Source organism: Hemicordylus capensis, chromosome 6 (genome assembly GCF_027244095.1).
Source record: "Hemicordylus capensis ecotype Gifberg chromosome 6, rHemCap1.1.pri, whole genome shotgun sequence".
NCBI lineage: Eukaryota > Metazoa > Chordata > Lepidosauria > Squamata > Cordylidae > Hemicordylus > Hemicordylus capensis.
The window spans coordinates 88,958,923-89,103,101 of NC_069662.1; the positions used below are offsets into that span (position 1 = coordinate 88,958,923).

Below are 144,179 nucleotides of genomic sequence, written 5' to 3' on the forward strand. Positions count from 1 at the left end.
TCTTATTATGAAAAAGATATGAGTGGGAAGGGAACAAGATTTCAGCATGAGGAATTTGGAACAATTACTGTAGTCTAACTGTGAGTCTTTGCACTCCATTTCAGTGTGTCTCCATGTCATGTCATGTCGCTTTCCCCTGTACCACGTAGCAAAAATATGGCTTTCTTCTCTGGCAGAACTGTTGCTTTCTGCTACCTTCTCTCTTCTCTGGCTTTGCATTGTCACTCCCATCTCTGTCTAGAACTCTGCTACCAAAACTATTAAATCTCTCTTGATTCAGACCATCTGACACCTCTCAGATTCCCACACTGTCTACACCCTAATTGAGCAGCACAAACATCTTGACCTTACCTTCAAAATCCTTCATGGCCTTTCCCCCTCACCACTTGGATCCCAATACTTCTCTTCAGTTCTCCATCACCACTAGCCTCAGCTGCTTGAAGGTCTACTGCACCTTTCAACAACTCTGCCCTTTATCCTTGCTGTCCCTTGTGCTTGGAACACTCTTCCAGAACACAAAAGTGATGTCACTTCTCCCTGCTCCTGAAAATCCCATTTTCATCTTCAAAAATCCATCTTTTCCATTACACGTTTGGCTTCACTCCTTACTCTGTAAACTGTAATACATATCAATAATATTATTTGGTGTAACTTTTAATTCCTATAAAATGGTTAGGTTATAAAGCATGGACAAGAACTCTCGTCTTTGATCCTCTTTAATGAAAATGAAGAGCTATCTCACCATTTAGTGGTGTGCAATTCTTATATTCAATTTTTTAAAAGGCAGATGCATTGCTCCTTTAGAACCCTTTATTTGCCTTAAAAATAATTGTCTGAAATGTAGCCCACTTGTCTAGGTCTCTCTGGATGCCCCATGAGCATACAGTCTATCCAAACGTACAAGGGCTCTTCCACTGATGTTAATGGAAGGGGAAGCTGGATCTGATGGCCCAGGGAGAATGTGTTTAGGACTGGAGTGCCTCCATTATGCTGATGTGAGAGACAAAATTGTTTTAGTGATACATTTAACCTTGCTGATGCAGGAATATAGAAGTGCTTGGGATCTGCATTATGCATTTACTAGCTGACCCCACACAAAGCATCTGTGTGCTCTTTGGGGCCAGCGGTTACCTCTTCCCCTCCACCTTCTGCCCCAGTCTCCACTTCCAGGCCTAGCCACCTCTCCTCCCCACCTCCACTTCTGCCCCCCAACTTTCTCCCCCCCCCCAGGCCTTGCCTCCGCGGCTGGGCTGGGCCCACTGCTTCCTCTGGCCTCTGTGGCCAGGCCTGCCGTGGCGACCAGTTCTCCTGAGTGTGCCTCAGCCAATCAGGCCTGTCCGCCGCCCAGCCAATCAGCTGGGCGCTGGGACGCACATTCCAAGGCACACCCAGGAGAATTATATATATAGATGAAGGTTACTAAGTTCCATCCTGCATAATCTCACCTATGAAGGTAAAGGAGAGCAGAGATTGCTTCATCCTGCTCCATTAACACTAGCATAGGAACATAGGAAGCTGCTGTATATTGAGTCAGACCATTGGTCCATCTAACTTAGTACTGTCTACCCAGACTGGCAGCAGCTTCTCCAAGGTTGGAGTCAGGAATCTCTCTTAGACCTATCTTGGAGAAGCCAGAGAAGGAACTTGAAACTTTCTGCTCTTCCCAGAGTGGCTCCATCCCCTGAGGGGAGTATTTTACAGTGCTCACACATCAAGTCTCCCATTCAAATGCAACCAGGGCAGACCCTGCTTAGCTAGGGGGATAAGTCATGCTTGCTACCACAAGACCTGTTCTCCTCTCCCAAAGCAGGTTGGCTTTGCCTCATGTCCAAGTGCCCAGTTGCCAGGTTCTCCACAATTTTATCAGACAGAATAAATAACATCTAAAGAATTCAGCTCTCAGAGGTCTCAGGGTCTTGAACTTTGTTCTTCCAGCTCCTTAAAGAGGAGCTTAGTTCAGTGAGACACCCAAGCTTAGAAGAAGCAACAACAGCCAGGAGCCCTCTTCAGGGCTGTGCTGGTATTGAAGCTGCAGCTGACATTCTCCAGTAAATCACCAGTAAATAACTTTAGATTCAGGCAGGTCCAAGATAAAGATGGATGTTAGATCTTGCTCAGACAACAAAGAAGCTTTATAGTCTGCTTATCTTTTATGATTCAGATCCTCAGTATTAGCTTCTTTTAGGGTTGTTGCCTACTACAGGTGAAACTCGGAAAATTAGAATATCGTGCAAAAGTCCATTAATTTCAGTAATGCAAATTAAAAGGTGAAACTGATATATGAGACAGACGCATTACATGCAAAGCGAGATAAGTCAAGCCTTAGTTATAATTGTGATGATCATGGTGTACAGCTCATGAAAACCCCAAATCCACAATCCCAGAAAATTAGAATATTACATGGAACCAAGAAGACAAGGATTGTAGAACAGAACAATATCGGACCTCTGAAAAGTATAAGCATGCATATGTATTCAGTACTTGGTTTGGGCCCTTTTGCAGCAATTACTGCCTCAGTGCGGCGTGGCATGGATGCTATCAGCCTGTGGCACTGATGAGGTATTATGGAAGACTAGGATGCTTCATTAGCGGCCTTCAGCAATTCTTCATTGTTTGGTCTCATGTCTCTCATCCTTCTCTTGGCAATGCCCCATAGATTCTCTATGGGGTCAGGTCAGGCGAGTTTGCTGGCCAATCAAGCACAGTACATTGTATACTTTTCAGAGGTCTGATATTGTTCTATTCTACAATCCTTGTCTTCTTGGTTCCATGTAATATTCTAATTTTCTGGGATTGTGGATTTGGGGTTTTCATGAGCTGTACGCCATGATCATCACAATTATAACAAATTAAGGCTTGACTTATCTCGCTTTGCATGTAATGCGTCTGTCTCATATATCAGTTTCACCTTTTAATTTGCATTACTGAAATTAATGGACTTTTGCACGATATTCTAATTTTCCGAGTTTCACCTGTATTTGTTCCACCCCAGATCCATTCCGTTGCCCCAGTCTTCTGTTTTGTCTCTATTGTTTCTGATTTCTTCACTTCTCCAGATAGACTACACCAGACAGAACTGTCATGGATGCCATTTAAGGAGAACATGAGAGGCAGACCCCTTCAGCCTGTCTGAACCCACATGTGATTTAATCATGAGGAACACCCATATCTCTGGTTATTATGAAATTAAAAACAGGTACCATAACACATTAGTGTCCACTTCTTCTTTACAGTTTAATCTTTAATATATCCAAAAGCAGCTCTTCGAACTTTACTTTGACTCTTGGCCACATCCTGCACTGAAATCTTTCTTGGCCTTTAAATGGTGTCCATAATGTCCACCCGTGTCCCTGCTAATCACATAAGTAGCCTTATCTAGTTTGTATTATGGATTCCCTGGATCAAACACAGTAATGACTGTGTATCCCAGTTCTTAATATCACATTATATTGCAGTGTTGCAAAATGCACTTTTCTGGCAAGACACTATTTCTACATGTGGTTTTTTTTTTAAAGAATGCTAATACAAATAAAGCAACTGGAATTTCTTTGCATACAATCAAAGGACCATTGCCTTGAAAAAGCACGCTTAAGCCACACATGAATGGAAGGACACCTCATCGGACCTTTAGTTAGCTTCATGAAAGCAGCATTTGTTGTTGATATCACACCAGTCAAATGCCAAGTGGATATCATTATTCTTCAGTCTTTGCAAAAAATAAAATAAAAAAATCACCTCACTATAATAGCTTTCAAAAGACTAAGAAAAGAAATACTAGAAAATGTATGTACTTAAAATGATGTACTCGGTTAATGGTGCCGTCTTATGGTGATATCTTCACTTCTGTGTATATATAATAGTCATATCTCCAGAATTAACAGTAATACACCATGTTTTAATATGCTTTTAGGAGCACATTATACCTCTTGAAAAATGTAAACAGTAGATTATTATTTTAAAAAACAGCTAAAACAAATATATATATATAAATAATAGTTAATTGCTAATCATAGAATATGAGTACAATATTTAAAAGAAATATTAAAGGAGATATTGGGTTTCCTTCAGGGGCGTAACTACCATTAGGCAAGGGGGAGGCGGCTGCCTGGGGCCCCCCACGCCTTGAGGGGCCCCCCAGAGGCAAGTCACATGTGAAGTGAGTGTGTGTGTATCAGCGAGGGGCCCATTTTAAAATTTTGTCTCTGGGCCCACTCCAGCCTTGTTACGCCCCTGGTTTCCTTTCTCCCCAGCCTATTAGATAATCCAATCAAAAATCCACTAGTTCCACAAAGTTACATGATCATGATAGATGTCAGCAGCTGATTATTAATTGTAATTTACATTATTGTTATTTTGTTTGCATGTTGAAGCCAACGACCACCCTCAGCATTCATCTCTCATCATTTTTGGCTGAGCAGCCTGGCAGGTGCTGGGAGGAGTGAACACAGATGGGTCACTTATCCCGAGTTTTAGATCAAAGAAGCGGGTGGAGGTTGTCACGCTGTAATTCTTGGTGTAAGTTTCCTGAACTGGGTAACAATCCTTGACTGTGTAAACTCCAACCCAGGTTTCAACTGTAATGAAGCAAAAGTATAACTATTTTTATGGGATAAGCATGAACAATGTTCAAGTTTTTATTATGCTGACAAGAAGAATATGTTTATTTCTCTGACCTCAAATTAAAACTTAATGTTAGAGTCTTCAAGCCCACCTACTCTGGAAATAGCTCGCATTAAGGAGAATGCTTTGCAAGAAACGATTTCAGAATTGTAGTCCAAAAAGAGACACATCCTTGGCTTCCATTTTAAGCTATTTTTCAATTTCATTAATGTTAAATTAGCATTTCTGAGATCCACTCTAAATGATATGAGATCCAAATGATATGAAATAATAATAAGATCTGAGTGCCACAAGTATCTGCATTACATCTGAAATGCACAGGCAAAGAACATAAAAACAGCTTTGCTGGATTAGACCAATGGTCAATATAGCCCAGCATCTTATTTCCTGTAGCAGCCAACTAGATGCCTTCAGGAAGCCCACAAGCAAGGTATGGAAAAAATAAGCCTCCATTGTTATTGCCCCTCAGCAACTGCTATTCATTGTCATACTTTTGAACATATAGAACCATTAATAGATCTATTTTCCATGAATTTTAACCCCTCTTTAAAGCCATTTAGGCCAGCGGCCATTGCCAAATCTTTCAGTAGTGAATTCCATTATGTGTTTTGTGAAGAAGTACTTTCTCCTATCTGTCCTGAATCTGTTGTCAATCAATTTAATCAGGTCACCTATTACTATGGGAGAGGGAGGGGGAAATGTCCACTTTCTTTACACTATGCACGATATTTATAAACCTTACTTATGTCTCCTGTTTCACGACTTAGTCATCTTTTATCTAAACTGAAAGGCTTCAAATGCTTTGGAAATTTGGAAGGGAAGAGAAATGTTACACTTCTGTATCCCAGCTCAGGGATCATTTGTTTGTTTGTTTTAATTAAGATGTGAAATAACCTTTAGTGGAAATAAGCAGCAAGTCCAGGGTGTGTTTGTAAATCAACACTAGTTAACATAAATACTTTTGTTAGAATTTAGAGATCTCTTTTTTAATAAGAACATTGGTAAGGTTTGTTTGGGGGCAGAGTATCTGGGTTGAGATAAATAAATAAATAAAGATTAATAAATAAACCAATAAATGGCAGGCGGATCGGTCAGTAAAATGGTGGGCGGATCAGACAGGAAGCAGCAAGGCTGAGTATGGAGTATTTCACTTAGGTGGACCCCCAAAGGGGAGATCTTAGACTTACAGTTTTCTTTGACCCCTCCTCCACTTCTTTAAGTGTTTCGTCTTCGTTGCCGCTTTCTTATGTGGCTTGAGAGTAACAGCAGCAGAGACCGCCTGGCCCAAAATGCCCACCTGCTTGCTCTGAGGGAGAGCACGCCCATGCTGAGGCGATGCAGAGCATGGCCTTTCGAGAGCTGAAGGGGTTTATTATTGAAACAAACAGCCAATTCGTCAAATTCCTAAACAGAAAAACTATTTTGATAGATTTGTAAAAATATCAGAAACTCCCTTCCCATCCTTGTACACAAGAAGAAAAAGATGAAAAGAAGGGAGGAAGGGGGAGGACTAGCCTGAAGAAACTTCGAAAATTGAGCAGGAGCTCTTTCCTGAAGCTGTCTACCAGAGCAAGACAGGACTGGAAATGGGGCTTGACTGACACCTAGCTGAGCTACAGGAAGTAGCCTACCTAAAATTTGATTGGTCCTGTCTCAGAGCATGCACAGGTTGATATCCCATCACAGAGAATGACCTCCCTATACCGTGGAAAAAAGATTAATAAATAAACCAACAAATACTTACGTTTCCTAGCTGGTTTTCTGTCAGACCATTCCTGTACTATAATTTGGTCTCCAGGTCCTCCAATGTAGTATTGATCTTCATAGGTTGAGTTGTCAGGAATATCATAAGGATCCCATGGTTCACTCAAAGCAACCTTGGAGCACAGTTGTGTAACTTGCTCAATCTGAAACATCACTGCATCTTTATAGATATAGATATATTCAAAAAATCTGGGGGGAAATGGGGAGAGAGGAATTAATACCCATGAATTCTTGTTCATATAGAACCAGATGGGATTTAGGACATAGTTGCACCCCAGACATAAACAAGTTTGAAAGAGTCCTTGGAACTGTGGTTTTGTGAGAAGGGCTAGAGATGTCTAACACAGGAATCTTAACACTGTCACTAAACTACAATACCTAGGATTTGTTCTGATAAACCAATGACAGTTTCCCCCCTAAGTGATAGCTAATTACCATATCTCTTGGCTTCAGTTTTTCCATCTTTTGGTTAGATAAGTCAGGCATTGTGGCCAGAAAATTGCAAACTGTAGGCTATGATGTAAATGTGCATCCTTCATCCAGAATTCTGCCATCTCAGGGCTGATCTGAATAAGATGCACACACAATGAGGTCAGGGTGTTACATCACTAGAGGACATCCAGTCACACTTTTAGGGCATTCCTTCATCACATGAGGTGGCTGTTCATTTGAATCTACACACAGTGTTTAAAATACCTGTTTAAACAGGTATTTGGAGTGCATGTAGAGGAATGATTCTGATGAACACCACTTCACATGATCAAGGGACACCCCAACAGCACTTTGGAATGTCCTCTGGTCATTTCAGGGTGGGTGTGCTCTCGACATGATCTCTACTTTATCGTGGGTGCTCACAGACCCAGTACATGCCAATGAGCGACGATCCAAGACATTTTGCTGCCTGAGGTGAAAAACAATATGGCACCCCCACCCCCACATCTGCATGTAGGTGCTCAGCATTTTCAGGCCATGTTGTCAAGGCAGTGGTGGCAACATGTGAGCACTCTCACTTTATGCCTCCAAGCCAGGCAGTGATGGCAGGCAGATGAGAAACAACTGAGAGCCTGAATCCATTTATAGTTTTTTTTCTTCCAAAAGTGAATGATTAACCATTTAATAATATAAGTTTAATCCTTTACATAAAAGGGGGTGGGGTGTTAATTAAACAGCCCGATTGTGACTATTATCATCATTTATCATCATCATCCTTTATTACCGTCACTGGCTAGAAATGGTATAACTCAACAGATTAATAACAAATTCCATACATGTCAACTAAAATGCTAACATAGTTAAAACATAGTTGGAAATTTAGCCAAGAAGGCAGCTCTATGGAAATTACTATTCGAAGATAAGTAACAATTTATGAATTATCCCATCCATCTAATCACACATATCTATCTAGCTACACCTCTGTCTAAACACACTGAACACACTAAACCAATACCATTAATGTAAGTGTTGATTAGTTGGACTGATAACTAATAATCATATTGTCTGATGATACCCCACTAGTGTTAACTTCAGAACTGCCATCACATAGGAGTAGAGGCCACCTTATGGCAAACCCTACTTGCAGTGAGGCAAATCTTGGCTACACTGGAAGAAATCCTATCATTCTGGTCAGACAATAAATAAATAGAAGGCATCTGAATGACCTTTGCTGGTCAATGACCGAATAAACTTATAACTGGAATCTGAATGACCTGGAAGGTTTGTTTTAAAAAGGTAAAATATAGTCATGTCCCTATAAAAATTACTGTAAAGAATTACATGGGCTGATTTTTCTATGGCCACTGAACTACAAGGGCAGAGATGCTCAACATATGGTAAGTTCCTGAATCTCCCTTCCAGCTCTGTAGTATGGAGAATATTAAAGCATGCTGGTGACAGGACTTTGTGATATTTTGGAATCATGATCTGACTAAGGTACCTAGCTGGCTTATAGAAAATTAGTTGGCTACCTAAAAAAATATCCTTTGGAATAAGGCTCCAATCAGTTTGACGGTCCAGTTCTAATTTTCATTGTCTGATTTAGCTGGCATATAGCCCATCTAAATATGCATGAATGAAACCACATGACTGCAACCTCTCCTCCAATGATCTTTTCCAATTCGAGAAGAAGCTGTCGACTATAACCAGGGATGCTAATCCTAAAGGGTAAAAGTTTAATTTTAACCAAAAGTCAAATATACGGGTCCAAAAGCTGGACTGCACCTTGTGTATTCCAGCCTCCAAATGGAGCATGACATTTGGCACACACTTTACTACTTGAAATATAGACCTCAGGAATTTAGCTTGCACAGCTTCTAACAATGCCCGGTTGGCATAAGGGCCTAGTTGGGCTCCAAACAGGAGTTGATCCTTTACCTTACACAATTGCAGCCAGGATGCACTGAGCACCCCTAGAGTGATAAAAAGATTGCATAGCTGTTGCAGACCTCTGAGCATTTTGGGTCACATGGTCCAAATGGAAATGCCTTGCTGAGGCAAGGAAAACTACTCCAAGGTATTTAAAGCATTTGACCTGCTCTAACTTGTGTCCATTTAGCACCCAATTATGTAACTTTGGTTTTTTCACAAGATTGTGACCATTAGTTAACATGTATGGGGGCGGGCTTGAAAAGTGGCTCTTACAGCTGGCTCTTACATGCAGCTCAATAAAGCACCACTCCAATAGGATTAGACTGGAGATAATATGGGAATGGCTGAAAATGTGGTCACTTCCCATATCATTGCTGCATTTCCCTTTCCTCTTAGGCTGGGCCATAACATACAGGTAGTCAAATTCACTGAGCGATTAAGTGGAAGTACTTGGAATTGAGTCCACTTAGTCACAATAAATTCAATTGGCTTAAATCCAAGGATGAGGATAATGGAAGTGAGCAAGCAGCTCCCTTTTGGAAAGGGAGGGGCAGGACTCTTGTTTGGGGCAGAACATTGCAGCCCTTTTGTTTGGGGGCTCATCTAAAAGCAGGAGTCACCCCAAGTGTATTGCCTATTTACTTAACTATGGTTGGGTAAAACAGTCTGATATATATCTGATATGGCATTATTTAATGCATTATCTGTTAATAATGCTGCACAAAAGATCTATAAACAACTGTGCCTGAAGAACTGACTTCCTCTACTATTGCAGATTGGCTAAAAAATACTTTTCTATTTTTAAGAAACAAAAAGTCTAATTGTAATTGTATTAAGGAAACAGGTGTGACTAAAAATCAAGACTGACACATTTATTTTTCACCCAAGGACAGGCCCAAGAAATAGTAGCAAGGGGGACGAGACCTGTAAATAATATTGGGTTAAAAATACAGCCCTGTTGCTTTTAAAAGCTTTCTGTTGCTTAGGAAAAGGTCATTGGACCTATTGAACATGTTTAGACAACCCCAAGTGGATTTAAATATGTCTTTACCATGTCCTAGCCGACATGAATACAGAAGCAAGTCAGGTAAACCCTTCTAAAGTCTCTGAGACCTTCTCGAAAACAAAGTCTTAAATATGTATTGCAGGAGTGCTGTTTCAGACTTCACTTGGAGGTAGGAGGCTATAATTAGAGAAAAATTCAGTGGCCAAGAATAGAGAAAATATTCAGTATTTCAATATTCAGAAAATATACTTCCCCAAAGAAGTAAAGTTGTAATGGTTACTTTTAACATTTTATATTAAGCAGAGGCAATTGCATTGCTGCCCTCCCTAAACTGTACTCCTATGTACAACAAGCTAAGGGGTAGGGGAGCGAACGCTACAGCTCACTTTGATTTCTTTAATCATCATTAAATTATCTCATTTATAATTATTTGCATATTTTACTTATAATCTCCATAACAAATAGCATTAGTACATTTTCTTTGTCATGATAGAACTTCAGATGCTTAACGGTATCTCCAAAAATGAACAAGCTGAGAACAGGATTAAACCACTCTGAGGTGCAAATGAGACAACTGCCCCACTCACTATGCCCTACAAGGGTTCCAAAATCTGTTGCAGCTGGAGCCCCTGGTGGTGCAGTGGTAAAACTGCCGCCCTGTAACCAGAAGGTTACAAGTTCGATCCTGACCAGGGGCTCAAGGTTGACTCAGCCTTCCATCCTTCCGAGGTCGGTAAAATGAGTACCCAGAATGTTGGGGGCAATATGCTAAATCATTGTAAACCGCTTAGAGAGCTCCGGCTATAAAGCGGTATATAAATGTAAGTGCTATTGCTATTGCTATTGTCCACCCACTACACCTGACCATCTCTGTTCCTACTGCCAGGTTTTATGGTCACATAGCTTATTGCTCTAGCCAGGTCGTAGCCATTTTGTCAGGTTCAGAAGAAAAGGGTTGAAGCACAGTTGCTACATAACCATAACCTACAATTCCCTAACCACCTTCAGCCTAAGAAGCAAAGTACTTAGTAAAATTGAGAGTGAGAAAGTAAAACAACCAGTAGGGCAGAGAAAACCAGGGTGTAATCAGAACCACAGAAGTGAAGGAAAGCAAAGGATTTCTCTACTGTGTAATTCTTCCTAATCCCTTTTTTGAATTTTGCAGTGAATGTTCCAAGATGAAATAAGTCAGATCTTCATTATTTTTCAAGTAGAGGCCTCTTTGGCAAAAAAAACCCCCCAAAAACCCAAAACAACACCCTTCAATGTGAGAGCCGTTTCCCAATGCATGCTCTGTGCTTTTCTCAAAGGCAGGGGGTCCCTTTAAAATAAACTGAACCCTGTTGAGCTCCATCACCATCTTGGAAGGTGCACACAGAGGCTGGGAAGTATAGTCCTTCCTAGTGCTTTCCCCATAAAACTCAATGGGGAAAGTGCTGTGAAAGACTACACTTCCCATCTCCTCATGCACACCTTCCAAGATAGTACTGGAGCTCAGTAGGGCTCAGTTTATCCCACCAGCACTCGGAAGCACAGTGTGGTGGAAATGATCTCCACTGTGCAGTGTATTTCAGTTTGGCTGAAGTTTTGCATAGGGTTGTGTGTTTTGGTTCTTTTTTGTTTTGTTTTTGGCCCTAATCCGAAACACCCCCATTTTGCTCTTTATTCAAAATCAGCCAATCCGAAACACCCCAATTTTGTTCTTTGTTCAAAATTGCAAAATCTGAATCCGAAACATTTTGGATTTAAAAATGTGGTCCTGGGGCAAAACTAGTGGGTGGGGGTGGTAGTGCCCAATGGGTGGAAGCTACCACCCACATTTCAGAGGAATTGGGCAAAGGGCTGATTTTTGGTGAATTTTTGAAGTTTAAGATTTTTCCCATAGGGAATAATGGAGGTTTCAGAAAAAGTATAGCTTCACATCGGGAGGAAAGGGGGTGGCCTAGAGCAGAGTAGGGTGGATGGTAGTGCCCAGTGGGGGCAAGGAAGCTGCCAGAACTATTTCAAAGGAATTGGGCAGAGGGATGATTTTTAAAAATTTAATGGAGTTTATGCATCTTTAAGGTTCTTCCTAATAGGGAATGATGGAGGTTTCAGCAGCCCCATTACTCCACGTGGTGAGGAATTAGGGTGGCCCAGAGCGAGTGGTGGTGTACAGCACATAGAGTGCCAACCACCCCCATGGGTTGCTAACCCATAGGGTACTGGGTTCTGTTGTTTCTGTGATGTTTTGAGTGTAGATTCTCTGGTAGCATATGAGAATAGATTCATGGTTTGTCATTGAAAATATCATATGCTACCAGAGAATCTATAGGCTGGGCTCAGGCTGGAAACAAGGCAGGCATAGGTAATGGCATGACATCTCTCAAGGAGAGGAGAGCTGGTCTTGTGGTAGCAAGCATGACTTGTCCCCATAGCTAAGCAGGGTCTGCCCTGGTTGCATATGAATGGGTGACTTGATGTGTGAGCACTGCAAGATATTCCCCTCAGGGAATGAAGCTGCTCTGGGAAGAGCAGAAGGTTTCAAGTTCCCTCCCTGGCTTCTCCAAGATAGGGCTGAGAGAGATTCCTACCTGCAACCTTGGAGAAGCTGCTGCCAGTCTATGAAGACAATACTGAGCTAGATAGACCAAATGGTCTGACTCAGTATATGGCAGTTTCCTATGTTCCTGTGTTCCTAAGGGGGTGAAAAAAATTCTTCTGGAACAAAAAAGCAATGCAGCAGATAAATCCATTCCCATGCAGTAGCCATAGCAGGCTGGCAGGCTGGGCTCAGGCTGGCAACAAGGCAGGCAGGTTTAGGCAATGGCATGGCATCATCATGGCAACTTGAGGCATGCCAGGCAATACAAACTAGTTCTCTCTCTCTCTCTCTCTCTCTCTCTCTCTCTCTCTCTCTCTCTCTTCAATGAGGCAGAAAAGCAGAAGGGCAAATGAGTAACTAACTTGTTGAATGAATTGAACGTTGAATAAATCAAATAAATAAATAAATAAACCCCTCCTTGAAGTCCCCCACACACACCCTTGCCCCTTCTTCAACCCTTCCCCTGACGAATGTGGGGTCAGTAAAGAGTGACAAGAGGCAAAAGAGCCAATGGAGAACAAGGAGGGAATCGTCAACAGGTCATCCCATGCTTTAGGTCACTGATTGGAAGGCTGGAAGGGCGGGAAATTCAAAGAGATGTCAAACACAAAATGGAGAAGGGCTCAAAGATTGCCACAAAATGGAGGTCTGAAACAACAGAACGTTTTGTAGCCGAAACAGGGACGTTTTGTTTTGTGTACAAAGCTTTCGGATTTGGAAAATTGGTGTTTTGTCTACAAAACACCATTCGAATACAAAACGTTTTGTACCTGAAACGTTTTGCACATCCCTATTTCGCACAAATCTAAGAAACAATTAGTCAGAAATCCATCACTTGTTCCTGGGTTTTGCAATAAAGAACTCTCAAATAGCAGGAAGCAAGATCAATTGAATGTTTTGTTTGAGTGAGGATGGTTGATTACAACTCCCAGCGGCTTTCATCCAATGATTACTGGTGCTTAATGATTCCACTAGTCTTTAGGGGTGTGCATGAATGGTCTGCCACAAACCAGGCCAGTTTGAGGGGCTTGATCACAAACCAGACTGGGCTACAGGAAGGCTGGCTGGTCTGTGATTGAACCAAACCGAGCCCAGTCTGTGGTGGACCAGTTGACTGTGGTTCAACGGTTTGAATGGCTATACTTGTAAAGGGGAATCCACTGAGGAACCTCATGCTCGGAGGCCAGGTCAGTTCCAGATTCGTGCCACTGCCATGTGGACGGGCTGCTGGGGGGAGCGCCGTGCACACACTGGGTCTAGGCCAGGGGGCCTTTGAGGAGTGGCAGTACCACTACCGCAGCAGCCACCAGATTGTAAAGTCCCTTACATCTACTTTTAAAGGTGCCCTCTTGCCGCCGCCAGCCATGCCTTAGAAGCCTTTTCAAGGATTCACCTTTGCTTGTAAAGGGGAATCCTCACCAGATTCCCCTTTACAAGCACAGCCCCTCGAACCATCAAACCAGTTCAAGCTGGTTTGGTCAAACAGACCATTCCAGCTGGCTGGTTCGGCCAAACCAGTTTGTGGAGCCATGGTCTGGTCCAAATTTGGACCAAACCGCAAAAACCACTCTGTGCGCACCCCTACTAGTCTTTAACTAGTATTAATTTTTGCATTTTTATGCACCAGACAATACACTTCCTTCCATTTTCATGGTTCTAAACGATACACAAGGTTTTCTGATTATCACTGATATTATTTTTCTTCCTCTGCATGGCAATTATTAAACTTCTTTGAACTCCCCCCCCCCTTTTAGTAGAGACCTTAGGAAAGGACATGTTTGTATCTTCTACTTGAGTACATTGTTTCAAGAACCTGACGCCTGCAACATGCTCGTAACAGATTCAGTTTCAGACACATTCCTCCCATCTCCCATACTTCCCACTTCAATCAAAAGTCTGCACACAACTTTCAGCAGCTCGTTTTAGGTCTCCCAACACCTGCTACTATTTACTGCTTCCCTTCCAGCAACCTTACTAGAGAGAGTTCAAAAATCTATATTTATTGTATTCTCTCTCCAAATATAATCATGAGGCCAAGAATATTCATTATAATCCCAGCTGCTGAAACCAACCTATAACAGGAGACAAAACCACAGGTTTAAACTAGTGTTTGGAACGCATGTAGAGTGGCCGCTTGGATGAACAGCCCACATGATAAAGGGAGGGTACTGGGGCATGCACGGAAGATGTCACGATGGGCATGCACTCCATGTGCCCCCCTTTTAATAGTGTGGGCCAGGGAAGTATTGTTTGAACAATAGGGAGGAGAACTGGTCTTGTGGTAGCAAGCATGACTTGTCCCCTTAAGCTAAGCAGGGTCTGCCCTGGTTACATATGAAAGAGAGACTAGAAGTATGAGCACTGTAAGATATTCCCCTCAGGGGATGGAGCAGCTCTGGGAAGAGCATCAAGGTTCCAAGTTCCCTCCTTGGCTTCTCCAGGATAGGGCTGAGAGAGATTCCTGCCTGCAACCTTGGAGAAGCTGCTGCCAGTCTGTGAAGACAATACTGAGCTAGATGGACCCATGGTCTGACTCAGTATATGGCAGCTTCCTGTGTTCCTATGTTGAATCCGCCCCAAATATTGCTTATTATCAGGTAAAATCTCATCCTAGAGCACCATCACCATGACTTCAGAGCAGGGGTGCACAACTCAAAAGCCCAAGTGGGCCAAAGCCAAATGTGACTTGCTGTGGGGGGGGGGGCTGAGATCAATTTCCAGCACATTAATTACTATATGCAAATTAATTATTAAAGAATTAATCAAAGTGAGGGAGCAGGGTTGGAAGCAGGGAGAAAGACGAGGCGAAAAATGGATGGTATCAGTAGGCTCTGGTGCAGGCAGCATCTGGTCTGAAGTGGCTAAAACTCCACTGAGGCACTGCTGCTCATCAGCAGGCAGGCCAAGAATTCTTCAAGGGTCTTGCTGTTGCTTCAGGATATTCCTCCCTGAGGGCCAGCAAAAAAGTCCCTGTGGGCCGGATCTGACCCCCCGGCCTTATGTTGTGTGTCCCTGGCCTTGGGACAGTGCTTAGGCTCTTGGCCACTTACTGCAAGCACAATCACTTGGTAATTAACTTCCAGAAATCCAAAGCGATGGTCTTTGCCAAGAGGCCTCAGAGATATAATTGGCATATAGAAGGTCATCGTAGAGAGCAGGTCAATAGTTTTAAATATCTGGGTGTGGTTTTTCATGCCACTGAGTCATGGAAGGCCCAAGTGGACTACATTGCCCAACAGGCACAAAGAAGCACTTCAGCAACATTAAAATTCTTTCACTCCAAAAGTGGGGAGGTTATCCCTGCAGCGTTAAAGTTATTTGCTGCTAAATCATTGGCCCAACTTTTGTATGGTGCACAATTGGGGCCCCTACCAGTGTTCCCTCTAACAGGGATTCCTGATGTTGTTGACTATAATAATCCCCAAGCAAATTGCAGCTGGGGATGCTGGGAGTTATAGTCAACAACATCTGGGAATCCCTGTTAGAGGGAACACTGGCCCCTACCCTAATTATAGACCACTGGAGATCATCCAATCTAAGTTTATTAGAGCAGTATTCAGGGCCCCTCAGTGTATCTCCAATGCAGCGTTGAGGTTGGAAACGAGCTTCCAGAGAGTGGAAACAAAAGCATGGATTTTAATCCTCAATTATTGGCTTAGGGTCCATTTCTCCCCTCTGGGATTGATCTCTCTTATGTTGACTGACAGGTTTCAATCCACCTGGACACGAACACTGATGGGTAAACTGTCATCACTTGGCCTCTCTGCTGAACATTTGTCATTACTAAATTACAGTCAAGCCAAGTAGATCCTCAAACAGAGGGTGTTGTACATTGAACATCAGAATGATTTAAGCTCCATCCCGGAGACCATAAGAGGGCACCTTGGTGACTTTGACTGGGAATCTGCTATCTATCCATTATCTTCTTTACCGTGCCATCCCAGGGTATTCCTCAGAGCAAGATATGATGCCTTACCGCCAGCAGTTTTATCTGGAAGGTTTTTGAAAACCCCTCTGGCCAGCTGGTTTTGCCCCTGTGGCTCAGGTGAGGTTGAATCTGTCCACCATGTGCTGCTGTTTTGCCCTTTTTATAATGATAGCCAGTGCAGACTTATTTCTCCCTTGCTATCACACTTTCCCGGCCAGACTGCAGAATTTTACGCCACATTCCTCCTTGCAGATAAGAAACCTACCACCTACAGTACAAGGCTGCCAAATTTTGTTTAGCTGCTGTTAAGATCCATCAACAGCTAATTTCCAGCCCTTCCTTTTAGGTGCTATTATAAGAGGCTTCTATGTTGATGTATTCTGTATGATTTAATTCTTATCTGAATGCAGTATCATCTGTTTGTGTATATAACTGATCAATGATCATAATAAAGCTATTCATTCATTCATTCACTCACTAGCATCGCACTGTCCAGTAACTGAAAATGATAAACTCTCAGTGCCAGTTAATATACTCAGGAGAATCAAGCAGTAAAATTGTTCTTAGCCTGTACCACTTCAAACTGCAAGTGGAGTTATATGGCATACTCCTCTTATGGGATCAGACTGGATCACTTTAAGTCTGTGACTCCTGTGGATGTGGACAAGCTGCTTCAGACTGTACATCCTACCACCTGTTCTCTACTCATTTCATCTGCCAATAGTACTATCAGAGAGGATCTGGTACATATTATAAATGCTTCTCTGAGGGAGGGCAGAATGCCTCCTTCCCTTAATGAGGCTATTATTAGACCTTATTTGAAGAGACCTGCACTGGATCTATCAGAGTTAGCCAGTTATTGTTGTTGTTTATTTACGATCTTAGATCAAACATCAATATATGCAGAATATACACAGTAAAAAGAAAATAATGGAAACAAAGTCTAAAATGTCATCAAATATATAAAATCAGGAATCTTTGACAGTAACCAGTTGCCGTGCTCTAGCTTCTCTTAGTTTGGTCAATGTGTAACAAAATTTAGCAACCGCCAGGGATATTGTTGGGTCCCTGTCTTCTAATAAGCATATAAGAATTGTCTCCACTGAGTGGCTTTGGAGATCTTTCAGATACTGAGATAAAAATAAATCTCTCTCATCTGTATAAAGTGGGCAGTGTAACAGTAAATGCGTCAGTGTTTCGGGAGCAGCTCCGCAAAGGCATAGTCTCTCCTCATAGGGTTTTCTCTCAAATTTCCCTACTAGCATCGCTGAGGGTAAAGCATTCAAGCGAGCTCTTGTAAACGCCCAGCGCAGCTTTGGTGAATAGATTGTATAGAAATAGGAGGCTGTGACCCAGTCTTTCTTAGTGCTTAGGGATTGTAGCGGCCTATTTACGGAGGCCCTTTCCTCCTGGAAATTTATATCCCTAAGCCTTTGTTTGACTAGGGATCTTGCTGTTGACTCGCCCTGTTCTAACAATTGTACTGGGCAGAAGCCCATCTTCCGGAGTCTTTCCTCAACCATCATACACCAACGGGGTTGTGGGGTAGCGGCAAGGAGATGAGGTATAAGTCCTGCCGGGTAAAGATAAGTCTTAATCCAATACAGGATTATGAGCAGCCAGGCCCTGGTCTCCAATTTCCATAGCCCAATCTCCAGCCGTATTAAGGAGTTCGGGACACATTTTGGTACCCCCAATAGTGATCTCAGAAAGCCCGATTGTACTTTTTCTAAAGCTTGTAAGTCTTTTGGTGGTCTAACCTGAATCCCATATAGCAGCTGAGGTATCACTTTAGCCTGAAAGGCTTTATTAGCTGCCGGAATATAGCCACCACCTTGTGCCCAGAAAAATTTCCTGATTGCCATGGAAGTTCGAGTGGCATTCAATTTAGCGGCACTGGTGTGCGTAGAGGTACCACCATTAAACTGGAACACCACCCCCAGGTATCTGTAAGACTTCACCTGCTCCACTCTGGCACCAGCTATGGACCATCTAAAAACCCGTTGCTTCTTTGCAAATCTCACGATTTTAGTTTTGGTGTAGTTAATTTCCAGAAATTCCTCATTGCAGAACAAACTCAAGCATTCTAACGCTCTTTTTAGACCAACTCTGGTCTGTGACAATAAGGCTGTGTCATCTGCATACATCAGGATAGGTAGACACCTGTCCCCTATCTTTGGCGCGTGAGTTTCAACTTGCCGTAGATGGGTGATTAGACCATTTACATAGAAATTGAAAAGAGCTGGGGCTAGTATGCATCCCTGCCGGACCCCCCTTTCTACAGGGATCTCTCTGGATAATTGGCCATTGTGGTCACATTTTACTCTCAGACTCGTGTTCTCGTAGAGTTTATATATTAGAGATAGCAATCTCTTGTCGATAGAAGAGTTTGCAAATTTCTCCCACAGAGCATCCCTGGATATTGAGTCAAAGGCACTCTTAAAGTCTATAAAGGCGACATATAACGGCGCCTTTCTGCCCTCAACGTATTTCTCTATTAAACTCTGGAGGACCAAACAGTGATCCATCACAGATCTTCCTTTTCTGAATCCCGCTTGTTCTTGTTCTAGGATGTTTTCTTTCTCCATCCAGTCCAACAATTTTGAGTTTAGATGTTTAGCGTATAGCTTACCAATTATGCTTAATAGACTTATGGGTCTATAATTTGACGGGTCATCAGACGGGCCTTTTTTGTGAATTGGAACGACAATTGCCTGTCCCCAGCCATTGGGCATATTTGTTGTTCGGTCTATATGAGTGAATATGGAGGCTAAGAGCGGAGCCCACCAGCTAACATTGGCCCTTAAGAAATCGGGGGGAATGTAGTCTTTACCTGGAGATTTTCCTCTCTTTAGCTGTCCAATCAGATTCTCCACTTCTTCAGTGGTAACTGGAGGCCATACAGGCAATTCCTCCGGGGGGATGCTGGGCCGAGATGGAAAGGTTAAGTGTGCTTGTGGGGCAGCATAGATTTTGGTGAAATGATTTACCCATCTTTCCTCTGGCACTGGAATTTGTCTGGGGAACGAATTAACCCCGGATACTAAGCGCCAAAAACTGGCTTCATCCTTTTTATTAAGGGCCGTTATAAGTTCTGACCATTGTCTTTCTTTCAGGGCCTCCTTTTTGGCTTTAATCAGAGACTTGTAACTTCCCTTATATTGTTTGAATTTCGTGTCTAGAGATAAGGTATTATTTATTTTGCGGTCAGCCGAGAGTTGTAACAGTACTTTTTTCACCTTTTTACAGTCCTGGTCAAGTTAGCCAGTTATAGACCAATCTTCTCCAATCTTCCATGGATGGGCAAGGTGATTGAGAGGGTGCTGGCCTCTCAGCTCCAGGCAATCTTGGCAGAAACAGATTATCTAGACCCATTTCAAACTGGTTTTCGGGTGTACTGTGCAGTTGAGACTGCCTTCGTTGGCCTGATGGATTATCTCCAGTTGGGTTTTGACAGAGGGAGTGTGACTCTGTTGATCCTTTTGGATCTCTCAGTGGCTTTCAACGCCATCAACCAAGGTATCCTTCTGGGTCGCCTAGAGAGTTAGGATTGAGTGGCACTGTTTTACAGTGGTTCCGTTCCTACCTCTCTGGCAGATACCAGATGGTGTCACTTGGAGATGTTGCTCTGCAAAGCAGGAGTTAATGTACTGAATTCCACAAGACTCTATACTGCTTCCAATGCTTTTTAATATCTACATGAAACCGCTGGGAGAGATCATCAGGAGATTTGGTGCCAGGTGTTATCAATAAGCCAATGACACCCAAATCTATTTTTTCATATCAACTTCATTAAGTAATGAATGCCTGCTTGGAGGTGGTAATGGGCTGGATGAGGGATAACAAACTGAAACTGAATCCAGATAAGATGGAGGTACTGACTGTGGGGGGTCAGAACTCGAGAAATGGTTTAGATCTCCCTGTACTGGATGGGGTTATACTCCCCCAGAATGAACAAGTACTCCTGGGATCCAAAACTCTCTCTGGACTCTCAGGTTGAGGCAGCGGTTGGGGTGCTTTTATCAGGTTTGGCTGATACATCAGCTATGCCCATTTCTGGAGGAAAATTCCCTTAAACAGTGGTACATATGCTGGTAAGCTCCAGGCTTAACTACTGTAATTCACTCTACGTGGGGCTGCCTTTATACCTAGTCCAGAAACTACAATTGGTGTAGAATACGGCAGCCAGATTGGTCTCAGGGATAACTCAAAGAGACCATATAACACTGATCTTAAAATAACTTCACTGGCTGCTGATATATTTCCGAGTGAAATACAAAGTGTTGGTTATTACCTATAAGGCCCTGAATGGCTTGGGTCCAGGGTATTTAAGATAGTGCCTCCTTTGTCATGAACCCTCCCACCTATTAAGATCATCTGTGGAGGTCTGGTTATGGCTACCACTGGCTTGTTTGGTGGATACTTGGGACCGGGCCTTCTCTGTGGCTGTCCTGGGGCTCCGGAATGCACTTCCTGTTAAAAGCAGAGTTTCTCCATCTCTGTTTTTTAAAAAGACCCTTAAGACGTACCTGTTTTCTCAGGCTTTTAATTAATTTTAATTGGTTTTATATCATAATTGTTTCTGTCATTTATCCTGTTTTTATATTTATTGTATTTTAATTTTGTGTGCACTGCCTAGGGATGCACATATTAGGTGGTATACAAGTAGAAGGCTAGACTGAACCCTTCTTCCTGACATAATAATCTTCTATGATCATGAAGTTGTTATTGTGTGTGTGTGTGTGTGTGTGTGTTTAATTAAGGAGCATTCAGACATGCAATACCCAATCTATACCCTAAAGTGGCTCAGTCCAGGAAAACGTTACTACTAAGTTTGACTGATTTTATAAGCTTGCCCTCTGAGTTAAAAAAATACATTGTGCTAAATACTTATAGGGAATGCTTTGTTTTTTAAAAATTCTATACTGATAGGGATTCTAGTATTCCATATCCTATTCCTTCAAACTCCCAGCCACAAACCAATTCTCCACATTATTATGTGCCAAGCCGCATTTACTGATGTTTGAGAAAGAAGTGCCAGATAGCTGGCAAATTCTGTCTTCCATTAAACTGTGTAGAGAGAGAGTCACATGCTTGAGTGCTTAGCTGGATAAGGGCCAGAATGACTCAACATCTTGCAAGATCAAAGTTTCCCAGAATTTTCTTGTATAATGCTAAATAATGCTCTGTGCAAATTTTATTTCCCCCCACTCCCTTTCAAAACTGAAGCCAGTTAAAACAACAACGCTGTTTAGTCAGTGTTTTCACAAAGACCAAGAACAAAGGGTCTAGCTACACTATCTACTACCATAAGATAGTCTTGTTATACCTGGGTTTACTTCAACTTTCTATAAAACATATACACATTCCATTTTTGGATGCCAAGGGGACTCCATAGTAACTAGTATACATCAGTCATAAAATACATATATCTGCTTTTAAAGTAAAAAAAAAAAAGACTCTTATAATATGTGGTCGAAATATGTATATGCATATGTGGTGGAAAGAGAGTCAAAGCCCTTGACAAAATCAGGGGCTCTTGACTCATTTCTCTTTCATCCCGGAAATGATGATTATAGGAACATAGGAAGCTGCCGTATATTGAGTCAGACCATTGGTCTATCTAGCTCAGTATTGTCTTCACAGACTGGCAGCAGCTTCTCCAAGGTTGCAGGCAGGAATCTCTCTCAGCCCTATCTTGGAGAAGCCAGGGAGGAAACTTGAAACCTTCTGCTCTTCCCAGAGCAGCTTCATCCCCTGAAGGGAATATCTTGCAGTGCTCACACATCAAGTCACCCATTCATATGCAACCAGGGCAGACCCTGCTTAGCTATGGGGACAAGTCATGCTTGCTACCACAAGACCAGCTCAATAGAAAGTTATCTCCAGTAGGCAGTGGTGGATGGAATTCACAGTTCCACACAATGGCCTGTGAGAGACTCAAGACAGTCAGCAAAGGCGAGCAATTAAAACTCATGGAAAGTGTCAATAGTGTAGATCGGGGTTGCTTTCTCTGGATAGTTACCCTGAGACAACAACCTCTGAATCTTGATTGGGCAAACAATCCTTCAGTTGTAATCCTAATCTACTGAAGTTAATATAACTTTTGCCATTGATTTTATTGGGCTCAGAACTGCAGCCATAGGTTAAAGATAATTTCATTTATTGTTAGATGATGCTTTTAGTGGCCAGCCATTCTACATATGGCTGCTGACGCACATGACTGCAGTTGGTTTCCTAAATGCTACTATAATTCTAGGGCAGCCAGGAAGGAGGGCAGGGCTTCTCTGACCTTTTCACAGCAAGCCATTCTTTCTGGTGCTGTTGAAGAATCGTATTGAAGAATGATAATTAACACTAATACATGTATTTTGTATTATTGTTTGTAAGTTGCTTTGAGATCTTATTCAGCTGAATATACCAAATACATTTGTAAAAACAATTGACTATTTAAAAAGACAGGATTGTATGATTTTAACAGAGGTGAAACCAATAACAACAAATATTTATATACCACTTTTCAACAGAAGCTTCCAAAGCGGTTTGCACAGAGAAATAAAAAATAAATAAATAAGATGGATCCTTGTCCCCAAAGGGCTCACAAACTAAAAAGAAACATAAGATAGACACCAGCAACAGTCACTGGAGGTAGATAGGGCCAGTTACTCTCCCCCTGCTAAATAAAGAGAATCACCACGTTAAAAAGGTGCCTCTTTGCTCAGTTAGCAGGGGTTAGAAGGGGCCATTTACCGTTTATATGTCATTAAAGAGTGGCACCTGCCCACGCACTGTTTATTTTGAAAGGTATCCTCTGATCTCCAGATGCAACTACTGCTGTTGCATTTTTGACCATATAGTGCTTCCTATCCATTCAGAAGACAGTTTGACACAAGTATGCAGGCATATTCTAGCAGTGTGTGGTGGGGGATGGATTTGGAACCCTATTAATTCTCTTGGATCTCTCTGCAGCTTTCAATACCATTGAACATGGTATCCTTTGGGATAGGCTGGCCGAGTTGGGTGTCGGCAGCACTGCTTGGAGGTGGTTCTGTTCCTACCTCGAGGCCCATCTCCAAAAGGTGGTGCTGGGAGACTACTGTTCAACCCTTGGCAGTTAGGCTTTGGGGTTCCGCAGGGTTCCATTCTTTCCCCTATGCTGTTTAACATCTACATGAAACCGTTGGGAGATTTGGGCTGAGGTGTCATCAATATGCAGATTACATTCAGTTGTATCTCTTTTTTTCATCAGATGCAGGTGATGCAATGACTGTGCTGAATCGGTGCTTGGATGCAATAATGGACTGGATGAGGGTGAACAAGCTGAGACTCAATCCAGACGAGACAGAACTGAAGTACTGCTGGTCAGTAGATCCTCTGCATGAGTGAATGATGTTCAACCTGTTCTAGATGGGATTGCACTTCCCTTGAAAGACCAGGTTCACAGTTTGAGGGTGCTCATTGATCCAGCAATGTCACTAGAGGCGCAAGTGGCCTCTGTGGCTCATAGCACCTTTTATCAACTTTAGCTGATACTCCAGCTTACCTGGAGAGAGATAGCTTGGCCATAGTTACTCATGCTCTGGTAACCTCTCGCTTAGATTACTGCAATGCATTGTACATGGGGCTGCCTTTGAACAGTTCAGAAACTGCAGCTGGTACAAAATAGGGCTGCAAGATTATTAACTGGGACTGGATGTTTTGAATATATTATGCCAGTGCTTTGTCCGCTGCACTGACTCCCAATCCGTTTCCGGACCTAATTCAAAGTGCTGGTTTAAACCTTTAAAGCTCTAAATGGCTTGTGACCAGGTTACCTGAGAGCTCCTTGCCCCATATATCCCAACCCAGACAAGATCTTCTTCAGAGGCCCTCTGAGTGCCTCTGCCAAATGAGGTGAAGTGGGTGGCTACTAGGGAGCGGACCTTTTCTGTGGTTGTACCCTGTTTATGGAATAGCCTCCCCAGTGAGGTTCACTTGACTCCATCACTTTGTTATTTTAGATGCCAGGTAATGACCTTTTTGCTCACTCAGGCCTTTTAAATTTTGATTTTTAAATTTGATTTTTAAAGAGGTTCTAAATTGCTTTGTATTGTATTTTGGATTTTCTTTTTTCTTTTTGGTCTGTTATGATTTAAGGTGTTGTGTGTTTTTATTTCATGTTTTAATATGTTGTGAGCCACCCAGAGAAAATTTGTTATGGGACAGCTAACAAATAAACTGTGTTGTTGTTTAACCATAGCTCCGTACCTTCCCACTCACTACCAGCACATCTCATTCTCAAATCACATAGTAAATTATACCTGTCCCTATAAATGCTATGGAAAACTCAAATCAGTTTGAGTAACTGCCATAGATGACATTTACAGCAGAGTTGGTCAGAAGAGCAGTCTTGAGACCAGAAACTAATAAATTAGATGGGACTGACTAATGGGGGGTATCAAAATTTTGAGGGTACTTCTACACCAGCTGCTGATTTCATACTCATGCAGTCCAAGACACCTTGATTACTAGGATCCTTTATGCCTTGCTCGCAGACTTACCAGAATCATTTGATTGACCACTGCTGGAAAGAGGACTAGATGGATCTTTAGTCTGATCCATCAATACTCTTCTTATGTTAAGGCTGGAAAGATCTCCGAGGCCATCCCACCTCTTCATGCTTCTTCATGCTCTGCATTTGATATACTGAAACCATCCTGATGAAAGGACATCCAACCAATTAAAAACCTCCCAAAGGGGACAAGTCCACAGCATTTTGTCCCTAAGTCCATTCTCCAAGGCAGCTATACTTTCTTTCCCCCTTTAACTGGGCAAAGAGGCAGCTTTTTAACATTGTGATTATCTTTATTTAGCAGGGGGAGAGTAACTGGCCCTATCCACCTCCGATGACTGTTGCTGGTGTCTATCTTATGTTTCTTTTTAAATTGTGAGCCCTTTGGGGACAGGGATACATCTTATTTATTAATTATTTCTGCTTTGGAAACTTTTCTTGAAAAGCGGTATATAAATGTTATTGTTGTTCAAGGCTTACATATAAAATGTTAAAAGGTGTTTGATATTTTACCATTATGATGTAGTAACTGTGAATTGAGTTTTCTGATTTTTAATTATGTGTTTTGCTACATCATGATTATTTGAGTAAACCATTATGGGAGTCTTTGTTTTATTATGAATTAATGAATTTAAATATGTTGTTTGTCATTTTATTTGCCATGAGCCACTTTGAATATATTTGGATGCAGAACAACAGTATACAAATAAAGGTGATTATGATTATGGGGAAGGAAGAGGAGTGATTTATATCACACTGCCCAATGTAACCTTTTCGGCCACTCCCTTGTACCAGAGAGGAGAATAAAATGTGTAATATTTCAATTTGTTAGTATTATCACTGGGACAGTTTTGCATTTAACATAGATTTTTTTTTAATTGGCACATTATTCTAGGTTTGGGCCAAAAGAAATGCCACACAGAGATATGTATCTATTGCAACTGTTAATCACCCAGAGACGAAAGTTTGGGCGTTATATAAGTTAAATAAATAAATAAATAAATAAATTCAAATCTTTAGAAGTATGAGAGACTAGTGAAAACAGAATCTGGATCTGAGCCGGGTGAGCCCTGGTGGATCCTGAATCCTCACACTCAAGCCTTCATTGAGGTGTCTTTAAGAACCTAAACGGATTAGAACTATTCCTGAGATAAGCAGAGCATAGAGAAGGGCACACTTGACATCCTCTCACTTTTCGAGTGTTTTGCAGCCTTCAAGAGAGAGATGTACAGAAAGGGCTGAGGTAAAAAAAAAGGGGGGGGGAGAGGCAAAAACTATCCACACACAAAACAACGAAAAACGCGCCTTCTTGGCCGTAAGAGCCCTCCCCACCGGGTGAAAGGCGTGGCCAAGCGACAAAGACCCTCCTCCTCGTCCCGCTGCTCGCGCCGGGCTCTGTCTCGCCGTGCTTTTTGACGCTTCTTCAAACACTCACGTCACATACGCTCGGGGGGGGGAGGGGGCACCTACTTCTTGCAAGGGATGAACCCCTTCCTCTCCTCCAGTATCCGGAGACGCTGGTTGGGGCCGTCATAAGACACAGCCGCTCGGGTGTTCCTGCCGGTGTTGTGGTCATACACCACCGTGCGCCCTTCCCACTGCTGCGGGGCCAGGCAGGGGGTGGGGGGCTGAGCACTTGCCAGCTGCCGCGGTGTCCAGCAAGTCAGGCACACGGCGCCGCTGAGCAACAGCAGCCGCAGAAGCCGCTGCTGCTGCTGCGGAGAGCTGCCCCGGAGGTTGGTGCCGCCGCCGTTTGGGGCCATTTCTCGGCCAGGCTCTCCTCCGTTCTTCTAGAGCGCAGTTTCGCTCCCTCAGGCAGCGGGCTAGAGCAAACTAAGAGCTGCTGCGAGGGTCGCTGCGTAGGTTCCTGTGAGACGGCGAGGGCGGCTGGCTTGGCTTGGCTTGGCTTGGCTGGAGAGACCGCGGGGAGCGTAGATTCTGAACGGTGCAGAGAGAAGCTGCTGCTGCTGCTGCAAAAATAGAAAGAGGCAGCAGCTGGACTGGACAGGAACTGCAGAGGGAGCCACTGGCGTCTAAAACGGGCATCCGCGATTTACCCAACAAGCTCTCTGCTTCCTTTGCGCCAGGGAAGAAATACCCGTCCCGGGCCATTTTATTCCTCCCCGCCTTAGACTGGCAGCGGCAGCAGTCTTACTGTGCCGCTCAGTTATCAGCGCAATCTAAACAGCTAGAAGCCGCGGGAATGTCAGTGGCAAAGCTAGAAAGGAAGAAGCATCAAAGGATGCCTATGGGGTCCTACCCAGATGGGAGTTCATAATCAGCCGTTGAGCTGATAGATAGGGGGCCCACACGCAGAGGTGCACCTAGGTAATTTTGGAGCCTGGACCTAAAAGCCTGTGGAACCCGCCCCCCCCCCCCGCAAATTTAGCATCATCATGGTCCGCCAGGCATCTTCACCCAAAGCAGACTAATGAGGATTTGTCCCCCCCCTCCCCCAGGGGCTGTGCAGGCCCTGGACTTCGGCCCCCAAATCCAGGGGTAAGAGGGCCTCTGGGCCTACTCCACACACCCCTAGCGAATATTAAGTACTTAATCATACCTGGCCTTTCATGGGGTATTTTATATTCCACTATACGTTCTAAGCTCTTGAAATATGACATAAAAATCCCAACAGTACATTTGGAAATTCATAAAGTTACAGATCTCAAACACATTGTGTGTTCATCCACTCTGTATTACATTCCTGGGGGCATGCTCATCCTTGCTATAGGGGCTGCAGTGATACTACTCTTATCTGATACTCTTTCTTGGAAGTGAGCCCAAGAGTCTTACTTACAAAGAAATATATTTATTGTTGGGAACGGAATACCAATCTGTCTAGAGTTTTCCCTGCCGTCCTCACTCTACCACCCCTCAGCAGCGGCTTTAAAAGTTGTTGTTGTTTTTTTTTAAAAGTGGGAGAAATTGGGTCCCAAACGGACGAGCATTTCCCCACAGGAAGTAGGGACATCCTGTGCAGTGCGAGACAGTTGGCAACTCTAGCTCTTGTTTGTACTATAGTCATCACTGCTACAGTCTGCTAGGATGTTGGCAAGGGTGTAGCTATAACTGAGCGAATCTTGGGTTCAAAGAACCCGGGGGACCCAAGCTCCTGAGGGCCTCCCCAGCTCCACCCCTTCCAATTTCTTCATTATCTCTCTCATCCAAGGGGCCACCAGGGAGGGGGCAAACACAAGCCCCTTCTCCCCTAGCTACGCCCCTGCATGTTGGTAGTGTTGGTAGCAGTAGGGTTGCTGGATAGTGTGTGTATATGTGAGTTGTGTTTTGTGATGCCTCCTTGAGGTTCATTTGACCAAAAAAGGGGGATATAAATCTTCAGACTAAATGTATATTTTATTTATTTATTAGATTCTTATACCACCTCACCCAGATGGCTCTAAGTGTTTCACAAATATTGTGTAAACAGCCTTGAGACATTTGTATGAGGTGGTATACAAATGTAATAAATAAATACAAAGAAATAAAATTAAAACCAGTTGAAAATCATTTCCGTTATCACTATGGCCAGTCTAAAAAGATAGGATTTGGAGGCTCTTTTAAAGGCTGCTAAGCCTCTAATATCCATAGGGTATTTACATATATGTGAATATTTGTAGTAGGACTACTCTGCTAGTGAGTATAGTAACTTTCAAACAAAAACCATTTACTGTACTTGGTAGTAGGTCAATCAATATTTTATTTCAGTCTTTGACCAGCTGAAGAAGTTCATCCAATTTGCTTTACTGGAAATATTGGACCTATAACTTGCAAAGAAAAGCATGTAGGATCTGAATGCCAATCTAGTAAACAGGTGTGTGTGTTCGTGTGCATGTTTACATTTATTCCATTACCTAATGTTCCTATAATTGGTACATTTGATTTTAATTGAGAAAGGTTTAATAAGATTCGCTTCCAAAGAGACCTTATGCAAATACAGCTACATCACTGTAGGTAGAAAACCAACATGTCCAGAGAGAAGCTAATATAGATGGTTGCTTAGAGTAGCATATTCTTCTTCTGTTCCACCTCTTGGTGTAGTTCTAGGAACTGATTTTGCCCATCATGAATGTCCACCAGTGGTAACACATGCCAATGTGTTAGAGGGGCCAAATGGATCATCTTGAAGGTATCAATAGTTTTCTGGCTTTGCTGCCCCCAGCAATGTTCCAATTACTTTCACTGGAAAGATGTCAATAGAGGTGGAGGCTGCATAATGAGATCTTTCAGGTGATGGTACCCTGTGCCCATTAATCTATTGTGGAATGTATGTGCACAGTGTATGTGTGTGTAAAGCACCATAATTTGCCTGGACCAATTTCTAGCCACTGAATGACCCATATGTTTACTGAGCAAGGTTATGTGTGCAAACATGTGGCAGTGGCTGGGTTCTGCCTCAGAAAGCCAAAGGGCTAAGGCTGACCCTAGTGTACAAGAAAGGGACATTATTGCTATGGAATTTATTATTGCTTTATTATTACTACTATCATCATCATTTTTATTATGCTCTTTGTTATGGAACTACAAGAATGTCCATACAAATAACTTGAAAAATACACATCTTTCATTATACTAGTAAATAAATAAATAAATAAATAAATAAAAAGCTACTGCAACATGGGGACAGGAAGAAGTTTTTCATCACCACTGATGTCATGGACAATCTCCAGTAGGTGCCCATGCTGACTGTATAACAATGTCAGAAGGGCTGGTTGTGATGTTGAGAGCTAGTTTCGTCTTTCCACAAGTCATGCTTAAAGCACTGGATAAATATTCTATGGAGGGTATTTTTTAATTTTTGTTTTGCTAAAGGGCTTCATTAATAGAAGATATATACCTATCCAGAGGATTGGATACCTCACACAATACCACTGGTCCCACCTCCCACCCCCAGAATTCGCTGCCACAAAATGTGATGGCCTCTGACTGAGTCATGACAAATTTATTTATACAAGGGATTTCATATACCACCCTTGAAGCAGAAAGACCCCTCAAGGTTACTTATAAAAAGCAGAGGCGTTCTTACACCTGGACTTTGGGGCCAAGGTCCAGGGCCTCCACATGCCTTGGGGCCCCACAGATTCTCTTTAATCTGTCCTAGGTGGTGTGGTTTGTGCCCTCAAGAACTTAAGTGTTAAAAAATGATGCTTCACTTGCAGCAGGGGGACCTCCAAAGGCCTTTAGATCCAGGCTCCAAAATGACCAAGGTGAACCTCTGATAAAAAGTAACAATGTTACAGTAAAACAACATCAAATGTATTTATTTATTTATTGCATTTATATTCCACCCTATTCAAAAAGTCCCCGAGCAGCTCACAATATAAAAACCATTAAAACATTAACATAATTAAAACAATTTGAAATACAATAAAAACTCTAAAAACTGAAACTTTAAAACTATAAACTAAAAGTCTGACTGAACAGGTATGTTTTTAGTTCTTTCTTTAAAACATTCAGAGAAGGGGAAACACTTAATTTCATTAGGAAGCGAGTTTCAGAGTCCCAAAGCAACTCTAGAAAAGGCCCAGTTTTGGGTCGCCACCAATCGAGCTGGTGGCAACCACAACCCAACCTCTGGTTCAATTTAATTATGCATTAAATTCATTAATTTAATGCAGGAGACAGAGAGTTGGTTTTATGGTAGCAAGCATGAATCGTCCACTTTGCTAAGCAAGGTCTACTTTGGTTTGCAGGATGGGAGACTACATGTGAGGGATGTAAGATATTTCACTGAGGGGATAGGGCCATAACTCCGTGAAAAAGCACAGAAGGTCCCAGGTTCGCTCCCTGGGCTCTTTAGGTAGGGCTGGGAGAGACTCCTGCCTGAAACCTTGGAGAGCCACTGACAGTCAATCTTAAGCTAGATGGACCAATACCAGTGGTCTACCTCAATACCAGGAAGCTTCCTATGTTCCTATGAAGAACAGGTCTATCGAGAGCTATAAGACGTGAGAGCTGAATGGAAGACTTTGTGTTCAGACATAGTCACTGTTGCCTTGATGCCTCACTTGTGAGTGTCTGGCCAGAAGTATCTTGCTGGCCATTCTTGGGGAAAACTACTGAGCTACTTGCATCTTGGTTTGGTTCAACAGGACAATTCTTATGCTTCTAACAGGTCCGGATATGGCTAAATTGGAAGTGTGTTACTCATCATTCATGGACACTATCCATTTATTCAAATCCAGGATTGCCAACAGGCGCGTAACAACGATCGGGCAAGGGGAGACAGTTGTCTGGGGGCCCCAATGCCTGGAGGGACCCCCCAGAGGCACCTCACGTGACTCCCCATTGCCCCCTGCCCAGCCCCAAGGCCCCTCAGCCACTTGCCCTGTTCGCGGTCTCTCCAGCTTGTTCTCCTGGCCGGCAATCGAGCAGCAGACACGCTGCAAAGAGCAACTTTTCTCCCGCCTCTCAGCTGATCGGCGGGTGGGCGGGGCTTCCACGGAGGCCTCGTGTAGGCCTCTGTGAAGCCTGAACTCCAGTAGGGCCCAAGCCAGCCAGGAAGGAGGAGGCAGCCAGAGTGGCCACCACTGCTCTCTGCAGCAGAAGACCCCTTGCTGCCCTGCCGAACCCAGCATTTGCCAGGTAGAGTGTGAACTCCTTTTTGTGGTTACCTTCCCTGCCCCCCCATATAGAGGCATCTGCTTGCCATAGGGCTTTGATATGGGGGGGAGGGACTGAGAAGTCTCTGAATATTTATTTTTAAACAGCTTGGAAAATTTGCTGGCTTAAAAAAAACTATCTAAAAAGTCCTATAAGTGGCTTGTTTCATGGCAGAAAATTACAAAAACTTCTGGAAGAAACAGTATTATATTTATTTTATTCATTCATTCATTCATTCATTTATAAATGCACTTATGTTCAAGTTGTTTTGCAACCCAGAAGGTCTGAGTGAGAACTGTGAAGCATGTCTTGTGCTTTTATTTTATTTTATTTTTCTTGTGTGTGAACTGCTCCCCAATAACTTGCAGGGACTTCAGGGTAAATCTCGCCAACATGTGAATGCAGCACCTCCATTCCAGAGGAGATGTGTCTTAAAGGGCTTTAAAAGCCTCCTGTGAAAAACCTCCTGCAATCAAACTTGACTGAATTTGTTCAGAATTCTGAGAAAACAAACATAGGCTCACCCTGCATGGTTGAAAGTCTCCTTTGCTAATCTGCAGCGAGGGGGCCATTTTAATTATTCATCTTTCTAGTGTGTTCTAGGCATTAAAAGTAAAACAAATGTATAGTACTCAATGTATATCACTATATATTGTGACGTGTGCGTGTGTGTATTCAGTGAAATGTATTTCCAGGCAGCATACTTATTTTGGAATATCAGACTTCAATCCTTGGGGGCCTGGGGTGTGCGGAGGCCCTGGACTTTGAGTGGGGGGGGGCATTTTAAAATCTCGTCTCTGGGCCCATTCCAACCTTGCTACGCCCCTGATTGCCAAACAGTGCTAGATGTGATATTAATATCTAATTTTAGGGGTTTTTTTTCTCAGATACTCCTTATAATGTTACAGAAATCTGCAAAGCTGGTTTGACTAGTGATCATAGGGAGATAGGGGGAGAAAATAATGGGGGCCACAACAGCTCTACAATACCATCTCCAAGTTTCAGAGAAGCCATTGTCACTGTACATCTCTCTGTTTCAACTCTTTTGTCTCCTTAAAGATTTTCTGGTAGCATTCCTGGCATTTAGAGGATGAGAATGGTGTTGATTATTCTGGAGGGGGAGGAGTGAAAATTAAGGTCTTCCCAGAATTTTTTTTTTTATTTTTTTTACTATCAGACCTTTAAACTGGGATATCTTGGTGCAAGATATCCACACACATGGTTGTGGATGTGAGCTAGCTACCAATATGGGGGTGAGGTGAGCAGCTAGCTCATAACACATGCCTTTGTGTAAGGAAGGCCAGAGGTTCAGTCCCTGGCATCCTAGGTTAAGGATCTCATAGAGCAGGGCTGAAACCACGAGGTCTAGAAACTTGCTAATGATTTTACAAATGGTGGAGGAGAAATGGCTTCCTTTATACAAATGCTTGACTAATAAGTAGAAAGTTGCCGGTTCGAATCCCTGCTGGTACTATATCGGACACCAGCGATATAGGAAGATGCTGAAAGGCAGCATCTCATACTGTGCAGGAGGAGGCAATGGTAAACCCCTCCTGTATTCTACCAAAGAAAACCACAGGGCTCTGTGGGGTGGCCCCAGGAGTCAAAATCAACTTGATGGCACAATTTACCTTTACATTGTTGATCCACCCTTGTGGATTCTTTTTAAAAAGCTTGTTCACCTTAATTGAGTGGATGTTTGTGTTTGGGTGGATTGGTATAAACGGAAGTGAACTTAACCTTCTAGCTTCAAACTTAAAGAGATTATTTAATACTTTTTAACATAAATAAGAGACTGTTTCATCTGCATGTGCCTCAGTTCTCCCACCTGACATCCCCATTCTGTCTCCTAAATGAGGAGATCCCCAATTTGCATTAAGAAATGTTAAGGGCATTTGCTTGTGGAATTAAATTGCATTGAAACCCTCTGTATTTACTTCAGAAAACATGTGTTTTAAATGAAAAACGGTGCATCCTTCATGTAAGGTTGTGGGTATATGTCGGTACATGATTACACTATCGCTACTATACGGCGTAGCCACCTATAGGTGCCAGAAAGAACTGCAGGATTTTGAAAGTCGGCGGGGAAAGCTAGAAAAGTTTAGGTTTCACAAAGGGCAGAAAATGTTTAGGTCTGGCTAAAAATGATGACCCTTCTTGGACCCAACGCTTCGACCGCCCGATAACCCCCGTTCGAAAGCTACGGCTGAACTTGTAGCTAAACAGATGAAAAGAGCCACTGAAGATAGACTCCCCCTCCCTAGTCCCGGCGCGCACGCACCTTTTCCAAACCTCCTTCCAGGATTTATTGCACGCATCGAATCGCTCGCAGGGGGGGAAAGAACAAACAAATGGTAGCTCTGAGACCCAGTGAGAAATGTGTAGCTGGTGATGATGTCGCCTCGGGATTCAGTGGAGTGGAGGTGATGTCAACGTGCGTGCCTTCGGAGCGCACACACACACCCCAAATGAACGGGGCTGCTGGCACAGGAGAACGAGCCCGTCCCCACGTCATTGGTGGCACCGATTATAAATATGGTCCCACCAAGTCTCTGGTGTTCTGCACCTCTCCGCTGGCTGGAGCCGAGGAGGGCAACCCAAGAAGCAGCTCCTCGCTCTTGGCAGCCTCTTCGCGTCCCAGGAGAGAGTTCCCGCTTCGCTCCTCTCCAGTGCTGGGCTCCCTCCCTGAAGCGAGGCGGAGGCGGCAGGGGAGACGACCATCTCCCCCGAGGCTTGCGGAGGACGCTCGCTGCCCCGCGAAGGGAAGAAGCCGATGGAGCTGCTGCTGGCCCTCCTGGCATGGCTCTCGCTGGGGGTCTCCAGGGCCCCCGCGGGGCTGCACGGCTCCCCCTGCGAGCCGGTGCGCATCCCCATGTGCAGGAACATGCCCTGGAACATCACCCGCATGCCCAACCACCTGCACCACAGCACCCAGGAGAACGCCGTGCTGGCCATCGAGCAGTACCAGGAGCTGGTGGCCGTGGGCTGCAGCCCGGTGCTCAGCTTCTTCCTCTGCGCCATGTACGCGCCGATCTGCACCGTCGAGTTCCTCCACGACCCCATCAAGCCCTGCAAGTCCCTCTGCCAGAGAGCCCGCGACGGCTGCGAGCCCATCATGAAGAGGTACAACCACAGCTGGCCCGAGGGCTTGGCCTGCGAGGAGCTGCCTGTCTATGACCGAGGGGTGTGCATCGCCCCCGAGGCCATCGTCACGGATCTTCCTGAAGGTGAGCGGGGACCAGGAGGGTGAACGGGGTCGAGCAGGCGGGGAGGGAGGGCTGTAGGGATTCGTGGGTGGGGGGCGCTTTCCCCAGGCCCAGAGCGAAGGACCCGACTCAGACGAGGCCACCTTGTAGATTGCCCGGGAAGCCAGTCACCCTGGAGTTGTGGGGACTGGGAGGAGATGAGGAAGTATCCGGATCCCAACCACCACGTGCTCTGATGCACCTTGGATTCCCGAGTACCGTGCTTTTCATCCCAATCCTAGAGTAGGCATCTTTATTCGGAAAGAACTCACAGAAGGAAGGAAGGAAAAGGTTTCTCCCTGCCCCTAGGAGCTTACAATCTTGCGTTCCTTATGGTTCACATTCTAAACGTCCGCCTGGACGCAAATTCTGGCAGCAATGCCGTCCACTTTTCGGAAACGATGACGGGTCTGTTCGTTGACAGCGAAGCAGAAAAAGTCTTTAAAGCCGATCTAGTCCCCGCGGACTGCGGTAGAATGAAGGCTTCAATTTTATGCACATTTCCTTAGGAGTCAATTTCCTTGATCTCAACGGCCAGCCCTTTACTTCTTCTGCGTAAAGGATCAGGCGCTGCGCACATTTTAAAGTCGATCATTTCGCTTCCGACGGGCTGTAGACGCTCAAAGAGAGAACATTTCTCCCGAAAAGTAGGACGTGTCGGCGGGGCTATTTCCGTGTCGAAACGTCACTCAGACCATATGTTTAGGATGAGAAAGTATTTTTAAAAATCCCTCCCCGAAACCCTTCACGACACCCTGTCTTTTATGTTTTCCTCTGAAGAAGATGTGAAGTGGATTGATTTATCCGACGACGTCATGGTCCAAGAAAGACCTGCGCATCCCGAGTGCAAGAGCATCAACCACGGTGAGTCTCTTCCTCGCTATATAGGATGCGATCTTCCCTTCGCCCTCTCGAAAACGAATCCTGCCGCTGGTATTCATAATTCTATTTCCCATTTTAATTTTCTGTTTCTTGTTTTCAAGATCGCTGCAAGTGTAAGAAGATAAAGCCCACGCTCGCGACGTATCTGACCAAAAACTACAGTTACGGTAAGTCACCTGGTGAAGACTTTATTATCATCATTATTTTCTCTACCTTTCCAAGCGTTTTCGCTCTTCTGATTTCTCTTCTTGTGGCTAGTAGTTCATCTTATAGCGTCGGTATTTCCTTGCCCGCTCTGGACAGGAGCCGCTTGCAATGGAATGCATCTGACCTATTCATTTTGTCTTTGCTGAAAAGCGATAGGTAAATGTTCTTAACCACAAATTAGCTAACCAGATATCTGGAGAAGAAAAACGATTAAAAAGAATATTGGCATGTTAATATGTGTTTCTTTCCTCCAGAAGACTGTGTTCTCTCATAATTAATGAACTATTTTTTTAAAATAACCTGATATTTACTTCCTTGATGTTTGAATATGGGAATGAAACCAGTTATTTCTCAGATCCACCTATGTAATAATGCATTTATTAAAGTGATACCAATCAAAATAGCTTGATAACCGTAAAATCAGTAAAATTGTTGTCTGAAAGCTTCTGCATTCATCTGGCAATTAATATTCCTGGTTTTATAGCTAAGGGATTTAGGATGCAATGCAGAGTAACCCCCATGTCCCCTATACTTCACTCAGATCAATGACTGGCATCCAAACGAAGTTGCTGAATCAGTAGTAGTACTCAGGAGTTACTCTAAAGGGCTACTTAATTTCAGTACAACTTCCAAGGAGTAATAAGTTAGGGCTGTCAGCCAATGTGTTTTCTAGAAGTTCCTAATGAAATGTTTGGGGCTGCAATGGTTGTCCACAATTGTTGCTGTGTAATTGTTACTTTGCAATTGTTGCACAGTAAACTCCACTGAGTTTAGTGGTACTTACTTCTGAGAAAATTATGCATGGAGTTTGAAGTGCCATTGATATGTGTCTGCTCTGCAGAGAAAAGTGTGATACACATTTTATTGTACAATAAGTAGGTAAATAAGTTAACAAGGGCCCAATCCTAACCAGGAGTATGAGTAAGTATGTTGATTGATTACAATGGCACTAGTATGCCATTATAATAACTATGCATAGGTTTGCAGCATCACACCTCATAAGTAACATCCATTGAGTAAGATGGAGATTACTCCTGAGTAAATGGCTTAGGACTCATTCATTCATTCGATTTTTATACCGCCCTTCCGAAATGGCTCAGGGCGGTTTACAGTTAAAACAGACTTCAGCTTTAGGCATTCTAATTTATTTATTTTTAATTGCTCTCCTAGATACAACCCTATATTTTGATAGGATTAGATTCCTACCATAATATATCTAAATATAGGATATACCACATATCTCAATAGATGATATGTTCCTATATGGAAGAACGTAAGGTTTACTGAACTCAATTGTATTACTTCTAGCTAAGGAAGTGTGTGAGTCTTTTGCTGAAATCAGCAGCAAGAAAGATCTTTCCTTACAGTGCTAAAATGTCAAATGCCAACTGCAGAGATGTTTATTTCCCCCCCTCTTGCTTATGCTAAGTGGATCTGTATTTTCATAGCGTATTTTCATGTTTCATTTGCCAGTTTTGCAAGATCTTTAGTTTTACCATAAGACTATTTTAAAATACCATACTCCAGGTAAATAGAATATATTTTAGGGTGAAATAAACATTGACACCCAACTTTTAAGAGCATTTTAATCTGTCTGTCTGTCTGTCTGTCTGTCTATCTATCTATCTAGTTGATGCTTAAATCTGGGCTCTTTACAAAAATAAATCAAAATTGCCAGTCTGCAGGCTCACAGTTTCTTACACAGAAGAAATAAGCATGTGTTGTGTGTGTGTGTGTGTGTGAGAGAGAGAGAGAGAGAGAGAGAGAGAGAGAGAGAGAGAGAGAGAGAGAATGGCTGCAGAGAGTGTATGTGCATGTGTGTGTGTATATACCCACACTTTGCCTTAGTCTTTCAGTTGGACATTGGGCTAGGGAGGGTTAGAGATGTTGAACTGAGATGTTGCATTCTACTGTATCAGCAGACTGGAGAAACAAAATGGGATTATGATTTTACTATTCTCATTTATCGGTATATGGGAATAGTCTCATTTAAGATTATGTGCCGTGATCCAACTAAGGAGATCTGCAAGTTGTAAACAGGCTTTTGCATACAGAATATTTACTGAATTAAGAATCATGAACATAAATCTGATGTGTGTCTAAATATGTATTGATGTGACACCACACAATTATTCGGAATAAATTTTAAGCCAGATCCAACCAAACTATGCTGTAATCTCTTATTGACAAAAAGACATATACTTATAATATGAAGTATCCCAGGAGACCATACTTCATTCACCATAAAAAAATTTAAAGTGGACTTTTGCTGTAGTTATTTTCATTAGGTATAGAAACCGAATTATTATTTCTTGTTTACACAGTCAGACAGGTGTTACTGACTGGTTTGTTTTATCCAGACATCGAGTCCTTCCCAAGGACCTGGGATGCCAGAATTTTATTGTCAGTTGTTATAGATATCGTCGCAGAATATAGGCTGTTCCCAGTAAAGCTGCTTCTTGTAATTGGCTGGTGGTGATTTCTGTGGCCCCTATGGTGTTGAGGTGCTCTTCAAGGTCTTTTGGAACTGCACCCAGGGCGCCAATTACCACTGGGATTATTTTGGTCTTTTTCTGCCACAACCTTTCAATTTCAATTTGTAGATCTTTGTATTTGGTGATTTTTTTTCTATTTCTTTTTCTTCTATTCTGCTATCCCCTGGTATTGCTATGTTGATTATTTTCACTTGTTTTTCTTTCTTCTCAACTACAGTTATATCTGGTGTATTGTGTGGCAGATGTTTGTCTGTTTGTAGTCAGAAGTCCCATAATATTATTATTAATAATTAATAATAATAATAATAATAATAATAATAATAATAATAATTATTATTATTATTATTATTATTATTATTAGCACAGTCGGTTCCATTACCTTATAAAGCTGCTTCATGAAAATGAGGGCTTTTTTGCACTTTCCAGTATGTGACACAGAGGAGTCTAGCTGCCACAATTAAGTTTAACTTGTGTGGCATTATCATTTACCCTGCTTTATATGTTGCAGTTCTTCATGCTAAAGTAAAGAGTTTGGAGAGAAGCAGCTGCAATGAAATAACCACAATGATTGATGTGAAAGATGTGCTGAAATCGTCAACCCCAGTTCCCCGTTCTCAAGTACCCCTGTATACTAATTCTTCCTGCCAGTGTCCACCTCTTCTTCCAAATCAAGATGTCCTCATTATGTGTTATGAGCGGCGCTCACGGTAAGCAGTGGTAACAATGTGTCAATTTTAAGGAGTATTTTCTTCTCATTTTTGGCAGTGAACTGAATTCTTTGCATGCACTGAATGGTCTCAGCCATTAAAGTGAATGGGAATGTCTTTGAGGGCAGGGATGCGTTTATGTAGTCTGTATTGGAAAATATGCGACGTGACTACAGTATTAAAGGTAAAGTGTGCCATCGAATCAGTGTTGACTCCTGTCGACCACAGAACCCCGTAGTTGTCTTTGGTAGGGTTGATTTATTTATTTATTTATTTATTTAACATTTATATCCCGCTCTTCCTCCAAGGAGCCCAGAGCAGTGTGCTACATACTTGAGTTTCTCCTCACAACAACCCTGTGAAGTAGGTTAGGCTGAGAGAGAAGTGACTGGCCCAGAGTCACCCAGCTAGTATAATGGCTGAATGGTGATTTGAACTTGGGTCTCCCTGGTCCTAGTCCAGCACTCTAACCACTACACCATGCTGGCTCTTATTTATTTTTTATTTATTTAATTAATTTATATACCGCCCCATACAAAAAAGTCCCTGGGAGGTTCACGATATAAGCATAATGAGATTTATGCTTCATAGGCCTCATTAATGATTTATTCCAGAGGTATTCAAATTGTACAAAACTGATTGGTCAACTGGAGTGGACAGGTGTGCACTCTGGATTGGTCAAGGGTCCAGCCAAGGTTCTGAGAGTCAATTGGTGGAGTCAGTTAGTGGAGTTGGAGAGTGGAAGAAGGCATCTGAGAAGGAATATGATCTTCAGAGGACCAGGCCTTGGGTAAATAGTGCTCTGGGTGAGGAGTGCCTTTGACACACACCTGCCCTCCCATTATCAGTGCTTATTTCTGCCTAGTTCACTACAGACAGTACACTCAAAAAACAAACCATGAACCACTTCAATTAGGTGCCCTAGGCAACCACTCGCCACCCATCATGGAGAGGCCAGACAGAAGCAGAAAGAGTTAAACCATTGGACAGGAAACAAAGGGAGACACACGCTGCTGAAAGCAGGCTGGTGATCTGCAGCAATCTTCTTCAAGGGGTTTCCTGGGAGTCGGACATTGTCTGCCAAAAGATCCTGTGCCCGAATCAAGGGAGAAGACACTTACCTGCTGGGAGAATCCCTCAGCATTGGAAACTTGCAGTCAGGCATTTGGCAAGGAAAGAGGGACCAGAAGGAACATGGAGGTTCTTCAGAAGTCATCAAGGGACAATCTGTACTACAAACCATCAGTCTAATGGAAACTAAAGTCTGCCTAGCATTGCAACAGGAAGCAAAACTGAAGGTTCCAAACTCCTAGTTGGTTCTTCAATGCTTTAGTCCAAAACCACCTGCTAGTAAGGGCTGGAAGGTTTTAGTTATTCTGAGCTGAACTACAGGACTGGTGGCAGTGGGGACATGTGTAGTGAGGATTCAGTCAGTTCTGGACAGGTTACCCTCTGCACATGGGTTAATAGGCAGCATTTTCCTCAGAGACTAGGCGTTCTTGAACACTTTGAAAGGAGAAGGAAGGATGAACAATAGTGGTTGGATAGAAGGCAGGCAAAAATGGGTTGAAGCAAGAGATGAGTTTCTTAGTTTTGATTTGGGAGACAGTTGTCTGGTTCACATCTTGGGCCATAAGCCACCTTAGCATGAATTCACACAAACACATGAATGTTGGTAACCTACATTAAACCTAGATTCAAATGATTGTGTGAACCAGGCCAGTTGCTGACATCCAGATCAAATTATTACTAAGTAGTCCTACTGATATTAAGTAGTTCTTTAGAATAACTGAATAGAACTACTGAGTACTGAATATCTTAGTCTGAATGACAGCCAGTGGAAGGCAAAATAGGGGGATACAACACAATGTGGAAAATGATATTGGTTGATCTTAAAGTATTTTAGAATGCCAGTAGTTTTGTATGAAGGCTTTCAAAATGAAGCCCAGGAATGAGAGAAGATTAGAAAGAGTTCCGTATTTCATGGAACAACTTTGCTGTTGATGTTTTTTAAAGGTCATTGAGGTTTTCATTTTATATGCTTTGTCAAAAGGTTTGGAAAAAGGCAGCAAAAACAAAATATTGTGTTTCCTATTGAACTCAGCAGAATGTAAACAGGGTTTGAGTTACAGTGGCTTTTAAAAATGTCAGAAGTAACGGTCACTTACTTGGAATAGTGTTGAAGCAATACCACATTCTTGTTTCTATCACAGTTTCTCTTTTTATGATTCTATTGAAGGGATGAAATACATTGTATGCTGTCCTCAGCCTTGGCTTTGAGGACACGGAAATCTTCCATTAAATGAGGGCCATAGCAGTTGATTGATTGATTGATTAAGTGCTGTCAAGTTGGTGTCAACTCTTAGCGACCACATAGATAGATTCTCTCCAGGATGATCTATCTTCAGCTTGGCCTTTAAGGTCTCTCTCTGGTGCATTCATTGCTGTCGTAACCGAGTCCATCCACCTTGCTGCTTGTCGTCCTTTTCTTTTTCCTTCAACTTCCCCCAGCATTATGGACTTCTCAAGGGAGCTGGGTCTTTGCATGTTAACATTTGATATTACTGGGTGCAACACACATACAGGGATGACGTAGGGCTGAAAAAAATGCAAATAATAGTAACAACAACAATTTCTTCATCATTTTGTTCTTAAAAATTAAATAATCACACAAACTAGGGCCTGTTGTCAACACATTCTCTACTACTGTTGAAGTCACAGCACATAATCCAACAGGAAGTATTCAAGCCCCATTGAAATGAATGGAAACTGAGCAGCAGAATTTCCTTATGTGCAGCTCACATTCATCTCAGTGGAGCTTGTTCAGGAGAGCTTCCCAGTGGATGGTGCCCCAGCTGTTTGCTTCAGACTTTGTAAGTTGTGGTAATCTTTATCATAGAGCAGCAGATAAAGTGGAAAGAAATTTGTGGTGCTGGCAAATCCACAAAACCTGCACCTCTGGCTAGATTTGGAGAATTCATTTTGGAAAAGGAGTCCAGTACAAAATGAATATCCAAAGCAGTACCATTATTATCACCTCATGCTAGGGCCCTGTCCAGATTAATTTTTTCTGTTCCAGAGGATGTCTAAGAAATTAAGCCATTCCCCTCAAATTATTTCTGTGGTAGACTGGGAGGGGACACTCATCTATATGGCAAATATAGATTTCTTTATTTTATAGTACTCAGTATTACATTTTTAATGTTATTTATCAGCGTAACCCACCATTCTTCCAGGGAACTTAGGGTACCTTACATGATCCCCCCACCCCCACATTTTATCTTCACAACAACGGGTTGAAAGACAGGAAACAGAGGGTAGGTATAAATGGAGAGTTTTCACAATGGAGGGAAGTAAGAAGTGGGGTCCCCCAGGGATCTGTACTGGGACCCGTGCAGATGATACCAAACTCTTTTAGGTAGTGAAATCCAAAACGGATTGTGAGGAGCTCCAAAAGAATCTCTCTGAACTGGGTAAGTGGGTGACAAAATGGCAGATGTGCTTCAATGTTGGCAAGTGTAAAGTGATGCACATTGGGACGAAAAACCCCAACTTCAAGTATAAGCTGATGGGATCTGAGCTGTCGGTAACTGACCAGGAGAGGGATCTTGGGGTAGTGGTGGACAGCTCGTTGAAAGTGTCGACTCAATGTGTGGCAGCTGTGAAAATGGCCAATTCCATGCTAGGGATCATTAGGAAGGGGATTGAAAATAAAACTGCTAATATTATAATGCCCATATACAAAACGATGGTGCGGCCACACCTGGAGTACTGCATACGATTCTGGTCACATCTAAAGTAGGACATTGTAGAACAGGAAAAAGTGCAGAAGAGGGCAACCAAGATGATCAGGGGCCTAGAGCACCTTCCTTATGAGGCATAATACCTGGGGCTTTTTAGTTTAGAAAAAAGACGACTGCAGGGAGACATGATAGAGGTCTATAAAATCATGCATGGTGTGGAGAAAGTGGATAGAGAGAAATTCTTTTCCCTCTCACATAACACTAGAACCAGGAGTCATCCCATGATATTGATTGCCAGGAAATTTAGGACCAGCAAATGGAGGTGCTTTTTCACACAATGCAAAGTGGGATTTGGATAACTTTATGGAGGAGAGATCTATCAACGGCTACTAGTTGGAGGGCTATAGGCCACCTCCAGCCTCAAAAGCAGGATGCCTCTGGGTACCAGTTGCAAGGGAGTAACAGCAGGAGAGAGGGCATACCCTCAACTCCTGCCTATGGCTTCCAGCAGCATCTGGTGGGCCACTGTGTGAAACAGGATGCTGGACAAAATAGGTCTTGGGCCTGATCCAGCAGGGCTGTTCTTATGTTCTTAACTCTGTAGAATATGTAAGGCTGAGAGATAATGACCTAAGGTTATCCAGTTAGTTTCATAGATGAGTGGAGATTTGAACTTAGGTCTTCCATATATCAGTACAGGATCATTTTGACTTAACCTCACATTCCTCCCACCCCGCCCTATATTGTATTTGCATAGAAGAATATTGATAAAATAACATTAATTCAAACATTCTAGGCATGACCCAGCCAAAATGCTAGAGTCCTGTTGATTTCATTGCACTAGAATTGAGCACATGCTTATTTTTCTGTTGAAATAGGCAAAAATTAAATGTGTTTAAGTCTGGCTAGACTATGCCCCATGTTTTATGTTACATTCTGATATTAAGATATGAGCTATTCCTTACTTTGGTGCCCTTTTTGATTCTACAATTGAAATTTCAGGTTGATGCTTCTTGATGGATGCTCAGTTGAAAAATGGAAGGACCCTTTAAGCAAAAGATTTAAGGTACTTTTCATTTCCGTCTGCCTTTTTTCTTCCAGAGTGAAATGTGATGCACACACCTTTTCATCACTGGATGGAAATTGTTGTGGCTAGTCAATTGAGTACTTGCATATAAGAAGCCATATTCATGAGCCATTCACATAAACCATGTCTGTATTTAAACAGGCTGCTGTTGTATGAACATAAAACTAAGGCTTCTCTCCATGCACCACAGGATTTCAGAAGGATATATTGCAATGACCACTTCCTTGGCATGCTTATCACAATCTCTTCCAAACTGTCCCAGGGAATTTTTGCAATCTGCTCTTTGGCTTGCTGGAAATTTCCTCTGACCATTCTGGTTAAGCTTTACCGGAAAACACAGAGATGCCACTTTTGTTTCTCCTAGCAGCTTTTAGAAATAACTGTTTGCTGCATTTCAGTCCTTATGCACTGCTTTTCTTCCCATAGCTTAGATGGTTGATTGAGCAGAAGGGACAAATACAAACTTTAAAATGCATGGCAATGTAAGCTAGAGTAATAGAATTGTAGAGGTGGAGGGGGTCTTGTCAGACACTAATCCAACCCTCTGCTTGATGAAGGAAATCCAGAGCTATTTCCAACAGATGGCTGCTCGAAGACTTCCAGTGAGGGAGAGCCACCCCAGCTCCCACCAGAAATTGGCTTGATGGTTGAACTGTGCTTAGCAATAAGAAGTTTCTCCAAAAGTTCAACCAAAACCTAGTCTCCTGTGACTTAAATCAATTAGGAGCTATTCCAGAAGTGGTAGAGATGTGGGGGAAACAGGAAGCATGTTGTTTCTTGTCCTCTTGCTTTATAAACCTCTCTCCCTGCCCCTCCCTCCCTCCCTCCCTCCCTCCCTCTCTCTCTCTCTCTCTCTCTCTCACACACACACACACACACACACACACACACACACACACACACACACACACCACTTCCCAGTGAGGCTATTTCACACAGCTGTTGTATGCATGTGAATAACACAAATAGGGTTAAGGCTGACCTACTGACCTAGAAAAAATTCAAAAATTCATTAAAAATAAACTGATTGTTTTGTGCATTGGGTGGTAGGTAGCACCCATCACACCCTACTGCCCAACCCACTTTGGTGTCCCTAGGCACCACCCATGGGGAATATTGGGGAGGTTTGAGTTCCCATTATTCCCTATGGGTGAAACAGCATGCAAGTCTGCCACACAGGTGAAACACACACACACACACACACACACACACACACACACACACACACACAACCAAAAAAAGGGGGGAAGAATCTCCCAATACAGAACATGGCACAAAACACAGTCCAAAAAAGAATCACTGACCCAGAATCTGCCAGCCACAATGCCAGGGTGCTGTTTTGACATCTAAATGTTCTGCACATCCCTAAGAGTGATTAAATGTTTTCTTTTAGTTTCATTGAAGCTGAGCTCTGATGAAAATTTTTCCAATTTCATTTTGATTCATGCCAGTAAATTAACAGATTCAGCATAAATCTCACTCTGGCTACAATAAGGTGCATGTAGGAAATCATATATGATTCACTGTGGGTTATATCATTTAAAAATTAGGCATGACTAAGCACCTTAGTCATGCCTAACTTTCTTAGGATACACCCTACTGTCAGCATTAATGCCTAATTTTAGTCAGGGAATGGACCATTATATTAATTGAGGCTGTTCACACAAGCAGCCAAAGTCAGGCTTGGGCAGCCCGGCCTGAGTTTGGCTGCCCATGTGAAGTGCCGGGGGCGATGCTGATCCTGACGCTGCCTGCCCCATAAGCCTGGGAATTTACCCCAGGCTTTAACCTGGGTTACAGGGTGCAACTGTGTGTGTAGTTGGGCTGCATGCAGCCTGAGCACACACAGAGTCGGGTACCTAGAGTGCCTGACTCAGGGGGGAATTCCCCAAAGCACCATGCTCATTGTGGAGTGCATTGTGGGATATCTGGAGGCCAGGCATCCTTCCCCGCAGCCTCCCCGCTGCCGCACTGCTCACCACAGTGGCACTTGTCTGCAATTGCGGTGTGATGAGAAGGGCTTCAGTCTGGATTGTGTGGGGGGAGGCAGGAATGATCTTGCCTTCCCCATCCCTCCCCGGCCCTGAGAAAAGAGGTTGTGTGCATGACCTCTTTACATTTTAGTTGACACTCTTATTCTGAACCAGGAACTTGACTTTTTTAAAAGGTTGAGCTGATTCAGGTTCAACAAAGGCTTTCAAATCCTGGTTCAGGTTCTGTTCTGATTCAGGAAAAAATAAAGGGTTGATGCATTTCTCTTATTCCACTTTAGGTTCAGTTAGACTTCCTCAGCAGGATCCAGACTAATTATGACTAAGTCCCACAGAAATTAATGGAATTTAAGTTAGTTATGATTAACTTGTCTCCTTTATTTTAGTGGGGCTTAGTCGTGACTAACTTAAGACCCTGTCCCCTGTTTCCAAAAGCTACCAAGTCCATTGCAAGAGGCCCAATATATATGTTCATTTGATGGGTGTGGGCCTGAAATATCATGATGGAGTTGATATGAATGCTTCCCCCTCCACCTTGCAGATGGTCTCCAGTGTGAATTGGAACCTCTACAACAGGGGCGTAATGGAAACACCTATTAATTACATATGGATCTTTCCCCCTGTCAAAGGACCCACAATTTTAACCAAGGAGAGTGCCCATAAAATAGGCTCTGTCCCTGATCAGTCAATGGGGCACCTGGAGTGCATGCCATCCCCAAATAAATACCAAGTCCTCTTCTCCTCAATCACAGTTGTTTTTAGGCTCCAATCCTAGGCATGCAGTCCTAGAGTTCTTCATGGATCCTGCTGCTCATGGTTCCTGCTGCATAATACTCCTACCTTGGGGCCAGCAAAAAAAGTCCCAGTGGGACAGATCTGGCCTCCAAGTCTTATGTTGTACAGGTCAGCTCTACAGAAATGCCTGATCTTGTTGAGCCTGGAAGCCAGTTGGGAGCTTTGCTCCTGAGGCAAACAGTAGCCATGGAGGCCTCTGATCCAGATCAGGATATAGGCAAGGGCAAATGGTTAAAGCCTCCTTTCTCCCTTCAGGGTCCTAATTCAGATCAGGGCCCTGTGTGGCTTTGTTTACATTAAAAATATAAACATGCAGGCCCCAATCTTGCAATCTGTATTTCAGTTACCCTGAGTGATTAATTAAGGGGCTCATCCCACTCCTCCATTAAGGTACTGCAGGTCTGACCCCAGGGAATGTAAGCACCATGACAGAATTAAGATTTATTCTTGATTTGTACCCAATACTCTGTGATTTTTCTCCCCTTTCACTAACATATTTTGGTTTTAAAAATTATTTTCCTAGAGGTGGGAACAGCGACTTCAAGAACAGAAGTTACGAGCAGTCCCTAATAAAAGCCAGAATGCGAAAAACTCCGGTCATAGTGGAATACCAAAACAAAACTCGAAGAACACCAACCCAGTGCTCAGTGCTCCTAAGAAAACCAACAAACTGAAAAATGACCAAAAAGGAGTCAGTCCCAAAAAAATATGAGTGAAGGATTTCTCCAAGGAAAAGATTTGCTTGCATGACAAAGGTTACAAGCTGGCCTGAGTGGTGTATGTGTATTCCTCCAACTCATCGACTTAAAAATTCACAGCAGTATTCCATATAGACATTATTTGCAGCAATTTACTTCTAAAGGATCACTTTTTCACTGTAAGCCACAGATATAGTAACATGCAGTAACATGTGATGGGTTGATGAAAGGCAGTATTGACTAGGCATATATTTAGAGTAGCCAGTCATAGTTTACCAATATGCATCTGGATATGCTATTCTGTGATTTAGATGTGTGTGGCAGAAATTTGCCTGTATCCTATGGTTGGATTTGCATGTGTGTTCCAGAGGTGGCAGCCTTTACTATTTCCCTCTCTCACCAGGCCCAAAGGGCAATAATACACTTTGGCACTTGTACTTCTTACAGCAATGCCAATGAAGGAGGGATCCTCATTTTCTAGTGTTGTCCTGCAGTCATGCCAGGTTTGAACAAGCCCTTCACACTCTTTTTGCATAGCAGGGTCCAAACCCATGGCTGCCTTGTCAAGAGCTAACATGCACAGCCATTCATTGTCTTAGAATTGTGTGTGTTTGTGTAGAAAATGCATACTCAAACTTTTTTCCCCATTTTCATCAGGCCAGTTTTTGTTAGCCATGTTAATCGTCGCATTTAAACATTTAGCTGAAAAACAGTACTTATGGGGGAAAATTGGAAGTGTACAAGTAGTACCTCCTTACTTGCCACATAAACAGAGATACTTTTACATCACCAAATGAAACAATTTAAAGCTTGCTACTGAACATCTGACAACTAGTAAGCCGATCATACTATTCTGAAATAGAGCTAAAGAATGAAAGAGACACATCTCTTTTGCCAGTTTAGCACATTTGACATTTTACTAGCAGCTTGACCTGAAACGTATTTGCTGAACCAAAGGTTTTCCAGTCTTTTGAAGTCCACATGGATCTCTTCTGGGCTTGGGACATTCCATTAATTTAAATGGATATGGATGCAATTAGAAAGCATGCACCATTATGTGCATGGACAAGATTGTTCCACTGAAATAAATGAGAAGTTTTGAGAACATCTTTTCATGCACTAGGCCTCCTCCTGTTCCCATAAACTGTCACCATTGGCTGCAGTACAGAGGAGCATGCATGCAAGTCTGTAAGAACAGCAAGGCCTCCTGCTTTCTTTTCAGAACATCAACTTCCTCCAGGCCCACACCTGCTGCACTATATAAGAAGCTGCAATTCAGTTGATCTCCCCCGCTCCATTTGATACAACAAAGTTTGGATGCTGATGTTCTTGCCTAACAGCCACATAGCTGCATGATACAAACACAGCCAGGCTTTACCATTGTCAACTATGGGATGACTTGTGTTGACGTTTTTTGTTTTCCATATCTGACAATGGGTTCCATTTGTGCACGCAGGGGTTTTTTGGGGGGGATTGTAACCACTAAGATTAAGTAAGTTCCTATGGGTCTACATTATGGGTGCAATCCAGGTATATGCACTTGTAACCTTCTGTTTCTATCAGAATCCATGCTGAAAAGAATAATATTGAAACACTCAAGGCAAATAAGGAAATGTAGGCACATTTATACTATCAACAATATACTATCAACACTCTATCGATCGTACCGTGTTTCCCCAAAAATAAGACAGTGTCTTATATTAATTTTAGCCCTCCAAAAAGCACTAGGGCAATTAGCGGTACATCAGAAATTACTGCTAGGTCTTACTTTCGGAGTAGGTCTTACTTTCGGGGAAACAGGGTAAAGCCTCTTGCAGTTATACTCACACAACACAAATCCAAAACACAATTCCATTATCATCATTGCATTGCTATTTTAATAAATATTGTCGTTTTGATGTTTCCCTTCAACCATTAAATGAGTTGATTGAAATTTCTGCAGCAATGATTTCTAACATGGTTCATTTCTGATATTTTATTTCTGAAAACAAAACGTTTCACATTTCCTTTTTTTTTTAAACTGAAAGGCGGGAGTGGGAAGTGGAAAATGATTGCCAACATAGAATTTGCACCTTTCCTTCATAATGCAAATGACCATGATTAACATTCCACTGTATGAAATAATAAATGTTAAACCTCCATTTGAGTAATGTTTTTTTTCTTAATTTCCATTTTGAAGTGTAATTTTAACAAGTGAACCAATTTTTGCTCTGCAAAAAAAGCATTTTGAAGACCAGTGTCTAATATCAATGGCTCACATACAGCGCAGAGAAATATAGGCAGTTCAACACCACCTGTGCTGCTGTGTGTGTCTAAAGTACCACCTGTACTGTTGCAGAACAGAGCTGTTCCACTGTAACTTATAATCATGTAATTGTGGTTCTGCGATGCTACCTCCATTGACAATAATAGAGTTAGCGTCACCAACCTGCAATTGCATAATTGTAAGTCACAGCAGAACAGTCCTGTTCCTCCACAGCACAGGCAGTGATTTAAACACACACAGCTGAACCACCCACATTTTGCTGTGCTGTATGTGAGCCACTGTTCCTGATGTTACTGGCTGACATGATGCACAGCCTCCTCTAGGGGTGCAGGAGTGACTTGAGGTACTGGTGCTGTGGACCTAGAAGCAGTGGCACCACTGTGGGGAACCACAGCAGCACAAGTGTTACTGCAGTCTTCCCCATTCACCACAATGGGACAAAATGCAGTAATACACTCAGACAAAATACACTCATGCTTGTAGTGTAGCTGCAGTTCTTTACAGTGGTGCTGTGCCGTCCTCCAAGAGGCTGTGAATCATGTCAGCCAGTGTTACTTTGTCTAATTCTGCAAGACATTCATCTCTTGCCTCAGAAGATATATTTTCTGTGATAGAAGTCATGAGACACAGAAAGACCAATGTGGTCTAACAAATTGTTTCTTGGATCATCTTGCCTGACCATGCATAGATTTGGGGGGGGGGGTCAAAGAAGTCTCCATTTTTCAGATACTGCAGGGGTAAAAATCCAACCTCATGTTTCAGTGTTCAAACAATCCATAATATTGCAGAAAGTATTACAGTCCAATGGATCACTCTTCAATAAACTCCCATTTTATTTTAACAGGAACCTAGTAATTTTCTTATCAGCCAAGATGGGCAAAGGTCTAACTTGCAAATGGTCACTTTAATGCTTCCTTCCACCCCATCAAATGCATACATACTAATAAATCCAGACTGAGCATCTGGCATTTGTCGCATTTGTATCCCATATTTTGTCCAAGATGCTCTGGGCAGCAAAAGTTACTCCACTGCATCCTGACAACCCTAGAAATCTCCAGGTTAGGCAGAGAGACTAGTATGACTCTGGCTTTCAGCATGCACATATGCTAAATGCATGGACAGGGAGCATGATTGCATCTGCTGCTCCACCCCCAACATCTCTTTGTTTACAGTGCACATGTAGGCTCTCCTATGAAACCAGGTACCCTGTACAATCAGGGTGCCCAAGCTTGCATACAGAGCCTATGCACACAGAGCCCCATTTCCACATTTTGCTGAATATTTGGCGGTCGCAAGTGGGGTCAGTAGGCATGACACACTCCTGCTGCACTCATTAAGTGTATGTGCATGATGAAGGGACATTAGAGAACATGTCTCCAGTGATATGCCCCAGCCTCCCTGATGGGGGATCTGAATTCAAGTATCCCAAGTGAAACCCTCTAGTTCTTGGTGAGCTGAGTTCAGTTTTGCATGGTCTACTTTTTTATTATCAGAATCTCTGTGGTCCAAGCTGGAGTGTATACTCAACTGTCAAGATATAACTAAACTGTCATAACTACCAGGATTGGGCCCTCCTAGCTCTGCTTTGTAGCCCAGCTCTTAGCCGGGGTTATGGACTCAAACAAGCCCTTAACCTGGGCTCTGGGATCGTGTGTTCGCTGGAGCTATGTTTAACCCCAGGGAAACAGAGACAGGCATCTAGAGCACCTGTCTCCTGGGGAATCATCATCATCAGTTTTATTACAGCCATTGGCCAGCAAAAATGGTAGTAACAAATATACACAGTACGTCAATAAAACAATGCTAAAACACAATATGACAGATTACAATCAATAATAATAAATTATTTAAAAACAACAGACAGCTCTCGCAGTTAGGCACTTAATAGGGACCTCAACCTAATGGCAATATAGAAAAATTTAGCCACAACTGCTGTAGTCCCAGGGCTCGAATCCGCGAGGCAGTAATAAGTATAAAAGAGATCACACCTTCCGGGAAATTTAAGTAACAAAGGGGAAATGAGCTCTTCTCTAGCATCCCGATGCAACGAGAAGTACAACACATGGGTGACAGTTTCCAGAAGGCCAACGCCACAAGGGCAGAAAACTGCAACAGGATTATCTTTTGCAAACCTCCGATCCAAAAGAGAAGAGGGCAACACATTGAACCGGGCCCGGGCTCCTGGGGAATCCCCCAATGCATTGTGCCTGTCACACGATGCACTGTGGGATCTCCAGAGGCTGGGACAATGTGTCCCAGGCACGCAGCATGGATTGCCTGGGATTGCCTGAATTGTGGATTGTGCAGGCACGCAGTGTGGATTGTCTGGCTTGTCTGTGCTCTATTTGTGGATTCCATATGTGGATTGTGCAGGCACACAACGCGGATTGTCCGGATTGTCCGCACTCCTAGCAACTTTTCAGCTATCGTCTCGGTGGAGGTGGGGAGAAAGGTGCAGGAAAATGTTGGTGAAGGAATCCCAGGGAAGTAACATAGGAGTGGTGGATAGGGTTGTGCATTTTGTATTTTTTTCTGTTTTGTTTTTGGCCCGAATCTGAAACACCCCCATTTTGTTCTTTGTTTGAAATTGCAAAATCTGAAACGGAAACGTTTTGGATTTTTAAAAAATGGGCTCGGGGGGAAACTAGTGGGTGGGGGTGGTAGTACCCGATGGGTGGAAACTACCACCCAAGTTTCTGAGGAATTGGGCAAAGGGCTGATTTTTGGTGAAATTTTGAAGTATAGGATTTTTCCTATAGGGAAGAATGGAGGTTTCAGCAAAAGTATAGCTTCATGTTGGGGGGAAAGGGGTGGCCCGGAGCAGAGTAGGGTGGGTGGTAGTGTCCAGTGGGGGCAAGGAAGCTGCCAGAAGTATTTCAAAGGAATTGGGCAGAGGGCTGATTTTTAAAGATGTAATGGAGTTTGTGCATCTTTAAAGGTCTTCCCCATAGGGAATGATGGACCTCCATAATTTCTGTCCCATATCTGCACTTGGGGAGGCACCAGGGTGGTCAAGAGTGAGTGGTGGTGTAGAGCACATAGGGTGCCACTCACCCACATGGGTTGCTAACCCATGGGGTACTGGGTTCTGTTGTTTCTGAGATGTTTTGAGTGTAGATTCTCTGGTAGCATATGAGAGTGGATTCATGGTTTGTCGTTGAAAATCTCATATGCTACCGTACCAGAGAATCTTCACTCAGAACACCTCAGAAACAACAGAACCCAGCACCCCATGGGTTAGCAACCCATCGGGTTGGTTGGCACCCTATGTGCACTACACCACCATTTGCTCCCAGCTACCCCAGTGCCCGCCAGGGGGAGTTATGTGTCTGCTCCATTATTCCCTGGGTGGGGGGGACCTTAAAGAAGTGTAAACTTCAACAATTCCTAAGAAATCAGCCCTTTGCCCTATTCCTTTGGAATCTGGGTTGTGGCAGGCACCCCTTGGGGCACTGCCACCCAACCCACTGTTTTGCCCCTCAGGCCCTCTTTCTGCCCCGAATCTGCCCCAAAGACATGTCAACTTCAGAAATTCTTTAAAAATCAGCCCTTTCCCCAATTCCTTTGGAATCTGGGTGGCAGCAGGCACCCACTGGGGCACTACAACCTGAACCACTCTTCTGCCCCCAAAGCCTCCTTTCTGCCCTGAATCCACCCCAAATAACATCAACATCACACATCAACAACAGCAGAGCTTTGGAAGAAAATCAGGCAGATTTCCAAAAGTCATGCACATCCACATCCCCCCCGCCCAAAATGCAATTGATCTACACACAACAGTGTGAAACAACAACAATGAAATGCACACTGCCCCACTGGCCAATGAGGGTAAATGCACACTGCCCCACTGGCCAATGAGGGTAAAATTTACCCTTAAATTTGCTTAAAAGGAATAAGGAGGCAATTGCCAGCAGATCAGCCCATGCTTTTGCTGGCCAATCTGCTGGCTGGAAGGGCTGGAAATTCAAACAGATGTCAAAACTCAAAATGGAGACTGAAGGAGAAAGACTTTTTGTGATTGCAAAATGGAGTTCCAAAACAGCCGAAACAACAAAACATTTTGTATTCAAAACAGGGACGTTTTGTTTTGGCTACAAAATTTTCTGTTTTGAGCATTGGGTATTTTGTTTTGGCTACAAAACAGCTGAAATGGCCTGTTTTGTGCACAAAACATTTTGTATCCGAAACGAGACGCACATCCCTAGTAGTGGAGACGTCCTAGATTCATAAGGAGGTTACATGCACTGAAATATTTAACTGGGATTTCCTCTGTTGCTCTGGGAGTTCTTGATAAAGGAACTGTCTTTTATCAAAAGTGAAGGATTAGGATGGACAGGGAAGAGAAGATAATTCTGCTCATTGAGATCTGGCAACTGTTGGGACTTCAACTTAACTGAAATTTTCTTCATGTGGTAGAACTTAGTACATACAATTTGTTTTGCTGCAGCCTGGTGTAATCTATCATAACTGATTAGTAAGAATATTTCATAGAGAGATGAGTCTAACTTTATTTATTTGTATGGCATATGTTGCTGATAATAAATCATCAAAAGCCATCACACATATACATATTTGGTTTTGAGGCTCTCCAGATCAACTTCTCCAAAGACATACTGAATGCTTCTTGCTGCATGGTCTTCATTAGATGATCCATGGACAGCATTGCACATAATATCTTCTGCAAATTGAGCACGCAACGTGTCAGGAGCCATCTCTCTTGCTTTGTCTGGATCTGATGGTCCCATTAATGCCCGCCATTCTTCCACAGCATTTTCTTTGGTTAGAATCATGACCGTTGATGGGCCTCTGGAAAATCAGATCATACAAAGATGTATGCTGCACTAACAAACTGATTCTGCAGCTGTAAATATACTCTTATTATTCTGGACCAATGGGGCTAAAATGGTATTCTGAACAACACAAGTCCATTGGTATGCTACCCAGGATAATAGTTTACCATAAACAAACAAACAAATACACACATACACACCCTTGATTTTATTTATTTATTTATTTATGTGGCAAATTTATTGACCGCCTGACTTCCTTAGACTCAAAGTGATTTACCTAAATTAAAACAACAAAGAAGACAAGAGAAGGTGGGGGGGGGGGAGAAAAAGAAACATCCCCTCCCAACACAAAAACTAAAAGCCTGGCAAAAGAGATAGGTTTTCAGGAGCTTCTTAAAGGACAGAAGGGAGGGGGCATTACAAATCTCAGGAGGCAGAGTGTTCCATAAGGATGGGGCTGCAACAGAGAAGGCCCTCCCACGAGCCCAGACCCCACGTACCTCCCCTGGGCCCGGAACTCTGAGAAGGCCCACCTGAGACAACCTATATATATGTTTGTCCTAATGAAACAGGCTCCATGATAGTCATAATGGTGAGCTTCATTTTTTCTTCTTTTCTTGCTGCATTCAAAATCTACCCAGCCACCCACCCCATCTGTATATACAAACTTTGCATGACATCATCATATAATGTGTCTATTGATGGTGTGGCTGTAACAAACCGCTCAGTGTTACAGCCTGATTCACTACAGTGTTGCACCTCATCATCCTCTGTTGCTCAGTTCATATCCTAGCCTCCTTCAAAATGATGTTATCCAAAAGCTCTGCTATAGATGTGTACAACAGCATTAATGGGGAGGAAGTTCTGCCCCCACCACATCAATCACCCATGCACCCCACCACTCACAGTTATGATAGGACTTGTCTGAAGAAGGAAGAGCCCTCCCCATGATGGCAGGTACATCCATGATTGCACAATCATGGATGTGACTACCATCATGGGGAGGCTCTTCCCTCTTCAGACAAGCCCCGCCCATTGTAACTGTGAATGGCAGGGCGCATGGGTGATTGATGTGACAGGGGCAAGACTTCTTTCTCTTTTGCCCCACTGTACATGGCTTCCCAAGGGGCTTTCGGATAATGCCTGAATCAGGCTCCTGAGTTCTTTTTTACACAGTCAGCAGCTAAAAGGCTCTGGTCGTAATGCTCTGTGAAGCACAGCTTTAAACAGAGAGTCTTAAGCAGAGAGTCTACAATGGCCCAGACCAAATTGCCATTTGCATGTCTCAAAAATCATTTTGCCAACTGGATGAGTGCTTAAGTTCTGTCAGCTACATTCTGTGTTTGTACAGCTACAGTCTTAAAACTGCAGTCACCTTGTACAACGGAAGAATGGTGATTGATGAAATGCAGGCAAGAAGTTGCCTATCCACACATGCAAGACAAAACGCAAATTTTGAATACCTTTTAAATAGTTTACTTTTTCACTGAAGGTGCAAGCATTAGGCTTCAGTCTGTGATCCTTTCCATAGTGTTCTGGGATATTACAGTGGTGATCCACTCCTCCATAATTGTATATCAAGAGGATCACCAAAAAAGGGGACAAGCCTGTCATCAGTTATGTGAGGTTAGTCCCACATATGCATAACTAGATTCAGGATTATATTTCAACTCACGGCCTTTCTGCTACTAGTGCTTGATATATATATTACTGCTGAAGCATCTGGAGTACAGCGAATCAAGATTTAATATGAAGTAGCACAATCTTAGATATTTTGCTTTGGATCCAAGACTACTAATCCAAGTAATATTTCAATGAGAACCATTATCTGGGCTGAAATCATGTCAGGAATCCCACAGTGTTTGGTAAGCCATTTAGAAGATAATTGTATTGGTCCCTTACAATGTTGGGACTTGTCCTACTTGGGGATCTGATAGTACGAGGGAAGGAGAACAAAAGAAGAAATAGAACGGCATCATCTTCTAAGAGATATCAGCTGAGTTCCAGATCCGAGCATTCCAGGAAAGAAGTAGCTGGGAGACTGAAGGCTGGATAGGCTGGAACTGGACAAGCATAGGCTAGCCCAGGGCTGGGCAGAGTTGGCCCTCCAGATGGTGTTGAACGACAACTCCCATCATTCCCAGGCACAATAAATTGTGGATAGCAAAGGACCTAGGAGTGCTCTCTTACTCATTGAAGCTATCCACATGATTGCTCAAAACCAGTTTCGAGCAATCGTGAGAATCTCCGGGCCTGGAGGCGAGCCCGGTGGTTCTCTGGTAGCTAGCCTGCCTAACTACCCCTCACCCTAAATGAGGTTAACAGAATGAGTGCTCTGTTAACCTTATTTATTTGATTGTGTATCAGCTGCAGCTGCTTGCAGCCATGGCTGATACACTGGGGTGGGGGGGAGGGGGGAGAGGGGAGCCCAGGAAGGCACCATACACTCACGCGGTGCCTTCCTGGGGTTCAGGGGGCTGGGGAGCCACATGGCAGTGCTCCCCTTCCCCTGAAGCTCCCAATAGAGTCGCGTGTGGGAGCGCCCAACTGGAGCAGCCACTTGTCTGGGCGGCCGATCCGGCCACCCAGAAATGAGCAACTGCTTGTGTGCGGGGAAAACAGGCTAAGCCTGCTCTTCCTGCACAAACCCCATCTGGCGCTTCACACCAATCATGTGAAGTGCCACATTCTCTCTTGTTTATAGGTGAGTTTCTGGAATGGGTTTTAAAACAGGAAGTGAAAGAAGGTGATTGTGTGTGGGCAGAGGTGGTGGTGGTGACAGTAGCCCTGAATACTGTTCTGTTTTGTTACTACTACTACTACTACTACTACTACTACAAATCTGGAGTTGAATTCTGAATTTACAATGGTGTTATTTAAGTGCAGGGCTGGGAAAATTATTGGTGCCTGGATTCCCAAAGCGATGATGGCATTCAAAAATTGAAATCTTTTTCAAGAGTTCTACAGGATTGGCTCCTTAAATATTTGATGGCAGCTGCTAGAAATCTGTAATATCTTTTCTAGCCATGTATAAAGAGAGATGGGATAAAATGTAACAAAACAAAGACTTTATTTGCATCTGCCAATAGGAATGCAGAAGCATAAAACTGGTATAGCAATGACTAAGATGGTCTTTTAAAAGCCATAGGTGGTAGTTCTCAAACATTTTATATATGGAGCTCAACACAAGTACATTTCCTTTGTTCAGGATCCCCTGTAAGCCCCATCCATCAGTTCTTTGAGCGGCAATTTTCAACACCCACAACCAGCACTCTGGCAACCCATTTACAGGTGAAACTCAGAAAATTAGAATATCGTGCAAAAGTCCATTAATTTCAGTAATGCAAATTAAAAGGTGAAACTGATAGATGAGACAGACGCATTACATGCAAAGCGAGATAAGTCAAGCCTTAATTTGTTATAATTGTGATGATCATGGCGTACAGCTCATGAAAACCCCAAATCCACAATCTCAGAAAATTAGAATATTACATGGAACCAAGAAGACAAGGATTGAAGAATAGAACAATATTGGACCTCTGAAAAGTATAAGCATGCATATGTATTCAGTACTTGGTTTGGGCCCCTTTTGCAGCAATTACTGCCTCAATGCGGCGTGGCATGGATGCTATCAGCCTGTGGCACTGATGAGGTATTATGGAAGGGCAGGATGCTTCATTAGCGGCCTTCAGCAATTCTGCATTGTTTGGTCTCATGTCTCTCATCCTTCTCTTGGCAATGCCCCATAGATTCTCTATGGGGTCAGGTCAGGTGAGTTTGCTGGCCAATCAAGCACAGTACACTGTATACTTTTCAGAGGTCCGATATTGTTCTGTTCTTCAATCCTTGTCTTCTTGGTTCCATGTAATATTCTAATTTTCTGGGATTGTGGATCTGGGGTTTTCATGAGCTGTACGCCATGATCATCACAATTATAACAAATTAAGGCTTGACTTATCTCGCTTTGCATGTAATGCGTCTGTCTCATCTATCAGTTTCACCTTTTAATTTGCATTACTGAAATTAATGGACTTTTGCACGATATTCTAATTTTCCGAGTTTCACCTGTATAAAGTACCTGAGACCAACTGTTGATCTCATCAGGGGCGTAGCTAGGGGAGAGGGGGCCCATGTTATCCAGTCTCCCTGGAGCCCCCTTGGAGCGAGGGAGATAATGAAGAAAATAGGGAGGGGTGGAGCTAGGGGCCCCTCAGGAGCTGGGGGCCCAGGTTCTTTGGATCCATCTGTTCAATTATAGCTACACCCCCGGGTCTCATCCTACCATATGGGTAATGTTGAGGTCCTGCTCCTGTCTCCATTCTTGAGACAAAGAAGAAGGGGCAAAACTCTTTGATCCTAAGTCACTTGCAAGATACCAAAGTGGTGTGGCAGAAGTCTGTTGTCCCTCTCTACTGGCAAAACATTCCTAACACCCTCATCACATAAGTCTATTTGATGGGTTCAGAAGTTAGACCTGCTACACTAGTGTATTTCACTTCAAAAAGCCAGCACTTACTTAGTCATATAGTCCACAAGATTATCATAAAAGGGTTGTCCTTCCTGAGACTTATAAAACTGTGCTGCCATATCAGGAGTTATAAGTGTTTCTTTCATTTCGGATATAATAAATCCAGCTTCTTTTACCTTGTTTATAATCTTCTCTAAGAGGGAACAAAAAGAAATGTGCATATTTAAGTTTTAAAATATTCAGAATTGAGACTTTTAAGAGATCTTAAATGTTTAAAAAATTGGCAAGTGCAAATAATTATAATTGTTTGCATACAGTGTACATTACCAAAATACATACTTTTAGTTTTTGTTACTTTTTAATTGTGTCACTTTAACTGCATTGTTCGTAGAAAATTTTTATCATGTATGTAATTTTGAGCACCAGGCAATTAGAACTGACACTCAATAAATTTATGAAGAAATAATTACAAAAAAATTAAATAGTAAAAAGGAAAGATCACAAATTCATCTCATATACAATAGACAAGACTTCCAGAAAAGAAGCAGCCCAATACCAACTGCATACTTCATTTTGCATCTTAAATCTGACTCATGCTGGATGATGAAAGTATATAGTTTATATTGGGCTGCTTCTTTAAGATCATATTCCATAAGAAACTTTCGGAAGGCAAAACGTTTAATCAAGTTTGATTAAAGACTGGAAACTGAAATCTGCTGGTCAATTTTGGAGAATTTATCTCCAAAATTGCACTTCTTTTTCAAACACTTTTGAAAGTGTTTGCCATGGGTCTGTGGCAAACACTATTGGGTTTCCAGGGTGTAAAAGTCAGGATGTTAAAGGAGCTCAAGAAGAGCATATTTAGTGAGGCTAGAATCTGAGGCCTTGTGCTCAGAGAAGGAGAAGTGGAAGCAGGGCTGGCAATAGGGGTGGGCAAACCAGACAATTGCCCAGGGCGCCTACCTGAAGGGGCACCAACCTAAGCTTGGTGACTCACTGTTATTTGAGTGTACTGTATGCAGTGAGCTAGAAGAGGGGAAAAAGGTCGCTCACACACTATGCAATGCATCATGAACCGTTAAGAACTCTGCTTGTGCTGCTGCTGCATCAATGTAAACACCATCAACAGAGTTATGCACCAGGGTAGCAGCGCTCTTGCAGAACATTGCAGAAATGCAGTTTATTAATGGGACACCCACTGAAAATAATGGGCAAGCCATTGTGCCACTATGTTTGAGCAACGTTGCACAGGAGCACAGCTACACAACTCCACTGACAGTGTTTACACTCATGCAACAGTCCGGGGGGGGGCTCCTACTGCTCCCATTGCATTGCAAAGTAAGTGAGTGAGTGTGAACTTGTTATTCACAGTTCTACAGGTTGATTGGATACTAACTACAAAAATAATTTCCATTGGTTACCATGGGGGCGACCGTGGAGACACCAAGGACACTCCCTGCACAGAGCACTATTTATTCTAGGGCCAGTCCTAAATTGAAGTTCACTCATGCCAGTTTTGGAACGTATGAAGCTGCCTCATACCGAGTCAGACCTTGCTTCATCTAGTTCAGTATTGTCTACTGATTGGCGATAGCTCTCTGGAGTTTCACAGATGGGTCTTCCCCATCCTACCTGGAGGTTGAACCTGGGACATTCTACATACACATAGGAACATTGGAACATAGGAAACTGCCATATACTGAGTCAGACCACTGGTCTATCTAGCTCAGTATTGTCTTCACAGACTGCCAGTGGCTTCTCCAAGGTTGCAGGCAGGAATCTCTCTCAGCCCTATCTTGGAGAAGCCAGGGAGGGAACTTGAAACCTTCTGTTCTTCCCAGAGCGGCTTCATCCCCTGAGGGAATATCTTGCAGTGCTCACACATCAAGTTGTGCACTACCATTGAGCTATGGGTGTTCCTGATTTGTAAAGGAATAGAGGCCACCTGAACTTGGGTGGGTGTATATGTGTCAACATATATAATCAATAAAGACAAAAAGCCCTTAGCTAATTTTAATAGGTTATTATGGGGACTTCAGAGACTAACTCAGGAAATATTGGATGGGTAAGTACGTAAGTAAGTAAATTTATTACGGTCCTTAGACCAGATATTGGATGGGTCATTTCAAACACCACAGGATTATAATTCAGCATATATCTGAAGTGATTAAAACATTTAACTGAATATTTTTTTTAAATCATGTTTTCTGATGGCAAAAAATTAGAATAAGTTTGTAGAGTAAAGTTCAATTTTAAAATTGCTATATCTCAGCCATTTTATATCCAAACTGCATGAGATTTGGAGGAATGGTGTCACCTGTCACTTAGTTGATGTTCAGGCAGACTGAAGAGAGAGTTTCAATTTTATGACCAATAGAATGTCCAGGTTTTATATTGGCAGAATGTCAAAACAACTCTTCCTCTTAACTGTGCTGGCACTACCATGCCAGTATAAATGTTGCAAGATCTTTTTACAAAACCAAAATGCTTAAGTATAAAAAACATTTTGCACTCTGCTATTCATCCAACCCCTAGACACTTCATCCATCCTGTTCTCTATGTTGTTTACCTTTGTGTTCCTCAGGAACAGTTGGTTTAATGAGAGCAAGGGTGTTTTCCACAGGGAAGAAAAAGTTTATTTCCTTTGCAGCTTGCTCAGAGGTTGTACTGCCATGCAGCTGATTGATAGGTGAATTGTCAATTGCAAATGCAGCACGTAAGCTAGGGATAATGAATTCAGTAAATTAGATATATAACGTGGAGGCTTCATGATTTCAGCTTACCACATCAAACTCTTTCTTCAATGGATAACTTTATTTTAAATTGAGAATTTACATAGCTGCACATTTATCATTGATACCAGTATGTGGATGTGAGGAATTGTTATTCCTTTTCTCAGATTTTGTGAGAACTGCTCAGGAATCTTTTTTGTGACCAGCATCCTGATTAATAGTGCGCACATGCTTCTGACAAAAGCACATGTGCAGTGGTAGCCTCCATGCTTCTGAAGTGAGGGCACTTGTACAAGAGTGAGGCAATTTTTGCAGCTCTTCTCTTGCTCAAGAGCTGGTCTTGTGGTAGCAAGCGTGTCTTGCTCCCTTTGCTAAGCAAGGTCTGCCTTAGTTGCATTTGAATGGGAGACTACATGTGTGAGCACTGTAAGATATTCCCCTTAGGAGACTGAGCTGCTCTGGGAAAAGCAGAAGGTTCCAAGTTCCTTCCCTAGCATATCCAATATAGGGCTGAGAGAAACTCCTGCCTGCAACCTTGAAGAAGCTGCTGCCAGTCTGTATAGACAATACTGAGCTAGATGGACCTATGGTCTGACTCAGTATATGGCATATGCTTTTGATATTCTCCATGTTTTTTACATTTTTCTTTTCTTCTGCCAAATGCAAGACTGAATCAATGCAGGAAATATTGTAAGCAATATCCTTCATCCCTCAACATCCCTCAACAACTGTTTTAAAGCAACAAAAATTTAAGTATTCTATAGTACTGTGAAGCTGAGATCCGAAATGCATCAGTGAATCTACATTAAAATGCAATTTTATCAGGATTTGCGGGCTTTTTTGATATACAGAAACACCTCATTAATTGCGGGTCCAGCACTCATGGTTTCACGTATCTGCGGTTGGGTAATTAGCACCTGACCAGAATACACTGAAAAAATGAGGGGAAAGGATTAAACCTGCATATCTGTGGGTTGGGGTGGATGGAAATGTCCTTGGAGATCATTTCCGGACACCTTGTTTTCATGAGCCATTTTTTTGGGCACATTTACTTTTAAAATGGAGCAAAACCCACAATCTTTGGCCAGTTTTCAGCACTATGGAGTACTCTGGAGCATGTTAGGGCACTCTGGGGGGTCATTTGGGGGGAATTTGAGAAATTGGGGAAATCAGCTATTTTCAGCCAATTTTGGGCAGTCTGGGAACCTAACCCTCCAATCCCTAGAGTCCCAATGCTCCATCATCCACACATTCACTATCTATGCCCCCACCCTAGTGTGAAGATGCTGTGCTAGCCAGATCTGCTGTGTTCAGGAGTTTGTGCTAGAATATTGTTATGTTAGTGCCAATATGTTTGTACTTGTGCATCGGTAGCATGCCTCCTGCTGTGAAACTTCTTTCTCACGTTTTCCAGAGAACGTTTATGTAGGAGGGCAAGAGGGCAACTTCAAACATCCCTATGACTTCACACAGCTACCAAGCTGTCTTGCACTAGCACAATTTTGTTCATTGCACAAGTGCAACATTAGTCTGGATATCAGCCAGTATCAGTGGCAAACAAAACAATAAGCTTGTTCATATAACCATTAAGTGGGTAGGCCGCTTCAGGAGCTCTGTGTAATCCCAATTTCTGGTTGTGTGGCCAGAGTGATTCAATACTTTTTCATCATACTTTGTCAATATGCTGGATAAGAGTGCTAGGTAGGACTATGCCATCAGAGCCTGCGCCTATCTCCCACATAATCACTTTCCCCTCCTTCAACCTAACTTTTAACTTTTAACTCACACACAACCAAAAATCGGAAGTGTGCACAACTCCTGAAGGTGGGTATGACACTTGTCCTACCCACTTAATGGTCATGTGAACAAGTCTAAAAATTTGTAGCACATTTTATTTTATAGACCTGTGCACAGAAATAAAAGCTGAGATCAGGTTGGACCCAATCTGATCTTTTCTTGTAAATGTCAGTTCAGGGTCCTTTGGACCCCTCCGAATGCTGGGATCAGAGTAGGAGTCAGGGCTGGCCCTGAGACTGGAGTCATGATTGAGTTGGAGTTGGGAAAACCTGGCGGGCGGGGGGATTAAATAACTGTGGCTACTCACTGTGTGAACCCAGAAGGAAAATAACATAACGCCACAGGGAAAATGATGTGACATCAGGGAATCTCAGAAGAAACCCAGAAATCAGCTGTTTCTTGAAGTTGTGAATCAAAAATTGGCTTTAAAACTTTAAAGAAATTCTTTAAAAATCAGATTTATGCAGGTGTAGGCAGACAGGCAGACAGAGAGGCTAGAAGATGTATCTCCTCCTTAAGCCTCAGTCACAACCCTCCTCAACCCCCCTCACTGCCATTTGGAGCTCTGGAAAGCTCCAATTCTTTTGTAAAAGGGGTCAGAGAAGTCTGATCCAAACTGGACTGGACAAGTTTGAGTATGGACTCCCTCCAAACCCCTCCAATCCAGCTATGCAGAGGCCTGTTATTCTATATCCCCCATGCTTATGTTGCATGTAACTTTGCTCTTATTAAAATGTTCACTACTTAATTCATTATTGTTTTAAAGAGGCACAATATGCTTCCTGTGATATAATGTGTGATGGATCATGTGTCAATGAATGATTTGCTGCAGATACTCATAGATGTGTGCAAGCTACTTGTGTAATTGTGTTCCCTGCAAAATGCTGTAGTAGTCGATGCTGTCCAGATGATGGCACTATCGTTACATGAGATACAGCATAGCAGTCACTTACCTGCTTTCCATACAGTGCAGCCATCTTCATTTACCAAGCGAACATTTATGAATAATGTGCAATTATTTCAAAAATTACCTTTCTGGGCTTTGTTGCTTTGCGTCCTCAACAATCTTTGGGCCCAATAAATTTCTCCATTTTTGTACTGCATTATCTCGAACCAAAGCAAGTGCAAGAGTTGGCCCACTGTTCAGTGCAAATACAGCAACTTAGAGAAAACAACTTTTAACATATGAGAATATGAAATATTTTAAAATATTTTTGCTCAGGATATGATTATTATTAAGAAATTCAGTGCAACTGAAGTTGGTTCAAACTAGAGCAATTCTGTGTTGTTCTTCCAAGTACCCGAAAATCCATTCCAGCGTTTTCAGTAAAATGAAGAGAATAAGCAATAAGCAACTAGACAAAGAAAGGGATAAACTGACCTGTTAAAGGCCTCTTAAGGTGTGACTATCAATGCAATCTCCCCATCAAAACAGTTTAAATTTAGAAACATTTAATCACTTAATAAAGCTTGTTACCCATGTATGATATTTCTAGTGGGGTTTTTTTTTAAGTTATTTGTGAAACAAGAACTTGGTACACAAGAGCCCAAGAATTACTAAAGCAAATTCGAGTTTGTTTGTTTTTTGTTTTTAAACACTTTACAGGACCCATCCGCCACATTTTGCCTTAATTTAGGACAAAATGGACAGATTTTTTTCCTCCTAATCTGAAAGACATTTCTCCTATGTCCTTCATTGGTCCCAGAAGCTAGTGCTGGCCCTGGAAATAGCTGGATTAAATGGTAGGTCCACTTTGACCCTGATGAACTCTGATGAAGTTCAACATGGACAATAGTATGATTTACTGCTCAGTTTATGTTTCTGTTGTGGCAGCTGTTGAGAGACTGACTCTCAGGAAAAAAAAAATGGTGACCACACGGATGGTGTGGTGCACATCCTGGAATCATAGTTTGTGTTATAGTACATTATATGTAGTAGATATGATTTTGTATTCTTATTAATTATGGGCAGATTCAGATGGGCACTGGTAGCTCTGAAGCTGGTAACATCTCAGTAAAATGCCAGTACACGAGAGCATGAGCTTCCAGCAGGTGTGACATCTGAACTTGCCAAATCTGGATTCTTAGCCTGACTTTCAGATTTTTGGGACAGTAGTTTGTAAAACATTGGGTGGAGAATTTCAGAAACCAGATTTGGGTGGGTTCTTCATATGCCCTACCTGCTGGGAGAATGTGCTCTCGCGTACTCACATTTTATCAAGACATTACCAATTTAGGAAGCCGCTGGCAGTTGTCTGAACCTGTCCTATATGAATACCTGATTATCATTTGATTCCCATCCTTAGACTTATTAAATAATTATTGCAGCGAGTTTCAGTTTTATTGCTGCATTGTGTAAAATACATTCATGTTCTTGTGTTTCAATCTGTTGCTTTTCAATAAGTGTACCTGGTCATATGTTCAAGAAGAGTTGGGAAATAATCTTCATTTTCATGCTCCTTGTAAAACTCACGTGCTTGTTCTTCTGACAGAACAATTTCTTTTTGCATTGCTATAGCAAAACCATCGTCCTTAATTCTTTGCAGAATAGAATCTACATGGGGAAAGTTATAATAGTCAATCGTTGCTATAGATACATCATGATCATGGGAACTAGTTCCAGAGCCATTGTCAGATTTACAGGAGTGCTGTCATCTGGGCCCAAACCTCCCTTGCCCTAGGAAGAGGCAGGCCAGGGCAGACAACACTACAGGGCTTCTCAAGCGGGCCCCTAGCAACTGCCCAAGGGTGCTGCCCTGCAATGCCAGTCCTGGCTGATACACCCCAAAAGTGGGATGCTGCAAATTCAATTCATCCTGCCAAGCCTATTACACTTTCCTGCCTAATACATTTTCCCTAAGCTCCATCCAATCAAATATCCTCTTACATGCTCCACCCCATCTCCACCTTAGTATTAGCCATTAGCTTGCTATTATTATTATTATTATTATTATTTTATTTGATTTCTATACCAGTTGTTATTTTCTATACCAGTTTCTATAGTCAGTTCTATAGATTTCTATACCAGTTTCTATAGTCAGTTGCTATTAGCCAACTAAACTGAACCTCTATATTCAGAGCCAGCAGACTTCTAAATACCAGATGCTGGAAACAAACAATAGAGACCCATTGTCCTCATGCCTTGATTTAAAGGTTATTAAAGATGCAGGACTAATCACAGTTGGCAAAGGATTGCTGGATTTGATGGAGACAAAAGACCTGCCAAAGGCCACAAAGAGTACAAGGATCTGAATTCCAAATATCAACCCCCAATCAATCCCTTTTCTATTAATTTAATTTATTTTTATTTATTTATTTAAAAATATTTCTATACTGCCCAAAACTTGCATCTCTGGGCAGTTTACAATTAAAATCATTTAACACATTAGATCAATTAACAATTCAAATAATTTAAAACATTAAAACATTTTAAACCCAATATTAAAAATTAAAACTATAAATCTTATTTTTTAAAATTACATTTTATATCCCGCTCTTCCTCCAAGGAGCCCAGAGTGGTGTACTACATACATAAGTTTCTCCTCACAACAACCCTGTGAAGTAGATTAGGCTGAGAGAGAAATGACTGGCTCAGAGCCACCCAGCAAGTATTTGGCTGAATGGGGATTTGAATTCAGGTCTCCCCAGTCCTAGTCCAGTACTCTAACCACTACACCATGCTGGCTCTTTCAAAGCCTCTTTCAATTCAAAGCCTGGGTGAATAAATGTGTCTTCAGTGCCTTTTTAAAAGTTGCAGAGATGGGGAGGCTCTTATTTCAACAGGGAGCGCATTCCAAAGTCCAGGGGCAGCAATTGAGAAGGCCCATGCCTGAGTAGTTGCCAGAAGAGTTGGCGGCAAACACAGATGAACCTCTCCAGATGATCTTAACAGGCGGCAGGGCTCATGGTGAAGAAGACGTTCTCTTAATTTAATTTAATTTAATTTAATTTAATTTAATTTAATTTAATTTAATTTAATGAGACGCTCTCTTAAATTTACCCTCCATTCATTTCCTGTTCAAACATTAATTCTCCCTCATTGAATTTACCCCTAAAACATCAATTTCTCTTTGGGATCCTCCCACAATTCATCCATTTAAATCCTGCTTTTTCTTATGTAAATAGCTCATGCGGGACCCTGTGATCCAGATCAGGACCAAAGGGATGTGGAAGAGCTTTAAGTATACCTTGCCATGGTCTCAAATCAGATAGGTCCCCTGCATGCATGCTATTTGTCCTACGAAAGGTAGCAGCTTCCCCTCCAAGACAAATTACACTGACATTCTAACAGGTAACGGGGGTAACTGGGAGGTAACTGGCCCCTCTGCCTCCTGTGGAGTTTCCATCCCAGACAGGGAACAGCCTGCTTGTCTGCTGCCAAGTTCTAGCTGGCTGGTTGCCAGCCCCCAGACTGCTGAAGGGAACCACCTGTCGCTTGTTCTGGGAGCTACTTGTGAAAGGAGTGGCTTTTGGGGCTTGCTGGCTTAAAAGCAAGGAGGCTTGCCAAAGGTGTAGCTGCTGCCTGTAGGTGGCCACCAAAGAGGGCTGGGCCTTTGGGGCTGGGTTGTGTTAGGCCTTTTGCAGATATGTGTTTGGGCTCTCTTGGGTGGGATGGCTCTGGGGGACTTCAATATCCATTTTTGGGCTGGCTTGTCTGGTGCGGCTCAGGAGTTTATAGCAGCCATGACAACTATGGGCCTATCCCAATTAGTTTCTGAACCAACTCATTTGCCAGCCATGCACTCGATTTGGTCTTTTGTTCGGATCGGGGAGTGTTCCATGGGTGGGGGATCCAGTGGTTTCCCTATTGTCATGGATGGACCACTACCTGGTTAAGGTTGTTCTCATAGCCGCGATCCACCCCTGCAGAGGTGGTGGACCTATTAGGATGGTCCATCCAAAAAGGCTGCTGGACCCAGTAGGATTTCAAAAGACCTTGGAAGATTTTGATGTTGGTGTGGCTGGTGATTCTGTCTATGCCCTGGTGGGAACCTGGAACAGGGAACTCATCAGGGCAGTAGACATGATTCCGACCTGCTTCAAAAATGGCCCCTTGGTATACTGAGGAGTTGCAGGGGCTGAAGCGGTTGGGTAGGTGACTAGAGCGCAAGGAGGAGGAGAACTCAGTTTGAATTGAGAACTCAGCATGTGACCCATTTGAAAACTTATGTGGTGGTGGTGCGTGCAGTGAAAAACAGTTTTTGGTCTGTATGCATTGTGAACTGCAGGTTTGTGCTCAGCAGAGTTATCCTGGGTTGTGAGGAGTTTGGTCTCTGCTCCTTCTACCTCAGATCAGTCCCCAGGGTCGTTCTGCTGTGATGCTTTTAATGGGTTCTTTGTGAACAAGATCTCCTGTATTCAGGCCGACTTGGACTCCACTATTTTTGCAGGGTCTATGGAGGAGGTGTCCAGCAATCCCTCTTGCATTATTAGATTTGATCAGTTTCAATCTGTAACTCCTGCGGATGTGGACAAGCTGCTTGGGGCGGTGCGGCCTACCACCTGTTTTCTGGATTCTTTCCTGACTTGGCTGCTTCCGTCTAGCTGGGAGATTGTTGGAGGTGGCCTAGAGGCGGTAAATAAACACATACATACATACCTACATACTCATTCCAGACAAATTCCAGTTGTTCAGTATCCAGGGATGCATACAGATGTACATAATGCATCACTGAGGGAAGGTAGGGTGCCCCCTTGTCTGAAGGAGGCATTGGTTAGACCACTCCTAAAGAAGCCTTCCCTAACCCCTTAGCGATGGATAGTTACAGGCCAAATCTCCAGTCTCCCTTGGTTGGGCAAGGTGATTGAGAGGGTGGTGGCCTACCAGCTCCAGGAAGTCTTGGAGGAAACTGATTATCTAGACCCATTTCAGTCTGGCTTTAGAGCTTGCTATGGAGTTGAGACAGCCTTGGTCAACCTTTACCGGGGAATCGACAGAGGGAGTGTGACTCTGTTGGTTCTTCTGGATCTCTCGGCGGCGTTCGATACCATTGACCATGGTATCCTTCTGGATCAGCTGGGGGAGTTGGGGATAGGGGGCACTTTGCAGTGGTTCTGCTCCTATCTCTCGGGTAGATTCCAGATGGTGGAGCTTGGTGACAGTTGCTCCTCAAAATGGGAGCTGTTATTTGGAGTCCCCCAGGGCTCCATTCTGTCACCAATGCTTTTTAATATCTACATGAAACTGCTGGGTGAGGTCATCAGGAGATTTGATGCTAGGAGTTATCAGTAAGTTGATGACACCCAAATCTACTTCTCCTTTTCATCTTCAGGAAATGGCACTCATTCTTTAAACTCCTGTCTTTAGGCAGTAATGGGCTGGATGAGGGATAACAAATTGAAGCTGAATCCGAGCAAGACGGAGGTGCTCATTGTGGAGGCTCAGAATCTGAGGGGTGAGTTAGATCTTCCTGTGCTGGATGGGGTTACACTTCCCCAGAAGGAGCAGGTGTGCAGCTTGGGAGTGCTCCTGGACCCAGGCCTCACCCTGCTATCTCGGATGGAGGCCATAGCCAGGAGAGCTTTCTATCAGCTTTGGCTGATTCGACAGCTGTGCCCATTCCTTGAAGAGGATGACCTCAAAACAGTGGTGCATCAGCTGGTAACCTCCCGGCTCGACTATTGCAATGCGCTCTACGTGGGGCTGACTTAGTACGTAGTCCAGAAACTTCAGTTAGTTCAGAATGCGGCAGCCAGATTGGTCTCTGGGGCAACCCAGAGAGACCATACTATGCCTGTTTTGAAACAGTTACACTGGCTGCCAATATATTTCCGGGCAAAATACAAAGTGCTGGTCATTACCTTTAAAGCCCTGAATGGCTTGGGTCCGAGTTATCTTAGAGAGCACCTTCTTCTGCATGATCCCCACCGCACGTTAAGGTCATCTGAGGAGGTCCGTCTCCAGTTACCACCGGTTTGTCTGGTGGTGACTCAGAGGTGGGCCTTCTCTGTAGCTGCTCCTGGGCTGTGGAATGCACTCCCGGCAGAAATCTGTAATTTGAGATCATTACTGTTCTTCAGGAGAACCCTTAAGACATATCTGTTTGGTCTGGCCTTCTAGGGTTTTTAAATGACTGGAAAACTGTTTTAAATTGTTGCCCTGGTTTTCTAGGGTTTTTTAGCTGTTTGAATTGTTTAATTGGTTTTATTCTGTTTTTATAGCTTGATTTTAATTGTTTACTTGTTTTAATTGTTTTTACCTTGTTGTAAACTGCCCTGAGCCATTTTGGAAGGGCGATAAATAAACACACACACACATACATACATACTCATTCCAGACAAATTCCAGTTGTTGAGTATCCAGGGATGCATACAGATGTACATAAAAAGAGAAAATGCTACTTTCTCAAAGCACACATAACACATTCTTCACTCACGTAGCTCTCCAGGGCCAAGTTCAGGAAAAACATTTTCTGGCTGCTAGCAGCAGAAATGGACTATATATCATAGTGATCAGTTGCTGTCTTGTGACATCACAAATCTATCCACACACCCCAGAATAGTTTAGCAATATTTTAAAACATCATTCCACACTTGATGTACTATATGTTAGGTTTAATTGGGGTGTAATTATATGTTTGGAAGTTTGTTTGTTGTATATCTGGTCGGGTCAATAATTGGAATAAAGATTCATTCACTCGTTCCGTACTTGTTGGTTATTGTTTTATCAAATATAAGGGGGCAAATAGTATTCTTAATTGCTTATCTATACAAGGGACACCAAATAGATTTTCAGGGCAAATAGCAGTTTTGGGGATAAAATTCCATTAAGATATCGGCAGGAGAAAAAAGGGTTAAACCCTTCCCACTGTATTGCAGTCCTGATATAGACCAGCTCCTTCCCACAGCTGACTTTTGGCCCTAAGCTGATGGCAGAGGTGAGATATCTATTAAGAGTTTTCTGTTTTACAGCTTTGACTCCTAGCTAGTATGCTACTATGGCTCTAAGTAGAGGTTTATGAGATTTCTACAGCATTCCACTGCTCAACTTTCCTGGGGTTAGGTTCCATGTGTTTTCTACCCTTTGGACTATTGTAGCCTGAAATCTATTTATATCATAGTCTTTACAAACATAATTGAATAAAGTAAATTTAAGATGGTAGCAAGTTGCCTTATAAAGAGAGAGCATTGGTCCATCTAGCTCAGCACTGTCTAAACTGACTGGCGGCAGCTGTCCATGGTTTCAGGCAAGAGTCTCTCCCAGACCTACATGGAGATGTCAGGGATTGAACCACAGGTGTTCTTTCCCCCCGGACCTTGGGGCCCTGGCCCGTGGCCTCCAAGGTTCAGGTGGGTCTCCAAAGGTCCAGGGGGCCCTCCTGCCACCACCCCACACCTGCCACCGCTGCCCCGCTGCAAGGCCGAACCACCAATATTTTCAATAATTCTATCTGCCGGGGTGGGGGTGAGCCGAACAGGCCTCCACGGCCTCCCCCTAGGGCGGCAGTATTGGGCGGAGCGGGAGTGGTCACTGGGGCTGACTGTCTGGCCCAGCAGCCCTTGAGAACTGTGAGGCGCGCCAGCACACCTGAGCAGTTATAATTCCAACTGTGCAGGTGCACTGGAGTGCCTTGTAGTTCTCAGGGGCCGCTGAGCTGGACAGTCAAGCCCAGTGGCCACTCCCGCTCCACCCGCTACCACCACTACTGCCATGGGGGGAGGCCGGGGAGGCCTGCTCAGTTACCTCCACCCTTGGCGGCTAGAATTATTGAAAAAAAATCAGAGATTCAACCTCGCGGCCGCAGGGAGAACCTCATGGCTGTGGGGGAGGCCTTGCAGCGGGTGCAGTCCTGGCACCAAAATTACCTAGGTGTGTCACTGGATTGAACCTGGGACCTTCTGCATGCAAAGCAGATGCTCTACCATTGAGATTGGCCCCATCCCAATTAATTGCTGACATAGCCCAGCCCATCTTATAATTTTTGTTACAGCTATAATAGGTACCTTAGGTGACTGCAAGAAAAGTCACATATTCTTGAATTGTGCAGGTGGAAAATATAATTATCTTCACTAACCTCTTCTTTCCCTCAAAAGAGAAGGTCTAATCAAGGCCAGTGTTCTTTCAACAGCTGGGCCTTTCTTCGGCTTGGAGAAATCAGGAAAAAAGAAGGCAAGCTGCCTGCTTGCTTCTTCTACACTATCTTGAATGTCACATAAATTTAACATGTCCTCATTTCCCAAGATGCCTTGCAAACTAATAAAAGGTAAAACAAATTGTAACATTTTATTAAAATGGAGCAGAATATAATACATATATAATAGCTTTGAAATTGGATAAATAAGTTTGGCTTCCAAATAAAACTAACCATACTGGAATAAAGAAATGGAATAGAAAACATTATTTCTGAGGGGAAAAAGAGGCTGCTGCACTCTTTGAAAGCAGTGGCTTGGCTGTGCAAAATGGGTGGTTGTGCAAGCGGTGCTGCTGCAGATTTCCTCATTGTTCCAAATAGAGAAATCTGTGGAAGCAGTGCTTCCACAACCATCCATTTTGCACAGTCCTGATGCTGTCTCTGGAGGGTGCGGCAGCCCTGCAGTGTAATATTATGGAGACATAGAGCTGCACAGAATGTTGGCCATTTTTATTCTCAGATATGTCTTTGCAAAACCAAAACCAAAACCAAAACAAAACACTCAATGGTGTAATCTACCTGGTTGCCTTTTGACCTTTAGGACTTTTCACTTTTAAAAACTCTTGTGACCCCGCTTGATAAAAGGCCTCTTCCTCTTCTTCCTCTTCCTCCTCCTCCTCTTCCTCTTCCTCCTCCACATTTAATCCCAGTTCTGATACCAGAGGCATAATTTCATGTGCATGCGTTCCTTCAGAAACTATCAGAATATGACTTGGTCCACCCATCATAAATGAAACAAAGTCTTCAAAGTCAGGCTGAAAAATTGTTTTGTCATTAAGACACAAATTATACGATAACCTTTATTACAGTCCTTGATCAGTATTAACACAGTATGCATCATACGTAATAATACTCCACAAACCATGCACCATTATAGCAAATAAACCATTATATTTAACCAGTTACAATGCTAGAGTTAAACCCACCCCAAATTAATTATCTAGCTAACTATTAATCAAAATTTGCTAATGAATTTGCATGGCAACAGAACAAGATTTAGCTGATTTTTGTGTGATGTTAAATGAGTGGTCAGATAGTAAATCTGGGAAAGGACCATGTAGCTGTTCACTGACTTAGGTTTCCCTAAATGCTTTTGTTTGAGGGAAGGAAACAAACATATGTTTTTAGATGCATATTGGGCAGGGCATGGGGAAAACTGACAGAAGATATAGAGGACAGAAGCCTGATGCAGAAGGGTATCTGTATCCATGTGAGGACATACAAGTCAGGAAATAATGAAGTAATAACCATACAGCGTTGGAACACAGAATCGGGATGTGCACAAAACTGGTTTGCCCAAACTGGACTCGAATTGGACCGGGTGTGTTCGGTTTTGGCACCACAAATGAGGGGCCCAGCTTGGTTTGGGGATGCCAGAGACATTCAATTTTTTTAAAAGGTGGACTTACTGCCACTGAGGGCTTCTGCAGCCTCAGGAGGTGCTGCTAGAGCTGTGGGTGGGATCTCTGGCGGTTCCTTTTCACCCCACCAGCCAAATGTCAGTTTGACCTGTTTCAGGGCCATTTTGGCACTCTCTGAGCCTGCGGTGGCCATTTTGGAGGCTGCCGCACATGCGCACAGGCCATTTGTAAAGAAGACCACTTGATCTGCCTGTTCTGGATGCAGCCACACTTCCCCAGAAGGAACATGTATGCAGTCTAGGGGTGCTTCTGGATCCAAGCCTCTCCCTAGTGTCTCAGGTTGAGGCAATGGGAAAAGTGCCTTTTATCAGCTTCAGCTGATACGCTAGCTGCGTCCATTTGTTGAGATAAACTATCTCAGAATAGTGGTACATTTGCTAGGAACCTCCAGACTGGATTACTGCAATGTACTCTATGTGGGGTGCTGGTTATAACCTATAAAGTCCTAAATGGCTTGGGCCCTGGGTATTTAAGAGAATGTCTTCTTAGTCATGAACCCCACCACCCATTGAGACCATCAGGAGAGGTCCATCTGCAGTTGCCACCAGCCCGTCTGGTGGCTACTCAGAGATGGGCCTTCTCTGTTGCTGCCCCGAAGTTTTGGAACACACTCCCTGCTGAAATAAGAGCTTTCCCATCTATGACAATTTATGACAACTTTTAAAAAGTCTTTAAAGATGCATCTGTTCACCCAGGCTTTTAATTAAATATCGGTTAAATAGTTTTAACATTGCTTACATATATTGTTTAATTTTTTAAAAAAATATTATTTCATTTTAACTAATGTTTTGACTTTTCTGTTGTCATTTATTTTGCTTTGTTGTGAACTGCCCAGAGATGTAAATTTTGGGTGGTATGAAAATATGTCAAACAAACAAACAAAATGGGCCAGCCATGCAAATGGTCCATACGCATGTGTGGCGACCACCAAAATGGCCACCGCAAGTTAAGAGAGGGCCAAAACAACCCTGAAATGGGCCAAACTGGCCTTTGGGAGACCAGGGGGAGGTCAGTGGGGTGAGGAGGAACCACTGGAGACCACCCCCCCATAGCTGCAGAATAGTCCCTGAGGTTGTAGAAGCCCTCAGCGGCAGTAAGTCTACCTTTAAAGAAAGAACAACCCCAAACCGGCTCTGAACTGGCCCCGGTTCAGCCCGACCTCAAGTCAAACTAGGCCTGGCCTGGTTAGAGGGTGAACCCTCAGACCGGGATGGTTCAAGTGTGAGCCAGCTCAACCTCATTGAGTCAATGATTCCAAAAAGCTTTCGACAAAGTTCCTCATCAAAGACTCATGAGAAAACTTAGGAGTTATGGGATAAGGGGACAAGTACTGTACATATCGAATGAAGCAATCGAATGAATGAATGAATGAATGAATGTGTAGATTGCTAACTGGTTGAAGGACAGGAAACAAAGGGTAGGGATAAATGGAGAGTTTTCACAATGGAGGGAAGTAAGAAGTTGGGTCCCCCAGGGATCTGTACTGGGACCGGTGCTTTTTAATTTATTCCTAAATGGTCTAGAAGTAGGGGTAAGCAGCAAGGTGGCCAAATTTGCAGATGATACCAATTTTTTTTGGGTAGTGAAATCCAAAACGGATTGTGAGGAGCTCCAAAAGGATCTCCCCAAACTGGGAGAGTGGGAAACAAAATGGCAAATGCTGTTCAATGCAGGAAAGTGTAAAGTGATACACATTGGGATGAAAACCCCCAACTTCAAGTAAACGTTGATGGGATCTGAGCTGTCGGTGACTGACCAAGAGAAGGATCTTGGGGTCTTGGTGGACAGCTTGTTGAACGTTTCGACTCAATGTGCAGCAGCTGTGAAAAAGGCCAATTCTATGCTAGGGATCATTAGGCAGGAGATTGAAAATAAAACGGCTAAGATTATAATGCCCTTATACAAAACTATACTGCGGCCACAACTGGAGTACTGCGTACAATTCTGGTCACTACATTTTAAAAAGTACATTGTAGAATGGGAAAAGGTGCAGGAGAGGGCAACCAAGATGATCAGGGGCCTAGAGCACCTTCCTTATGAGGCAAGGCTACTACACCTGGGCTTATTTAGTTTTTTAAAAAGACGACTGCGGGGAGACATGATAGAGGTTTTTAAAATCATGCATGGTGTGGAGAAAAGTGAATAGAGAGAAATTCTTCTCCCTCTCACATAACACTAGAACTAGGGGTCATCCCAAGAAATTGATTGCCAGGAAATTTAAGACCAGCAAACAGAAGTGTTTTTTCACACAACGCATAAGCAACTTGTAGAATTCTCTGCCACAAGATGTGGTGACAGCCAACAACCTGGAAGGCTTTAAGAGGGGCTTGGATAACTTCATAGAGGAGAGGTCTATCAACAGCTACTAGTCGGAGGGCTATAGGTCACCTCCAGCCTCAAAGGCAGGATGCCTCTGAGTACCAGTTGCAGGGGAGTAACAGCAAGAGAGACGGCATGCCCTCAACTCCTGCCTGTAGGCTTCCCGTGGCATCTGGTGAGCCACTGTGTGAAATAAGATGCTAGACTAGATGGGCCTTGAGCCCGATCCAGCAGGGCTGTTCTTATGTTCTTATGATTGAGTCAGATCATTGGCTCACATTAAGGCAACATAATTGCCTATATTGATTGGCAGCAGCTTTCCAAGGTTTCAAGCAGGAGTTTTCCCCAGCTCTACCTGGAGATGCAGGGATTGGACCTGAGAACTTCTGCATGCTAAGCAGATGCTCTACCACTGAGCTATGGCCCCATCTCCAAGGGCAGGCTGGGCTTTTTAACAAGATGGCTCTTTTTAAAATTTAAGAATTAAATTGCCAGAATTTGCAAACAAAGGAAAGAAGGTCTGAAATTCTGATGCTCTGCTTCTTCTTGAAGCTTCCTTCACTGGCTTCAGTTTTGGTCAAACATCTCCAACTTAACTTAAGCTTCGGAAGAGGTTGATTCTTAGAATTAAAGATTTACAAGAATGGACCTCCAACAGAATGTTGCAATATGTCTCTGGTGTGCAAGTATTAGCTGAGTCAGTGAGCTTGGTGAAAAAAGCAAATATTTGTAACAAAGACACGAGTATTTTCTTGGGTCTTACTTCACATACAGCTCCCCCACCCCTGTTTTCTAGGTGTTTTATGGGGGGAGTGGGGACTGGTGCTTAGCCCCAGCTCTTTTTCAAAGCTCACCCCCCTCACACACACAAAGCTGTGAAATGGCTGGTGAGAAAACCAAAGGGTTTAGACACCATTCCTTCTAAGAAGCAGAAGAGTTTGTGATTGTCTTGAGGGATTGTTCTTCAAGCTGATAAATTTCCAGCTCTTTTTCTTTAAGTTCTCCTCCTCCTCTCCTCCTCTTTTTCTTTAAGCTCTCCTCCTCCTCCCCTATGCCACCTACTCATCTGTTAAATTGCACTCTGAGACTAATATTCCATCCCATTGACTAACATGGGGGCAGTATGAAGGGTGGTGGACCCCCTTAGGCTTTTTTCTTTAGATTTTTTGAACACCAACATATCTGCAGGTAACCCCAAGTCTGCCAGTGTCCTCCAATTTGCCCATAGGTGCTCCAGGTCTCCATCCATAAGAGTCCCAAACAAAAAAACCCCCACAAAACCCTCAGAGATTGCTCAAAGAAGTTAATGAAACCACATGCTACAACTGAAGCTGGAATATCAATTGTATAGCATATAGATGAAAATTATGCATTTTAAGGGCTGATATTCTGCCTAATTAAACACAGGTGTAAAGGAGACCAGGATGCAACTGGGGCTTGCATGTAACTCCCCTAAATCTGGCCAAGCAAGAGGAATTAATTGAAAACTCTAGTATGATTGTGAATCAAGAATAAACAGATTACTTTCTAACAGCTTTGGGAACATGCAAAATATATCATTTTGATTAGCTACAGTCAACCGTAGTCTATACTAAAAGCCTTTCAGTATTACCAATAGCTACGTCTATCTATACGTTCCTTTTACCTCTTCCGATCTGCTCTGGTAAAAATTCCTAATTTGTTCATCAGTTAAAATCTTCTCATCTTCTGCAAGAATGATAAAGCCTGATCGTGTAATCTTCAGTTGTAGATCAGTCATGAATTCAAGCACATTTCAGGGGGGGAAACAACAAGGTTACTGAATTATTTTTAAGTTGTCAACTAACTAAATAACTTTTAGCCCTTGACTAGTTTTAATGGAGTCAATCCATTCACACTGATGTATAATCCAAACGTTACTGTAGATGCCTTTTAAAAGAGGCAGGACAGTGTGAAATAACACATACCATTTAATTAACCATGCTACCAATCATTCTTAGATTTTCTCTGATATTTTTGTTTTCATTAAAAAGTGTACCGGTCTGTTACAGCAGACCAGTGCAGACATAAAGCTGCCTAACTATGGTTAGAAGACTGGGAGTAAAGAGTTTTAGGCCACCTTCAGACATAATGCCAAGCCAGAGGCAACCATGCCAGAGGTTCAGGTTTGTGGTCATCTGAATGCGAGAATCCACGGGTTAGTCACCGAACCATGGGTTGGTTTTTGAACCCAAAGCTGAATTTGACCTTCAGTTCCACTTGAGTTTCACCACCAAAACCTCAGGTCCAGAAGCAGCATTGTCTGGATTCTGCTGCTGTGTAAAACTGGAGTAGAGGGTAGGAAGCTCCTCCTAGATTGGCTGCCACGGTTTTCCTTCATGTGAAGGAGGACACCTGTGCAGCCCATTCCTCCGCCATTGCAGTCTCCCAGACTGCAGATTGGGATCATCTGGGGGCATGGCAGGGAGAATGGGGGCAAACTGTAGGTCTGTTGGACCCATGGGTTGCCCTTATGTGCACAGCAGCCTATGACTCACACACCCCTTCACCTTCCTTCTCCTCTCTCACACATGAATTCCTCCCTCTCATTATTGGAGCAAAGCATAATTTAAACACACACACACACACACACACACACACACACACACACACACACTATATACAGTTAAACTGGTTGCATCCAACACAGCATTTAAAACAGGTCTGCACAATTTATGACTCCCCAAGTTGGATGCAGCACACCAGTCTTACAAAACAGCTCACCAGGTGCCCAGAAAACTTTTTTGTGGCTTGCCTGGGGCTTGAAAAATAGGAATGTATCGAAGACTTGGTCTGCCCAACAACACATAGCATGTGTACTATGCTTGGTTTAGAGGATCATACTTTTGCAGGCCTGGTTTAGAAAATGTCTATTGTTGTTGGCTGACATCCAGACTAACCAAGTTTGGGTGCTAGGTGAGAAGCACCACTACTGCTGCTGAGTTCCTGAGTAAAGCAGCACTAGTGCTTGCACATAGGAGGGAATTTTGACAACCAATCCTTCCCACAGATGTGCTCTGTGCCATCCAAAAACATGTCCCTGAGGGCTAACATGACCCTTAGGACCTATTTTTGGGTGGCACAGAGCACTTGCGAAGGAAGGGGAGGTTGTAGGCATTCTCATAGCCCTGCACGATTGTTGGTGCTTGTCAAAACCTTCAGCAGCTCTGGACTTTCCAACTTAGAACCCATGCTTTGTTAGTCTAAGTCAGCCATCATTTTCAAATGAATCAGAATAATCTGGGTTTTTAAAAAAGAGTTTTGTTTTACCATTTCTTTAATTTCTTCAGATTTTCCTTCAGCAACCGCATCAGGTTTTATAATAACAACAGTGTATTTTTCCTCCTCTACAAGAAAAGAAGCAATGTAAAGAACAGTCGGCATATACTTTATAAATGTCAGTCTACATTAATGCTCAGTAAACCGCCCAGAAACATTAGTTTTGGGCGGTATACAAATATGCTTGCTTGCTTACTAGTTAGCTAGCTAACTTTCTTTCTTTCTTTCTCACTTTCCAGGTCAGCAAAATTATCAAACATTCTCATTTTACAAAGAGCTGCTTGTTATTCTAAAAAGTGCAGATATGTATGTTGCTGTGTGTAAGAGTCACTTATTTAAATGTAATTATTTGTTCCAGCTCCCTGATATTAGAGTTCTGATGGCAAAATGAAAACAAAAGAATTAAATATTTATGCAGTCAACTAATTAGAAAGAGAAGATAAATTATCTTGTTTAATAAAGTTTTCCTTGTGCAAATATTTGCATCAGTACAATCATATGAGTGAGAGCCAAGGTTTCATTTCTTAGAGTTCTGGAGTTCGAGGGAAACCAATTACTGCTCTGATACTCCGTCATTAAAACAATTTGAAAAAGAAATCATTACTGAAAACAATGATATTTCCCTTTCATCACTTTACCTCTAGTAAAATCTTAGAAAAGCCTATAACATCAGGTTAGCCAGGAATGTGAGTGTGAACATGGAAGTCATAGAGATATACAGTGAAGGCTGCAGTCTTGGACAAATATGCCTAGAGCTGCCCACCTTAAGGAAATTGCCAAGCAATTAGTAATGCATGGAACTCAGGAATCAGTATTCAAACAAAAGGTTAAGTAGGATTTCTTTCTTTAAAATGTTTTGTTTTCTTTTTAAATTAAAAAAAAGTATGGTATTGACTAACAAAGCAGACATACAGCAATGCTGTGCTGGTGCTATAGGGGAGACACCATCTTAATCAATCTCTTCATTCCTCTGAAGTTCTACTGTAACTCCCAAAAATATGTCCCTGAGGGTTGCACAGTCCTCAGGGACATATTTCCAGGAGTCACAATGCGCTTTAGAAGGAAGGGGAGAGCAACAAAAAATGCCCCTCCCTGTAGTACCAGCACATTGTTTGCAGCCAAAGTGCCTCATTAGTCTGGATGTCTGCCATTGACAGGGCTACCCTAACTCCCCCTGCTAACTTGGCAAAGAGGCACCTTTTAACATGGTGATTCTCTTTTATTTAGCAGGGGGAAAGTAACTGGCCCTATCCACCCCCCAGCACAGTACCTCCAGTGACTGTTGCTGGTTTCCATCTTGTGTTTCTTTTTAGATTGTGAGCCCTTTGGGGACAGGGATCCATCTTATTTATTTATTATTTCTCTGTGTAAACTGCCCTGAGCCATTTTTGGAAGGGTGGTATAGAAATTGAATTAATAATAATAATAATAATAATAATAATAATAATACCTCATTTCCATGAAATAGAGGGATGTATTTGAGGAAAGGCAATCTGTCCTGTGTTTGCCTGCCCCCACATGTGAGCAATCAGGTAGACCGGGCCCCCTTCGAGCCAGCAGCCAGGTCTACTGGTTCCCAGGAGTCAGGACTACCAGTCCAAGAAAGAAAACACAAGCAGCCATTGCCACTAAAGTAGCATGATGACTATCAAAGAGCGCAATTCTGCTTGCAATGACATATAAACAGCAGCATATGGAACAGCTCCATTTTATTCCTGCTTTTAGCCCACCATGTCTGTACCTCACCACAGCCACTTTCTACTTTCTGTACTGGGAGCATTCATTACAAAGCAAGATGCCCTTGTGCGTCACACTAAAGTCTCCAGCAGTCTCTCTTTCTCCAGTTCTGGAAGATGGAGGCTACGTCATCTTCATGATGTGGCTGAAGCAAGACTAGCACTGCATGTGGAGAACTGCTGGATACTTCAGGCACAGGGACCTTACCTTGTAGTGAACACTCTGGGTGTGATCCAATATGTGCCAAAAGCAGTAGTGTTGGGCACAGAGGCACTGCTGCTAGCAATGCTGCACCCAAATTCATAAGACAATCCTATCTATTAATGACCAACCATACAACTGTTTCACTAACTATCCAAACAGGTTGCATCGAATGGTTGAACAATAATGCTTGCCTTCAGGTTTTTCTTCCACAAGTTCTTCATCTGATTCTTTCTCTTCTATAAACACAAGCTCTGGAACCTGAAAATGGTTTTACTGTCAAGTTACGATGGTGGTATATAAAAAAGATGCCTGCATTATGACTATTATTTCTTTTGTCTACAACTGGCTCTTCAGCCGGATTCATACATACACATCAACCACAGTTAACACTAACCAGAGTTCCAATCCCTGCGCCAAGCCCCACTTTTTAACCCGGAGTTTAGCTGAGGTTAAGCAAACCTATGGCTTGCTAGCCTCAGCCGGCCATTGTCTGAGTGATCGCGGCTGGGTTAAACGGCTTCCCCCTGGCCCACTGCCATTTTCGGCAGAAGGCCTGGGGGAAGGAGCAGCCATGCCAGGTATGGCGGCTGCTCTAACGAGAATAGCTGCCACGCTCATGCCCCAGGGCACCCTGGGATGCAGGAAAGGAAAGTCCTCCCGCTCCCAGCATTTCCCTTCACTGCACTACCACTCATGTACCACTCTACCCCTGCTAACTGGCCAAAGAGGCACCTTTTAATGTGGTGATTCTCTTTATTTAGCAGGGGGAGAGTAACTGGGCCTATCCACCCCCAGCACAGTACCTCCAGTGACTGTTGCTGGTGTCTATCTCATCTTTCTTTTTAGATTGTGAGCCCTTTGGGGACAGGGAGCCATCTTATTTATTTATGATTTCTCTGTGTAAACCGCCCTGAGTCATTTTTGGAAGGGCGGTATAGAAATCGAATAAATAAATAAATAAATAAATAAATAAATAAATAAATAAATAAATAAATAAATCCCAATTTGCACCACAGGCATACAGCTAACCTTTGTTAGCCTAACTGAAGTAGAAGGAGAGGGAAGCCCCTCCCTGCTGCTTGGCCTCACAAGCCGATCCCACCTAGCCCAGTGGCCAGACTGTGGGCAAAGCTTCACCACATAATAGGTCCACCTGCAATTGGACACGATCTGCAAGGGACATTCTCTCATTGCTCAGCTCTCTCCAGTCTCGCCGGACAGCCTTCTGACATTGCTGACAGCTTAACCCCTTCCTCTCTGTGCTCCCAGCGATGCTGTCTCAACAAGTGAGCTTCTCCAAATATTTATTTTTTTATTATCCTCACTGGTGCTTGTGTGTGTGTTTTCTGCTCATGGCCGAGGGCCACCGTTCATTTTAAACATCCCCAGCAGGGTGCAGTGGGGCAGGGTATGAGATGGCATGGTGTGGCATTTGAGTGGAATGCCACCACATGCTGGCATTCCACACTGGTGTGGCAATTGAGTGAAATGCCACCCCCACTCTCCCTCCATGTTTTGTGCCAACTCCCCTCGAGGGCTGTTCTGGGAGTGGTGAAGTGCAGCTGCCCCAAAGCCATGGTTCATCCTGCAAAGTGGCACCTTCAAGTGTCTGCCCATGCCCCTTCCTTCATTGCCCACCACCGCAGCCAGTGATCCATCTCAGGCCAGCACACACCACCACCCCACAAATAGAACATTGCCCCACACGGAGCACCTTTGGCAGGACTGACAGGCCTTCCCTCCCATCTAGTAGCACCATGCTTCCTCCCACATCCATGGCCAGGACATCCATGCATCTGCCATTGATGAGCTTGGAGGCCAGGAGGAGCTCCAGAAGATGGCCGTGTCATGGCTCCTGCCTGACACCCCTGCATAGAGGTCTAACACCTGGTCATCTATGAAATGCCTGGTCCACCACACCTTGCAACATTATGGAGTAGTAGTGCTTGCACCCATAGTATTGCTTCTGCCGCCTACCCCCCCTCCCTGCAATTTCCATGCGAGTCCCATTGATACAGCCCAGAATCCCAGAATGCCAGGGAACCCCAGCACTTCGAAGTCGGCCATCACTTCCCTTGCATCGCCCATGTGGATCATGTCATCTGTCAAGAGCTCCACAATCAGGTTCACCACCTCCCTCATGATTTCACAAACAGTAGATCTGCCCACTGCAAACAGGTTGCTGAGGGTCAGGTAGGTGGAGGCCAGATTGTAGATGGCTATGACCACCTTCCTCCTCACTGAGATTGCCTGCTGCATGACTGTGTCCTGTCAGACAAGATAGGCTGCCATCTATCCCTCCAGGTGGTTGAAGGTCACCCTGTAGAGCCTGAAGCTGGCACAGAAGCAGTCATCCTCCCACTCGTCCACATTCTCCACGGACCTCCAGGTGGTGTTGTGCCTTGACAGCTTCCACCTCCGCCTTCCCTCAGACCACTCCTCCTCCAGGGCATGCACGGCATCAGTGAGGACATCCAGCTGTTTCCTCCTGGCCTCCATGGCTGCCCTGGAGCCCTTAAACAGATGTTCACATCTGGTGGAGAAGTCAAGGAATCTTGCCACCTCCACAAGGGCTGCAGCTGCACTGAGGGCACCAATGCCTGAAGTGCCAGGAAGAGGCATCTCCTCTGCATGATCCTCTCTGTTGCCTCCTCCTCCATGCTGTTAAGAACCATCTGCATGGTGGCGATGGCAGCCACAAGTGTTGGTGTGCCCAACATTGCTGAGATCTGCCCCACAAAGCCGAGCTGTTGCAAAGGTCCCAGTGACTGTGCACACAAAGAACTTTTCCTGGATGCGCACGCAGAACGATCGAGGCATGGTGTGATGGGGTGGGGTGGGGTGGGGTGGAACGGGTTTGACTGTCTTGTAATGTATCCTGCCACATAGAGAGAGGGGCATTGCTTAAGGGTGGGGGCTTTAGGGGTGCAGTGGGCAGGACAGGGTATGCACTGCTTAAGGGTTGCCTCCTTTTACCACCCTCCACAATTTGCATGTCCACCTGCCCAACCTGCTCTTCCAGTGCGTGCTTTTAGTGTTCCAGAGTATGCATTTCTTGTGGCCACCCAATTCTCCTCTGCCACACCAACAAGCAGCTACCTTCCATGAAGATGTGCTAGTTATCTGTCTCCCATTTCACCCACTGCCCAGATACATTTCCTTATGTTCCCCCACCACCCACTTCTTTCACCCCTTGAGGTTGCATGGTAGTACTCTTAAGTGCTGCAAAAGCCACCCATCCACCCACCTACCCTGCACCAATTCCACCCCCCGTTCCACAAACCATTGCCAGGCATGGCCAGGGACTTGGCCAGGCCATGCTTCCCTTAGTTAAGCTTTGTAGAGGCAGTGCCCCCCCACCTTTTGCACAAAGACCATCCTCAGACCCTCACACCACTCTGTTTTGGTATCTCTCCCATGCCACTGCACACAGATGTTATTGGACAGCACTCTTAGCAAAGAACACAAGTTTTATTTTAAAGGCTATGAACTACCAAGTGCTGTGCAGTGCAGGATAGTTGGGAACCCTACTTGAAGGGGAGCAGCTGCCAGTCAGTATAGACAATACTGAGCTAGATGGGTTTGATTCATTATAAGACAGCTTCCTATGTAACTCTGTAGAACAATAAAGGGGGTCCTTCCACTGGGAAGGAAATAAATCATAAATACATGCAGACACTTCTCAAATATTTGGAATTACAGTAAAGAAAATAACACATAGAGGCTGTTCTCATGAGCAGCCTAGCCCAGGCTAGGGCGGCCTAGCCTAGCCTAGCCTAGGCTGCTCATGTGGAGTCCTGGGATCCACACGGATCCTGGCGCTTTTGCCCAATCAAACCTTACTTTTACACCCAGCTCTTAGTGAGGGCTCCCTTAACCCGGCTACCGGGCTCATGTTCAGCACTACATAATACCTACAGTTAATTTTTCAGTGAAAACTTCTCTAGCATTGCTTTTATTTATAGCAATAGCAATAGCAATAGCACTTACACTTATATACCGCTTTATATCCGGAGCTCTCTAAGCGGTTTACAATGATTTAGCATATTGCCCCCAACATTCTGGGTACTCATTTTACCGACCTCGGAAGGATGGAAGGCTGAGTCAACCTTGAGCCCCTGGTCAGGATCGAACTTGTAACCTTCTGGTTACAGGGTGGCAGTTTTAACACTGCGCCACCAGGGGCTCAAAATGAGTTGCATCACTTGAAATTGCTTGCTATCAGCTGCAATACTCCATTGAATTTAGGTCAAAACAAATGTTTTGGCATGAGATCTATGACTCCCCTATTTTTTTAAAAAAAGCAGAGGGGGATGGGATCATGGTAGCAGTGCTGGTGAAGGAGAATTATCCTCTTTCCCCTGTGCCACTTCTCTAATCTAAATTTACTTCTCCACAAAGCTGCTATTACCCACACTAAGGGGGAAAAGACAGATACTTTTGTTGTGGCTGTCTTTTCTCCCTAGCATGGCTAAGCTTTGGTGTGTGTGATTTAGATGCACACAGCATGGAGAAAGGTGTAACCCTTCTACCCCCAGCACTATGCCCAAATCCAATTTAGGTGGCTACTTTCCAGATAAATAAGTTGCATGCAAGCTAATTGCAAGCTTTAAGTCACAGTTCGCGTTAGGATGTTCTCCCACAAGCACCAATGAAATGAATGAGAGCTACTGGCTCATTATTTATTTATTTATCATATTTATATCCTGCATGATATATGTATCTTATTACTTTAGCAAATTAAGGATGGCTGTTGATCTTCAAGGATCTCTGCCTGTTTATTCCCCACTCATTTCTAAAATGGCTTGTGACAGAGGAATACTCTGATGGGGGAAAATATTATTATGAATGTGAGATAATTCAATATGAAGGAGGGGCAGTGATTACAAACAAATGAAAAGAGGACTTGTGCAGCCCCCACCTCAGTTCCACTTAGCAAAAAAGCAAAAGATGGGACATAAGAGATCAAAGGCAAATACACCATTTTTAAAATTGACTGTTTTTGAAGGCCAGCATAAAGACATAAGTATAAATATTTACAACATAATACAATGCCTATGTATTGTAACATGTTACCTCTGGCCGTGGTATTTCTCCTCCTACAATTTTTCTCTCTTGTTCTATTATTGCTATGACTTTTCTAGTTAGAAGTGGTCCATTTGCACCTCTCACTATATCAATCATTTTGCCATCCTGTAAACAAATACAATCATTATAAATCATTATACTCAGAGACAGCAGATTTTTTGTGTGACTTAAGTTTAATTGTTCTAACAATATATAATATTTTAACAATACATAATATTCAGACTAAACATTTGTTTAATGTGCTCGATTTGCTTCTAAAAACATATTGCAAAGGTAGAAAATTTTTCAGATAAGTGAATAATGACAATAGTGACCTACAACTAGGACTGTCACCAGAGTAATGATAATTTAGTTGATTAATCATATACATGGTAATCAATTTATGATTAAATTTGCATATGTAAAGTGGAGAAGAGTTCATGGCGGGGAAAACGCTGGTGATCTCAGCTGCAGATGATAGTGGAAGAGAGACAAGTCTCCTAACTTGTCTAGAGCCTGGAAAACTCTGGAACCAGCCCTCATTATCATGACATTGGCCAAGTTCAGACAACCCAACAAACTGCAGTGAGCACTGCAGTGATCACAATGTTGTGATCAGGGATGTAGTAAGCTTGGAGTGGGCCCTGGGACAAAAATGAAGAGGGGCCCCTGTCCCCTTCTTTTTCAGAGAGGCACAAGGTAGAGAGTAAAGAGCAAGCCATCACCCAGCTGATGAAGCCCCCACTCCATGGGCCCAGGGACATTCGTCATCACCCCCTTGTTCAATTGTAGCTATGCCCCTGGTTGTGATCATGAAGCCCAGCTCCATGGCTTTCATGAAGGTCAGTTTGCTGGATCAGGACTGCAAGGTGCATGCAATCTGGAAGGAGGAGGAGCAAATTCAACAGGTGATAGGAGTGGCTCTGGAGGACAGTGGGCTCTGGGTCAGGTGAGGCAGCCAGAGGTGGCAGTTCGGCAAATCTGCCACCTATGCCAATTATCCCCCTGAGGCAGCTGCTTCCTGCAGCCTCATTTCTGGGTTAGCTGTGCCAATATCAGCAATTCAGAGAAGTCATTATATGTGTGAATAGCGATCAGTGCTCTAGAAAGAGGTCTTCATATTGCCAAATAGAATACTCTCTCTGTATATGTATGTATTGTATATGCATGTATGTATACACATGTATTCAGAGGATTGCAAATGCCTCTGAAATTATCGGTGCACCATTTACATGTTTCTGTGTCCAAGCAGAAGGCTATGCTACTGCACACGCTTATCTCTATGCACGTATTAATGAGTTGTTGCCAGTGGTGCCAAATGATATGTCTAGTGTGACTCTACATTTTTATTCAGAAGTAATTTTCAAAGAAACAAAAATAAAAATCAGCCACCAAGCACTTACCACACAGAAAATAAAAGCAGGTTCACATTTGTCTTTAAATGGGAGCAGAGTCACAATGTTATCCGCTTCTGCCTTAAATGAAGAACACACAGATTATCTACCTTTCCCCCAAGAAAACCATGTTCAAGACATGTTATGCAGCAACAAAGCTCATACGCTGCTTCATTAAGGACTGCTATTGAGTGGCTCATTTGCAATCTAGTGATTGCTTCACTTCTTGTTTTCAATTTAAATCACATTCAAAATACATTTTGTTAATAACACTCCACCATACATGTATTTATTGTAGTTGCCACTGGAAAATCACAAGTAAGGGATTAATTATAAATAGGTTTCATTAAGCAGTTCAGGCACACAATCCAGCCAAAAGTAAGCACTCTGAAGTCCAATTAATTTTAATGGAAGAGAATTTAAGTACATGATTATTGGATATTGAAGTGCTTGATAATGCATATTTATCTTTCATGAGTCTAAATTGTCCTTTGGATTGTTACCAATAATCTTGATTTTCTCCTTTGGGTGTATATTTTTAAATGTTTGTAATTATAAAGTGCAAATACTCTCATTTTTAAAAAAAATCAAATTGTTTCTGGAATATGTATTCTCTAGTACTGAATGTCCTAGTGAATTTAGATGAAAACATGTTTTAAAAAAATTAAAAATCACAAGTTAATGTATGGAATGCTCCCTGAAGTTTAGTAAAGAGACAACAATGTCCCAGACTTTGTGGACATAATATTACCCCTTTTGAAAACTACAAATTGTGGTGGAGGTTGGATTATTGGCATTGCTACCTATAGATGAGCTGTAACTTTCTAACTTAAATATATTTACCAAATTAAGATATAACAGCAAACCAGAGGTCCATTCACCTTCGGTTTCCATGGACACATGTCAGGGGAGGGAAGCCCACGATTTTCCTACCCGAACCTTTTGGTTTGGAGTGAAGTTTGGGTGCCTCCAACCTTGGTTCTGCCGCACCCGCGTTACATCCGAACACTAGCACAACGATTTTGGTCCCATGGATCCAGACTTGATGGAAGAAGCTCCTCCCTCACTCTGGCTGATTGGCTTTGCAGACTGTTCTGTCAAGAAGGAAGCTCGCACAGCCAGCTCCCCCACCTCTCTGCAGTCTTGCTGACTGCAGAGAAGCAGCTCTCCCACACATCCTAAAGCAGATGGGAGAATGTGGTGGCGGTGGCGGAATGTGGAACTGCAGGTCCATTGGACCCACAGGTCTGTGTCATGTCTGAAGGGGGCCATCACTTTCCTCCTCTTCTTCTCTTTTTGTATATAATTAAGCAGCAACTATTCCCAGTGCTGCTCTTACCCCTGGACTTCGGGGCTGAAGTCCAGGGCCTCCACACCCCTTAGAGGCCCCCAAATCCTCTTTAGTCTGTCCTTGCTGCTGGCCTGCACTGCATCGGGTGGCCAAGTGTGATTGTGACCTGTGCTGGGTGCTTTAGAGAAAGAGGGTGGAGTGGGGAAAGATATATGTGCGATGGGAATATGTTATGTTATGTGTTGAAATGTTTATGCTAATGCATATTTGCATAAATATACCTGTTTTATATTCTTACATTCTTGTGAATTCTGTTGCTGTTTGTGCCCTCAAGAACCCACATGTTAAAATACTGTGTGTGTGTGTGTGTGTGTGTGTGTGTGTAGTGAGATGATGCTTAACTTGCAGCAGGGGGGCCTACACCAAGGGGGGGGTGGTTGCTCAAAAGGCATTTAGGCCCAGACTCCAAAATTACCTAGGTGCACCTCTGACTATTCCTAAGTAAGTACACAGTTCTCTGTAACAGAAATCAACCTTTATCAGTAAAGTCATAGCTACACCTTTGAAATGTATTCTTGAGTGCAGGGGTGACACAAGTTATTGTATTGCCTGAGGCACAGTGCCAAATGCTGCCTTGCCTCATGCCTCTGGTAAGAGTCAGCCCCTTTTAAAAACAGACTGTTCCCAGCTTTGAAAGTGGTATGAGGGTGGGGAGGAGGGAAGGTTGCCAACAGCCTCCTCTTCAATCCCCATGCTCCTTGCAAGCTTTGCAAGAAGTGTGAGAAGAGTCACCCCTTGCAAACCTTGCAAGAGTCAGTTTGGTCCTGAAGAGCTGCTGTGATGGCAGTGGCAGAGGCATCGTGCTGCCCCGTTGTCACCCCAGTAATCTGCCACCTGAGGCAACTGCCTGACATTGCCTCATAAAAGGATCGCCCTTGCTTTTGTGTTTTCCTGAACTCTAAATCAAAAGCTAATGGCAAAATATCCTGCTTTCTCAAGCTTTTATTCTTACCACTGCAAAATGCAGAAGGTTATCTTCACCATATTCATTTTTCAGTTTTCTGAATAAGTTTACCACAGCTTTGCAAGGTCCACACCAAGCCTGATAAACATCTACAACTGAAAACAAGCAAACAGCAAAATGAAATGCACATTTTTCAAATGAGTGAGATCGATTTCTCTGCTTCTGTACAGAGAAAAAAGAAAATGTATTGTTAAAATTACCCTTGTAGCTGGTTACAGCAAAAAGGTCACAAATTAATAGACTTTGAGACTGTTCTCATGTGCAGCCAAGACTGGACTAAGGCAGCCAAGACCAGGCTTGGCTGTGCCTGAGAACTGCTGGGATTATGCCCAATCCCAGTGGCACCATGGCAGCAAACCCACCTGTGGAGCCAGCCTCCTAAATGAGGTTAAGGGAGTGTGCGCTCCCTTTGCCCTGTTTTCCTTATCATGTGCAGTGCCAGCTGTTTTTAGCTGGCACTGTAACACTTATGGGGCCCCGCCCATCACGGGGGGGGGGATCCCCACAATGCACCATGCACAACAGTGCAATAGTAGCAGCCCTGCCACTGGTGAAGGCTGTTGTTGTCTAGTTGCTAAAAGAGCATACAGACTCTTGAATTAAAATCAAAGTCTTTTCCTGCTGCCCACTTCAGGTGACAGATCTCTCTGCTTTACAGGTATACAGATGTCAAGTGCCAAGGCTTAGAACCAAGAGCCCTGCTGCAGAACAGACACTGGTGCCCTTCATCACTAGGGACACGAAAGGAACTACAAGCCATTCCATCTGGGAAACCTTCACAACAACCCACAACCTTCCTAGCCTGAAGGGTCAGGTGACTCCAGAGGACTACCCAGCGCCACTGTCTATTAGAAAGCTCTCAGAGATGCTGTCTTCCCTCATTCTAGGCAATTTTTCACTGAAAATGGTTACAAAGTTCTTCCTTTGAGCTTTCAGATTACTAGTTTAGTGATTGGCCTCTTTTAAAAAGGGCTATGTGAAACTTCAGCAGTAGAATCAGGACCAAATCAAATTGGCCCAGGGTATGACTGACATTCCTTAAACAAACAAACAAACAGTTCTGGTTATCCCGAGCACCATCTGATCACCATGTTGTTGTTTCATCATTTTTAAAAGTGTGATAATGTACCTACATTTTAAAAACAAAAAAATTAATTCTCATCTGCATTACACGGATATAGTTTATTATTCTTTTCCTATCACCTGCTCTAAAACTCTAGCACAGCATTATTAACTGCCACCTTGTGAGCTGTATGTTGTTGTTGTTTTAAATCCATCTGTTGCTGATGAAGGCATAAGCTGAAACTTTCAACTTAAATTTGGTTTCCTCTAATTCTCTGTCAGTCATCTTGTGTACTGTGTGTGTGATGTGTGTTAAAGAAAATTGAAATTGAAATTGCAACCTGAGGAAATTATTGAGAGAAGATGATGGGAAGGAGGGGGAGGAAACAATTTCCAGAATTATTTAATTGAAGTTATGCTTCTACAAGAGTTGGGGGTTAAATTGACATATGCGGCTTGTCAGCTTCAAGTTCAACCAAGCTGGCTTTCTCCTCAGGTTGGCTCTAAACAGAAAGCAAGAGCTTGCTGCCAGGTTTGAGGGAAACGAGGTTTCTCACAGTGGGTGGCTCAAGCATTAGTGCTTGGGGTGGCAGGGGTGGGTGGGAGTTGAGTGGCAGTGCAGGCAGTAGAAGCAGCTCAGAAGCAGCAACCACAGTTTATTAGGTAAGGCAGTCAACTGCCCAACTTGCATTTTAGAGGAGCTGCCGGGGAAGAGGGGAGTACTCTGAGCCCAGCCTCAGGGAAGAAAAAAAACCCCATCAAAACATTGGAACATAGGAAGCTGCCATATACTGAGTCAGACCATTGGTTTATCTAGCTCAGTGTTGTCTTCACAAACTGGCAGCAGCTTCTCCAAGGTTGCAGGCAGGAATCTCTCTCAGCCCTATCTCGGAGAAGCCAGGGAGGGAACATGAAACCTTCTGTTCTTCTCTGAGTGGCTCCATTCCCTGAGGGGAATATCTTATAGTGCTCACACATGTAGTCTCCCATTCACATGCAACCAGGGAGAACTCAGCTTAGCTAAGGGGACAAGTCATGCTTGCTACCCCAAGACGAGCTCTCCTCTCTAGAGATGAGGGGGAAAGGACAAAATGGCTGTCCATCCACTATATCATACCTACTAGTGTGGATGGAACATAGCAACATTTACACACAGAAAAAGTGCTATATCCCCCAAATGTAGAAAGTCAGGTGCAATTCTGGATGTCACTGAAAATGGAAAAGGTACTGTTCTAAGAGCCATCAACCTGGAAGAACCTAACATACCATACGGTATACTGGTTCCACAGTGTATGCACACTTTAGTGCACTACAGGGGTCGATGATGATGATGATGATGATGATGATGAATTCGATTTCTTTACCGCCTTTCCAAAAATGGCTCAGGGCAGTTTACACAGAGAAATAATAAATAAATAAGATGGATCCCTGTCCCCAAAAGGCTCACAATCTAAAAAGAAACATAAGATAGACACCAGCAACAGTCACTGGAGGTACTGTACTGGGGGTGGATAGGACCAGTTACTCTCCCCCTGCTCAATAAAGAGAATCACCACGTTAAAAGGTGCCTCTTTGCCAAGTATGCAGTGGTGTAGTGCTGCAGGGACAAGCAGAGATGCAGTCCTAGTCCTTCTTTCCCTCCAGGGTCTCAGCAGGGATGCAAAGCCCTTGGCTTTCTACATGGAAATAATGTTCTGTTCTTGCTGTTCCAACAGTTTGTTACATCACTGAATATTGGACTATAATGGATTTTATTACCACCCTTCCTGTCTTAGGAACATAAGAAGCTGCTTTATACCAAGTCAGACCCTTGGTCCTTCTAGCTTAGTACCCTCTACAATGACCGGCAGCAGCAGCTCTCCATGGTTTCAGGCAGGTGTCTCTCCCACCCCAACCAGGACATACTAACATGAATAACAGAGAATGACCACTGGAAAGCACAGGTTCCTTCCAAATGTCCATAGAATGCACTTGATTTCCAAATGGTCAACAGCCATTCGGAAATTCTATGCATTTCTATGGCCGTTTGGAAGGAGCCAATGCATTCCTGTGGGCATCCCTGTCATTTGTTTTGGCACATTCCCTGCAGTCTACATGATTTTTGACTTCTTGTAATCAACCCCCCAAAATTGCATATATCTAGCCGGGGGTGTGGCCATTGGAGTTGGCATGGCTATGGGGTGTGGCTGTCATGGAGAGTTTGGCATGGGGGCTGTCATGGAGAGCTCTTGTACTTCTGAATTTGCGACTACATCACTGTTAGTATGTAGAAAATGGGAAAATATATACCTGTTAGACCTTTTACCAGCAACATTTCATCCCACTGAGTTTGATTAAGTATCACTGCCTAAAATAAAGCAAATGGATAATTTTGTTACCTCTAAAATGCGGTGCCACTATGAAAAGCTGAATAATTCAAATAAAAGGCAAGATATATACTGTACCTGCAACTGAATTTCTTTCTTCTTGCTTGCCATTTTGTTTCCTATGATGTGCAAAATATAAAATAAGCTAACTAAAATGATTGAGAAAGTTATTATTGCACTCTGAAGTTTAGTTCAGTATCAGTGGTAACTGATTTAAATCTATGTAGCTGAAAAGCATCAGTAGCTTTTCACAGGTTCTACAGATTAGATCAGCAAGCCCATAGGTCAACGTCTTGAAGAATGTTGCATGCACACAGCTAAAAAAAAAAAAAGCATGCACACACCACTACTGTACTGTCCCTGCTTTGTTGTGAAGTAAAGGTAAAGTGTGCCATCAAGTTGATTTTGACTCATGGCTCCCACAGAGCCCTGTGATTTTCTTTGGTAGAATACAGGAGAGGTAAAGGGATATGTGGTGGGGTAATTTTCACCTATGCCCTCTTCTCCTGAAAGTGCTGTGTGCGACCCAGAAATATGTCCCTGCTAACTGTGCAAGGAGGCACTTTTTAAATATGGTGATTCTCTTTATTTAGCAGGGGAGAGTAACTGGCCCAATCGACCCGCAGCACAGTACCTCCAGTGACTGTTGCTGGTGTCTGTCTTATGGTTTCTTTTTAGACTGTGGACCTTTTGGGGACAGGGATCCATCTTATTTGTTTGTTTATTTATTATTTATCTATGTAACCACTTTGGAATTTTTTTTTTGAAAAGCGGTATATAAATAAATATTTGTTGCTGTTGTCCCAGATGGCTGCCTTTAGGGGATATTCAGGGATCCATTTCCAGTTCTCCTCAGAGTGTTTCTAGGGGAAGGAGGGATCAGTGAAAATCACTCTCTGTGCAAGCCCCAGCACATCACAAGTGGGGACTCAAGTGCTGGACATGCTGTTTTTTTTAAGCTGCAGGAATGAAGCATTAGGATTTTGTCCACAGATAGAAATTCTCTCAGATTCTGAAGACAGACAGTCAAAACTCAGTTTTAAAATCTGCTAACAATGATTAGTTTGATTATTTTTAGAACCAAATTAATAGGATAACATTTTTATATGGGCCTAGTGTGTGTGTGTGTGTGTGTGTGTGTGTGTGTGTGTACAACATGCACACAAACACATATATAGCTACTTATAACTTACTTTCTCAGGGCCACTTTTGAAAAAGTCAATTATAGACAAAGCCATAGGATGGAAACTTTTAAAAAGCATTTAAAGTAGTATGAGAGTCACATCATTGTTTGCAGTATGTACACTCATCTATTAACTATTAGAAAATAGATTTTTAAGGTTCATACATTGCTTCAAATACCTGTAACATCTGTTTGAGCAGAGATGACTATGGAACAAAAGAATTAAATAAATATAAGAAGATAAATTATAGTCCAATTCAGACGCTATGCTGTATGAGTGTACAGATACCGTGTTTCCCCAAAAATAAGACAGTGTCTTATATTAATTTTAGCCCCCCAAAATGCACTAGGGCAATTAGCGGTACATCAGAAATTACTGCTAGGTCTTACTTTCGGGGTAGGTCTTACTTTCGGGGAAACAGGGTAGCTGTACACTTGTACACATGTTTGTGAGAATGATTGCACCTGTATTCAGAGAGATAAAAGATGTTGCCCTTAGATGTTGTTGAAATTAGAGGTTAAAGTAAAACACTCATAATGCTAATAGGCCAGGCTCTGATTACTTACTGTAACAAATATATGTAACATATGATAGTTATTTACTATTATTGCAATCTCAAGGGACTGATCGATGAACCTAAATTCCCATAACTTTAGAGTGACACCATAGTACAAAAAACCTTCACCTGGCTTTTTTTTTTAAACACACACACTATTAGGTTAAATTTTTTTTTATTCCAGCAGAGGGAGTGAGGTAGCAAGGTTGGGGATGAATGGATGTAAACAGGAAGCCCATGCTTCAGATTGAGAGTGGCAGCATATAATGGTGAATTGCTGCAACATGAATACATTTCACGTACAGTACTACTTCCTAGTCCCCTACTCTGTTGTAACTAAGTGTAAATGAAATGACAGTTAATCCCTGTCTTCACTTCCCTCCCCTTCCTCTGTTGTTTCCTCTGGGTCAATTTCAAATTGTGACTCCCTGACAGTGAACTATCTTTTATTTTTATGTAAAACATATAGATCGGGATATATATACTCACAAATTGCTGGCCTGATCTTGAACGTAATTTCATATACCCTTTTGTCATTCTTTTCAAGGCTTGATCTAAACTAGCAATCTAGATAAATCCCTTTATTAGTTTCATGCTGTTTCCTCCAATAGATGTTAACAGAATATATGTGACTTCCCTCTGCCATAAACTGCTTGTATAACTTTACATGCAGTGCCCACAGAATAATATTACCAGTTTCTGAGTGGCACAGACATACAAAGCTGATGTGTATTCAGCCCTGATGCAATGATATTAGTATTCAATACGCATTTGCAGTGGTGCCTAGCAGTTACAATTTGGCACTCAGTGTTCCCATTCTGAGGGATTTAGAGGATTGCTTGGGACCTCAATGAGATCATGTTCAAGTGTCAGTCACACCACAGGTCAGGGCTGCACAATGACAATGAAGCGAAAAGCTGAACTTGACCCAAGTTCTCCCCCATTTGGGGAGAATCTGTATTTCAGAGACAAAGCATCTCAGTTCTGTTCTCCTCCTCTACTCTCTAATGTGAGGGGTGAGTTAGATCTCCCTGTGCTGGATGGGGTTACACTCCCCTGGAAGGAGCAGGTACACAGCTTGGGAGTACTCCTGGACCCAGGCTTCACCCTGGTATCTCAGGTGGAGGCCATGGCCAGGAGTGCTTTCTAACAGCTTTGGCTGATTCGACAGCTGCGCCCATTCCTTGAAGAGCTCAAAACAGTGGTGCACCAGCTGGTAACCTCCAGGCTTGATTACTGCAATTGTGCTCTACGTGGGGCTGCCTTTATATGTAGTTCGGAAACTTCAATTAGTTCAAAATGCGGCAGCCAGACTGGTCTCCGAGGCAACTCAGAGATACCATATTATGCCTGTTTTGAAACAGTTGCACTGGCTGCCAATATGTTTCCAGGCAAAATACAAAGTGCTGGTTATTACCTTTAAAGCCCCGAATGGTTTAGGCCCAGGTTACCTTAGAGAGCGCCTTCTTCTGTATGATCTCCACTGCATATTAAGGTCATCTGAGGAGGTCTGGCTCCAGTTACTACCGGTACGTCTGGTGGCGACTCAGAGGCTGCCTTTCTCTGTAGCCGCTCCTGGACTGTGGAATGCACTCCCGGCAGAAATCCGTAATCTGAACTCTTTATTGGTTTTTAGGAGAGCCCTATCTGTTTGGCCTGGCCTTCCAGGGTTTTTTAATTGTTGCAAAGGGTTTTTAAATGTACCTGTGTTTTTCAGGGTTTTTAAACTGTTTTATTGTTTAACGGTTTTATGGTATTTTATAACTTTTAATTGTGGATTGATTTTAATTGTTTTTGTTTTATTTGTAAACCGCCCTGAGCCAATTTTGGAAGGGCGGTATAAAAATTGAATACATACATACATACATACATACATAAAGTAATGGCAGCAAAGTGTAGTTTGGCTTAGACGTTAGGTTACGCCTTCTTTTCTTGTTTACCCTGTGTTCATTTGGAGCTGCTTCCTGGGAGTAGCCTATAAATAGGTTGAAGGCAGCATTCCTCAGCCTTGTGCGATCATGGTGCCTTTATTCCTTGACAAGGACCATACCACGGTAATCTGGGACAACAAATAGCGGTCTTCCCCTCTCTCACACACACAGAGGCTGCTGTCTTAAAGCACAGTTCCCTTGCCATAAACACAATACAGATGTGAACAATTATGCCATAATCGCACTACACACAAGCTCATGTCCTTACAGGCTGCATTAAATGTTGATCCAGGATAACTACTGCAATAAGTGAAGTTATTCCTGTGGGAGGAGGGGCACTGAGAGAGAGAGAGAGAGAGAGAGAGAGAGAGAGAGACAGTTGGCTTGCTATTGTTGCTATGACAACCAAAGGACATGCAGGATGAAGCAAACTGTAAGGAATGTGGTGGGGCGGGGGAAGAGTCAGGAGGTCCAGACATCCAAGCAAACTACCAACCTGCATGCAAGGTGTTAATGCTGCAACTGGTGGGTACAACACCATTTGGGGCTCATTTGCCACCACTGATCTGCCTGTACCAGCCACCACTGTCCAGAGAAGCTGCAAAAGCCTAAGTCTTGAGTGTTTAAATGTGTCCTTTTAAGGCAAGAATGGAAAAATCAACCAATCACCTGAAATTAGTTGCACTCTGAAAAAGAACCCTATAGTTCCCAACACAGGAACATAGGAAGCTGCCATATGCTGAGTCAGACCCTTGGTTCATCTAAGCTCAGTATTGTCTACAAAGACTGAACTTCTCCAAGGTTGCAGGCAGGAATCTCTCTCAGCCCTATCTTGGAGATGCCAGGGAGGGAACTTGGAACCTTCTGCTCTTCTCAGAGTGGCTCCATCCCCTGAGGGGAATATTTTACAATGCTAGTCTCCCATTCAAATGCAACCAGGGTGAACTCTGCTTAGCTAATGGGACAAGTCATGCTTGCTACCACAAGACCAGCTCTCCTCTAAAACTTCATCCAGTAATCCTGGTTGAGAAATGATGGTGTAACTGGATTATTGTTAGGTTGATAGAGAGGGCTGTTTCAGGTCTTTGGGAAAGCAATGGAATCAGTGGGGGAAAGGACTCCTATTTTATCCAAAGTTGCCCTTCTGTATGCAGAAGGTGTCTTCTGTTTACAAAAGGGCTATTTTACACCTTGCACTGGAGTAGGACATACGAATAACTGGGTCAGATAAAAATCAATCTAGTTGAGCATTTTGTTTTCATCTAGATCCGTGTTCTTCATTGTAATGGGAAGCCCATTAATCCTACGTGTGGATCCCTGACTGTTTGTTTATTGGGCTTGTGTGAAGCTTCAACCAAAGCTGAATACTCTGACAGCCCCACTGGGACCATGTGGAAACAACTATTCTTGCCATGCAGTGCTGTGTTTTGCCTAGCTCCTTCCACAGGAGGGCTCCTTTAAGAGAAACCGAGCCCTCTTGAGCCCCTGCACCATCTTGGAAGGTGTATGCAGCAAGCCCTGAGAAATGTAGCTCTGTCCAGTATTTTCCTTACAGAGGTCTTAAGAGAGGGTTCTGCCTGTCTTTAAGGATATTCCCAGCACTGAGAAAAGGGCAGTACTGTGTAGAGGTCAGGACAGTGGGAAATGGCTCTCACATTGAGGCTATTTTGCCAAAGTGGCCCCCAGTGAAGATCATTGAGCCAGATGCTTCTGGTATTGAGGCATACTGCCTCTGAGCATGGAAGTTCCCCCAGCAATTATAGCTAGTCATCCTCTAGTTCTCCATGAATGAGACTAATCCTTTTTTTTTAAAGCCATCTAAGCTAGTGGCTGTTAGTTCAGCCTGTGGCACTGAATTCCGCAAGTTAATTGTATGAAATACCTCCTCCTGTCTGTGTGAAAGCTATTGCCAATCAATTTGTGTGATCCTTCATTTTGGTATTATGAAAGAAATATTTCTTTCTACAAATCTAATTTATGCACATACAGATTCAAGTTCATCTTTCAAGATAATCAGAAGGGACTTAAACATCCCCTTGTCTTTTCTCTAAATTAAACTTCTTAAGTTCTCCTGGTAAGAACGGTGCTTAAATCATTGCAAAAATGGTGCTTAAATCCATTTATTATTTTTAATTACCCCTTTCCAGCTCAATGACATCTTTTTTTGAGACTAGGAAACCAGAACTGCACATGTAAAATATAGCCCCATCATTAGGCCTGTGCACAGCTTTGACCCACCAAGCTGTACCAGCCATGTATGGTGGTTTGCCAGATGCTTGACACAAGCCCCCAGTTTTTGCAGTCCCAGGTAGGCAGCAAAACAGGAACCCCTTCTGAACCACAAAAGGCTGATTATCTGCATTCAGCTTGGCAAGTCATAAATTTTGTAGGCCTGATTTATATGCAGGTGGCCCTTGTTATCTGTGCTCCCAACACACGGAGTTTCACATACCCATGGTTGGGCAATGGGGACCTGACCTCATTATTCACAGTCTTTAAAATAGACAGAATTTGCCTATCCGCGGTTCCTGGGTAGCTGGAAGTGACTTCCGGTGTTGTTTTTGGCCACCATTTTGGAGGACAGAGCTATTTTGTGGCTCTCTCTTTTTAAAAATAATTCCCCTGTGATTTTTTTTATTTTTTATTTGCAGAAAATTGGAGGAATTGGGGTTTGCGGGGACATTGCTGAACAGCTGGAGACCTGGAGAGCATGTTACGGTACTTATTTCTGCCTCTTTCCCTCTTTTTTAGCCCTTTTTTTAACCTTGAGAAACCTGATCCCACAAATTCCCATTGGCTCAAGGTTTTGTTAACCACGGTTTCATTATCCGCAGTGATAGGCCAGAACCGATAACTAGGGCCACCTGTAATGGCTAGTAGTGTGGCCCATCATTGACTGGGCAAAGTCATTTTGCATAGATTTACATTGATGGGGAAGTTGACAAAATGAAATATATGACAAATAATTTTTTATTAGCCTACTTTCCAGTAGGCTTATGAGATCACCCAACATTGTGTGTGTGTGTGTGTGTGTGTGTCTCCATCTGTGTGTGTGTGTCCCCCTACCAACTTCGCAATGCCTGGACCAATATGAACCAAATTGCATACAGTTGTAGGGACACATAGAGACACCTCAACGGCATAGTTTATGATGATGTCATCCACCCCGATCCAAGATGGTGGATGTATAAACCTTTGAGGTGCAAGTAGGCTAACTTGTGAACCACCTAAACGATTTGAACCAAACTCGCTACAGCTGTAGGGACACATAGGGATGCCCTAATGGCATGGTTTGTGGTGATGTCATCCACTCCAATTCAAGATGGCGGCCACGTGAACATTTGAGGTGAAAGCAGGCTAATTTGTGGACTGTCTAACCAATTTGAACCGATTTAGGTACAGTTGCAGTGAGTGGCACACAGGGACACCTCAATGGCATAGTTTGTGATGATGCCACCCACCCTGATTCAAGATGGCGGATGCATAAACTTTGGAGGCGGAAGTGAGCTAACTTGTGAACCACTTAACCGATTTGAACCAAATTTGCTTCAGCTGTAGGGACATGTAGAGACACCTCAATGGCGTAGTTTGTGATGATGCCATCCACCCCATTCCAAGATGGCGGATGCGTAAATGTTTGAGGCGCAAGTGACCTAACTTGTGGACTGCCTAACTGATTTGAACCAAATTGGGTACAGTTGTAGTGAGTGACACACAGGGACACCAGGATGCCATCCACCCTGATTCAAGATGGTGGAACCATAAACTTTTGAGGCGCAAGTGAGCTAACTTGTGAACTGCTTAACCAATTTCAACCAAATTTCCTACAGCTGTAGATTGTGATGATGTCATCCAACTGAATGCAAGATGGTGGACACATAAACTTTTGAGACACAAGTGCACTAACTTGCGACAGTCTAACCAATTTGAACCAAATTTGCTACAGCTGTGTGGACACATAGGGATGCCCCAATGGTGTAGTTTATGATGATGTCATCCACCCCGAACCAAGTTGGTGAACATATGAACTTTTGAGGCACAAGTGCACTAACTTGAGGACTGTCTGGCCAATCTGAACCAAATTTGGTACAATTGTAGTGAGTGACACACAGGGACACCTCAATGGTGTAGTTTGTAATGATGTCATCCACCCCAATCCAAGATGGCAGATGCATGAACGTTTGAGGTGGAAGAGATCTAACTTGTTGACCTCGATTTGAAACAAATATAGTCCAGTTGTAGAGCCAGTGAAAGGAAAGTAAGCTGATTAGTTCTTACTTGAACAACTTGTTTATTGACGTGCTTGCAAAAGGGAATTAAAAGAACCGCTTTAAATTTGAGGGTTTTCAACTTCAAATGTTGTTTATTTTATTGAATAGTTACCACACAGTAAATTTGAATCACAACATATCTGAATGAGTGAAAGATCAGCTTCTTTTTGGCATGATATCATTTTTGAACTATTGAATGATTTTTGAGTGTTAAAAATCTGTTGAGAACAACAGTTAAAATATGATAATTATATTCAGCATTTCTGCTAAAAATAAAATTTAAAAAATTAAACCTTTCCCCCAGTATATTGCAGTGTAAAAAGCAGTGCTTTCAGCTATTTTAAGTGACAAGGTTGTGTATGGCAAATTTGGTATCTGTAAGTAATCGGGAAGTATGACTATATTTCACACAAACAAATCTACAAACTCTTCAAAAGACGATGCGCCTAGTTTTTATCCACCTTAGAAGGAAGGATCAGAAATCTACTGACTCCCATTATGTTCTCTTAAAGGCTACGACAGATAAACAAAGCCATTGCTGGCATTGCCTCTTCACAAGTGTGGCAATAACTTCATAATTTTGAGAAATTGTCAGCTTCCTTGTTTTTTTGGTCTTGGACAGTCTAAGGGTTCTTTCTCCATTCCTTTCTGGGCTGTCTAAATAAATTACTCCAAGTTTTTACAAATCTCCCCCAGTTGAAGACAGTCTTTCTTTTCTTGTGTCCTTTCATTTTCATTTTATTACATGGACATTTTGCCTATAAAAATGCACTCAGCATTACCCAAGAAAAAATGTTGTTGCTTGGTGACTATATGGTGACCTTAAGAAGGAACACCACTGCTGTTTGAATAATAGCTGCGTAAAGGTAAAGTGTGCCGTCAAGTCAATTTCGACTCCTGGTGCCCACAGAGCCCTGTGGTTTTCTTTGTTAGAATGCAGGAGGGGTTTACCATTTCTGGGAGGGTAGGCCAAATCAAATGATCTGCAGAGCTAAAACATAATGACTTTTCTCTCAGGAGAAACTTCACAACAATGTGATTCAAGGATACAGATGCTGGCTTTTCTTCTGAACTATTAAATCTATGCCCTCAATGACTAGGGACACTTTCTACATCATGGGGAAAGATAATTTAGGCCTTTTCCTCCAACAATAAATCTGTCTGCAAAAGTTATATTTTCATGGGAAAGCCCTGAAAAGCTCTTTCCAAAGATATGCTACCTTTAGGGCAAATGTGGTGCTTACCTGGGAACTGCAGGCAGATAAGCCAGAGCAAAGGTTTCAGATGAAAGTGAAACAGACACAAGTTGTTCCTTATTATAAGATGTAGGTAGCTGCTTTGTGAGAGAAACAGAAAAGGAAATATCTCATTCTGTAACTTGGGGTCAAGGAAATGAGATCTCTGATGAATCAGTTCCTGGGGAATCAGAGCTCTTTTTCATGCTGTTACTAATCATCCATGAAACTGTGTCATCTTCAGCTACTGCACCTGTCTGAGGCAGGTAGAGCTTCTCTGCTTAAGCAGCCTATTGCCTTGGACAGGATACCTGCCTTTGGCAGAGCACTTCTTTACTTGAGCAGCCTAATGCCTTGGGCTGCGGAAGGGCACCACCTGTTTTGTACCTGTTAGGTGCCTGTTTGCCTTGGGGCAGTGGCGTAGCTTGGCTTCAGCATATTCTGATCGAGGGAGCTCTATGGCTCTCACAGTGAGAGTTTAGCTGTTAAAAAATCAAGGACGAAATGGAGAGGAGCACACCACAGAGATATGCAGCTGCTCCCTTAGACCACAGATGCTGTTCAGTGAGCCCACCCATCTTTTCCAGGCGAGAAGGGGAAAAGAAGGGTCCAGTTTAATGATGTCAAGGAGAATATTTGAGGAAGCCTAATGCAAATTGGGGAGACATAATTGTGAAGGAAAAGGAAATTCAAAAAGTTACATTAGCATAGCTTGCGGAAGCAGCCTTAGGACAAATAATCTTGCCAAGCTGGCACTTTTCTACCTTTACGGGCCATACTTGGTCATAAGAGCAGCCCTGCTGGATCAGGCCCAAGGCCCATCTAGTCCAGCTTCATGTTTCACACAGTGGCCCACCAGACGCCTCTGGGGAGCCCACAGGCAAGAGGTATGTGCATGCCCCATCTTCTGCTGTTACTCCCCTGCAACTGGTTCTTAGAGGCATCCTGCCTTTGAGGATGGAGGTGGCCTATAGCCCTCCGACTAGTAGCTGTTGATAGACCTCTCCTCCATGAAGTTATCCAAACCCCTCTTAAAGCCTTCCAGGTTGTTGGCTGTCACCACATCTGGTGTCAAAGAATTCCACAAGTTGTTTATGTGTTGTGTGAAAAAGTACTTCCTTTGGCTGGTCCTAAATTTCTTGGCAATCAATTTCATGAGATGACCCCTGGTTCTAGTGTTGTATGAGAGGGACAAAAAATTATCTCTATCCACTTTCTCCACACCATGCATGATTTTAAAGACGTCTATTATGTCTCCCCGCAGTCGTCTTTTTTCTAAACTAAATAGCCCCAGGTATTGTAGCCTTGACTAATAAGGAAGGTGCTCTAGGCCCTGATTATCTTGGTTGCCCTCTTCTGCACCTTTTCAAGTTCTACAATGTCCTCCTTTAGATGTGGTGACCAGAACTGTATGCAGTACTCCAAGTGTGGCTGCACCATAGTTTTGTATAAGGGCAATATAATCTTAGCAGTTTTATTTTCAATCCCCTTCCTAATGATCCCTAGCATGGAATTGTCCCTTTTCACAGCTGCCTCACATGAGCTGACACTTTCAACGAGCTGTCCACCACAACCTCAAATCCCTCTCCTAGTCAGTCACCGAGAGCACAGATCCCATCAGCATATATATGAAGTTGGGGTTTTTCGTCCCAATGTGCATCACTTTACACTTGCCAACATTTGACCACATTTGCCATTTTGTTGTCCACTCCCCCAGTTTGGGGGAGAGATCCTTTTGGAGCTCCTCACAATCTGTTTTGGATTTCACTACCCTAAATAGTTTGGTGTCATCTGCAAATCTGGCCACCTCGCTGCTTACCCCAACTTCTAGATAATTTATGAATAAATTAAAAAGAACTGGTCCAAGTACAGATCCCTGGGAGACCTCAATTTTTTCTTCCCTCCAGTGTGAAAACTCTCCATTTATACCTCTGTTTCCTGTCCTTTAACCAGTTGGCAATCCACACATGTACTTGTCCCCTTATCCCATGACTGCTACGTTTTCTCAGGAGTCTTTGATGAGGAACTTTGTTGAAAGCTTTTTGGATGTCCAGGTATACTATGTCAACCAGATCACCTTTATCCACACACCCTGATGACCCTCTCAAAGAACTCCAAAAGGTTCATGAGGCCAGATTTACCTTTGCAGAAGCCATGCTGGTTCTCCCCCAGCAGGGCCTGTTCTTAGCAATTTGAGAATCTTTGAGAATGATTTCCATCAATTTGCCTGGAACAGACATTAAGCTAACTGGCCTGTAATTTCCTGGATTGCCCCTAGATCCTGTTTTGAAAATCAGTGTTACATTTCCTACTTTCCAGGCCTCTGGTACAGAGCCTGATTGTAGGGATAAGTTGTATATTTTAGCAGGGAGGTCGGCAATTTCTCATTTGAGTTCTTTAAGGACTCTTGGATGAATGCCATCTGGCCCGGGCAATTTGCTAGTTTTTAATTTTTCCAGACAGCTTAGAACACCATCTCTTGTCACTTCTATATGTCTCAGTTCTTTAGTCTCCATCCCCAAAAAGCCCGGTTCAGGAACAGGTATATGCTCAATATCCTCTGCTGTGACGACAGAAGCAAAGAACTCATTTAGCTTCTCTGCAACCTCCATATCCTCCTTAATAATCTCTTTCACTCCCTCATTGTCTAATGGTCCAACCACCTCCCTGGCAGGTTTCCTGCTTCTGATGCATTTAAATAAGTTTTTGTCCCCCCCACCCCGATGTTTTTAGCTAAATGTTCCTCAAACTCTCTTTTGGAATCAGAATCAGAATCAGCTTTTATTTCGATCAATGACCAGAACAAAACACAAGCAAAAAGGAAAAAGAGAATAAGACATCATAAAATAGTAATACGCAACTTACATGCAATGTAACAAAACTTGGCCACAGAGTTAGTACTCATACTATCAAATTAGACAGTAATAAATCAAGATAAAAGTCATCTGAGCGGCCAGGAAAAGGCTTCAACAAGGGTGAGATAAAATCTAAACGGGCATCCCTGTAGAGGTCACAGTAAAGACTAAAATGTGCAGTCGACTCAATAGCACCTGAGCCACAAGGGCAGAGGCACAAAACATAAGGAATCCCCTTGAACCTTCCCTTAAGCACAGATGTTGGAAGAACATTAAGACGTGCAAGGGTCAAGGCACGCCTAAATTTAGGAAAAGTTATGTTACTTAGGTAATCAGCAGGCTTAAGATTGTAGAGCTGGTTACCTATATACAAACCTCTAGATATTTTGGAGGCTTCAACCTGTAGGTCAGTATCAATTATTCGCTGTTTAATAACCTTCATAGCTGTAGTAGAGACCATCCTAACAAGTTCTTCAAGTGGGATCCCATAAAGTTGAGATTTTATTTTAAGCGACCGTTTCCATCTCGAATCAAAGGAGTCGGTCATAATAAGAGGGACTAATCCCACTTGTGAGAACTTCAATTTTAACCAGAATAGGAAAATACATTTCCAATAAACCGATTCCAAAGTATAGAGGCCTGCCTCCTGTCTAATAGCGGCATTTGAGGCACTATTTGGGACCTGGAAGATGGATCTAAGAAATTTTGTCTGTATGGCCTCCAGAGGTGAAAAATTGCAGAAAGGGCCCAATTGTGCACCATATGTAAGCTGTGGGTGTAATTTAGCTGCAAAGAGTTTAATAGCAGCAGGTATATATGCAGCGCCCTTCGTAAAATAAAAAGATCTAATTGAGTTAGCCGAATGCTGGGCTTTCTGTATGGTAGAGTTCAGGTGGGCCTGACGGCCTCCCGAAGCATGGAAGACTATGCCAAGGTATTTAAATATTTTAACTTGTTCAATTAATTGGCCATTTATTTTCCATACATGGGGCTTGGGGCGTTTGGCAAATACCAGTACTTTAGTTTTCTGGTAGTTTACCTCAATGGCCTCCTCTGCACAAAAAGAGCTAAGTGATGCAAGTGCCCGCCTTAGGCCGACTGGGGTCAGTGACAGGAGAACCATGCCATCGGCATACAGCAGAATTGATATATATTTATGAGCCAGTTTGGGCTGATGAATAGAAGGAGCATTCATATGAGTTACTATGGAGTTAATATAGATGTTAAACAAAAAAGGGGCTAAAATACACCCTTGTCTGGCTCCTCTATGTGTGGGGATTTCAGCAGATAAGTGACCCCGTGCACTACAACGAACTCTTAAGGATGTATTTTCATGTAGCTTATAAATTAGTAATGGGAGACGCTTATCTATGGATAAATCCCTCAACTTAGCCCAAAGGTGGCCCCTAGAGATGGAATCCAAAGCAGATTTTAAGTCAATAAATGCCGCATAGAGGGCAGAGCCAGGTTTACAAGTGTATTTCTCAGCCAGATGTTGGAGTATAAAGGCCTGCTCAATGGTCGATCGGCCTTCACGAAATCCGGCTTGTTCAGGAGCCAGGATGTTATAGGCATCAATCCAGTCAGCCAGTTTTATCAGGAGATGTTTCGCATATAATTTAGAGATAATGCTCAAGAGGCTAATTGGACGGTAATTTGCGGGATCTTGTCTGCTTCCTTTTTTATAAATAGGGATAATTAAAGCAGCCCCCCAATCCTGAGGAATTTTCACAGTGTTATCGATAAATGAGAATAATGACACAAGAACAGGGGCCCACCATTCTACCCTGCCTGATGTTACCCCCCCCCCCGATGTTTTTAGCTAAATGTTCCTCAAACTCTCTTTTGGATTCCCCTATTGTCACCTTGCGTTTCTTTTGCTAGAGTTTATGTTCCTTTCTGTTCTCTTCATTTGGGCAGGCTTTCCAATTTCGGAAGAAAGTCTTCTTCCCCTTTATAGCTTCCTTGACTTTACCTGTTAGCCATGCTGGCATCCTCTGGTCTTGGGGGTACCTCCTGGTCTTGGGGGTAACTTTCCTCCATTTTGGTATACATTCTAACTGGGCTTCTAGTATTGTGGTTCTGAGTAAATTCCATGCATTCTGGAGCGAAGTGACTCTCCTGATTTTCCCTTTCAGTTTTCTTTTCACCAAACTCCTCATTTTGGATGTTTCCTCTTCTGAAATTCAAAGTGTGTGTTACACTTCCTTGGTGATTCTCTCCCCGCATGCATGTTGAATTTGATCACACTGTGGTCACTGTTCCCTAAAGGATCGATGACACTGGCATCACACACTAGGTCCTGGGTGCCATTCAGGATTAAGTCCAAGGTTGCCTTCTCTCTGGTTGGTTCCATGACCAATTGTTCTAGGGCATAATCATTCAGCTAGAAATTTGACCTTTGTCATTACCTGACTGTGAATTTACTCAGTCTATGTGTGGGTAGTTGAAGTCACTTATTACTGCCCTACCTCTCCTTGATGCCTCCCTGATTTCCTTCTGCAACTCCCAGTCACTGTCAGCATTTTGATCCGGAGGGCGATAGCCTGTCAATCTGTGCCATGGACAGCAATATCTGTATCCAGACCTAAAATGGTGATTTTCCAACTTAGAATCTCTGTTGTTCATTGCTGAAACTGGGAACCTGAATCAGGGATACTGCTTTGTTGACCAGGAGAGGGCAAATAACACATTCCTGATATTTAGAGCAGGTTTGTCCCATCTAGAGACTTCATACTGCCTGCCAATTGCAGAAGGCTGCGTGCATACCCTATTCCCAGAGCCTCTACAGACCTAGACAAAGTCTCAACCTCTGTCCAATAATTTTCCATTTCAAGTCCCTGGGCTGCATGCAAAGCAGACATGTAGCAAGACTGAAGTTGGCCCAGGGTTGGAGTGAGACAAAAAGTGAAGATGCCCCACCTCCTTGCTGCCTTTTTCAGAGAGATGGCAGAAGGAGGGAAACAAGCAGGCTGCTGCTCAGCTGACAGGCCCCCTCTCCCTCATGGGCTCAGGGATATTTGTTTCTCCCCTTTGTTCCATTATAGTTAAGTCCCTGATTCAAAGGCCCTCTGCCCCCAATAGAGTGAGTCTTCCTCTGGAGGAATACTGTTATATCCTCCTTTGTTCCTTCAGAGGAAGCTCTTTTCCTCAGAGGAAGTACCCCTTTGGATGCAGCCTCCTGATTCTCTGACACTGCCATAGGAAAGTGTCAAAAGGAATACATATACAAGTATAAGAAGGAAAATATGCATACATGTAGATTTTAATAGTCATAGACTTTTGTTTCTACTTTATTGTTTTGCCTTTGCTGGTACATTTTTATATATGACACATGGAGATTTTTCACCCTAAACATATTCTCTGGAAATAGGAATGGTGCCTAAATCTCTAGTTATGATGCAGTTACCATAACTGCTGTGTACCATTCATGAATGTCACATATGCTCCAGAAGCCACATATGCTTCTGGAGCTCTAAGTTAGTAGTTTCTTCTCTCAAGTTATAGAAAACAGAATTTATACACAGAAATATCTACATTTTTATTTTGAAATATCCTGTACTATGCTGTTTACCTACCCAGCTGACTTTAGTGCTATGTAGAACATTTTCTCACAAAAGAGCAAAGCTTTAACAGCATGAAAGCCCCATAGTTTTTTGTCTCATGAGTCTGCCTCCACTGATCACAAATGGAAACAAATCAAGGCAGCTGACTGCAGTTATGCTCAAGCAGATTTCATTGTATATCTCCAGATTCTGATTGTCGTTCACATGCTGAATGTAATAAATCCGGAAAAAGTGATGAGGAAGGAAACAAAAAATTATGAAACATACAAAAATCAAGTTTTTCAGCTGGGCCCGAAACTCCTGATGTGACCAAACAGATCCTGACAGCTTTCTCACTATCTTTAGAATGATGACAACCTGCAAGCCCAAAAGGCCGAAAGTTACCAGAACCACTCCAGTAATTATAACATAGTTCAGTGCTTTCACTCCATCTTTCTTTAGCTCCTGTTGGAATTGAAAACATGTGTTGTTCTGATAATTCCCATTTCTCCCATAACAAACATGCATTAGTGGCAGCACAAGAGCAAGAGTCAGAATCCACACCACTGCACTAGTGGCCACAGCATGCAAATTCCTGTAGAACTCCACCTTATCCTTCCATTGAAAGAAAATAAGGAACCTGATTATCAAGGCAATCACATAGAATAGAAAAGTGAGGTACATATGGAAATGTGCCATTAGGCTCACAAATCTACAAAAGTACTGTCCAAAGACCCAATTTTTAGAAATGTAGTAATATAGCCGAAACGGTACAGTCACAAGAAAGAGACTGTGGATTGCCACCAGGTTTATGATTGCAGTTGTTGTCACTGATAATGTGTTCATTTTCACTAGTAAAAAAGACATTTTGATAACTCCACACACACCACCAGCAAGCACCACAAAGTAAATTGTGACCAAGACAGCATTGAAAATTCGATAAGCATCTGTTCGTTCAAATTGCTCCAGAGCTGTGCGGATTGCATCATCTTCAGTCATGTTCCTCCAACCTTTTGCCCCACACTAGGAAAAGAAAGCAAGCAATTTCATTAATGCGTTGAAGGCATACTTTCAAATTTCATATCTAGAGGTGCCTGCATTACTTCATTTTTCTAACAAAGTACTAGAAACTGCACTTTATAGTCAACCCCATAAGAATGGAAGCAACCAGAACAAAAACTGTTGTCTTTTGGCCCTCAAATGTATGTGTGTGTATATATATGTGTGTGTGTGCATGTAGATATATATCTAGTCATGGGCTCCCAACTTTTAAAAAACAAGTGTACCTCTTTGGTCTCAAATCTTCAGCTCAGGTGCCACCATAGAAATTAAAAGGTCCTGAACACCATAGAAATTAAAAGGTCCCCCCTGACTCGGGTAGGGCTCGGGGGATGGCAGGAACTGTCCTGCCCTCACCGATCCACACCCACATGATCTCAGGCTTAACAGCACCATGAACCCACACAACTGGTGTGTGGCAGTTCGAAGAGTGGCCAGGGAGTGGGAGGCAAGCAGGCTGCAGCCTCCTGCATCCCACAATGCAGCATGTGCAAGTGCAGTGTGTTGAGGGATTTCCCCACAAGACAGGCACTCTAGGTGCCCAGCTCTGTGTCTGCTCGGACTGCCTACAGCCCGAGCAGATACAGAGAGCGCCTTCTTCTGCATGATCCCCACTGCACGTTAAGGTCATCTGAGGAGGTCCGGCTCCAGTTACCACCAGTTTGTCTGGTGGTGACCCAGAGGTGGGCCTTCTCTGTAGCTGCTCCTGTGCTGTGGAATGCACTCCCGGCTGAAATCTGTAATTCGAGATCATTACTGTCCTTCAGGAGAGCCCTTAAGACCTATCTGTTTGGCCTGGCCTTCCAGGGTTTTAAATGATTGAAAAACTGTTTTAAAATCTTTTTAAATGGTTGCCCTGGATCTCCAGGGTTTTTTAGCTGTTGAATTGTTTAATTGGTTTTATTTTGTTTTTATAGTTCTGATTTTAACTGTTAACTTGTTTTAATTGTTTTTACCTTGTTGTAAACCGCCCTGAGCCGTTTTGGAAGGGTGTTATATAAATCGAATGCATACATACAAGACCTGGGTAGAAGGCTTCACTTACTCTTCCACCCAGGGATAACAGCCCCAGGGAGGCAGCGCTGAGATTGGCTACGATCTCGGTGCTTCACACAAGCAGCCCTACCCTAGTAGGGCTGTGCAAGCCCAGGTAGGGCTTTTTGTGTGAACAGCACCCCCCTCCTCATTAGCACTTCATTTTTATCATTATGTTTCTATGTAAAGCACTTTTAGAACTTTTTGAAAAGCATTTCCTTGGCTGCTGAGCCTGTCTGTCAGGATGGATGAAGGGGTGGGAAGAGAAAGAGGAATGCTGCCTATCATTCTTTCCTTTCCTGGTTACAATTTGTTTCACACTCGTGTGTGTGAATGAAAGTGTCTGCCACAATACATCTAATCTTTGATAAGGTGTTGCAACTCTCTTCATGAGAGAATGCTGGCTGAATGCCAATCAGGCTGAGGGGAGGGAATAAGCTGAGCATAACCAGCCAATCAGGAGCAAAGGTCTTCGCCCTCCTCTCTCCCATGCTGCAGAGAATACATTTCTGAGGAAACTCAGATGTAGAGCAAATAGTATGACTGAAGTGGAGAGAGGAAGAGGGGCTCTGAGTACCTTCCGGGAGCTCTTCAAGTACCCCTAGGGGTATAAGTACCCCCAGCTGGGATGTCCTGCTCTATGCTAACGATTAAAAATGCTTCCTCAAAGGGGATTCAGGACAAGGAGATCCCATCTGTTTGATCAGTTCAGATATGGAACCTTTGCATGAATACATAGCCATTTTGCATGATAACATAAAGCAATACATGGAGAGCTTATCGTGGACAGGGGAGCTCCTAGACCTAGCACCTCCTGGTGCCCACCCCCTTCTGGTTACTAAGTGCACTAGTCACCAATCAGGTGCTTTCAAAGTCCTGACATAAATGATTCCTTTCTGGAGCCCTCTAAAGTATTCTATCTAGTCAGAGGCGCTCTTACCCCTGAACTTCTGGGCGGAAGTCTAGGGCCTCCATACGCCCTGGGGACCCCAAATCCTCTTTAGTCTGTCCCAGGTAGTGTAGTCACTGTGCCACACTGCCAGCCAGCACTGTGCCAGGTGGCCAAGTGTGACTGTGACTTGAGCCGGGCGACCAAGAGTGACCTCTGCTTTAGAGACAGAGGGGTGTGTGGGGAAAGCAATATGTGGGATGGAAATATGTTAAGTTGCATGTTGAAATGCTCCTGCTAATGCATATTTGCATAAATGTACCTGTTTTATATTCTTACATTCTGGTGAGCTCAGTTGCTGTTTGTACCCTCAAGAACCCACTTCTTAAAAATATTGCATGTGTCATGGTGTGTATGTGTGTGTAGGGGGGTGATGCTTAACTTACAGTGGGTGTGTGGGTATGGAGGGGGGGGGAGTGACCTTCCAAACGCCTTTAGGTCCAGGCTCCAAAATTACTGGGATGCACCTCTCGTCTCTCTTTTGTGTTTTGTTGTTTGGACATTTGTCCCAGTGGGAATCCTGTAGTGTGTGGGGGAGTGGGGAGTCAGAAAGAAAGGGGAGGGAAATGAGAAGTGGGGGGATGGAGTTGCTTCTGAATAAAGTCTTAGTTAAACCAGAATAAGATTTCTTTGTGTTTAAAAGGGGAGCAGTTATTTAAAAAACCCCAATCTGGTGCTCCCAGAGCATAGTGCCTCTAGAACCATGAGGTCTGTTGGGAGATCCGTCCCGGATCATGGGGATGACTATATAAAGCTTTCCACATAATAGAATATTATTTGAAGCAGTATGCTGTGCACTCTATTACATGCAAACTAGAAAGCTTGATAATTTACCAAAACAGGACTTACACTTTCTTTAGCTGTCTGTGTTTGGCTGCTCACAGTCGTGCTCTGGCTGAGTTCTGAAGCAGCCTCTTGTGAGCACACAGCTTCTTTCTGCCCTCCTAGCACTGCAAAACCTGTGAGCCATTTAGATTACTTTTTGTGCTGCAATGCCTACAGGTATAATTGGAAATTATTCTTTCCCATATTTGACCTTTTATTTTCTCCCATTGTGTTCTTGAAAAGCAATTCACTGGGTGAAGGCTTACATTTAAAAGGTGAGGGGTGGGGGATGGGATCACACCTCCCTGAAAGTAACTCTAGCCTGTTTCTTTAGCACAACAGCATGGCACAGAAATTAAACAGATGAAGCTTTTCCTACTATGCAGTGATGGAAAGTCCCTTCCTGCGAAATATCTGCGTGAACTTGCACATCTGCTCTATATTGTTCACTTCCAGAAACTGAGTTAAAAGTTCAGAAAGAACAATTTGTCCTAACTTAAACTTCCCCTAGTTTCCTTTGTCCTTTATGATGGTGATCATGCCCTCAGATTTTTTTTTTTCCTGCAGAGTCACTCACAGCTCCCATGTTGCTTTAAATCTTTCTCGTTGGGCTCTTGCTCGATCTGTTTTCAAAATCTGAAAGTGTAGCTTTCTCCTGGCCCAAAGTTTCACCTACAAATATTAAGAAAACAATATTAGATATCAGATTCAGAAATGGAAGTAAAACCTAGGTGTGTCAGCAACTAAGGAAAATTACTGCATAAGAATTAGTCATCCAAACAACATTTTAAAGCATAAAATTGCAACCCTGTAAAAGTAAAGTAAAGTAAAGTTGTGCTGTTGAGTTGATGTTGACTCCTGGTGACCACAGAGTCCTGTGGTTGTCTTCGGTAGAATGCAGGAGGGGTTTACCATTGCCATCTCCCATGCAGTGTGAAGTGATGCTTTTCAGCATCTTCCTATATCGCTGCTGCCTGATATAGGTGTTTCCCATTGTCTGGGAAACATACCAGCGGGGATTCAAACCAGAAGCCTCTTGCTCCTTAGGCAAGTTACTTCCCCACTGCACCATTAGGTGGCTCTCCTATAAAAGTACACTCTCCTATAAAAGTACCTGTACACTCTATTTAATATTTTCACATACCAATTCTGCAAGCAGGATCTGTACTGATAAGTTTCTTCATGAGTTTCTTCATCAATCAGCTTCATTTTCTGTGGTGAAATCATTGGCATCCCCAAGATTGTTCTTAGCCACTCTCCACTTCATTAGCTTCATGTCCATTAACTATTTCTTCACTTAAAGTAACAGACAGTAGGCTCTAGAGAACTATGTTCATCACCAGTCATGGACTGCCATATATTCTTCCAATCAGGGGTAGCCCTTCCATGAGGTGAGGTGAGGCTGGTGCCTTAGACAGCAAAATATTTGGGTGCTAGTAAGACTGCAAGAAGCCTTCCTGACCCCTACTTTAAAGGTGGGGGGAAGAGGAGGAGGGTGCATGCAAGGGGAGCAATATTTGGCAACCTACCTCAGGCTCACAGAGGTATTGAGCCATCTTGTCTTCCAATAACATTCCTATTTATTGAAGGAATTGATCAAGCACGACATAATAAAGAGAAGAAGTGAATCTCCTTTCATCTCCTTTCATATCATGATGCTTCCTTCTTTTATAGCTTTGTACTTTCGCCTTAATTCTTTTGCATGTGTTTGCATGGTATTGTGCAATATTTGGTACCCCTTCCTCTTGTATGCTGTCAGATATCCACATGAAGAAGCTATTCTCATGACCAGAGCTACCTGGGTAGGAGAGAGTTATCCCAGGTAGCCCAGATTGGCTACCCAGGTTAAAAGTGAGGTAGGAGGAGAACAAATCCCTTTCTACCTCCTCCACTGGTCATCTGTGCTGCTGCTGCTTACAAAACTGCTCCCAGGTGGCTGGTGGCCATGTTTATCAGAGGGTTGGCGGGGGAAGAGGGGCCAGGGAGAGCAGAGCTGCTACATTGCTGGGAGAAGCTGCACCGCTGCTCACACAGTGCACTGTGGGATCCTGGAGGACCTAGCGCATGTATCCCCCCACCCATCTGAGTTCTGGAGCTTGCCACCACACTGCTCATGTGGATGCATGAGTGGCATAGCCCAGAGGAGGCTCATGTTGTGTGGGGACAAGGTCATGAAAATGACCTTGTATTGTTCTTTATTTTGATTACTTATGTGCAGTTTTATCCACACAAGTATTTATTTTATTATTAATTTCTTTGGCATTTATTTAGTTATATATTTATATTTATATACTGCCTTTGTCTTAAGACCTCAGGGTGGTTAAAACCAAGATAAAACAATAAAATTCAATAAAACAAACATAAAAATCAGATAAAACAATAAAAAACAAAAACAGAACGTAGCAAAATTTTTTAAAAGAGCAGGGATAGCTCACTGAACAAAAGCTTGAATAAAAAGAGCAGTCTTCACTCTCTTCCTGAAGGCTGGAAGAGAGGGAGCCATGAAGGTCTCATCCGCAAGCAAGTTCCACAGCCTGGGGGAAATAGCTGAGAAGGCGCTGTCCTGTGTACTCAACAAATGGACCTCGGCAGGTGTCAGCATGCAGAGCAGAGGCCTCCCAACTGATCTAGTCAGGTGGGTTCACCAGGGAGTAGGTGGTCCCTAAGCTACTGGGGCCCAAGCTATTATTTATTATTTAAAAGTAATAACCAGCATCTTGAATTGTAGCCAGAAATATATTGGCAGGCAGTGCAGTGCCTTCAAGACTGGAGTAATCTGGAGTTAAGCCCAATGAATTATTTATTGGATTTACTGCTAAGGTCTCAACTCACCACTTCAAACAAAGAATTATTTAGCCTTCTAACTATATCAGTGAAAATTGTCATCACCGCACAATGGAAGAAAAAAGGGCACATTTTGATTAGAGCATGGTTCAACAGAATATGGTCTACAATAGTTACGGATAAAATTTCTTTACTACTGAAAAATGATACTGATCAAAACCTAAGTGCATTATACTATGCCAGGTGGGAACCCTTCTGGAAATATATAGGAGAGGGAAAGGACCCAATGCATGATCCTAATGCTCTAAATTACATTTACTTTTCGTGAAAGTGAATGTTCATTTGCAGAAGTCAGTTGATTCTATTATTTATGTTCAAAACTGGTTATTCAATTGAACAATGCAGGGAGAATTGATGTTATAAATATGTGTCATTTTTATTCCATAATAGGATACCTACCTGTCCCTGTATTTTAAAGGGAAAAACTCTAATAAAGAAAAGACTGGAGCAATACGTGCACTGCGAGCAGTCCCAAAGATCAATCTGACCCCCACATTCTGCACTATCTGTAGTTTCTGAATACTTTTCAGGGGCTGCCCCACATTGAGCGCATTGCAATATGCAATGTGAGTAAGGCATGGGTGATACGAGGCCAGATCAGCCTTCTCAAGGAAGGGTCACAGCTGGTGCAACCTTTGGTTGGTGCAAAGGCACTCCTAGCCACCTCTGCCACCTGATTTTCTAGGAGAAGCGGCGGATTCAGGAGAACTCCCAAGCTGCGAACCTGCTCCTTCAGAGGGAGTGCCACCCCATCCAGAACAGGTTGAAAACCCATACCCTCCCTGATCAAACCTTCTACTAATCATCACCTCCATCTTGTCAGAATTAAGTTTCAGCTTGTCCCATCATGGCTTCCCAACCATGGCCAGAAATACTGGAATGCAGTATTTATATATTGCATTCCAGGTGAACCTCCAAAGTGGTTTTTTTAAAAGCATTAAAACCATACACATCAATTAAAACCTATCAAAAAAGCAGAAAAGGAGAGAGAGAAGAAAAAAACTTGAAGAGCTAAATCTTTTAATGCTGAGCTCTTAAATCAGGTCATCCAATAGGCTGTGTTACCAGAACAGCCTGTTCAGGGGCTACAAGAAGCACCCCTCTATATGATTTGGAACTGCAAGCTTGGAGTCTCCATCTAGGCTACCTGGACTCATGGGATCATGAGCCCTCCACATGCCCATATTTGGTAAGTTCTCAAGTTAGTTGCTTAGCACAAGTCACATAGGGCAGGTAACCCTAGGTCAAGTATGACATAAGGTGATTCCCCCACTCATGCCCCTCTCTATTCACAATACGGAGAAAGGTGCTGGCTGAGCAGACTTGAGTTAAGGAGAAGGACTGTTTCGCAAGAGAATAGTAAAACTCCTCTTTTCATCGGCACAAAGGATTAGTCTTACAAATCACCTCAACAGGAACTCAGATAAAGCTCCCACCCCACTGTCTCAGCATAAATGGTCTGGCATGGACCAGAGGGACAGGCTCAGTTAGTGTAAAATGAATTCCGATCTCCCCACCTGGAAGGTATTCTTGACCCACAAGATAAGTTTTGAGCTTGCCCATTTACCCTATCCCACCCATACAGGTTTTTCAAACTATTCCACTTTATTGTCCTCCAGTTTGCACACACTTGTGATCGAATCACACAACATGTATTCTTTTGTTAACAATGAGCATCCTCCCCTGCAGCCAGGAGGTGTGGCCCATGTGTGGTCCAAAGGATGTTTTTGCCTATATGCACACCAGATCCCAACAAATGGTGTGCTGCTTCTTTAGAACCACCATATGCATGTGCTTGTGCTTTTGCATTGGCCATACCGGCAGCCAGTGCTTTGGCTTTGGCTATTCCATCAACCACAGCCATTGCTCCAGTTTCACTTTCAGTCTCTGGTTTGGACCTGTCTCCAGATCCAAACCACGCATTACACTTGGCTGCCTTAGAGAACCAACCTTCCCTGGATTTTCCCTGGAACCAGCCACTTTCCTGGTTCCCTGGCTTGCGCGTGGCACACTTGCCTCTCTTCCACCCCGTCCTTCTGTGTGGTCCCTGGGAAGAAGTACTCCAGTGTTCCCCATCCTATAAGTGTGACAGACACATCGATGGATTTGGAAGAAGGTATTACTATTTCTTCCCACCCCCTTCTCTTGCTCCTAAATCTAAATCTGTGCTCCAGGTCCTTTCTCTAGCCAGCCTAAAGCCGATTTAATTGCAATTTGGATCTTTAAGCTAAAATGCCTCTTCGTGAGTCTCTAATTGATATTGCTAGTCAAGTTTTAATTGCCTTATATCACCTACCTAACTATTTTTCATTTCCTTTACCCCATTAATCCTTGAATAAATCTGATTGTAACATATTCGTATCTCAGGCCTGTGTTTCTAGACCAAAGCTTTGCACAAATTGATATGGTAATGGACTGTTCACTCTGGTCTCTCTCGCTAATTCCACACAAAAGCCCCAAAATCGCCTCAGAAAGTCCTGCCAGCATTCCAGAACAGTTCCATTAACAGCTGTGTCTGTCTGTTTTCTCCCCAGAGCAAAATGATCCCATAGCTCTACGATGGCAGGGGAAAGAGGGACCACCTCAGCTGAAATCCGTAAAGTTGGACAGTGGCAGCTCCCAATTCTACCTCAGCCACCAAGAGTTTGGGATGAGGGTAGGGTGAGTCTCAGAAATATACTTGTTATATCTGTGGTGTTTTTTAAATTAATCCATTCCTTGATCTAGGCCAGCTTTTGAATGGTGGTACTTTAGTTACTTTGATTCCCTAACCCTAACAAACAGCCAGCAGCAAAAGCACTGAAAGCAGACTATACTTGCCTCACTGTAAATGTCTGTTTCAACAAACTATTAATATTCGTGATTCTACTCCACTGCCTTATCCTTGCATACCACAACTCTTTCCTCTGTATTCTAAAAAATCTATTTTGTTGTATTGGGTTTTAACCGTATTGGTCAATTTGCAATGGTGTAACTAATGGTGCAACGGGAAAGTAACTTGCCTCGGGAGCAAGAGGTTGCTGGTTCGAATCCCCGCTGGTATGTCTACCAGACTATGGGAAACACCTATCTCGGGCAGCAGCGATATAGGAAGATGCTGAAAGGCATCATCTCATACTGCGTGGGAGATGGCAATGGTAAACCCCTCCTGTATTCTACCAATGAAAACCACATGGCTCTGTGGTCACCAGGACTCAACGGCACAACTTTACTTTAATGTGTGATTCAGTTCCAGGCAAATATGTTTGTAGCTGATTGTGGGTGAAATTGCTCTGTGCAGTGCTGTTTCTTGTGGAACTGAGGGCCTGGGCAGAGTGAGTATTTAATGTGAAATATTTATCTATAAGGCCAGAAGTCACACAACAAGATTTTGCTGTATAAGTATGTTTGGCCTGCAAGCAAATGACTTCTCTCAAAGCTTGCTCCCAGGAAACAATGTTGAAACTCAAAGGAAGTGTGCAAGAATTTCAGCCTTATCACATCCTTTTACTTCATGTTGTCTTGCAAGTATGCATGGTTGGATGGATTTTAACAGGCTGGGAACAGCTGAATAGCTAAGGAAAAAACATACTGAAAGATGGTGCTTTTTTAATGTCAAGGTTGGAAGCGTCCCACATAGTGACTGCTTGCAGGAGACTATGGCTGATCCAAATCTGAAAGGTGCAGTGAGGCCTGTAGACTTAAATAAAGGTCCACTTATCTCTTCTCCCATAAGCACTTCTTCTGTGCATATCTGGCTGATATTACACATTTGGGGTTGGTTGGTAGTTCAGGCACTCCCTGAATTACAAACACTCATATCTACAAATAAAGCTCCATAACATATTATATTAAGGAAGTCCCCAACTTCCAAACACCAACCTGCACATGAAAACAATTCATCACTCTTGGGAGCTACATGCATTCTGAGTTACGGACATCCAACTTACAAACAAACTTTTGGAACACAACTTTTTTGTACGTTTGGAGACTGTTGTATTCTATCTAGTAATCTTTTATGTAGTCTTCTTGAGAAGTTTGTCCCAGTGAGGACCCTGTAAAGAATGTGAGGAGTGGAGTCAGAGAGGAAAAGCGAGGGAAAGGAGAAGGATAAAATGGAGTTGTCTCTGAATAAACCTTTAGTTAAATCTACATAAGATTTCTTTGTGTTTGTGAGGGAAGCAGCTATAAAACATTTGGCAATAAGAATTTGAATAAGAATTTGGAATGTATGTGTGTGTGTGTATACACACACACACATTCCAAATTGACATTAAGGATTTGCCTCCGAGTATTTCGGCATACTGAACCATCTGAGCAGAATGCCAGCTCTAATAATCTCAGTGGTGATATTTTCAGAAGGGATGTTTATTTTTAATGAATGCACATTTCTAACTGGCTGTCACCAGTGTCTCAGGTTTCTCTTCAGGTCTTCATGGGCTCATATTAACTAGCAAATATTACTGGATTTTCACTGGACAGTGTTTTTCATCAAGCATCTGATACAGCAGTTGGTGATCATTTTTAAAAACAGGACCTGATTTGATCTTGAGATATCAGGGAAAGAGTGATTGACAGGAATGAAGGTTTGCAGTTGCTAAGGTATTTGAACACTGACAAGGAACAAAGCAAGTCTTACTTGATTTGCTTTTTCTTGGTGTTAAACCAGTTGGGGTGTGCACACACACACAAACACCCCAAAAGGTTTATTGTATGGCTGGTTCAGATGTAACATGAAACCAGAGGCCCCTTCATGTCCAATTTGACTGACCAAACATCCAAATGCAGCAAACTGCAGTTAAAGGGGGAAACGGACCCGCAGTTTCCCTTCCCAAACTCTATTTGTTACCTTCAGTTCTCTCTAACTTTTGTTGTCCCAGCCTCCAGGTTGGCGGGAACAGTGTTACATCTGAACACTGGCACTGCTGTTATCCTTGTCCCAAACCAGAGTTGAGGGAGGAAGCTCCTCTCTTGCTCCAACTGCAATTGGCTGTGCGGCCTGTCCTTCAGGAAAGGAGGAAGCCCACACATCCAGCCCCCCTGCCTCTGTGCAGTTTTGCTGACTTCAGAGAGGCCCCTCTTCCAATGTCTGAACCTGGATGTGAGAGCGGGGGGAGATGGTATGGAATCACAGGTCCATTGGACTCATGTTTCCGTGTTACATCTGAACTGGAGTAGAGGGTGGCTGCTGCTCATCTGCCGGGGAAGGCAGACAAGCTCCTGCCTTCCCCGCAGTGCGCCCAGCAGCAGCCATGAGGTTGTGTGAAAGACCTCATTATGTTAACTGCAGCTATGATATGTGTTGTAACAACATGGGAAAAGCTTAGTACACCATCCACTTTTATCCACACGCCTATTGACACTCTCAAAGAACTCCAAAAGGCTGAAAGACCAAGAGAAAGTGTGGGTGCATGGAAGCTAAATAATACGTGAGCACAATATGTGATCCCATAGAACAAGTTTTCTGCTTGTATGCTGAAGTAGGGATTTTCAATTTCCATCCTTTTTTTGGTGCATGAGTGAATCTGTAAGCACTTTAATTCTTCTCTTAAGCCAAAAGTATTTTGATCCTAAAATATGATGGTGCAGCTAACTAAATCAATTGGTCAATCAATACCTTAAACCTTATTTTACATTTAGAGAACCTAATACATTATTTGTAGCCACCTACTGGCGCAGCGGGAAATGACTTGACTAGCAAGCCAGAGGTTGCCAGTTCAAATCCCCACTGGTATGTTTCCCAGACTATGGGAAACATCTATATCAGGCAGCAGTGATACAGGAAGATGCTGAAAGGCATCATCTCATACTGCGCAGGAGATGGCAATGGTAAACCCTTCCTGTATTCTACCAAATACAACCACAGGGCTCTGTGGTCGCCAGGAGTCGACACTGACTTGATGGCACACTTTAATATGTTATTTAATGAAGTGATCATATTTCTTTCCCAGCCCTTAAATATGTGATGGTATTGTGTTCAATGGCTGACATATCCAGTCACCGGGGCCATTCACACAACTGGTGGGCAGGGCGGCGGGCAGGGCGGCTGCCAGGTGCACTTGACTGTTGCTGGGTGTGCAGAACTCGTGCCCAGATGATCCACACTGTGTGGCACAGTGGAGCTCCAGAGGCTGGGACGATGCATCCCAACCTCCAGATATCCCACAATGCATTGTGCAACATGCACAGTGCATTGGGGGATTCCACCAGGAGACAGGTGCTCTAGGTACCCATCTCTGTGTCTGCTGGGGCTGAACATAGCCCCAGCGAACACATGATCCCAGAGCCTGTGTTAAGGGCTCACTTGAGTCTTGGGCTAAGCAATGCTGCTGCTGGGCCAGGCAGTGCTGTCCCACCAGGGTTGAGCTGCATCCTGGCGGTTCTCACATGCAGCCTAATCCAGGCTGGGCTTCTCTAGCCTTGGCTAGGTTGCGCATGAGGACAGCCTCACTGTCTTAGAACTCAGCCCTATGAAGCCCAATGCTGTTGTGCCTGACTAACCCTTGGTTATAGGTCCTGTGGATTACACATGTGCAAAGGTCTGATCTACAATGTACTGGGGTTGCTTTGCCAGGAAAAGCCACTTTTGCCACTGTTAGATCTTCCTTCTTTAAGATGAGTATGTGGAACAAGAAAGTGCTATGAAAAAAGGAATTCCTTTATGGATTCTTGTTAACAGCACTAATCACAGCTCAGAGGGAGGAGAATTAAAGAACAGCAATTGCTGTGTATTGTATTCATCTTGTTCTTTCATCGACAATTGTCCTAATTCAGAAAAGAATGCATCATTAAACAAGCACTGTAAGAATCACATTGCTCCATTAGTTACAAATGGTTAAGCATGGTAGGATGTTCCTATTAAATATTGAATTCTGCTCCTTAGCGAGTATTTACTACATTGTGAAGCTAATGGTGTCAGCTAGGTTTTCAGTCAATCAATCTTTATTGTGGCTTATTGACTATGAGATGAAACCAATACAAAATTAAATAAGTAACTATAACCACATGAAGTAAAGACAGTGGCTGATCCAGACTAAGTTACTTTAAAGGAATACTTAATTTCAGTAGGACTACTCAGAAGCAATTTGGTCTGGACATCAGCCAGTATTCATCCATGTACGAAAACAAATTGAATAATCTAACTCAGAAAGCAACCAGAAATCAATTTAAAGTTTAGCTATAGAATAATATTATACTGACATTTTGTACACTGGGTCCTAGTTTTAATGGCAGCAGCAAGCAACGTTGTGACTTTTAATGCTGTAACCAGCAGGTAAGTCACATGGGACCCCATCAGAATGTCATGATCAAAGGGGTCATGAGTCCTTGTCCAGAGTAACAAGGTGAGGGGAAGATGTTAAACCTTGCCATAGCAAATGATCTGTGGTATTTAACACTCCTAAAGATTTTAAATAATCTTTACATTTTAAATAGGTTGCTGCACTGTTATGTATCTTAACTGATTGTCCACTTCCAAAAGGTGACAGTTTCCTGTAAGTCAGGCAGCCTACCAATAAGTTTTCATGTACGTCAGGATGAGAAAGACTTTCTTCTTTATGGCTTGCATTTCACAACTGAAAGAAGGAAAGCAGCTATTTAAAAAAGCATCTTCTTTAAAGTATCTATCTATCTATCTATCTATTAGGTTCAGACATAATGGTGGAGAGTAAGCAGGGAAAAAACACTGGTTCCCAGAGAGTGTGCACTCCCAGTACTGCTGCCTCTTCTATGCCGTCCAAATGACATGGTGGAATGCTGCTCTTGTAGTAGCAAGCATGAGTTGTCTCATTGGCTAAGTAGGGTTCACCACTGTCTGCTGTAAGATATTCCCTTTAGGGGATGGGGGCATAGCTCAGTGGTACAGCATCTGCTTTGCATGTGTAAGGTCCCAGTTTCAATCTCTTGCATGCATCTCCAGGGAGGTTTGGGAAAGACTCCCCCTTGAAATCTTGGAGAGGCGTTGCTAATTAGTGTAGACCAGGGAGTTCCCAACTTGTGGTGCTCCAGATGTTGCAGAACTACAACTCCCGTCATTCCCAGCTACATGGCTGGGGATGATGGGAGTTGTAGTTAACGAACATCTGGAAAACCACAGGTTGGGAACCCTGGTGTAGACAATACTGAGTTAAATGAACCAATGGTCTGATTCGATATATGGCACCTTTCTATATTCCTATGAATTATCTAGGGAGGGGGAGTCACCCCACCTTTGCCCAGCATTTGCAACCAACATTTGAAGTTGGGCAGAGAATGTCAGACAGTGACAGCGGCCTATCATCCTCCACCCAACATTGGCGGGTAACTTTGCACAACATGGAAGAGGCAGCAATACTGGAAGCATGCGGTACCGGCAGTTTTATGGGGGTGCTGATTTTGTGGGAAAGACCCAGACTATTAACCCCAGTACATGTAGTCAGGGCTTTTAAATGTTACCACAGGCACATGAAAGCTGCTCAAGGAACAGTGGCTTTTACATGGCTGCTTATTATTGAAAGGGTTCCTTCCTAATGAGAAGTTTTTAATGGAAGTACTGCATTGCAACTAGGTTTCATAGAATGTCCAGCTTACTATTGCCAACTATTAGTAGTCATAATAACAGTTTGTTTTGTAGGCCAAAGTAAATGTGAATCAATCTTTTGTGGCTGCTGCATAAAACTGCTAAATGTTGTGAACCAAAGAGGAATGATCCTAACTGTTAGAGCTATTTGACAGTGGAAGAGTGACATGGGCAGTGATGAGTTTTTCTTCACTGGAGGTTTTCAAGCAGAGGCTGGATAGCCATCTGTTGGGGTTGGGGATGTTGCAGCAGGTCCCTGTACTGAGCAGGAACTTGAAGATCTCCAAGGTTCCTTCTAGCTCTAAAATTCTATGATTCTTTAGTTATAACTAAGGAAACTGCATGAAACAAATTTGTTTAATGATCAATGTTGAGACAAGAGAAACTTCACAATTCCTTAAAGGCCTTGTTAGCATGAATTAAATTAATTATAAAGCATAAATTAAATGAAATATAAATTCAGTGAGGCCATTCACACAACCAAAAGCGGGGGGCACTGGGGGAAGACAGGATCCTACCTGCCTTCCCCAAGATGATCAGAGACTCCTCTGGGCTCGACCGCTCGTGTGCCCACGTGACCAGTGCAGCGCAAACTCCCAAAGTGGGATTGGGAGGAGCAAATTCTCCAGTATCCCACAATGCACCGTGTGAGCAGTGGAGAGGCAGCCTTCAGCAATGCAGCAGTGCATTGGCCTCACTATCCCCAGCATTCTATGCCCACTTGTTCAGTGGCCACTGCACAAGTGACTTCCGGTAGCCATTTTCCCTACCATGGTGCTCCAGACGACCACAAAAAGAGGTAGGCTCTGTTTTCCTCATACCTTGCTTTTTATCTAGGTTGCTGATTTGGGCTGCCCAGGTCTGGAGCAGCTGGGTTGGGAGGCTTCTCAGTGGCCCAGACAACACAAGCTGCCTGGGTTAACTCTCTCCTGCCCAGGTAGCTCGTGTCATGGGAACTGACTCAATATGTTGTTCATTGATTTGTCAGATAGTTGATGCAAAGCCACTTCCTGTTTTGTTTTTTTAAAGCACCCTTATTGTCAACAGGATGGTCTTTAACAAGATCTCTAGTGGATCTTGTGCTCCAAGTGCATGACCACACAAACGGCCAAATGACATGCTGTTGAAATTGTGGTTTCCCCTTTATCCAAAAACAGCATTCGCAAGCAACAGGAAGTGCAATCAACACTTCTGAAACAGACTTAACACCTTTTATGAATTGAATGATGGTTTTAATACAACCCATCATCATTAGATAAAATCTTTGGTCAGATGTTTTGACGCTAATGTTCCAGTCCCTTAGTAGAGAGGGTGTTGTGTTGCACAGAACTCACACATTGGCTACCAGCACCTCATCCATCAATATATTTGGTGGAATGATAACGTCTTTTTAACAGTTCAGCATCAGACTCCCCTGTGCAGTAAATAGATACTAGATGCCATAACATTGATGTCACATGTAGCTATCAGCTTTCTAAATGCCTTTTAAAATCTCCTTAAAGTTTATTGACTTTTTGATTTTTTCTTTAATAAAGTCCAACTCACTTATTATTTTATTGATTGATTGATTTAACATATTTCTATACCACCCAAAACTTGTGTCTCTGGGTGGCTTACAATTAAAATCGTTTAAACATTAAAATCATTTAAAACCCAACATAAAAAAATTAAAACTATAAATCTAATTCAAAGCCTGGCTGAATAAATGTGTCTTCAGTGCCTTTTTAAAAGTTGCCAGAGACAGGGAGGCTCTTATTTCAACAAGGAGAACATTCCAAAGTCCAGGGGCAGCAACAGAGAAAGCCCGTTCCCAAGTAGCTGCCAGATGAGTTGGCGGCAACCGCAGACGAACCTCTCCAGATCATCTTAACAGGCGATGGGGCTAATGGTGAAGAAGACATTCTCTTAAATACCCAGGGCCTGTATATTTCCCAGACTATGGGAAACACTGTATCAGGCAGCAGCAATTTAAGAAGATGCTGAAAGGCATCATCTCATACTGCGTGAGAGATGGCAATGGTAAACCCCTCCTGTATTCTATCAAAGACAACCACAGGACTCTGTGGTCGCCAAAAGTCGACACCAACTTAATGGCACACTTTACCTGTTAAGCTGTTTAGGGGTTTATAGGTAATAACCAGCACCTTGTATTTTGCCTGGAAACATATCGGCAGCCGGTGTAGTTCTTTCAACACATATGGTCTCTCCTAGATGACCCAGAGACTAACCAGGCTGCCGCATTCTGGACCAACTGCAGTTTGCGACCTACGTACAAAGGCAGCCCCACATAGAGCACATTGCAATAATCCAGCCTAGAGGTTACCGGCATATGTACCACCGTTTTGAGGTCATTCATCAGCCAAAGCTGATAAAAAGCACTTCTGGCCACCACCTCAACCTGGGACACCAGGGAGAGGTTTGGCTCCAGAAGCAGCCCCAGACTGTGTACTTGTTCGTTCCCGGGGAGCGTGACCCCATCCAGAACTGGCAAATCAAAATCATCTCCCGAGTTCTGACCCTGCACAATAAGTACCTCCCTCTTATCTGGATTCAGCCTCAGTTTGTTATCCCCCATCCAGCCCATTACTGCCTCCAGGCAGGCGTTTAGGGAAGTTATGATTTCAACTGATGATGTTGACATGGAGAAATAGATTTGGGTGTCATCAGCATATTGATAACACCCTGCACCAAATCTCCTGATTATCTTTCCCAGCAGTTTCATGTAGATTTTAAACAACATTAGAGATAATATGGAACCCTGAGGGACACCATACAAAAGTTCAGATTTTGAAGAACAACAGTCTCCAAGGGGCACCATCTGGAATCTGCCTGTGAGGTAGGAGTGGAACCACTACAAAGCAGAGCCTCCAACCCACAATCCCCTCAGATGTTCCAGAAGGATACTATGGCCAATAGTATCGAAAGCCACTGAGAGATCCAAAAGGACCAACAGAGTCACACTCCCTCTGTCAATTCCCAATTTGAGATCATCCAGCAGGCTGATCAATTCAGTCTCCATCCCATAGCCCGCCCCATAATTACTTCCTTTTGGTCAAAGGTACCTTGAGATTAATGGTGTAGTGGCAAAGAGTGTGCTTGTGAGCCAAAAGGTCCCTGGTTAAAATCTTACCTCAGCCATTAATTCATCCGGTGACCACTCTCTTGCAGCACTAGCCACCTATATGCAGTATGGGGATAACAATAGTAACCTGCCTTACAGATCATTTTAAAGATTGTTTTTCTCATCCAGCAGATGGAGGACTAAGTGAGACAGTGGCTTGCCTGAAGGCCACTTAGTTCAGGAGGTGAGATTTGAATGGCGGATTTCCCAGCTCATACCTTTAGCCACTGTAATGCACAAGGGCTTCTGGTTTCCTCGGTGAGGTATGGCTTTGAAGCCCCTCACTCCCGCATTCCTGTAACACTTACAGCGCAATCCTATGTATGTTTCCTCAGAAATAAGCTCAATTTTGCTAAATAAGACTTCTTACCAATAAATTGACATATGATTGTAGCCTTTAAAAGTTCTTAGAATGAACACACGCATACAACACACACACACGTTTAGGATTGGGACACTTTTCTCCCATTCAAATTGGTAAGTGAAGCAGGTATGCAGGGCGCCCCCCCCCCCCGCCTCCCTCTCTCTGGGCACTTAAAGGTAAGGTGAAGTGTGCCGTCAAGTTGATTTTGACTCCTGGCTCCCACAGAGCCCTGTGGTTTTCTTTGGTAGAATACAGGAGGGGTTTACCATTGCCTGCTCCCACACTTAACTCCCATTCAAGCAGGTATGCAGGGCCCCCTTCCATCCCTCCCTCCATCCTCCCTCTTTACATGCACATGCACACTTAGGATTAGGGCACTTCTCTCCCATTCAAATGGGTAAATAGAGCTGACATGCAGGGCATCTCTCTCTCTCCCCCCTTCCTCCTCCTCCCCCTTCTCTCTACACACACACACACACACACACACACACACACACACACACACACACACACACTGCCTAAACTGAGAGCACCCACCTGCAGATCAATGGCTCACCCAGTTATTCCCCTCCTCCTCCTTCCTTCCCTACCCTTCACTCAGTGCATTTCTGATGGCAACTCTCTACTACATCTGTCTACTACCGCTGCTGCTTAAAAATGTATCAGCAGTTCAGTTTAAAAACATAACGGTGAGTAAACATCAGCAGTCCACACTTCAGATCACAATTGTAATGTTTGTAGACATGTTGCTGTTTTCTACAATCAAAAATGACCTCCTAGAGTGACCTCAGTAGAAAAATCTAAAGATATTTGGGGATCCCATTAGCAGGTCTGATTTTTGAACACAAGTAGCAGAAGCATAACTTCACAGATGAAAGATGGTTCATGATGCATCTCTGCCTCATCCTTCACTTAGCACCATTCACACTCTTCTTCACATCTGTCTAATATTGGTCACTGATTCTGCCTGGATGTTTTACCTTTCATAGCAATTAGCAAATAGCAGCTTCAAGGGGTAATTTATGCCAGGGAAGTAAAGTAAAGTTAACCCACTCCTTCCTCACACCATCACACTGATTGGGGGCCCCCAGCTGGTTTTTGAAAAAGACAACAGGAGTTTTGGAACTCCCACATATCACATCAGGTTTGACCCTCAAGTACTTCATAGGAACCGGAAGAAAAAACTAAGTGACTTGGACAGGTTCCGTTCAATGATTCTTACTAATTAATCCAATTTTTTAAATTCCAGCTCTTCCTTGTACATGCTTAAAACTACAAGGAATGATATTTTCTTTTCAGTGGAATAATCTTTCCAGCAAGAGTGTATTGTTCTTTCATATTTCAGTTTCTCAGTATAATTTTATCATGATTTTTTAATATTGTCATTTTACTTTATAAATACAAAAACAGAATTACAAATGTCTAATATCAGTAGCTAATAACAAACTAACATTATATATACACACACATATACAAATAATTAAAACTTTTTTAAAAAAAGTATATAGGTAAGGAGAGGGAGGCGGATTTCATAATCAGAAGAAAAGGTAATATTGTGGGGGGGCGGCAATTCAAATTACATCTTTAGCCTTATCTTAAATTAGATAGACAGAATTTCCTATACGTGATTACTTTTATGAAAACAGTACTGTAGATTGCAAGAAACCTTGTCTTAAATTACTGCTAACATAAATGGCTGTGCATTATTCTGAGTTTTCTCATTCCAGTAATGAATAAAAAGGGACAAGTTCTAAACAAATCTATCTACCTGTTGTATTTTCCCCTTGTCCAAATACAATTAATTAATTTAGCCAATTTAGCCAAGAAGACCAAACTCCATATTAATTAACCACGCTTGCCAGATCAGAGAATTCGCTTTTTTTGTTCCCATTAATTACCAATTTAGCCACAGTTAATAAATGAATAATTAATTCCTGATCCTCCCTTAATATAGTTATTATTAGTAGTAGTAATTATTATTTGTTCGATTTCTATACTGCCCCTCCAAAAATGGCTCAGGGCGGTTTACACAGAGAAATAACAAATAAACAAATAAGATGGATCCCTGTCCCCAAAGGGCTCACAATCTAAAAAGTAACACAAGATAGACACCAGCAACAGTCACTGGAGATACCGTGCTGGGGGTGGAGAGGGCCAGTTACTCTCCCCCTGCTAAATAAAGAGAATCACCACATTAAAAGGTGCCTCTTTGCCAAGTTAGCAGGGGCAATAATATTAATATTATATCTTTTATTCTGCCTTAATATTACAGAATAAACCAGTCAAGGGATCTAAAGATAGATGGTAACCAATGATTTCCTCAATACTATTAGTAACTTTGTGGTTAATAACTTGCCTCCAAAAAAGTAAGTACATTTTAATAGGTTTTACCTGCTTCCTTTTCTGCTGGGCAAGCATGCTACACTAGCATTGGCAAGCATATTTTAAAGTCCTTACCTGACACTCATGATTCTTAGGAAAAACCAGGTATCTGTTAGAACGAGTAAAAAATCAGTCTATCAGCTGAAAGCTCAAGAGCTGTGACCAACTACTTTTGTGGAAGTAATTGTTCCTAAAACGTCACTAGAACCACAAAACCACACTCCATGGTCTGGGCTGGTCTCACAAGCTGCTGATAATAATGTTCACATAAACCTTTAATATGTGACTCTTAGTAAACTGAATGCAGTATGTAAGAAGTTAGGTGTTCAATCCAATGAAAGTCACACTGCAGAAGAAATAAATGTAAAGTTTTATTGCCAAAAGGATACAGATTCTCTGCAGCTTTTGGTGAACTTCCCTTTTGCTTTTTTGTTCAGTTCCACCCTCCGAAGCCTCAAAGGAACCACTGTCCGTTCCTACTGTCTATGTTCCTTATAAGGGTGTCTTTCTAAATTACATCACTATGAAATGTTTTTTTAAATGGTGCATAAAAATCTTATTGTTTACTGCAGGCAGGATGAAAGCATTAATAGAATATTTTCAGCACTCAGCATTTGCCTAGCATTATTTGTGCAATGATGCTTTTCCTGAACCTGAAATTACAAATAAAGTTCATTTATTTCATTGTTAACAAGGGATATGAATTAATTTAGGTGCTAATCTAAGTGATTTTGCAAGTACTTAATTTTGAGACTGTTAAGAATATTTATTTACTTTGAAACTTTGGGACTACTATTGATGTTATTGTTAAGAATATGTACAGTATATACCACTTCTCAACAAAGAGAGTGATTTACATAGGAAAAAGTAGTAAGAGGTTCCCTGTCCTTTTAGGATTCACTGATTGACTGTAGGGGTGTGCACAAAACTGGATTGTCTGGTTCAGTTTGAGTCCAGATTGGACTCGAATTGGACTTGGCATGTTTGGTTGTGGCAACCCCCAAACATCCCCCAGTGGTTTGGTTTGGGGGGATAGCAAGTTTTTTGTTTTTGTTTTTTTAAAATTAAACTATACACACACACACTTACTGCCACCCAGTCTGGGGCTTAGATTTGGCCGTGTGTGTGTGTATGTGTGCAGAAGTTCCCCTCCCCGCTGCTGGCCTGCATTTGTGTACAATCGCCTGGTTCGGGCACTCTTCGGCTTGTTCTGGGCCTGCCCTCCATTGTGGTGGCCATTTTGGAGGCCACCACACCATGCATGCTCAATGGGCCTCTGCATGGCCTATGTCATGACCTTGGACCAGGTGGCAGTAAATAAAATTTAAGGTTTTTAGGGTTTTTTTTTTTTAAAAATTAACTCGCGAACCCTGCAAATGGCCAGGTGGGGTTCAGTCTGATAGTGAAGTGAACCATGGGGTTCGGTTCAATATCAGAGCATTGAACTGAACAGGTTCGATGTCGAACCTGTTTGACATCGAACCTGTTTGCACATCCCTAATTGACTGGCATGATTAGGAAAGTTACTCAAAGTAATCCCATTGAAATTAAAAGGGCAAGGTAATTTGTCATTTTAATTTCAATGGGACTACTTTGAGTAACTTTCCTCATCATATCAGACTCTATCTATCTATCTATCTATCTATCTATCTATCTATCTATCTATCTGCCCCAGCAACAGTCATTGGAGGATCACTGTGCTGAGGCTAAAGAAGGATAGTTGCTCTCCTCCTACTGAATATTAGGCATATTAGGGAATATGAAGGGGCTGACCTGGAATGAATCAAAGAGACTTGGTTGGGGAAGGCCAGTGGCCCAATCTGGTCTCAGCTTCTCCCTCCAGGGTACTCTGCTGAGAGTAGGTGAGGAGATGTGGGTGGGGATGTGGAGTGGCTGTGGTCTATAAGAAGAACATTTCCCTTGCCAGGATCCCCGTTGAATTGTCTGACCATATTATTATTTATTAACACAGTCAGACAGATGTTATTGACTGGTTTGTTTTATCCAGACATCAAGTCCTTCCCAAGGACCTGGGATGGCTGAATTTTATTGTCAATGTTGTTGCTGTTGTTATAGATATTGTCGCAAAATATAGGCTGTTCCCAGTAAAGCTGTTTTATTATTATTATTATTATTATTATTATTATTATTATTATTATTATTATTTTACATTTTATATCCTGCTCTTCCTCCAAGGAGCCCAGAGCAGTGTACTATATACTTAGGTTTCTCCTCACAACAACCCTGTGAAGTAGGTTAGGCTGAGAGAAAGTGTCTGGCTCAGAGTCACCCAGCAAGTATCGTGGCTGAATGGGGATTTGAACTCGGGACTCCCCGGTCCTGGTCCAGCACTCATAGACTGGGACTCCTGTTGGTGTACCGATCACCCTGCTGCCCGACAGAGTCCCTAACTGAGCTGATGGACTTGGTCTCGGATTTGGCATTGGAGTCTCCCAGGCGTGTGGTGGTGGTGGACTTCAATGTTCACTTTGGGATCAATTTGTCCGGGCCGGCTCAGGAGTTCAAAGCGGCCGTGGCAACTATGGGCCTATCCCAAGTGGTCTTGGGACTGACGCATATTGTTGGTCACACACTTGATCTGAACTTTCACTCTGAACAGGGTGGTGTTCCGTGGGTGGGGACTCCTATGATTTCCCCATTGTCATGGACAGACCACCATCTGGTTAAGGTTGGACTCATGACCAGGTCCCACCTCCGCAGGGGCGAAGGACCCATTAGGATGGTCCGCCCAAGTAGATTATTGGATCCAATAGGATTCTGAGAAGCCTTGGAGGGATTTAGTGTTGGCTCTGCCAGTGACACTCTGGTGGACACTCTGGTCGAGAATTGGAACAATCAACTCACCAGGGCAGTGGACACGATCACTTCTAAGCGTCCTCTCCAGGCCACTTGAAAACTGGCCCCTTGATATACAGAGGAACTATGGGGACTGAAGAGGCAAGGTAGACGACTAGAGTGCAAGTGGAGAACGACTTGACTCAAATCCAACAGATTATTCCATAGAGCACATTTGACTACCTATGCTCAGGCAATATGTGTGGCAAAGAAGTGATTCTTTTCTGCCTGTATCATGTCCGCAAGTTCATGTCTAGCAGAGTTGTTCAGGGTTGTGAAGGGCATAGTGTGTGTCCCTTCCCACCTGAACCAGTACTTGGAACCAACCATTACTCACTGTGATGTTTTTAATGAGTTTTTTTGTTGACAAAATATCTTGTATTCAGGCCGACGTGGATTCAAACTCCACAGTTGTTACAGAGTCTGATGCCAAGGTGTCCAGCAGCTCCTCTTATATGATGACTCTGGATCAGTTACAGTTTGTGACTCCTGAGGATGTGGATAAGTTGCTTGGAATAGTGCAGCCTACCACCTGTCCTCTTGATCCTTGCCTGAGATGGCTTATACTATCTGGCCGGGAGGCTGTTGTAGAGGGCCTGGTAGAGATTATAAATGCATCTCTGAGGGATGGCAGTATGCCTCCTTGTCTTAAGGAGGCAATCATTAGACCGCTTCTGAAGAAGCCTGCCTGCGGATGGGAAGGGTGGGGAAAGGGGCAGGAAGCTGAGGGGCTGGGAAGGGGTAGGCACGATGCGAGGCGATGTAGTCGAGGAGAGTGGGGTAGAGGAGAGGAGAAGGGGAGGAGAAGGGGAGGGTGGGGAGTGGACAGTGAGAGGGGCGGCTTCCCTTTTGCTCACTTCTTGGCTTTCTCCCCTCTGCTGGGAACTTGTGATCTTGAGGCTGCAGTGCTCCCACACAGCCTCCCACTCACACCCGGTTTGTCTGCCTGGTTCTGTGTGGTAGGCGGAAGCAGCAGCAACCAGTCCCTCGTGCTCCCTTTCTCTGCTCCCTCCTTCCACTGCACACTGTGCTCACCACGAGACTGCATTGGGCCCAAACAATGTAGTCTTGCAAGAACCAGGGCAACTCCCACAAGACACAGTGGTCTCACAAGACTTGCCCATTTCAGGGACTATATAAAGCCGCCCAGTCAAGGATGGGGCCAGAATAGGAGGAGGGCTGGCTGAGGCAGGAATTCCATGACTCCTTAGAGAGGCTGGTATAGACAGCAAGTTAATGGCCCGTCTGTGAAGGCAACAGACAGGGCCAGAACAACTAAAAGATCGTCCCCTTTCCCAGAGCAGGAAGTGCGAATGCACATGGGCCCAGCCCGGGCCCCCTTCTAGACCGGCGGGCCCCAGTAATTTGTACTGGCTCCCCCCCCCCTGCTTCTTGGCCATGAAGAGAGCAGACTGGTGGACAGAGTGCCTACTGGTTGATCTCCCCCCCACCCCGCTTTCTGCAGTGTGAACAATCTGCTTCCCCTCCCCACACATACACTTTTTAAAAAAGATTTACCAATAGCTCTGGTGATCTTAACTGCATGCTGCTGTGGATTTCCTTCTTCTTCTGTGGATTTTCCTTCTGCTTATAACCAGTCCCCAGTGGCTTTAATAACTGGGGTGCTGTGCTAACTGTTACTTCTGCAGCCCCAAGCTGCACCTTTGCTGCTGCTGTGTGCCTGGAGTGGACTTCATTATTTTTGTTTTTGTTGTTGGCTGGTGTGTTCTGTGACTTCTGTCTGGTGCTGAGCCTGGCAAGCTTTCTCTGGTGGTCTTTGTCCTGTCCCCCTTTTATTTTATTTTGGGGGGGTGTGTGTGCCTGCCAGTTGCCCACTTGCCCATGTGGTCCTTCAGTGCAGCTGCAAGTAGCGGCTGAGCTAGAATTAGGGGGGAGGTTCTCCCCTGTTAGGGAAGAAGCTCTTCCTGTGGCAGCAGAGGAGGAGGAGATTGTGTTGGTTGCTAGCCCAGCCAGATCACCCTCACCACCCTTGCCAATCCTCTGGGCAGTGTGACCCCCTTGTCTGAGACTGAGAAGGAACAGGAGGAAGTCATCCCACTTCCTGGACCTTCTCAGCTCTGGACCAAGGGCAGCAGTGGTGGTGGCCCCCAGAAGAAACCAGCAACCCCTTTACCACTACCACCACCCAAACAGGGTGGGACTGGCTCCGATGCCAGCATGGTGTTGGACAACTTTGATCTCTGCCCTGGTAACCCAACCCATGCTGACTGCACCCACTGCAGGGCACATGTATGCAGGTGAAGGACCCTAAGCGTCTTGCAACGCTGGAGATGCTGAAGCACCTACAGTGGTATCACTCGGGGAGGCCTGCTCTTGCTGGCAGCAATAGGTCTGGTGTGCTCTCAATTAGGGGCAAAACACCTGCTCCTGCTCCCAAGAAGGGGAAGTTGCCTGCACAGTGGGTGCAGTCAGTGGGCAAGCAGTCTGAGCACCCAAAGCCTCATTCTATCACCCGCCTATTCCCAAGATGATCTCTTTGGATGACCAGCCATGCCAGGTGGTGGAGAATGCCAGGTTCCACTGGCTGCTGCTACTGCTTGCCCCTGACTATAAGATCAGTTCACGCACCATCTTCAGCAGGCGGGTGATGCCTTCCCTGTACCGGGCATGCAGGAAGGCTGTCTCTGGGCTGCTGCACAGCAGCATGGACTTCACTGCTGATCTGTAGACCAGCGGTAGTGGGCTGCACAGTTCTTTCTTGTCCCTCATGGTGCACTGGTGGGGGCAGGAGAGTGAGGGGCCATCTGCTGTTGGTGGCGTGGCCAGCCCCTCCCATGCATCAAAGCACAGGTGTGATGTGCTGCATGTGGCGGTGCTGGACACTAATCTCATGGCAGATGAGCTGTCCATGGCCAAATCTTTAAAAAGATTTTATACAATTTTTTAACCTTTGCCCAAATCCCTATAGGATCCTATGGGGAAAGTTTACAAATTTGTTAAAAATTGCCTGCTTGTCCATTTCTTTTGTGGGTTGTGTGGTAGGCAGTACCCACCATCTCCTACCACCCAACCAACTTTGGTGTCCCTAGGACCTACCCATGGGGAACAGTGGCATTTTTCAAGTTTCTTTCTGTCGAAACATCTGAGTTGACAGCTATTTCGACAAAACATTTTGGCCATCTGTATTTTGTTTTGAACTCATCTGTTTCATGTACATCCCTACTGAATATAACAGAGCCGCCACTTTAGAAGGTGCTTCTTTGCACAGTTAGCAAGAAGCTGTAGAATTCATAAACTGAATAGTGCTATGATACTAACACACAGTTTGTGCATTTTAGTGCTGTGGTTACTTGATAAATATTTTTGCTCTGATTATTTGCAATGTGTATATATGCATTTGCACAAGAGAAAACCCACAGAAGGTTGTGGAATGTTGTTTGGTCATCAGGGGAACATATAGAAATAAAGGTATACTAGCTGACTCTGCACATCTGCACCCCTAGTTCTCGCTGTCTCCCCCCCCGCCCCTTCTTCATTTCATCTCCATCCCTTCAGCCATTCTCCCCCATCCCTTCAGCCAGTTCGTTCTCCCCCATCCCTTTGGCCAGTTCTCTCTCCTGCTCCCCACATCCCTTTGGCTAGTTCATTCTTGCTCCCCATGCTGCCGCTTGCTCAGTGGTCCTCCTCGCGAGGAGGTGGGCGGTTGGAGCTGACATGCACTTTCCCACTGGCTTGCAGTGGTGCCTCCTCGTCCTCGACCCCCCCTCCCTCCTCGGCAGGCTGTCTTGGAGAGACGCTTCCCCTGCTGTGCTCTGCTGCCCTGCCAGTAAATCTCGCGAGAGCTGCCACGCACAGGATTAGCCACGGGTATGCCTTAGAGAATTATATATAGAGATTTTTGGTCAAATGTTAAATCAAAAAGATGTATGCCTTAACAGGAGCTGGAGGAGTGGTTGGAAGGATGTGCCATATTTGGGGGTGGGATGACAATGATGTGGAACCTCCTATACTGTATACTGTACTGTACTATACTGTATACCCCCTATACTGTAGCCACAATTCATCCTAAGAAAGCCAAGTGCTTGTATATTTTTATAAGCCTTGGTGGGATGGTGTCCTTCCACTAGTAGCTCTATGGGGGAACAAACATTTTTTCTCTGTGTCTTAATGAGTTTGGAGAAAGGTGCTGTCTTTCCTAGGGGAACAATAACAGGGACCATATCCCCAGTTCCTATAATCACTACTGCATCACCAGGTTCAGACAATTGCTGGTGGCTATGTAAATTGGGAAAATGTTGGGGGAGTGAGAATGCATGCTCCTGGCAGGTCCTTGCTGGATCAGGCCCAACAACTGTAGTCCAGCACCCTGTTTCCCACAGTGGCCCACCAGATGCTTCTGGGAAGCTCACAAGCAGTTATGTTTCTCAGGTGGCTCTCTGTGAAGATAGAAGAGTCATTTCAAATTGTGGAACTGATTAGCCAGCTGATTGGCCTGCCAGCCTGCCTTAGATTTCAGTTCTCTATTCATTTTCCTGAAACAGCTTGGCCAAAAAGCAACCTGCCCCTGAAGATCTACTGAAAAACACTGTGTCATCAAATCATGTAAACTTGAGTGTTCCAGGAGAACTGTAAGTTATCATCCCAGATAATGTAGTGGAAGGTAGCTGTGAGTCACAGTTCAGGGAAGTTAAAGCAGAATGGTATCAGTTTCCCCAAGTGTGTGTTTATAGCGATAACCATGGCTTTTAAATGTCATGCCAATTCAACAGGTAATTTAAATATCAATTTGAACAGGTGAAACAAATATGACCGTCTTTGAACCCCAAACGTGATTGGTTGATCCAACGCTGCTCGGAGCTGCATGCAACAAGACGGAGGGATCCAGGGCCGGAACTTGTTGTTCCAGCCTCCTGGAATCCCACAATGCAATGCATGACACACACATTGCATTGGAGATTCCCCTGTCAGATGGGCGCTCTATGCGCCTAACTGTGTGTCTCCTTGTGCTGGATTCAGCTCGAGGAGACACACAGTATCTGGTAGCCAGGATAAGGGTGAGAGTGCACCCTTAACATCAGCTAACAGCCGGGTTAGTTAAGAGGGTTAGGCAGGCAGGAGTGAAGGGATCCGTGAGCATCTCGCCTCTTCTCACGACCAGCCTAACCCAGGCTGAGCTGCCCCAGGCTGAGTTAACCCAGGCTGAGCCTAACCCAGGCTGGTTGTGAGAACAGCCTTATTGTGGTGGCAGTACATGAACGTGTTATGCACATAAGTCTCGATCATCAGGGCCCAGTTTGGGAACTACACTTATTTGCTTTCTGGGAAATGGTTCTATTTTTGTTTGTTTGTTTCTAAGGAAGCAGAATAGAAATTCATCCAAGTGAATTGTGATCACAACCTAGAGAAGCTACTTGCAATAGACAAAAGAGGAAATGGTATAGAAATTATGAAAACTATATGAGCGCTGGCTAGATGGTCTCTGTCATACAGTCTCAGGACCTGCATTGCAACCAAAATGGAGGAACTGTTTATGATTGGGGATTATTTATTTATTTATTTATTTATTTGTTTGTTTGTTTGTTTGTTTGTTTATGTATTCATTCATTCAATTTTTATACCGCCCTTCCAAAATGACTCAAAATGGCAGTTTACAATTAAAACAAAACCAGTAAAATCAGTTAACAAAACAGAAATTATAAAACAGCGTAAAACATCAATTAACAATTAAAACATCATAAAACAGCAATTAAACAATCAGAACAATTAAAAAACCCTGAAAACCAGGTTATAATATATGAAATATACATAATGATTGAGTATTATTACATAATGATTTACAGTTAACTCAGTCTAGCTCGACTGAAACTGGATAATGAAGATGAAAACCATATTGTGTAAGTTCTTGCATATCAGCTTCCATGTGACATGATTCCTTCACTACACTGAAACATAGAATTATGTCACTAAGCGATCAAAAATATCTTCTGAATACTGAGGAGATGAGCCACATGCAAATAAACAATTTTGTGAAGGATAAAGCTTTTTGTCTCTGATGATGGTCATATGAAAATAAAGTTCTCAGATCCATTACACAAGTCACAAGTGTTGACCTTCTCATCTCTCTATAATACAAGTATAGAAGGCAAGGAAAATGAATCCACATTGAAGGCAGACTGAAATATACTTCAGTGCCTAATCATTGCATATCAACCCACAGGAGGTGAATCTACACAAGATATTTGTTGCATGCAATCTGTTAGTCTTTTAACATTTTGTGATCTGAGAAGTTTGTCCCAGTGGGGATCCTGTAGAGAGTGTGAAGAGGAATGTGGGATCAGAAAGAAAGGGGAGGGAAAGGAGAAGGAGAAAAATGGAGTGGTTTCTGCATAAAGTCTTAGTTAAACCAACACAAGACTACTTCGTGTTTATTAGGGAAGCAATTATAAAACATTTGGCAATTAGATTTTGAACCAGCTAAGTGTGTGAGCCTGCAAAGCTTGTGAATGATCCTGCAACCTCACTTCATTGCATTACTGGGCCTACATTCCTGAACTGCTGCATTCTGCTATTGCGCTGCTGATTGTTTCTCCAGCTTCCTGACCTACCTCTCAAGGTACTTTCGCCCCTTATCAGTCCTGAACTCTGTTGTTCACTGGATGCCCATTGCAGCATGGCTCAGATCCCACCACCACCTTTTTTCTTGCCCACCTCAGGAGAACCTGCTCTTCCCTGGAAACAATGGAGGTCCTATTTCTGCAGTTACCTCCTCACCATACAGTTTTTACTCCAGCAAAGCAGAAGACTATCTTGCTTCACTGCCTAGGCACTGAAGGCCAAATAATACATACTCATTTGCCCTTTCCTACCAACTTGGAAGGGGATGCCAACCCTTATGAAGCTGCTCTTCAAACCTTAGATGATCATTTCAACTCTACTTCGAATGTGATTGCTGAACATTACAAGTTCTGTTCTAGATCCCAAATGCCTGGCAAATCCATCAATCAGTATGTCACAGCCTTGTGTGCCTTAAGTGTAACCTGCATGTTTGGCAGCTTTACTGACAAAATGATCAGGGATCAGAGTGTTATGAAAACAAACTGTTCCAAATTGCACGGTTCCACTGGAAGGGAAACTTACTTTGGATAAAGTTATAGAGATGGCTAGGAAAGTGGAAAATGCACTTCGCTTTGCCAGATTGCTCTCTTTGGTACCTCAAACCCAGCCTCCTGAAATCCAGGCTTTTCGTTCTAAATCCTTCCAAACCCAATCTTCTCATATGGCACTGCCCCAGAGAGTGGCAGGACAAGAAAGGAGGAGCTACCAATGCTTCTGATGTGGAGACTCTGCCCTCAAAGACAATTTTGCTCGCTGTCCTGCATGGAAGGTCACTTGCAACAGGTGCAAGAAAGGGGGACACTTTGCTAAGGTTTGCAAGTCTGCTGTCCACTCCATTACTGATTCACTATATGATGAGGCAGATGAACCACTTCCTGACAGTGTTATAAGTGTGACAGAGACTGCTTCTCCACATTGTCAAGTAAAACGTAATGGCCATGAACTGCAGATGCTGGCTGATTCTGGTTCCTTGTACACTGTCATTTCCCATATGCTTTACAAGAAACTCCTTATTATATCACATCTGCACCTGCAACCTTCAGACATCCACCCATGGGGTAACAGAAGTTCTACTTTTACCATAGAAGGATACTTCAATGTTGTCCTGGAATACAAAGGATGTACTGCAGAAGGGAAAATGTACGTGTCAAAAAAAGGAGTCTCAATAGTGGGCTGGAAACATCAGAAAGATATATATGGATAGTGTTAGATCCAAATAGCACAGAAACCATATTACAGATGATGGAAAATTCATGTGATATGATTGCTGATTTTTGCTGATATGCTGGCACGCCCATACTTTTCAGACATAAAATCCATATGAAGGCAAATGCAATACCCATACAACACAAAATAAGGAGTGTACCCATAGCATTTTGTCAACCACTTAAGGGAGAGCTTTTAAGACTACAGAATACTAGGAACATAAGAACAGCCCTGCTGGATCAGGTTCAAGGCCTATCAAGTCCAGCATACTGTTTCACACAGTGGCCCACTAGATGCCTCTGAGAAGCCCACAGGCAAGAGGGCATGCCCTTTCTCTTGATGTTGCACCCCTTCAACTGGTATTTAGACTCATCTTGCCTCTGAGGCTGGAGGTGGCCTATAGCCACCAGACTAGTACCCATCAATAGACCTGTCATCCGATGACATCATAGGGCCTGTTGATTCATCAGGAAGGGTCTCTCCAATTGCTCTTGTATGGAAAGCAAATGGTATACTTCAGATCTGCATAAATTTAAGAGATGTGAACTCCAAACACTAGTGGATTGTCATCCATTACCCAATATCAATGAAATGCTGCCTACTCTGAAAGAGGCTTCAGTGTTCACAACTTTGGACTTGTCTTCATCTTTCATCAAATTCCCCTGCTTAAAGGTTCTCTCAAATACACAGCCTTCATTACCCCAGAAGGTCTTTTTCAATACAAAAGACTGCCCTTTGGATTAGCTTCTCCAGCTTCAGTATATCAAAGAATGATGCATGCAATTTTTGAGACTACGGATGACATCACTTAGTTTCAGGATGACATTTTAGTGTATGGCAAAACCATTGAGGAGCATGATGCTAAACTGTCAGAAGTCTTGAGAAAACGACAACACTGTCTCTACAGAGAAATGTCAGTTTTGCACACACTAGCTGATGTACTTGGGAGATGTAATATCTCAGAGTGGTCTACATCCCAACAGACTTGGTGAAAGCTATTTGGAAAGCACTAGAGCCGCACAACAAGGATGCACTTTGCTCATTTTTAAGACTCTGTGAGTATTACTTTGAATGTGTTAGACAATTTGTCTCCAAAGTTTCTTCACTGTGCCTTCTTTTCTTTTCTTTTTAAAGAATGTAGTGTTTAACTGGGATGCATCCTACAAGGCTAGTTTTCGGACTATCAAATCGGTCATTGCTGAAAGCCCTGCTCTCACTTCTTTTGACACCAACTATTGCAATCACTGATGCTTCTGAATAAGGTTTGGGTGCTGTCTTGACCCAGAAAAAAGGGGACAGGGAAATTACAGTTGCCTTTGCTTCCAGAGTGCTTACTGCTTCAGAGATGATGTATTATTCCATTGAAAAAGAAGCCCTAGCATGTTTCTGGGTGTTGAGGCACTTTAGGACTTACTTGTGGGGCAGAAAATTCACTTTATGGTCAGATCATAAACCCCTATCTGCTATATTTATTACCTGGGAATCAAGTTGAGCAACCTCAAGAATAGCCAAATGGATCACCAGACTTATGGACTTGAATTTCCAGGCAGAATATCTTCTAGGTCTTCAGTATACAACTGCAGATTGTTAATCTAAATTTCCACTTCCAGGCCAAGAGGAGATCCCATAAGAAGAAGCTGAAGGAATAGTACTTGCGCAAATAACTTCATTCACTCATGATCACTTCTGAATGGAAAGTGGCCTTCAGTGTGGACCAAGTGCTTATTGAACTTATACTTTACATAATTAATGGATGGCCAGGCAAAAATAAGATACCTGAACATCTTCAAGCATACATGCAAATAGTGAGTGAGCTTTCCCTTCTCAAAGAGCTGGTGCTGATTACTGACTGTTCGGTGGTGCCAACCTCCTAACAAGCAAAAGTGATCAAAATTGCCCATGAAAGTCACCTGGGCATGAGGTTGAAGAAAAGGTGAATAAGAGAAAGTTTTTGGTGGCCAGGTAAAGGGATGCGCATGAAACCGTTTCAGTGCACTCCCGGGAGGGTGGGGGTTGCTTAAGGCATGGGGAGGGTGTCCCTCCCCTGCCATGTTTCCCCCTGCTGGCAAAGCTGGCGAGGTGAGGCTGTATACCCTCTTGCCGCCCCGGTCAGTGTAATACCGGTCAGTGGCCGGTGTGTGCGCGTGATGCTGGTATACAGCTGCCCCATAACAGCAATGTTGACAGCAGTGCCAGTGGGGGAAATGTGGCGAAGGAGGTAAGAACACCCTGCACCTTAAAGCAACAAAGATTTGTTGTAGTGATAGTGGATTACTATTCCAGGTGGCCAGGACTTTGATTTGCTGACATTACTACAATGATCATTTAACAGACAGCACACATTGAAGAACTACATTAACAATTCATCATATACTGTACCATTTGAGCTAGATGTTAACATCTGTCTGATTCTATTGGGCTTCACATAAAATTGTCTCAGTTTTAATATAAATACACAATCTCTAGATTCTGATGATGATCCATAGATGCATGAAATGATTTTTATATACATCCACAAATCCACAATGGTAATGCAGTGATTAAAATTTTTGAAACATGGAATCTTTGTTTCCTATCAGTTCATTTATTGTAAATGCTGCTGCTGGCAAAACACTAAGAGTTGCTAGTAGATTCCAAGAAGTAGAGGAAGTATATGTATCAAAACTCAGCCGCTAGAGGCAAATACTAGGCAGTATAGAAATGCAATGCATGCAATGCAATGCAATCAATCAACCAGCCATGAGGAAGCTGAAACCAGACTTGTACTACAGTGTATACAACAGCTCCATAGTAAAGAATGTAATGGTATCAGCACATGGTACAGATGTTTTTACCCATTTCAACACAATTAAACATTTTTAAAGTGTGGAAGAAGCCGGGCACATCCAAATACCCCAAGTATATTCTAGTGCATTAAATCAAGGAGACTACCCTTCTCTGAGGCTGTTTTAGATGCCCACTTTCCTTCCCATGCTGCTGGTCCACCAATGAGGCTAGGTGAGGCAGCTATGGGTGAGGCAGCTTGCCATGGTGGGCAAGGTGATTGAGCGGGTGGTGGCCTCTTAGCTGCAGGCAGTTTTGGATGATGCAGAATACCTAGACCCATTTCAAACTGGCTTTTGTGTGGGCTATGAGGTTGAGACTGCCTTGGTCAGCCTGATGGATGATCTCTAACTGGCTATTGACAGAGGGAGTGTGACTCTACTAATCCTTTTG

The 144,179-nt window shown here is 43.3% G+C and overlaps 4 protein-coding genes across 9 annotated transcripts; 1 reads left to right on the plus strand and 3 right to left on the minus strand.

The window, feature by feature from the left end:
• Positions 1–2,919: 2,919 nt before the first annotated feature.
• EPDR1 (ependymin related 1) lies at positions 2,920–26,805 on the minus strand. The gene is made up of 3 exons (XM_053258801.1): positions 26,288–26,805; positions 6,365–6,573; positions 2,920–4,574 (listed from the first exon to the last, which is right to left on the minus strand). The coding sequence occupies exons 1-3, from the start codon at positions 26,578–26,580 to the stop codon at positions 4,384–4,386; spliced, it is 693 nt and encodes a 230-aa protein (XP_053114776.1). The 5' UTR covers positions 26,581–26,805; the 3' UTR covers positions 2,920–4,383.
• A 6,811-nt stretch (positions 26,806–33,616) lies between these two features.
• Positions 33,617–49,408, plus strand: SFRP4 (secreted frizzled related protein 4). The gene is made up of 6 exons (XM_053258887.1): positions 33,617–34,644; positions 35,443–35,526; positions 35,646–35,711; positions 38,755–38,953; positions 43,699–43,762; positions 47,093–49,408. The coding sequence occupies exons 1-6, from the start codon at positions 34,191–34,193 to the stop codon at positions 47,279–47,281; spliced, it is 1,056 nt and encodes a 351-aa protein (XP_053114862.1). The 5' UTR covers positions 33,617–34,190; the 3' UTR covers positions 47,282–49,408.
• Positions 49,409–54,029: 4,621 nt separating this feature from the next.
• On the minus strand, positions 54,030–97,743 carry NME8 (NME/NM23 family member 8). 6 transcript variants are annotated; one of them, XM_053263810.1, is made up of 16 exons: positions 97,573–97,703; positions 93,712–93,752; positions 93,557–93,614; positions 90,194–90,300; positions 87,900–87,971; positions 86,506–86,622; positions 81,621–81,687; positions 79,480–79,556; positions 77,837–77,929; positions 72,971–73,206; positions 72,335–72,513; positions 65,730–65,874; positions 64,352–64,459; positions 61,361–61,512; positions 58,840–58,984; positions 54,030–54,339 (listed from the first exon to the last, which is right to left on the minus strand). In XM_053263810.1, exons 2-16 carry the CDS (start codon positions 93,742–93,744, stop codon positions 54,090–54,092), a joined length of 1,839 nt encoding a protein of 612 aa, XP_053119785.1. In that variant the 5' UTR covers positions 93,745–93,752; positions 97,573–97,703; the 3' UTR covers positions 54,030–54,089. The 6 variants fall into 6 exon arrangements, with proteins under 6 accessions (XP_053119785.1, XP_053119786.1, XP_053119789.1 ...); XM_053263811.1 differs by lacking the exon at positions 97,573–97,703 and adding an exon at positions 97,314–97,560; XM_053263814.1 differs by lacking the exon at positions 97,573–97,703 and adding an exon at positions 96,825–96,843.
• An 11,197-nt stretch (positions 97,744–108,940) lies between these two features.
• On the minus strand, positions 108,941–130,484 carry GPR141 (G protein-coupled receptor 141). The gene is made up of 3 exons (XM_053263817.1): positions 130,401–130,484; positions 113,656–113,750; positions 108,941–110,233 (listed from the first exon to the last, which is right to left on the minus strand). The coding sequence occupies exons 2-3, from the start codon at positions 113,662–113,664 to the stop codon at positions 109,295–109,297; spliced, it is 948 nt and encodes a 315-aa protein (XP_053119792.1). The 5' UTR covers positions 113,665–113,750; positions 130,401–130,484; the 3' UTR covers positions 108,941–109,294.
• Positions 130,485–144,179: the final 13,695 nt, after the last annotated feature.

Excerpts from the sequence above, each read along its gene's own strand:
- EPDR1 (XM_053258801.1), bottom strand. The coding sequence starts at position 26,580 with ATGGCCCCAAACGGCGGCGGCACCAACCTCCGGGGCAGCTCTCCGCAG. Across the intron at positions 6,574-26,287 it reads GGGTTCATCCCTTGCAAGAA|ATTTTTTGAATATATCTATA; the intron begins GTAGGTGCCCCC and ends ATTTCCCCCCAG. Across the intron at positions 4,575-6,364 it reads CAGAAAACCAGCTAGGAAAC|TTGAAACCTGGGTTGGAGTT; the intron begins GTAAGTATTTGT and ends GCTTCATTACAG.
- NME8 (XM_053263809.1), bottom strand. The coding sequence starts at position 97,720 with ATGTCCTTTGGTTGTCATAGCAACAATAGCAAGCCAACTGTCTCTCTC. Across the intron at positions 58,985-61,360 it reads TGTTCCTGAGGAACACAAAG|AGAAGATTATAAACAAGGTA; the intron begins GTAAACAACATA and ends GTTCCCTCTTAG. Across the intron at positions 54,340-58,839 it reads CTTGTGGACTATATGACTAA|AGGCCCATCAACGGTCATGA; the intron begins GTAAGTGCTGGC and ends CTGATTTTCCAG.
- SFRP4 (XM_053258887.1), top strand. The coding sequence starts at position 34,191 with ATGGAGCTGCTGCTGGCCCTCCTGGCATGGCTCTCGCTGGGGGTCTCC. Across the intron at positions 35,712-38,754 it reads GACCAAAAACTACAGTTACG|TTCTTCATGCTAAAGTAAAG; the intron begins GTAAGTCACCTG and ends TATATGTTGCAG. Across the intron at positions 38,954-43,698 it reads TGTTATGAGCGGCGCTCACG|GTTGATGCTTCTTGATGGAT; the intron begins GTAAGCAGTGGT and ends TTGAAATTTCAG.